Source organism: Natrix helvetica (genome assembly GCF_964273705.1).
Source record: "Natrix helvetica genome assembly, chromosome: 1".
NCBI lineage: Eukaryota > Metazoa > Chordata > Lepidosauria > Squamata > Natricidae > Natrix > Natrix helvetica.
In genome coordinates, this window is record NC_138548.1 from 13,947,945 (window position 1) to 14,091,216 (window position 143,272).

The following is a 143,272-nucleotide window of genomic DNA, read 5'->3' on the forward strand; positions in this document are numbered from 1 at the left end:
CCCTTTGGAACCTCCCCCCTCCCCCCCGTGCGCCAGGTTGAGATCAAACAGAATGCCAGGCTGGCATTTGCACAAAAGGAAACACACACACACACCATCTCTTTCCTCCCCTCTCCAAAGCCCACGGTGGTAATCAGAGAGCCGTCTGGATGGCATCATCGACCGTCATAGGTGGCATTCATATCCCCCGCCGCCCTCCTTGTGCTGGGCTGTGTGTCTCCCCCCCCCCCGTTCAAAACTGCCAGGATGGTCTTCCAAGGGAAGAGGGCGAGGGTGGGGAGGGCAATGTGAGCAGGCGAGGCTCTCGGGCTGCTTATTGATGGAGGACGTGGCCTGAGAATCACAAGAGACGGGCGTTTTGTTCTTACAAAGAGTCCGTGGGAGGTGGGCAAGGCTGCCAGGGAGGGAGGGGGGGAGGGGAAGGCAAGGTTGTCTGCAGAGATGCAGAAGGCATGGGAATGTGTGGCCCTCATGTGAGACCTGCCTGGCCTTGGGAGGATGGGGCTGGCATAAGGAACGCCACGCTTTCCTTCAAAACAGGCATATAATGGGCAGAATACCTTCCTTCCTCTTTCTTTATTTTCATTCTTTCTTCCTTCCCTCCTTCTCTTCCTCCGTCCCCCTTCCTTCCTTCCATCCCTTTCTCTCCCTCCTTCTTTCCTTCCCTTTTCTTTTCTTTCTCTCTCTTTCATTCTTCCTTCCTTCCTATCTACCATCCTTCCAGTGGTGGGTTGCCAATTTTTTTACTACCGGTTCAGACGTGCTCTCACGCGCTTGCCTGTGGGCGTACTGCTTCTGCACATGTGCAGAAGCGTCCAGGAAGGTGGGCGGAGCCTCCTGCCAGCCCTACTACTGGTTCGCCCGATCCAGGCAGAACCGGCAGCAAACCACCTCTGCTTCCTTCCTTCTTTTCCCCCCTTTCTTCCTCCGATCCCCTCCCTCTCTTTTCTTTTTCTTTCTTTCTTCTTTCTTTCTTTCTTTTTCCCTTTCTTTCTTTTATCCTTCCTTCCTTTCATCTCTTTCCCTCCCTCCCTCCTTCCTGCAATGGTTGGTTGTGTGAAAAACGGTCATGAGTCGCTTTTTTCAGTGCTGTTGTAACTTTGAACGGTCACTAAATGAATGGTTGTAAGTCAAGGACTTCCTATACCTACAGTTCTAACAAACCTCATCCCAAGTGTTTGGGGTTGTAGTCTTGTGTGCCCCTAAAGCAAAGGTAACTTGTAGGATTAAGTGAACAAGATCAGGCTGGATTCTAAGTCGGCTTCTTCTTTTATGTGGATGACAAAGATGAGCATTGAGAGATTAGGGGGTTGCCATATGTATATCTGGAAAGAGTGGTGCGGTGACCAAGTGGTGAAAATGCTCGCCTCCCACTTGGAAAGTTGAGAGTTCAATTCTCTCCTAGGGCACAAGGAAAAAAATATTTGCTGTGAACTCCACGTAGGTGTCAGGAAGGGAATCTGGCCAGTAAATGCTCAATTCCACCCAGTCGCCCTGACTCTACCCCAATTAAGGGATTAGGTAATGGTAAAGGTTCCCCTCACACATATATGCTAGTTGTTCCTGACTCTAAGGGGCAGTGCTCATCTTTGTTTCAAAGCCGAAGAGCCAGCGCTGTCCGAAGAAGTCTCTGTGGTCATGTGGGAGCTCACTCCGTTACATGGCGCTAGGGATTCAAACTGCTGAATTGCCAAACTTTCTGATCGGCAAGCTCAGCATCTTAGCCACCGCGTCCCTTAATGCAGGGGTCTCCAACCTTGGCAACTTTAAGACTTGTGGACTTCAACTCCCAGAGTTCCTCAGCCAGCAAGGAATTGGCTGACAAACTCTGGGAGTTGAAGTCCACAAGTCTTAAAGTTGCCAAGGTTGGAGACCCCTGCCTTAATGGATTAAGGAATTACAGGGCTCTAAAAAGGGATATCCAGAAAGGACAATCCCAGATTGCATGAAGGACAATCAGCAGAGGTTCAAAATGGAAGGACTATTAATTACAATTTAAATGACCCAAATCTCACAAGACAGATAAATTTCCATGAGATTTAGGGCATGGATTTAATCTTGAGAATCTACGCAGATCCCTGAAAGATCCTTTTTATTTATTTATCAAAGGTTTTCCCTTTTATTAAATAGAGGAAAAGAAACTATTTAGAAAGTAAGAAACAAGGGACTGGGGAGGGGGAGAGACTATTATTCCTTCTAATTCTTTTTTGATCTAGCCCTCTTATTGATTCTTGCTGGGACGAAGCAACACAATTTGGAAAGAAATGCCAAATGGCATCCTTGGCAAACAACCGTGCCCCCCCCCCATGGTTTCCCGTGGCGGTTGCAGATTAACAGAACATCCCGTTGTTTCATGGCATTTCAAAGGTTAACATGTGGGCTGCGTTCACACCAACTTAATCTGGTTACTGAACTATGCTGTTTTCTGGATCCGCAGAATCCACTGAACCATGAACGCACCAGAGGCTGAGTTTGCACAACATACTGGATGAGAAAATGTGCAAATGTATTACCTGACGTGGTTGACATGGCTATTCAGCTGTGGCAACGTTATTTTCTGGGTCACGCCTAATTCTACCGATGCACACGGGCATCCTTCCAAAATGCTGCTCTTTCAATTGATCTGTGGATGTCAGAGCGGGCTTCCGAAATGGTGTAATTGGGATGCTTAGACATTGCCCAGCTCCAAAATGTTTTAGCTGCCAAATATTGTTCGCAGCCCTGCCCAGGGAGAAAACATGACTCATTTCAATACAATACAATACAATAGTAGAGTTGGAAGGGACCTTGGAGGTCTTCTAGTCCAACCCCCTGCCTAGGCAGGAAACCCTATACCGTTTCACACAAATAGCTATCCAACCTCTTCTTAAAGACTTCCAGTGTTGGGGTATTCACAAATTCTGGAGGCAACCTATTCCACTGATTAATTGTTCTAACTGTCAGGAAATTTCTCCTCAGTTCTAAGTTGCTTCTCTCCTTGATTAGTTTCCACCCATTGCTTCTTGTTCTACCCCCAGGTGCCTTGGAGAATAGCTTGAATCCCTCTTCTTTGTGGCAAACTCTGAGATATTGGAAGACTGCTATCATGTCTCCTCTAGTCCTTCTTTCTCTTAAGCTAGACATACCCAGTTCCTGCAACCCTTCTTCATATGTTTTAGTCTCCAGTCCCCTAATCTTCTTTGTTGCTCTTCTCTGCACTCTTTCTAGAGTCTCCACATCTTTTTTACATCGTGGCGACCAGAACTGAATGCCGTATTCGAAGTGTGGCCTTACCAAGGCCTTATAAAGTGGTATTAACCCTTCACGTGATCTTGATTCTATCCCTCTGTTGATTTCTTTCCAGTCCTTTAATTTTATGTAATTTCGTTGTACAAGGCGCGATGACAATAAAGTAAACTAAACTTTCTCGTTTCTCTGTGTCTCAGTAACTAATGACCAGTCCTCAAACTTACAACTGTGGCTGCATCGTCCCGGTCGTGGGATCAAAATCAAGGCACTTAGCAACCGACCTGCATTTACAACGGGTTGCGGCAGGGGTGGGCTACTGGGGGCTCGCAGGGGTTCGGGAGAATCTCTAGTTAAGATTCTGTGCAGTTCGGAGAACCCCCAAATCCCACTCCTGGCTGGCTCCGCCCACCCCACCCCTCCGCTCCCCAGAGTCCCCCTGTGGCCTGTTTTGGATTCGGGTAAGTGCAGGGCATGAGTGGAGGCTCAGGGAGGGCAAAAAACAGGCCTACCGGAAGTTTGGGAAAGTCAGAAGCAGGCTCCACGGGGCCTCCGGAGCCTGTGGAGGCCGTTTTCACTCTCCTGAACGTTCGAGGAAAGCCTCCGGAGCCAGGGGAGGGCAAAAACGCCCCTCCTGCCATGGTGCAGGAGGTTAAGAGACGCCCATCATGGCTCTGCCCACTCAGCAACTGGGCAGAGAACCCCTTCCTAAAATTTTTGGAGCCCACCCCTGGGTTGCAGTCTCCTGGATCAGGTGATCCCCATTAGCCTCCTTCGCCACCCACTTCCATCAAGCAAAGTCAATGGGGAAAGCCAGATTCGCTTAACAATCAGAAGACTTGCTTAACAACCATGAGAAAAAAAAGGATCATTAAAAATAGGGCACAATTCACTTCACCTTGGAAGTTCTGGTCTCAATTGTAGTCCTAAATCGAGGACTACCCGTAGGCTAGCCTGCAGGTAAAAACTTCACAAGACGGCAAAATAATTTTGACGCGACGATGTATTGAAAGCCTTCGCGCCTGATCTTTTATCAATGTGCAGGATTTCATGGTGTGTATGAAGAATGTTAACACAATGATGTAAATGATGGCAACAGCACTTAAAACTTCTATATTGCTTCATAGTGCTTTACAGCTCACTCTAAGCAGTTTATAGAATCAGCCTATCCTTATTTTACCAACCTCAGAAGCATGGAAGGTGGAGTCAACCTTGAGCCGGTCAGAATTGAACTGTTGGCAGCTGGCAGTCAGCAGAATTAGCCTTGCAATACTGCATTCTAACCACTGCGCCACCACGGCTTTTGTCCCCTTAATCCTTTTCTTAGCAATAACAACAGCATTTAGACTTATATACCGCTTCACAGATCCTCTCTAAATGGTTTTGCAGAGTCAGCATATTGTCCTCAACAATTTGGGTCCTCATTTTACCCATCTCAGAAGGATGGAAGGCAGTGGTGGGTTCCGGATCCCGTTCCAACCGGTAGGGCGGCGTCCACGCGCAGTGCGCGCATGCATCTTAGCACCTTCACGAACTTCCGTGATGCTCCAGCTGCTCAGCAGAGCGTCGCATAGGCGCTGTACACGCCAAACACATGCGCGGAAGCGCCAAAGACTTAAAAGACCGGTAAGGAGCTTGGGCAGGTGGGTGGGCCCTCCAGTGCACCCTACCAGAATGGTATCTGGTGCTCCGGGCAGGCTCCGGTACGCCTGTACTGGGGTGTACCACCTGCAACCCACCACTGATGGAAGGCTGAGTCAACCTAGAGCTGGTCAGAATCAAACTGTCGAACTGCTGGCAGCCGGCAGTCAGCAGAAGTAGCCTGCAATACTGCATTCTAACCACCACGCCACCACAGCACAGTTGTTAAGTGAAACTGGTTTTCTCCATTGATTTTCTTTGTCAGGTGGTTGCAAAAGGGGATCAAAAAGACCCCCAGACACTGCCATTGTCATAAATATAGGGCAGTTGCCAAGAGCCTGAATTTTGATCACATGACTCTGACGGACACTGCAAATTTGAAGTGTGAAGACTAATGATAAGTCACTACTTTTCAGTGCTGTTGTAGCATTGAACGACCGATACACCAATGATTTTAAGTTAAAAACTACCTGTATTTTAAGTCCTTGCCAGCCACAGAAGCTCCGTGGGGGGACTTCTTGGGGGCCAGTTTCTGCTCCTTAGCCCAAGGGCCACAATGGGGTGAAAGCTATAGGTGCTGGACTGGGTGCAGGGATACCTAGATTCTAGTCCTTCTTCAGCTACAGAAGCTCCTTGCCTGCCTGAGCGAATTGCACTGATTGTATCTCAAAATATAATTTACAAGAGTCCCCTTAAAGTTACAATAGCACTGAAAAAAGTGACGTAGGACCATTTTTTCACACTTACGACCATTGCAACATCCCCATGGTCATATGTTTGGCAACTGACTCATATTTACGACTGTTGCAATGTCCCAGGGTCACGGATAACCTTTTGTGATCTTCTGACAAGCCAAGTCAATGGGGAAGTTGGATCCACTTAACAATCGTGTGACTAACTTAATCATTGTTATGTGATTCACTTAACAATTGTGGCAAGAAAAGTCATAAAATGGGGCAAAACTCATTTAACCATTTTCCCCCCACTTAGCAACAATATCCCAATTTTCCTCCTGGAGTTAAAAAGCTCATCCTCCGTCAATGTTTCTCCAAAACACAGGTAGTCCTTGACTTACGACCAAGGGTCCATTGTGGTTGTAAGTCAAGGACTAGCTGTATTCTGGAGAAACACTGATGGAGGGTGAGCTTTTTAACCCCAGGAGGAAAATTGGGATATAAATGTAAGGAATGAATGTAACATCCTTGTAGCTTTGAAAATCTGCAACACAAGGGGCTTAATGGACCGTGGTTCCATCACAGGCTTATAATATATTCAACTATTAAAATAAATCCAATTAATCTGCAGAAGCAGGAACTATTCAGGAGATAATTAAAAATAAATAGCAAACATCGCCATCTAGTGGTAAGGGCTGAACTAGCCACCACTATCATATAAAATTGAGATAACGGTTTTGGGATTCAATCTGGTTAACAGTTACCAGATTAACCCATTTAAGGAATACATGGAATCAGACACTAAATGCAGCCCCCAAACCCATGAAGACTTAAAACCAGCAAAGCTTAGCATTGTTCTGACCTAGGCTCCCTCAGCCGCATGAAGCCGGGTCCTCGTCTCGATACACCCTTTATTTAATTTACAGTGAATTCTTCTCCAGCGAAGTCTTTCCTCCCACAGTCTTTCAAGATAGTTCACAATTAACAACCTTTATCAGGCTTGGAGGATGACCAGGCCGATATCTTTCAGACGCTGCAATACTTGGCAAGAATGCAGGAATGAACTAAGTGTCTCCTGCAAACTCCACTCCCCTTTCGCTCCTCTTTTATTTCCTCTGGGAGGGGCCATTCATTGTCTACCTGTGGCCTTACTCCCAAGTCGACCCTTGTTCTTTAGCTGTTCCCTTCATCTGGCAACTCTGCGCATGCGCACACTGGGAACAGGCTCCAGCTGTTCCTCTGCCTCACTGATGTCTGACTCCGAAAGGAACTGATAATTGTCTGTGGCTCTGGTCCTCTCTCTGCCTCCGACACAGAGCCCTCCTCAGAGCCTTCCCCAGACTCCAGGACTGGCCCATGTTCCTCCCCAACCTCCTCACTGTCTGAGTCTGCCAATGGTGGGCCACAGCAAGCACGTGTATGAATGCTAACTTTATTATTAACATGGTGAAGTATGTTGTAGGAATGCAACACATAGGAATGTAGCCAAGAAGTCTAAGATAGAAAGCAATTTCTCCAACACAAACAGAAGAAGAAAAAGGAAACCACAACACAAGAACTGAGATACCCAAATTATTTGAAAGGCGTTTATTTTTTATTATTTCCAACTTGAACGCAACCCATTAAAAACGGTCTACTTCTCCGTATGCAGGTGCCAAGTTCTCAATTGCTTGGGCAGCAAAAATGTCCATTTTGCATTGGCTCCGACACGGCAAATCCCTCCCTCCAGCTATTTATCAGAGAGGCCTAAAAGTGACATGTTTGGGATCGGCAGGCATTTCTCGCCATCCACCCAAGGTCCCTAACGCACAAACGTTCAGTGAAAAAGCAGGAAAACGAGCCTGGAAGATCTCTCAAAGTCAAGAGCTCTGCATGAATCTTTAGAAATGCTTTTTTAAAAAAATGGCAAGATTGCTTCTGAACGTGAACAAAGTGCCTTGTCTAACTACAGGGGTTGGCAACCTCCTGGGGTCTGGCAAAGCTGTACATTGTAACTAGGGTCACAATGGGCGTAGTAAGGTTTGAAAAACAGGTACCGCGTTTCCCCAAAAATAAGCCCTACCCAAAAAATAAACCTATAGGATGCTCCTAATGTCAGGCCTGCAGTGGTTCCTTTAAGGGTCTTTGGGCTGCCAAACTCTCTCTGTCTAGCTTAGCCTAATATAAGCCCTAACCCCACCCCCAAAAGTAAGCACTAGTTAAGGTCATCAGCGGAGGGGAGTGGCCAGCATGAGCACGGGAGCTGATGGTGTCCGGCAGCAGCCGCAGCCTGCACAATACAGGTGAGTTGATTACCTGTCCACGTAGCAGGCGAAGGCAGATGCAGGGGAGAGGCATGATGTGGGAAAGCCAAAGGAGAGGCCTGGAGAGGCCAGGCGGCTGCGGGAAGCTCCTCTTCGCACGACAGCACCGGCAGCAGACAAAGGCAGAGGTACGGAGGAAAGGCAGTGCCACATGGGTTGCATGAAAGCCAAGCGATACGAAGACCAGCCTCCCCAACCACCTGTCCACTCCGCCCACCATCTCTTGGCTTGCCTGCTCTGTCGCGACTGTGAACAAGTAGACGTGGACCAGTGGCCATGTGGTATCCTGCTGTGTTGGAGTGCTGGAGCTGCCGCCACGAGGCAGGTGTTGGGACGTGGATGGCCTGGCTGCGGGGCCCTGAGCTAAGCCGGTGTGGGGCGTGTGGGGCACACCACCTCCCCCTGCCTCGCAGCAGGGACACTAGCACTCCAGAAGTTGTGAATGCCCCAACACTGGAAGTCTTTAAGAAGATGTTGGATAGCCATTTGCCTGAAATGGTATAGGGTTTCCTGCCTAGGCAGGGGGTTGGACTAGAAGACCTCCAAGGTCCCTTCCAACTCTACTATTGTATTGTATTGCATTGTATAGCACACCGCATAGCCTCTTGCCCCATTGCAGCCGCGAGCAAGCAGAAGAATTGGGCCTCCCAAACATAGGGGGGGGGAAGGGGGGAAAAAAGAAGAAGACATCCCCTGAAAATAAGACCTACTGCTTATTTGGCGGCCCAAAAAACATAAGACCGGGTCTTATTTTGGGGGAAACACGGTAGGAGTTACCTGTGGACAGAGGAAGATTTGTTTGTACATATTTGGGGGCTTTGGGAAGTTGAACAGCTCTTTTTAAATGGATAAGGTACTTCAGGGGTGTCCAAACTTGGGAACTTTAAGACTTGTGGACTGGCTGGCTGGGGAATTCTGGGAGTTGAAGTCCACAAGTCTTAAAGTTCCCAAGTTTGGACACCCCTGCGGTACTTCAACAACTGAATTCTACTTCATATACAGATAGTCCTCAACTCAGGACTACATTTGGGACTAGGCTTTCCATGGCTAAGCAAGGCAGTTGGTATAAGTGAGTCAGATCCAACTTTATGACTTTTTGTGCCACGGTTGTTAAGCAAATCACATTTAAGAGAATCATGCAGTCACGAAGTGAATCCGACTTCCCTCAATGACTTTGCTTGTTGGAAGCTGGGCCAGGAAGGTCACAAAGGGTGATGGTGAGACCTCAGGATTCTGCAACCATCATAAATGCATGCTAGTACAGCCCGTAGAGTTTAAGCCAGAGGTATTCTTATTGGGTATTCTACTGGAGAAATACAGCAAAGAAGATTCATATTTGATTGTACAAATAATAACAGCAGCTAGAATTATAGTTGCACAAAATTGGAAAGCAGACAAAATCCCATCGGAAGGGGAGCTAATAAAGAAGATATTAGATTGTGCAGAAATGAACAGGTTGACATTGAGAATAAAGGACAAAGAGGAATCAGTGTACTACAGGACCTGGGGGGCGATTTTATGATTGACTTGAAAAAGGATACAAATAAGAGAAAGGAACAAAGCATAAAACAAATAACTCAGACGACACGTTATTAAATCAGGGGGAGGGGAAAGAAGAAAGTATGAAAATGTAAATATACAGGCGGGAAAATTGATATGAATTGACAAATGTTAAATAGCAATTATAAGAATGCATATTTAAGAATGAATTTGAAAGGAAAAATTAAAAAAAACGTTTTTGCAAAACAAAAAAAATAAATGCATGCTAGTTGCTGGGCACCCAAATTTTGATCACATGATTGTGGGGAATGCTGTGACGGTCGTAAGGGATGGGATTCAGCCAGCTCAGGTGAACTGGATGCTAATTTTAACATCTGGTTCGCTGAACCGGTAGTTGCAAGGACTGGCTGGCCCTGCCCTTCCCCTGCCCTCCCCTCCCAGGAGTCTCCACAGGGCCTGTTTTGGATGCCAGGTAAGTACAGGGCCTGCGTGGAAGTTCTGGGAGGGCGAAAAACAGGCCTCACAGAAGTCCAGAAACGGGCCCGTTCCCAGCCTCCGGAGACCAGGGGGAGGGCATTTTTGCCTTTCCGGAGGCTCAAGGAAAGCCTCCGGAGCCTGGGGAGGGTGAAAATGCCCCCTCCCCCGGGTGGTGCAGGAAGCCAAATAGGCTAGGCCCACCATTGCCACGCTCACCCAGCAATCGGGCAGAGAACTGGTTGCTAAAAGTTTTGAATGCCACCCCTGGGCGAGGATCCGTCATAAGTCACTTCTTTCAGTGCGTCGCTAAACGCATGGCTGCAAGTCGAGGACTACCTGTAAATGAATGGTTGTAAGTTGAGGACTTTCCAATCGGCTGCCAATAACCTGTTCTCTGTTCTACCAACTGGATTTTCCTTCCCTGGGGAGGCTTTCCCTGCACCCAGGATTCTGCAATCAGTCCTTTCCCTACTTTGGCCCTATTATGATTGATAGGTGAACGCAGGTGATTGGCATTCACTCCTTCCCTCTTACGCGCACGCCTACAATATAGCCACCTCCACTGAGCACACGCGTGAACAAGCTGGTTACTTCTGCCACTCCTCTGCGGCAGACACCGGCAGGCGATGGGAGGGGATGTTGGCTTGCTTCGCTTCTTCTGACGGAGGCCGGGAAAGCAGAAACGAGTAATGATAACCCTTGATATAATCTTCCTGAGAGCCAGGGAGGTCCGTGGGGACATTGCAGAGGTTGGAACGCATGTATGTGGAGAGCTGGGGGATAGCCGAGGAACAGCTGGCTGTGGGGGAGGCTCGCTCCGACTTCACACTGATTTGGGTGTGCAAGGAAGGGGAGGCGGGAACGAAAGACGCCTGGTCACAAATCCGACTGGCTGTTCTGTAAGGAAAAGTGTGCAGAGAAGAGCAGCAAAGAGGATTAGAGGACTGGAGGCTAAAACATAGGAAGAACGGTTGCAGGAACTGGGTATGTCTAGTTTAATGAAAAGAAGGACTAGGGGAGACATGATAGCAGTGTTCCAATATCTCAGGGGTTGCCACAAAGAAGAGGGAGTCAAACTATTCTCCAAGGCACCTGAAGGCAGGACAAGAAGCAATGGGTGGAAACTAATCAAGGAGAGAAGCAACTTAGAACTGAGGAGAAACTTCCTGACAGTTAGAACAATTAATCCGTGGAACAGAAATTGCCTCCAGAAGTTGTGAATGCCCCAACACTGGAAGTCTTTAAGAAGATGTTGGATAGCCATCTGTCTGAAATGGTATAGGGTTTCCTGCCTAGGCAGGGGGTTGGACTAGAAGACCTCCAAGGTCCCTTCCAACTCTACTATTGTATTGTATTGTATTGTATTGAAATGAGTCATGTTTTCTCCCTGGGCAGGGCTGCGAACAATATTTGGCAGCTAAAACATTTCGGAGCTGGGCAATGTCTAAACATCCCACCCTACCTGAGAGCAGGACAAGAAGCAATGGGTGGAAACTAATCAAGGAGAAAAGCAACTTAGAACTAAGAAGACACTTCTTAACAGTGAGGATGGAACAGACATCTCCTGCAGCAGCCTGCCGGCCAAAATGGGGCACCAGGGGGCCATGTGTGCCCCCGCGCCTCGTTTTTTGGCCTCCCGGTCTCCATCAGCACTCTGCTGGCTAAAAATGGCCCATGCAGAGCAGTGGTAGGATTAAAAATTACTACCGGTTCTATGGGTGTGGCATGGCTCGGTGGGCGTGGCAGGGGAAGGATACTGTTAAATCCCCATTCCCTCCCGATCAGCTTGGGACTCAGGAGGCAGAGAATAGATGGGGGCGAGGCCAGCCAGAGGTGGTATTTACTGGTTCTCCGAACTACTCAAAATTTCCGCTACCGGCTTTCCAGAACTGGTCAGAATCTGCTGAATGCCACCTCTGGTGTGGAGGCCTTGAGTTTGACACCCCTGCTCCAAAAAGCACCTTTATCATTTATCATCTAAAAAGTCCACTTGCCTCCTGAAAAAGCACCTTTGGGACAACCGTGCCCTGGATGGCTGAGAATCTCTACAAATCTTTTCAGTTTTGCATCACAATCAGATTCCAGCTTTTTGGGACGCAGGAATTGCTCATTGTGGATACTAAATGTGGCCACAAGATGGCAGCAAGATCTTGCTAATGACTGTTCATCTGGCTTTGAGTCCAATTTATTGGAGAAATAAATCATGGATGTTTTTTTCAGAACTTCTCGTGGCACACACACACACACACACACTTCCACGTGCCTTTAGCCTCAGGAAGTGTCCAAGATTCTCCTCCTCTAAACAGGAAAAAAAACCTGGATTTCAGATTATTTACTAATCACAGTGTTGGAATGAGCCAAAGAGGAGGGTTGGATTAGAACCCGGAGCAAGTATCAAACGCTTCGGAGCCATTGCTTCTATTCCTGGGCAACATTCAGCCTTTTTTGTCAATAACTTGGAGGGAGGAATTGAGCAGATGCTTAACGAATTTTTTTACCAGGGACACAGAGCTGAAAGAGTCTTAGATCAGTGTTTCTCAACTTTAGCGACTTTAAGATATCTGGACTTCAACTCCCAGAATTCTCCTGCCAGCGTATGTTAAAAATTGCTAAGGTAGAGAAACACTGGCATAAATGAAAGTCGAAAGATTTAAAAAGATCTGAGAAGCAGACTGAATTTAATGGGGGGGGGGCATTTATTAGAATGAAACGGAACCGATTTATTTATTTATTTTTGCTGTAAGAAAAATGTAAACTACAGCATAGGATGGGGGAAAACCTACCTTCACAGTAATACCTGTGAAAGAAAGTTGCATGCCCTTGTTTTTCTGTTTTCTTAAAGCAGGGGAGGAATTACCAGGCTCTGATTCCTTGGAATGTGTTACCTATATACACTTTAGAGTTGATTCTTGTGTATATGTGAGAATGGAATTAAGGGTTCAAGTTATTGCATTTTGGGGTGCAGTCATTCAGCCAACGTTGAGTCTATCTAACAGTAATACCATCTGATCTAGCCCATCTTCCTTCCTTCCATCCAACCTTCCTTCCGTCCCTCCTTCTTTCCTTTTGTCCCTCCTCCTTCCTTCTGTCCCTCCTCCTTCCTTCCTTCCATCCCTCTGTCGTTCCTTCCTTCTGTCCCTCCTCCTTCCTTCCTTCCTTCCTTCCTTCTGTCCCTCCTCCCTCCCTCCTTCCATCCCTCCCTCCTTCCTTCCTTCTGTCCTTCCTTCCTTCCATCCCTCCGTCCTTCCTTCCTTCTGTCCCTCCTCCTTCCTTCCTTCCATCCCTCCGTCCTTCCTTCCTTCTGTCCCTCCTCCTTCCTTCCTTCCATTCCTCTGTCCTTCCTTCCTTCTGTCCCTCCTTCCTCCCTCCTTCCTTCCTCCCATCCCTCCATGCTTCCTTCCTTCCTTCTGTCCCTCCTCCCTCCTTCCTTCCTTCTGTCCCTCCTCCCTCCTTCCTTCCTTCTCCTCTTCTGTCCCTCCTCCTTCCTTCCTTCCTTCCTTCCTTCCTTCCTTCCTTCCTTCCTTCCTTCCTTCCTTTCTTCCATCCATCCATCCATCCATCCATCCCAGCAGCCTCAGGGAAACTGGGGCAGGGGCTGCCCTTTCCTCAGCACCCACTCCTTTTAACTGCTTGATGGCTGGGGTAAAGGAGCATAATCCTTATTAATAGCAGCCTAGCAGTTCGAAATCATGTAAAAATGCAAGTAGAAAAATAGGAACCACCTTTGGTGGGAAGGTAACAGCGTTCCGTGCGCCATCGGCATTTAGTCATGCCGGCCACATGACCATGGAGACGTCTTTGGACAGTGCTGGCTCTTCGGCTTCGAAACGGAGATGAGCACCGCCGTCTAGATCGGGAACGACTAGCATGCATGTGCAAGGGGAACCTTTGTCTTTATTAGGAAACTTTTGCCGGGGCTCAGATTGGAAAATCCCGGGGGGAGGTGGGGGATGTCCACTGGCTAAGGCACTCCCCACTACCACATCAGAAGAAACCCACAATCAGCCGCTGTTGTGTGGTTGGAAAAACTGCCTTGAATCTGCCGCTGAAGGCAACCAAAATACACAGCGTACCCCAAATCTACGGTTGAACTGTACCAAAGCTGACGAGCTGTTTATCTGCTAAGGATAAGATTGAGAATGTAGGTGGTTGAATTTAGCCAAGCAATTGCCTATCTACTAACCATACAGGCCCAAACATGGAGCAGTTTTGCAACTTAATTCAGGAGGAAGCGCCTGAAGCCACCAGGGGGCCTCTGGGGGGGGGGGTGGAGGGTGGAGGGGACTGTTTCCAAGAAAGCCACTGGAGCCTGGGGAGAGCGAAAAAAGGATGCCAAAAGCGGGGGGAAAGAGGGGGGGTTGCGCGCATAGCATTATGGGTGTGGGCACGCACACGCACGACCCCCCTCTGCTCCCCCCCCACTTTTGGCATGTGATCCAAAAAAGTTTAGCCATCACTGAAATTGACATGTCAGTTGAGCATGTGGTATGGACTTAGGCACAAAAGGGGTTTCCATGCAGTTGTTAGTCACTTTTTAAAGGTAAAGTTTCCCCTCGCACATATGTGCTACCTGTTCCCAACTCTAGGACGACGTCTCCGTGGTCACGTGGCCGGCATAACTAAACGCCAAAGGCGCAGGGAACGCTGTTACTTTCCCACCAAAGGTGGTCCCTATTTTTCTACTTGCATTTTTACGTGCTTTCGAACTGCTAGGTTGGCAGAAGCTGGGACAAGGAACGGGAGCTCACTCCGTTAAGCGGCGCTAGGGATTCGAACCTCCGACCTTTCTGATTGACAAGCTCAGCGTTTTAGCCACTGAGCCACCGTGCCCTTTTTGTTACCCTTTGCAACGTGGCAATTCTTACCCCGGCATTGAATATTCTCGGTGTGGCCAAGCCACCGTGGTGTTTCCTTGGAAGCCGAAGGAGTTTGTGGTGTTTTCCCCCAAAGTATATTCTGAAAGTCAAACAAGGGAAAAAACAAGAAGCAGTTTAAAGGGATAAAGTTTAAAGAATGTAACAATAAACAAGATTTCACAGCTCCACTGAAGTGGTCCATTGTCTTTATGACATGCTTGGAAGTTCTCAGAGACGACTAGAGGTAGTCCTCGAATTACGACCATTAATTTAACGTTCGTAATTCGTAGTTTCCATGGTGTTTTAAAAATGTATGACCAGTCGTCACACGTATGACTGTTGCGGCATTCCCATGGTCACATGATCAAAATTTGGGCTCTCGGCAACCGGCATATATTTATGACAGCATCCTGGAATCACGTGATTGCCATTTGTGACCTTTCCGACAAGCAAAATCTATGGAGAAGCCAGATTCATGTAATGACCGCACAATTAACTTAATGATCACAGCGGTTCGCTTAACGACCACATCAACAAAAGGTTAAAAAAAATGGGCACAAGTCACGTAACAGCTGCATCGCTTCGCGAAGGAAGACGTTTCGGCCCCCATTGTGGTTGTTAAGTCGAGGACTACCTGAAAACAAATATCTCTTACTGTAGATCCAAATCCCCTGCTACATAGAGTTAAAACATTGCATTAGAGGACTGAAGGGGCCTTGGAGATCTTCTAAGGCCAGTGTTTTTCAACCTTGGCCACTCTTAAGATATGTGGACTTCAACTCCCAGAATTCATCAACGCTGGCTGGGGAATTCTGGGAGTTGAAGTCCACATATCTTAAGAGTGGCCAAGGTTGAGAAACACTGGTCTAGATCAGATCAATCTCCTGTCCTGGACAGATGGAGAGAGCCAAGGAGATGATTTTGGAAAAGCAAAGTAGCAATTGAATAAAGTATGATTTAATTCAATTCAAATCTTTATTGTCAGAGTACATCATATGTACAATGGGATTGGCTGAACCTCCCTTTCTGCAAACCCCCCAACACAATACAACTCACAGTGAAAGATTAAAAAAAAAAATACAATACAATACAATAGTAGAGTTGGAAGGGACCTTGGAGTCTGAAAGGTTCGCCATCCCTGTTATATACAGAACAGTAAAGCCATGCCCAGGCTTCCAACTGTCTCTTATGGCCCTGTGCAACAAATACTATGTTTCAGTTACCAAACGGTCCCCCATTGGCTAAGCTGTTACTAAGCCCTATTCCAGTTCATGAATATACTCTGACAGGTTGCAACATCCCCCAGGGCCACTGATTAACATTTGGCCGCTTGGCAATCATTCCATTTCCTTTCTTACAGGATATATCCATGATAATACAATACAATAGTAGAGTTGGAAGGGACCTTGGAGGTCTTCTAGTCCAACCCCCTGCCTAGGCAGGAAACCCTATACCATTTCAGACAAATGGCTCTCCAACATCTTCTTAAAGACCTCCAGTGTTGGAGCATTCACAACTTCTGGAGGCATCTTCTGTTCCACTGATTAATTGTTCTAACTGTCAGGAAATTTCTCCTCAGTTCTAAGTTGCTTCTCTCCTTGATTAGTTTCCACCCATTGCTTCTTGTTCTACACTCAGGTGCCTTGGAGAATAGTTTGACTCCCTCTTCATAATAATAATCGCCAGCCCGGTGAATCCTGCTAACAAACATCCAGTCCTATTGCACCAAGTCAACTTTTTCCCCTCATTCAAGGTTTTTTATTTTTTAATACAATTAATACATTTTATAGGAACAAAGAGTTGTGCGGGTCTTTTCTTTTACATCTTCTCAATTACATAGTCCTTTTTACATCATAGTTTTGTTTTCACTTTCAGCCAAATTATTCTCTTCCATTGTTTTTCGTCTTTATAGTTATTTTTTCTGAATACATCAGCGATATCTTCAATTGACCCTTCAAAGTTACACCAACATTTCCTTTCTTATTTTCTCTGTTGGCATATTTTGCTATAAACGGCATACGTCCTCTAATTCGATTTAAGCATAGAGAGCATTTCTTTCAAGTTTTTTTCTACCATTAACAATATACGGTCATTTCTTTGTTTCTTAATTAGTTACGTAACAATAACAATCTTACTACTGTTCTCTTTAGTCTGCTAATATAACTCTTTTTTCCCGTTCTTCCTCTTTTAAGCATTTTCTCTGGTGCTCCCAAAAATCCCAGTTTTAATTCTTTTCCTTCTTCTCCCCCTTTCCTCTAACTCCGGGATGGCAAACCTATGGCACGCGTGCCACAGGTGACACGTGGAGCCATTTGTCAGGGCATGCGAGGCGTTGCCCTGTCAGCTGAGTTCAGCCTTTTTTAAAGCCATTTTTCGCCCTCCCCAGGCTCCAGAGGCTTTATAGGAGCCTGGGGAGGGCGAAAAGAGCCCCACCCCACCCCCGGAGGCTTCAGGAACTTCCCTGAAGCCTCCGGAGCGCAAAAAAACAGCCCCATGGGCAAACCGGAAGTTCAGGAATTGACTTCCGGTTTGCTCGTAGGGCCGGTTTAAGCCCTCCGGAGCCTTCAGGGACATTGAGGAGGCTTCCCTGAAGGCTCTGGAGGACGAAAAACCTCTGGTTTTTACTTCCGGTTTGCTCGTAGGGTCATTTTTTGCCCTCCGGAGGCTTCAGGGAAGCCTCCTGAAGGTCCCTGAAGCCTCGGGGGGGGGGGGGGGGGCAGGGGAGGCTGTTTTTGTCCTCCCCAGGCTCCTATAAAGCCTCTAGAGCCTGGGGAGGGCGAAAAAAGATGCAAAAAATGGGGCGTCGTGCCTCTCATGAGTGCATGCACACGTGTGTGTGTGTGTGACGTTTTGCATTATGGGTGTGGCACGCCCGCGCATGACCCCCTGCGCTCCCCTCCCTTATGGCACGCGAGCCAAAAAAGGTTCGCCATCGCTGCCCTAACTTCTTCTCTTTCTTTTCCCTATTTTTGTGTGCCATGCAGGGGTGGGTTCCTGCCAGTTCTAAGCTCTTCTATAGAAGAGGTTCCACAAATCTACAGTGCCGTTTAGAACCGGTTCCAGCTCCCTCCCTCCCTCCCCCCCCCCCCCCGCCCATCCGCACATCATCAAGATGAAGAGCGAGAGGAGGAATTCTGGGAGTTGAAGTCCACAAGTCTTAAAAAGCTGTCAAGTTTGAACACCCCTGGGTTTTTATTTCCTAAAGGGTTAGGGGTGCCAGGGTCTTGTAACTTGACAGCTTTAAGACTTGCACACTTCAATGGCAGAGTTCCTGAGCCAACATTTTGGTCGCTAAGCAAGAGCGTTGTTAAGTGAGTTTCACCACATTTTACAAGTTGGCCATGCCCACCCAGTCACATGACTGCCAAGCCACTCCCACCCGGTCACATGGCCGCCAAGCCACTCCTACCCGGCCACATGGCCAGCAAGCCACTCCCACAAAGCAGGCCACACCTACAGAAGAGGTTCTAAAAATTTTTGAAACCCACCACTGGCACCATGTGAGCTTATTGCACATCATGCAAGTCAATCGTACTATGTTGTTGTAGAGTTATTTTTCATTCAGGAGTCTGGTCTGGCTAGGCTCCTATATCTCCTTCCAGATGGTAGGAGAATAAAGACCAAGGTGTGAGTCCTGGGTGTGAGTCGTCCCTGAGGATTTTCCCCACTCTCCTAAGGCAGCGAACCCTTGCTATGTCGTCTAGTGGTATCTAGTGTTTTGTGCTTTAAGTCCAGGACCGAGAGCAAATGGGAGGAGTTTGTTTCCTGAACCTGGCCTACCTCAAAGGGCTGTCAACAACCATCCTCAGACCATCTTAGACAAATGGCTCTTCAGCCTTGGTTTGAAAACCTCCAGTGATGAGGTCCCCAAGAAACAGACACTGTGTCAGGCCTGCCGCCATCTTTTCATTTGGATCTTTGGCCTGCCACATTTTCTATTATTCTACTATGCATTTTCTATTGTGGGAAAATGGGAGGCGGGATTGTAAGGACTGAGGTGATATGTAGCCATAATATCATTCTTTCTAGAAAGCCAAGGTCATCCTTTGGTCTCTGCACCTCTGCACCTGACCGGAAATGGATAGGTGGAAGCTGCCAGCATGGCAGTGGGAGATTGGACCATGTGATGGGCTGGTGGGTGTGGGGGCAAGATCTTGAACTTTCAAATGGATGGGGAAAACTGAGAAGCTTTCAGATTTGGGTTTTCCCAGATGTGCCAACATGGCTCTCTTAATAAATTGGAACTTTGAGCAATACTTTGCCTGGGACTCTTGATTTATTTTTGGATGCTATTTGGAATGCTGATACACTGTTTTACCACTGAGCCATGGTGACGCAGTAGTTAGATTGCAATATTGCAGACTAATTCTGCTGTCTGCCGACTGCCAGCAGTTCGAGTCTTACCAGGCTCAAGGTTGACTCAGCCTTCCATCCTTCCGAGGTCAGTAAAGCGAGGAGCCTGATTGATGGGGGCAATAGGCCGACTCTATAAACAGCTTAGAGAGGGCTGTGAAGCACTGTGAAGGGGTTTATAAGCCTAAGTTAGGAGTGTCAAACTCAAGGCCCGTGGGCAGGATACTGCACGGATACGGCACGAGGGGTGCTTAGATCTGGCCCAGAGAGCCACCCTGGAGTGGCCCGCAGTGCCTCTACCAGCGAAAATGGGCTCCCGAGCTCACGCGGCCCTTCCAAGCTCCATTTTCAGTGGCAGAGGGTTGCGGGAGGCCATCCCAGCCGAAAACAGAGCACTGGAGACCATTTTCGTTGGCAGAGCATTTGGGCCACCACAGGTGCCAACACAAATGGTCATGCCCACTCTGGGCCCCCGAGATAAACCACAACCCTATTGCGGTCCTCAATGAAATCGAGTTTGACACCCCTGCTCTAACTGCTATTGCTACTAGGGTTAGGAAAATTTTCAAAGGACTTAGAAAGTTAAGCAAACATAGGTGCCAGAAGATCCTTAGGATTGGCCTCGGACATGATGAGATGAGGTACTTTATTCACACCTGGAAACCCTGCGTGGACCATACCTGATGGGGGGGAGGAGAGGAAGGGATATCCTGGTAGTCCACGTCCAGGGAGACCTCCAGCAGGCAATACGGGACTCAGGTTCTGAAGCCCAGGATGCAGTGGGCGCTGTGGGGAAAGAGAATCAGGTTCAAATCACCTCCTGTAATGTTTTTCCATCTACTGTACTAACCATCAAATGGTTCTTTTCAAGAGAGGACAGTATCCACAGCACAGCGGTTGAACTGTGGAGTTGTTGGCGTCCCCTGAGTGTTGTGGCCTGCCAGCGGCCAGCACGAGCTGGCAGCAGATTCAGACAGTGAGTAGATGGGGGAGGAACATGGACCAGTCCTGGAGTCTGTGGAAGGCTCTGATGAGGGCTCTACATCAGAGTCAGAGAGGGGGCCAGAGCCGTCTGACAGTTATCAGCTGCCTTCAGAGTCAGACAGCAGTGAGGCAGATGAACAGCTGGAGCCTGTTCCCAGTGTGCGCAGGCACAGAGTTGCCAGACGAAGGGAACAGCTAAAGGACAGGGGTCGACTTGGGAGTAAGGCCACAGGTGGAAGATGAATGGCCCCTCCCAGAGGGAAAAAAAGGGGAGCGAAAGGGGAGTGGAGTTTGCAGGAGACAATTAATTTGCTTAATTGGTTAGTGACTTTCCGAGACTCCTTGCCGAGTTTTGCAGATATCGGCCTGGCAGCTCTCCAAGCCAGAGAAGGTCTGTGACTGTAAATCCTCCCTTGAAAGACTTTGCTGGATTTAAATGAGCAGAATTCAGTCAATTAATAAAAGGGTTTTTTGTCGGGACAAGGAGTTTGCTTCATGCTCTTGGGAAGCCTCGGTCGGAACACTGAGTTTGGTTGTTTCTTTGCAGACGTTTCATTACCTAACTAGGTAACATCATCAGTGTCAGGGAGTGCAGGGTTTGCTCCCTGTTTGTAGATCATCAGTTTGCTTTGTCAGTTTTGGTGGGGAGGTGGATTCCTTTGCGCCCAATAAAATGGCCATTTTGTTCAAAGTTTTATCAATACACGTTTGTGTATCAGTACAAGCTGCCTTTTGTAGCCTGTCGACCACGGCCCCTTCAGCAGCCGAATCAGAGGAGAAGGAGGCATGGGAGTCAGGGCCACCATCAAGGCAACCTGAGAGCTACGAGGGGGAAGAGGGAATGGAGCTTGCAGGGAGAGAGGCAGAGGCAGAGCCTGGGCCACCCGTCAGCCTGCAGATGGAGACTCAACAGCGCCCAGATCTAGAAATGGCTGATGAGGAACAGCTGGGTCCAGCGCCTGATGCGTGGATGCACAGAAGACAGAGGAGAGGAGAGCAGTGGAAATCTATGGGCCGGTCCTTGGGACGGAAGAGCCACAGCTGTTAGCGAAGCCCCACCCACTCTGGGGATAAAAGGCAGGCGGGGGGGCGGGGCGGGGAGATGAGTAAATATGGCAGACAACTATTCATCTCCCTGCCAGATGGACTTGTTAGCCTGTGGCGAGAGAGAAACTTTTATCCTGTGGCGAGAGAGAAACCCGCGGCTGCTGGCACTCCTGATAAAGGAATCTTGGCGTTAACTTCAGAGGATTTGTCTGTTTGGAGAGCTGGGTAAGAACGCCGTCCTTGACGTACGATGGTAATTGAGTCCAGAATTACAATTCTAGTTGTCTTCATTAGGCGGGTCAGCACATAACCCTGTCCGATTTTGTGACTTTTTTAGCAGTAGTTATTAAGCGAAGATTGTGTTTGTCAAGCAAAGGTTGCTGTCTTTAAACAAATCCTTTATGCCAGTGGGTCTCAACCTTCCTAATGCCGCGACCCTTTAATACAGTTCCTCATGTTGAGGTGACCCCCAACCATAAGATTATTTTATGTTTTCCGAATGTTTTCGAAAATAGGTGTTTCCCGATGGTCTTAGGCGATCCCTGTGAAAGGGTCGTTCGACCCCCCAAAGGAGTCCTGACCCACAGGTTGAGAACCACTGCTTTATACCCAAGGGGTATTTATTTATTTTTGCCAGAAACTGGAAACTAGCCAAAAAATGCAGAAAATTGCATTTAAATGACCACGGGACACTACAAACGGTCATAAATGCAAACCACTTGCCAAGCAGCCAAAAAATGCAACCACATGACCGCAGGGGGGTGTGTGTGTGTGCGTGCGGCTATTAGAACGTCAAAAACAGGTCATAAGTAGCTTGGGGGAGGCAGTATAATTTTGAATGCTTGCTAAGCAACCAGTTGTTAAATAAGGACTACCTCTAATGCAGAAGAGAGGGTATACCCCAGTGATGGCTAACCTTTTCCAGATCGCATGCCAAAAGCAGGGGGAGCCGGGGAGGGGCGTGCCCACACCCATAATACTCCGTGTGCAACCCCCCCTCCGCGCATGCGCACGGGACCCCCGCGCCCACTTTTGGCCTGCGATCCATTTTTCGCCCCTCCCCCCAGGCTCCAAATGCTTCCTAGGAGCCTGGGGAGGGCGAAAACAGCGTCCCCTGCCCCCCCCCCCCCGGAGGCTCTCCTGAAGCCTCCGGAGGGCGAAAAACGGCCGAAAAAGGAGGCCAAAGTCAGCTGGCCAGCATGCGCCTGCGCGCTGGAGCTGACAGGGCAAAGCCTTGCATGCCCTAATAAATGGTTCCGTGTGCCACCAGAGGTTCGCTATCACGCTTGGAATACGGCATTCAGTTTTGGTCGCCACGATGTAGAAAAGAGTGCAGAGAAGAGCAACAAAGATGATTAGGGGACTGGAGGCTAAAACATATGAAGAACGGTTGCAGGAACTGGGTATGTTTAGCTTAAGAGAAAGAAGGACTAGGGGAGACATGATAGCAGTGTTCCAATATCTCAGGGGTTTCCACAAAGAAGAGGGAGTCAAACTATTCTCCAAGGCACCTGAGGGTAGAACAAGAAGCAATGGGTGGAAACTAATCAAGGAGAGAAGCAACTTAGAACTGAGGAGACATTTTCTGACAGTTAGAACAATCAATCAGTGGAACAGCTTGCCTCCAGAAGTTGTGAATGCCCCAACACTGGAAGTCTTTAAGAAGATGTTGAGCTAGCCATTTGTCTGAAACGGTATAGGGTTTCCTGCCTAGGCAGGGGGTTGGACTAGAAGACCTCCAAGGTCCCTTCCAACTCTGCTATTGTATTCTATTATCATGGGTATATCCTGTAAGAAAGGAAATGGAATGATTGCCAAGCGGCCAAATGTTAACCACGTGGCCCTGGGGGATGTTGTAACCTGTCAGAGTATATTCATGAACTGGAATAGGGCTTAGTAACAGCTTAGCCAATGGGGGACCGTTTGGTAACTGAAACATAGTATTTGTTGCACAGGGCCATAAGAGACAGTTGGAAGCCTGGGCATGGCTTTACTGTTCTGTATATAACAGGGATGGCGAACCTTTCAGACACCGAGGGCCCAAATGGAAAAATGTGTGCGTGCGAACGCATGCATTCAAGCGTGCATGCGCAAACACGTGCATGCTCATGCGCTGACATGTGCACTTGCGCAGCAGAGACCCAAAGACCAGCTGGCCAGCAGGGCATCCCAACACTGGCAGTGCGAGGAAAAGGTAAGGTATTTTCCTTTCATGAGCTTTTGTTTTGTCGCTTGCAGGGAAACAGAAGCTGACGAAAGGAACGCCCCGGAGATCTGACCTGGGGAGACAGCGCATGTGCCAGCAGAGAGGGCTCTGTGTGCCACCTCTGGCACGCGTGCCATAGGTTTGCCATCACAGGTATATGAGCTCGAGGGCACTAGCTTCTCTCTCTTTTCCGTTTTGCCTTCTCCATTTTGTGCTGTGTTTCTACTTGCTGCTTCTCTTCTCTACAACGTGGAAAAACCTTCAAGGGTGTCGTATGCCTTATGTGTTGTTATGTCTATAAAGGCGTTTTGAATCCTGCTGAGTTGTCTGATTGTGCGTGCTGCAACAAACTCTGATGCAACGGCCGTGTGAAAAGCGGTAACAAGTCACTTCTTTCAGTGCCGTTGCAACTTTGAACGGTCACTAAATGAATGGCTGCAAATCGAGGATTTCCTGCATTCTATTCCACCCACCACTGGCTTTCACCCTTCTTCATCTACATATGATCTTTATCCCCTTGGCATTTTGCCTGTGTCTCTTGCCCAAAAGTTGAATGTTTGGATCATCTGATTCTCATTGGCTCAAGGTTGACTCAGCCTTCCATCCTTCCCAGGTGGGTCAAATGACGACCCAGATTGTTGGGGGCAAGAGGCTGGCTCTGTAAAAAGCTTAGAGAGGGATGTAAAGCTCTGTGAAGCGGTATATAAGTCTAAGTGTTAGGGAGGGAGGGAGGGAAAGAAGGAAGGAGACAGAGGTGGCATTCAGCAGGTTCTGACCAGTTCTGGAGAACCGGTAGCGGAAATTTTGAGTAGTTTGGAGAACTGGCAAATGCCACCTCTGGCTGGCCCCGCCCCCATCTATTCTCTGCCTCCCGAGTCCCAGCTGATCTGGAGGGAATGGGGATTTTGCAGTAACCTTCCCCTGCAGTGGGGAGGGAATGGAGATTTTACAGTGTCCTTCACCTGCCATGCCTACCAAGCCATGCCCACAGAACCAGTATTAAAACATTTTGAATCCCACCACAGGAAGGAAGGAAGGGAGGGAGGGAGGAAAAGGAAGGAAGGATGGGAAAGGAAAGTAGGAAGGAAGGGAACGAATGAAGGAAAGGGGGAGGGAGGGAAAGGAAGGAAGGATGGGAAAGGAAAGGAGGAAGGAAGGGAAGGGAAGGGAAGGGAAGGGAAGGGAAAGGAAAGGAAAGGAAAGAAGGAAGGAAGGAAGGAAGGAAGGAAGGAAGGAAGGAAGGAAGGAAGGAAGGAAGGAAGGAAGGAAGGAAGGAAGGAAGGACCGACTGACCGTGGTGTTACAGTGGTGAGAATGCAGTATTGCAGAATGACTCTGCTCACTGCCAGGAGTTTGATTCTGACCGGCTCAAGGTTGGCTCAGCCTTTCATCCTTCTGAGGTTGGTAAAACGGGGGTCCAGATTGTTGGGGGCAATAGGCTGACTCTGTCAAACGCTTAGAGAGTACTATGAAACAGTACATAAGTCTAAGTGCGATTGCCATCCATCCCCCAAAGCAGAAGGATGTTGTTGAGTGACTCACAGTGGATGCTAGATTGTTCCTGCTTGCAGAAAGCTGTCCTTCCATCCGACGGGAGTCAGCCCCCAGGTAGAGCGGAGGAGGCGTTTTGCTTGACAACACACGGCTGAGGTTGCTATGGGAGAAGATCGAGTACCCGATACCTGCAGAGTCAGAAAAGACATAAAAACCAGGCTGAAGACCCAGCTCCTGATTACAGATTAACAGAGTTGGAAGGGACCTGTAGGTCATCTAGTCCAACCCCCCGCCCAAGCAGGAGACCCTACACCATTTCTGACAAATGGAAGTCCAGTCTCTTCTTGAAAGCTTCCAGTGATGAAGCTCCCACAACTTCCAAGGGCAACTTCTGTTCCATGGGTTGATTGCTCTCACTGTCATAAAATTTCTCTTTATTTCCAGGTTGAATCTCTCCTTGATTAGTTTCCATCCATTATTCCTTGCCTGGCCTTCGGGTGCCTTGGAAAACAGGTTGTCCCCTTCCTCTCTGTGGCAGCCCCTCAAATATTGGAAGACTGCTATCTTGTCTCCCCTGGTCCTTCTCTTCAATAGACTAGCCATGCCCCGTTCTTGCAACCGTTCATTATGTTTAAGCCTCCAGTCCCCTTAATCATCTTGGTTGCTCTTCTCTGCCTTCTGGGCATTCTGGGAGTTGAAGTCCACAAGTCTTAAAGTTATCAAGATTGGATACCCCTGGGCTAAACAGACCCAGTTCCTTTAGGTCACCTTTTTCTAAAGGTGTGCCAAAACTATGTGCACCCATGTTATTGTGTGCGCGCGCATGGCCTGTGCATGCGCAAGCAACCCAACTAGTGCATGTGTGAGCATCCCACCACCACCACACATATGCGAGCGACCCCCGCGCAGAGGAAAATTTTCGCCTTCCCCAGGTTCCGGAGGCTTTCCTGAAGCCTGGGGAGGGCAAAAATGGGGAGTTATTTATCCAGTTATTTATTAGGAGCAACATGTCAGCACAGAGCAATATTTGCTGGCACAGCAGCCCTCAGCAACCTTCAGGTCCGGTGCGCATGCGCGTGCCAGCCAACTGATTTTCAGACTTCTGGGCGGGGAGGGGCGTGGGAGACCATTTTTGTCCTCCCTAACTTCTGGAGCCTGGGGAAGGTTAAAAACAGCCCAAACAGCCCAACCGGAAGTTCGGGAACAAACTTCCGGTTTGCCCATTGGGCTGTTTTTCGCCCTCCCCAGGCTTCAGAAAAGACTCCGGAGCCTGGGGAGGGCGAAAAACAAGCCCAACTGGCCAACCGGAAATTAGTTCCCAAACTTCCGGTCCCCCCGTTGGGCCTGTTTTTCGCCCTCTCTAGGCTCCGGAGGCTTTCCTAAAAGCCTGGAGAGGGCGAAAACGCTCTCCCCCGGCCCTCCGGTAGGCTGAAGCTGAGGGCTGCCGTGTCGGCAAATATGGCTCTGTGTTGGCATGTTGCTCCTAATAAATAACTGGATTTCTTTTGAAGCTTGGGTCGATGCTCATGATTTAATTAGGGCATCCGTCGGAACCCTGCCACCCTCCCCCCAGGCTTTATGAGTTGACACTAGCTGTACTTGGTCGTAGGTTGTGGATTACCTGTATTGGAGAGATGAAACCCAAGAATTTCATCCAGGCTCTTATGGGAATGACATACCTGGTCCAAGGGTTGCTGGAGACCGCACCGAAGGGAAGGCTGGCTTGGGAACAGTTGGCTTGAACTGCTGGAGACGGCTCTGTTGAACAGGAGATTCACCTGAATTGCTTGCCCCACTCTCACCTCCGGAGGGGGGAGTTCCCATGGATGCCCCCTCTAGGCTAGACAGGGAAGCAGCCGACTGCAAGGAAGAGAGAACATCAAAAAGGATCAGGTGTCAGGCCTGCAGTTATATTCCTTTTTAGGATCTTTGGCCTGCCATACTCTCTATTATTTTCCTATACTGTTTCATTAGTGTAGTAATTGGGAGGGGGAATAGAAAGGAGTGGAATTGTGGAATGTATTGTTGTCATTCCTTTCTAGAAGCCCAAGGTCATTTTTTGTTTCCGCACCTCTGCACCTGACCGGAACCAGCTGGGTGGAGATGCCAGCGTGGCTGAAGAAGATTGGACCATGTGATGGATTTATGGGTGTGGGGATAAGATCATGAACTTTCAACTGGGTGGAATCCCAGGAAGCTTTTAGATTTGGGATTCCAGAGATGTGCCAACATGCCTGTCTTATTACATTGGAACTTGAAGGATAGCTCTGCCTTGGCCTCTGATTTAATTCTGCATGATATTTGGAACGCTGACACAGGAGGGGAAAAGTTGACTATATGGGCTCTTTTGAGCTAGAATGGAATGAGCCGGTTTGTTGAGGACATCCTGGGAAGATCTGATGAAAATCTCCTTCTATATCAGGGGTGTCAGTGTTCTGAGTAACACACCCATTGAAAGCATAACTTTGAGGCAGGTAGATTCATCAAAGGATATGCTTATTGAATACATCCAGGGGTGGGCTGCTGAGGGTTCACACGGGTTCGGGCGATCCTCTAGCTAGGATTCTGCCCAGTTCGGCAAACCCCCAAATGCCACCTCTGGCTGGCCATGCCCACCACGCCCCTCCCCTCCCAGGAGGCCTGTTCATCACGCCAGGTAAGTGCAAGGCCCGCACAGAAGGCTCAGGGAGGCAGGAAAATGGAACTGGAGGTTCCAGAATTCCGGATACGGGCCTGGTGGAAGCAGTTTTCGCCCTCTCAGAGGCTCGAGGAAAGCCTTCAGAGCCTGGGGAGGGCAACAAACGCCCCCTCCCGCCGTGGTGCAGGAGGCCAACCAGGCCACGCCCATCATGGCCACGCCCACCCACCAACGGGGCAGCGAACGCGTTGCTGCAATTTTTGAAGCCCAACCCTGGATAAATCATATAGGCACAGCCGGTAAAAACCAACTCTGACAGTTCCTGCTGTTTTCACCTAATTAAACAAATCAAACTCCCCCCTCCCTCCCAGATGTCACTGGTCACATTGTCCAATGAAGATGGAAGGCAGGCTCTTCTCCCCTTTCAATGGCCACCTGTTTCAATGACCTTGGTTCTCACAGGAAAGCATTTTGTTTTGTTTTGTTTAGATAGCTGGGCTATCTATTCCCCCCCCCCTAATCTAGTTCCACTGATTAATTGTTCTAACTGTCAGGAAATTTCTCCTTATTTCTAGAATTGTTCTCCCCTTGATTAGTTTCCATCCGTTGCTTCTTCTCTTGCCCTTTGGTGCTTTGGAGAATAGCTTGACTCCCTCTTCTTTGGGGCAACCCCTGAGATATTGGAACACTGCTATCATGTCTCCCCTAGTCCTTCTTTCTATTAAACTAGACATACCCAGTTCCTGCAACCGTTCTTCATATGTTTTAGTCTCCAGTCCCCTAATCATCTTTGTTGCTCTTCTCTGCACTCTTTCTAGAGTCTCCACATCTTTTTTACATCGTGGTGACCAAAACTGAATGCAGTATTCCAAGTGTGGCCTTACCAAGGCATTATAAAGTGGTATTAACACTTCACGTGATCTTGATTCTATCCCTCTATTTATGCAGCCTAGAACTGTGTTGGCTTTTTTGGCAGCTGCTGCACACGGCTGGCTCCTATTTAAATGGTTGTCCACTAGGACTCCAAGATCCCCCTCACAGTTACTACTATTGAGCAAGGTACCACCTATACTGTACTTGTGCATTTCGTTCTTCTTGCCTAAATGTAGAACCTTACTCTTACTGAGTAAGAGTACCGATGAATCCAAAGAGCTCACATGGAAAAAGGTAGAAGTATCACATATGAAATTCTCCTCATCTGTGCACGATACATATTTTTCATGTGACTTGCAACTTCTGGCAAGCAATTTCTCCCACTACCATCTGTTCTCTCCTTTACGGCTACCCATGCATGCATTTTAAAACATCCAGTTCTATTTCTACTTTGGAACTGGTGACTCAGTTGCAACATTTATAAAAAAAATAAAAAGTGAGCACATTTCTGGGCCAGCCTGTTGAAAGTCTGTTCCTATCTGGCTGGAAGCATTTTTCTGGAAGTTTTCCAAGCTGAGTTTGGCACCGTTCCAATCCAAAAGGCTCAAAATAGTATCTGAAGCCTTCCACTACTCAGTCAAAACAATCCTTTCCAAATGTTTAACAGTAGTTTGCATTCAACCTATTTGGCCCAATTCTACTATATATAATATATATATAATGCTTGTGTTGTATTTGTGCTGATAAATAAATAAAGGGAGACTAGTATAGATCTATTTCAACCTATTTAGGTCTCATCAGCTAGCCATACCCTTTGGGCATACCAGGGGTTGTAACACAAATACATACATACATACATACATACATACATACATACATACATACATACATACATACAGTGACGTGCGGTGAGGTTTATGACTGGTGAGGCACTGACACAGTGCTGAGTTTCAAATATTTTTAGACTTGTGGACTTCAACTCCCAGAATTCCACAGCCAGGCATGCTCAGTTCCAATTTAAAGTGACAGCATTTGTTTTTCTCCTTTGCTCCTTCTTTCTTTTTCTTTTTCTTCTCCTTCCCCTCCTTCCTCCCTCTCTCCCTTCCTCCCCCTCTCTCAAACACACACACACACACACACACACACACATACAGACAGAAGTTGGATTGGACTATCTCTCCTACCCCTTCCCTCTCTCACTCACTCTCAAACAAACCCCCCCACACACAAAAGTTGGATTGGATATCTTTTCCAGTGGCTTGAAGAGTCTTTGCCTGGCTTCCTGCCTCCTCCTGTGGTCTCCTCAGTGCTCGCTTGTGCTCTCCCTCCCCAAGTGTAGTTTGATTGCAGGTGGAGCCACGTTGCCTTTTCAAACTTGTAATCAGTGAAGCTGGGCTAGATTTTTATATAGTTTTATCCAGTGAGGTTAAGCAGAGTCATCCACGGTGAGGCAGCAACTAGCTCAGCTTTTTCCTTTTCCTTTTTTTTTTCATGATGAGAGTGGTGAGGCTGTGCCTCACTTGCCTCACCTGACTGCACGTCACTGCATACATACATACATACATACATACATACATACATACATACATACATACATTAAAAAGCATTTCAAACCCACCTTTAGGGACAAATGAATGGAAAATTCATAGCAGGACCTGTACAGATATTTAAGTTACTGTAGATTTTAGGGCAAATTTCTGCAGTCTGCACTGAACAGTCCTTGCACTTAACTTCACATTGCATTGCGCCATTTCATCTTGTGATGATTTTCTTCTGTCACGTAGGCACAGTCTCTTAATTCTTCTATCATCACTATGCTGTTGTGCAACTTTTCCTGACTTTACCAGTGTGGTTTTGTAGTGACTGAGTCTCCTTATACCTCTTCAAAAGCCACCTTTGGTTAAGTTTCCACCAATGTTTCTCCTAATTTCTTCATAACCGTAGCCTTGTTCACTTAATAATACTATTTTACATTGCTTTCTGGGCACAATTACTTTTATTTTATTACGTTTTACAAGCCCACTAAATGAAAGAACACAACAAAACCCAACCTTGATAGCAATCGCATAGCACACCGACAAATGTCCTCCTCTCAGCTTCAATACATGACATCAATAACTGAATTCTACTGTGATCTTATTGCCACATTGCCAAAACGAGATGACACCTGATTGACTCTCTAAACACTCACTGGCTACAATCAGATGAAGGAAAACTACCAGATATCCCACCTAAGCAAGTTGTGTTTCCTTTTTCTGGTTATTTGGCTATAACTTTTCGTCGAATATAGATAATTGAACAACTTTGTTGCATTACATTCTTGGTTAAATTATCTTTCTATTGATATATAATTTTATGGTACTACCCCCCCCCAAAAAAGTAGCGCTGTTAACCATCAAACCTCAAAAATACACTTTCCCCAAAAGGTTCCCACAATTTTGGCCACTCCTATACAACCATATTTGAGCCCAAAATGTCTGTTGCTAGTATAGTGAACTTTGCCCCATTTTACAACCTTTCCTGCCACGGTTGTTACGTGAGTCACTGGAGTTGTTAAGCTAGTTGCACAGTTGTTAAATGAATCTGGCTTCCCCATTGACTTTGTTCGTCAGAAGGTCGCAAAAGGTGACGAGATGACCCTGAGACATTGCAACCATCATAAATATGGGCCAGTTGAAAACATCTGAATTTTGCTCATGTGACCATGGAGATGGTGCAACAGTCGTAAGTGGGAAACACGGTCATAAGTCACTTTTTTTCAATGATGTTGTCACTTCAAACAGTCATTAAAATGAACTGTTGTAACTGGAGGTCGTGTTTTTTTTTTCAATCCAAAGCAATACTTACACAAAGTTTTGGCCGGGCTAATCTAAGGTCCATTCCTTCATCAAGCTGCCTCAGTTTCTCAGCTGGGTCCAAAGCTTCTACAAGATCCATTTCTGTACCTTCAAAGCCCAAACCTTTTCGTTTCAGGGTCTGCACAGATTTAAATATATTAATAATATATATGTAAAAGTCAAACAAATATAATATCATTAAATGAAGCCAATCTGAACTGCAATGGAGTTACATGCCCAATTTGTGTTTGGTTTATACAGCTGTTCTTCGACTGACGATTGCAATTGAACCAGGAATTACAGTTGTAATTCAATGTAGTCGTTAAGTGGGTCACCATATTACCATACCTGATTTTATGATCTTTTATGCAGCGGTCATTAAGTAAATGTGGTGGTTGTTAAATAAATGCCCAGTCATTAAGTTATGACCACCTCTATAGCACTTTTTAAGATTTACAACATTCATTTCAACAGAATCACAGAGTTGGAAGGGACCTTGGAGGTCTTCTAGTCCAACCCCCTGCCTAGGCAGGAAACCCTATACCATTTCAGACAAACGGCTATCCAACATCTTCTTAAAGACTTCCAGTGTTGGGGCATTCACAACTTCTGGAGGCAAACTGTTCCACTGATTAATTGTTCTAACTGTCAGGAAGTTTCTCCTCAGTTCTAAATTGCTTCTCTCCTTGATTAGTTTCCACCCATTGCTTCTTGTTCTACCCTCAGTGCCTTGGAAAATAGTTTGACTCCCTCTTCTTTGGGGCAACCCCTGAGATATTGGAAGACTGCTATCATGTCTCCCCTAGTCCTTCTTTCTCTTAAGCTAAACATACCCAGTTCCTGCAACCGTTCTTCATATGTTTTAGTCTCCAGTCCCCTAATCCTCTTTGTTGCTCTTCTCTGCACTCTTTCTAGAGTCTCCACATCTTTTCTACATCCTGGTGACCAAAACTGAATGCCGTATTCCAAGTGTGGCCTTACCAAGGCCTTATAAAGTGGTATTAACACTTCATGTGATCTTGATTCTATCCCTCTGTTGATGCAGCTTAGAACTGTGTTGGCTTTTTTGGCAGCTGCTGCACACTGCTGGCTCATATTTAAATGGTTGTCCACTAGGACTCCAAGATCTCTTTCACAGTTACTACTACTGAGCAAGGTACCACCTATACTGTACCTGTACCTCTTACTGATGTTACCTGGTTGGGTTAATGAAACACTCCCTACTAGCACTGATACCTAGTTTGGGTAATGAAACATCTACAAGAAAACAACTAAGTTTAGAGAGCACCAAGTACCCCACAGATAGTTTCTAATGTCCCAAAATCCAATGAGCATTTTGAGGAAGCTGAATTTCAGGAGTCTGTAGAGATTCTCAGCCATGGTTGTCCGATAGGTGATTTTTTTTCAACAGGCAACTGGACTTTCTTGTTTTTTCTTTTGAAGACGTTTCGCTTCTCATCCAAGAAGCTTCTTCATCTCTGACAGGATGGTGGGGAATGGAAGGATTTATATTCCTTGCAGACAGCTAGTCATTTGCATTCTTTTAGAGGGTCCTTGAAGCACTTGGAGGTTTATTTATGTCCTCTATTGGATTTATCTATGCTATCTATTGGCTCAGTGGCTAAGATGCTGAGCTTGTCGTTAAGAAAGGTTGGCAGGTCAACGGTTCAAATTCCTAGCGCCGTGTAAGGGAGTGAGCTCCCATTCCTTGTCCCAGCTTCTGCCAACCTAGCCGTTCGAAAGCATGTAAAAATGCAAGTAGAAAAATAGGGACCACCTTTGGTGGGAAGGGAACAGCGTTCCGTGCGCCTTCGGAGTTTAATCATGCCGGCCACATGACCACGGAGACGTCTTCGGACGGCGCCGGCTCTTCGGCTTCAAAACAGAGATGAGCACCGCCCTCTAGAGTCGGGGACGACTAGCACACATGTGCGAGGGGAACCTTTACCTTTACCTACGTCCTCAGGATTACCTGAGTGGTGTTTCTGGTTCCTGTGAGTGACCCTGAGGACACAGGTAATCCTCCAAGTGCTTCAACCACCCTCTCAAAGGATGCAAATGACCAGCTGTCTGCAAGGAGTATAAATCCTTCCATTCCCCACTATCCAGTCAGAGCTGAGGAAGCTTCTTGGATGAGAAGCGAAACGTCTTCAAAAGTAAAAAAAAAAAAAAGTCCAGTTGCCTCCTGAAAAAAAGCACCACTTGGGGCTGAATTTCAGGAGCCTTCCCATGTTTTACCTCCAGAATATCCGAGTTGGTTCGGCTCTCGTGAGGCTCGCTGTACTCCGTATACTTCAAGAGAACCTTGTCCATGTCCGTGCTGGCGTACTGGAAGAGACGGTTGGTGCTGTTGAAAATGATCAGGGCGATCTCACAGTCGCAAAGGACGCTCAGCTCGTAGGCCTTTTTCATCAGCCCGAACTTCCTCTTGGTGAAAGTGACCTGAAAAACGACGGGGGAAACAAAACACAGGAAGTCCTCGACTTTAAAAACCACAACCTAGCCCTACATTTCTGTTGCTGAGCGACACACTCGTTAAGTAAGCTTGGCCGCCTTTTACGACCCTTCTTGGCACAGCCGTTAAGTGAACCACTGCAGCTCTGAAGTCAGCCACACGATTGTTGAGTTGGATGTGGCTTCCACCATTGACTTTGCTGGTTGGAAGGTTGCAAGAGGGGATCACAGGACCCCGGGAATGCTGCAACCGTCATAAATACGAGTCAGTTGCCAAATGCCTGCATTTTGATCCCGTGACCATGGGGGTGCTACAACAGTCGTAACTGTGAAAAACAGACGTAACCTTCACTTTTTTCAGTGCCCTTGTAACTTTGAACGGTCACTAAATGACGTAAGTCGAGGACTACCTGTAGGAAGAGGGGCAGATTTGGCCAACTTGCAACTGGGGGGGGGGGCAGGAACCTAAAACCTACAGAATCATCTGGCACTCAGTTTTCGTTAACACAAAGGGGTGTCAAACTCAAGGCCTGGGGGCTGGATCCAGCCGGTAAAGTGCTTAGATTCCAGGGTGGGGCCATCCTGGAAACAGCAAAGGACCGGCCAACGCTGCCTCTACCAGCGAAAACAGAGCTCAGGAGGGCTACAGGTGGCCTTCCCCAGCTCCATTTTCACTGGCAGAGGGTTGCAGGATGCCATCACAAGCAAAAACGGAGCCATGCCCACCAGTAGTGGGATTCAAAATTTTTTACTACTGTTTCTGTGGGTGTGGCTTAGTGGGTGTGGCATGGCTTGGTGGGCGTAACAGGGGAGGGATACCAGGGGTGGGTTCTGGGACAAGTTTGCCCGCGCTTGAGGTGCACTGTCAGGGGTAAACTGAGCCCTGTAATTAACGAGGTATGAATCGTGGCATTTCCTTGAAGCATACTTCTTAAATAAGCAAAATAAACCCGAGATATATTCTAAGGAAAACATTTTATTGTAAAGAAAGTAAAAACAAAATTTACTAGCTAAATAATTACATTTTGGCAAAGTTCCTGCCTGCCTTGGCAGACGAGCAAAAGAAAGTGAAAGAAAAAAAGTGGAATGTGTGACATGCGCAGCGAAGCTTAGAGATAAGAGTCACTTCATTCTACCGTATAACTCAGAACGTAAGCACAGCTGGCAAACCAAATAAACGCAGTGACATGCACTACTAAAAAAAATGCTTCTGCGCATGTGCAGAAGCAAAAAACAAGATGACGGCGTCTATGGTGCTGCAGCGAGAGAACCGGTTTGGGGCGTGGCAGGCCGAGTTACTATCTACTCATCCGAACCGGTCCGAACTGGTAGAAACCCACATCTGAAGTATACTGCAAAATCCCCATTCCCTCCCGATTAGCTGGGACTTGGGAGGCAGAGAATAGATGGGGGCGTGGCCAGCCAGAGGTGGTATTTACTGGTTCTCCGAACTACTCAAAATTTCCGCTACCAGTTCTCCAGAACTGGTCAGAACCTGCTGAATACCACCTCTGATGCCTCCCCTGGCTACACACCCTCCCCCCCCCCAGAGGTCAAACACAATCCTGATGCGGCCTTCAATGAAATTGAGTTTGACACCCCAACTCTACTTCCTCCATAAGCCCTCCATAATGTTATTCAGGCCCTTCTTTCTCCCGCTCTTCCTTTGCTTCAGAAAGCTTTGGGCCTGCATTTCTCCGCCGTGCAGCTAATCCAGGCCGCTGATGGTTGTTGACATAACTGTCATCTCTGCCCAGAGAAACTCTGATATCTCGAGTTAACTCCCAAAGACAAAATGACTCTGAGAAATGTAGGTTGAGATATGTCTCATTTTATCCCCAAACCATCCTGGGAGAAAACTGGACTAAGAAAAAAAAGAATTACCCAAAGTCACTTAATGTTTGTGATTAATTGGGCGGAGTTCCTTTAATAAGGGTTATGAGTCAGCAATTTTTAAAATCTTTTCCTTTCTGATAAAGCTCATTTTTCTTCTTCTTTATCTTTCCTCTCTTCCCTTTTGGCTTTGCCCCTTTCCCCTTTTTTCCTTCCTTTCTTCTTTCCTCCCTCTCCCCTTTCCTCCCCCTCTTTTCCTCCTCCCTTCCTTCCCCTTTTCCTGCTTCCTTCCTTTCTCCTTCCTTCCTTCCCTTTTCCCTCCTTCCTCCCTCTCCCCCTTCCTTCCACTCTTTTCTTCCTCCCCCCCTCTTCCTTCCCCCTTTTCCTTTCTTCCTTCCCATTTTCTTCCTTCCTTCCCTTTTCTCCCTTCCCTTTTTCCTCCTTCCTTCCTTCCCATTTTCTTCCTTCCCTTCCCTTCCCCTCTCCCATTCCTTTCCCTCTTTTCCTTCCTTCCTTCTTTCCTCCCTCCCCCTTCCCCTCTTTTCTTCCTTCCTTCCTTCCTCCCTCCCGCCCCCTTCTTTAAGATAGTCCTCATCTAACAGCCACTTGATTTTTTAAATGGCTATTTCAATTTTAAAAAAATTTCCCCAGCTCCCGGCCATCTGTAGGTTGGCTACAGATGATGGGAGCTGTAGTCCAAAGCAGAAAAAATCTGGCCAGAGGGCCGTCTGATTGCTAGTCCCCTTCTGCTTTTGAGGCACTTACCTGCCGGTTCCGTTGGTCCAAGATTCGGCTAATCTGTATCTTTTTTCGGCCCATTGCAGTCCGGGGCAGATGAAAGAGCTTCCCTAAGATGGAAGGGAAAAAAGGGAGTTATTTGTGTATTCAGGAATTTTTACACGGGCAAAACCAGATTTGAAGCCAGGGTTGAATCTACGTCCAAACCAGCTTCATCATCACAGCTCCTATTCTGTGAATATGGAGATTTTTCACATTTTATGGAAATCCAAGGGATATTTTTAGCTGTTGCATGAACTACTGATCCTAAAAAGGGGGGGGGGGGGAGAAAGGAGTCACGTAGCAACGAAGCCCATTTCAAATGACTTGAAAACCACGATTACAAAGTTAGTCTGTGACCTGGGATTACTCCAACTCTGGAGGCACCAGACAAATGCTCCAACTCATTGTGACCTGCTGCTCACAACAAGCCTCAAAATCAACTACAGTCAGTTTTTCCATTCCTCTGCCATCCATAAAACATGATTTCTGGAAAATATGATAAGGCAACGAATAGATCTGAAACCTGAGACATTTTTATTGGGCATGCTTCCAGGAAATTATAACAAGAGTAACACATACCCTGTTTCTCGAAAATACCCCCCCCCCCTCGGATAATAAGCCCAATCGGGCTTTTGAGTGCATGCGCTAAAATAAGCCCTCCCCGAAAATATTGCAACACAGCAGCAGCCATGAGGTGACCACGCTCGCTGCCCCCTGCACCTCAAAAATGATAAGACCTCCCCGGAAATAAGGTTGTGCTTATTTTTTGGGGAGGGTGTGTGTCAAATGAAAATAAGACCCTGTCTTATTTTGGGGGAAACACGGTATTTGGTTCTACACATCCTAACAGCAGCTAGGATCGCATATACACAATGTTGAAAAACCACAGAAACTCCTGCAGATGATATTATAATCAAAAAATCCTGGAATGTGCAGAGACGGAGAGGTTAACCCTAAAAATTAAAGGAAAAGAAGATTTGGACTATTTCATGACATGGGAACTATTCTATAGATGGTTAAATGACAGATATTGAGGTTAGAGGAGAGGAATTAGGTGAAACATGGTTTATAGGAGAAAGAAAAACAGAAGAGTGAATATCTTTGGTGGTTATATAATCGATACTATAATGGAAAACAATATATGTTATAATACGATGGATGTTATCGCTTATTTGTCTATAAATTGGGTTGCCACAAAGAAGAGGGAGTCAAACTATTCTCCAAGGCACCTGAGGGTAGAACAAGAAGCAATGGGTGGAAACTAATCAAGGAGAGAAGCAACTTAGAACTGAGGAGATACTTCCTGACAGTGAGAACAATTAATCAGTGGAACAGCTTGCCTCCAGAAGTTGTGAATGTCCCAACACTGGAAGTCTTTAAGAAGATGTTGGATAGCCATTTGTCTGAAACGGTATAGGGTTTCCTGCCTAGGCAGGGGGTTGGACTAGAAGACCTCCAAGGTCCCTTCCAACTCTACTATTGTATTGTATTGTATTGTATTGTATTGTATTGTATTGCAAATTACCGCATATTTGTTTATATATATACAATTATAATGACAATGATGTTTGTATGCTTGTATGTTAATACCTTGGATACCTAGAGGGAACACTGCTCAACATAGGAAATGTATGATATAAAACAATAAAAATATTTCAAAAAATAATAATAATAAAGTTGCTGAGGTTGACAAAAAGAAAACCCCATTATTTCAATGGGCTGCATTAAAATAGGCGAATACATAAAGAAACTTTTAAAAAGTTTAGAAAGCTGGCAGCTGGCAGTGACAATCTCAGGCTCATGTTATCACCATAGGTAACCTTCCCAGCCGTCTACCGACAAGTAAAGTCAATGGCAGGAGCCAGATTCGCTTAACAACTGCAATGATTCACTTAACAACTGCAATGATTCATTTAACAACTGGGGCGAAATTCACCTAACTGTCTTGTTTAGCAACGGAAATTTTGGGCTCAACTGTGGTCATAAGTAGAGGGCTACCTGCATATTATAAATATTACTATGCAGGTAGTCCTTGACTTACAACAGTTCGTTTAGCGACCATCCGAAGTTACAACAGCACTGAAAAAAGTTACATATGTCCGTTTTTCACAGTTATGCCCTTTGCAGTGTCCTCATAATTACACGATCGAAATTTGGATGCTTGGCAACTGGTACCTATTTATGACTGTGTCCCAAGATCCTGTGATCCCCTCTTATGACTTTCCGATAAGCAAAGCCCATGGGCAAGCCAGATTCACTTAACAACCGGCTTAGTAAATTATCAACCGCAGTGATTTGCTTAACAATGGATGCAAGAAAGGTCGTAAAACGGAACAAAACCCATTTAACAAACGTCTCCGTTGACAACAGGGGCTCAATTGTGGTCGTAAATTGAGGACTACCTGTGTGACACTTTCAGCATCTTGAGAATCCAGCCCTAAGGGCACCACGGAGAATCCGAAATCGGCTCTTGTCAGTTTCAGGGACTTTTCCATTCACATTGGTGGATTCCAAGCGCTGGTACATTTTCATTTCCCTGCCCTGCTGTTTTGCTCTCTTATCTTTGGCGTTTTAAGCATCTCGGATTATATTTAGCTGATCAGAACTAATTTTAAAGAGATGGAAGGAAACGGTGACCAACTTCCCATGACCCCAACGCGGACGGCTCAATGTGTCATCACCCACGCAGGGGCACCAAAAGGTGCACTCAAGAGAGATGTTGATCCGAGGGCCGTGATGGGAAGGGGAAATTGGGGGGGAAAAAAATTCCCACGGGGAAGCCCCTTCCCCCCCAAGCCTATTCCCAGACAGAAAACATTTAATTTGCAAAAGGCAACCCTCTCAGTTGTTTAGAAGCGGTCACAGTAATTTACAGACAGGGCACCAGTTGGAAACTGAGGCAGACTAGAGACGGGCAACAAGGACCAACAATTTCATGCTGGAACAGTTTTCTGCTGCCTCAGAGATGGAAAACACTGCAAATGTGTTTGTGTGTTTGTGTCTTCTTTTCTTTTTTATGCACTCCCCACCCCACCCCCGCAATGTCTTGCTTATTTTATTTTTTTATTTTAGTGAAAAAAATTCTTTTTTCTTTTGTAGTTTTATAATTTTAACTTTTTGAATAACTATAAAACGTTTGACGGCAAAAACGAACTGCAGGTAGTCCTCGGCTTATAACGTTTTGTTTAAGTGACCCTTCAAAGCTACAAGGGCACCGAAAAAAGTGATTTATTTACACTTACAACCGTTGCCGTGTCCCCGTGGTCATGTGATCCAAATCCAGATGCAACAGGTTCAAATGGTTCTGCAGTGCCCCATGGGTCATGGGATCCCTTTTTATAACCTTCTGACAAGCGGAGGCAATGGGGAAGCAAGATTTACTGAACAACCGTGTTACTAACTTAACAAGCAATGATTCACTTAACAACGGTGGTAAGAAAGGTCGTTAAACATGTGGCATGGCTTGGTGGGGTGGCTTGGTGGGCATGGTAGGGGAAGGATACTGCAAAATCCCCATTTCCTCCCGATCGGCTGGGACTCGGGTGGCAGAGAATAGATGGGGCGGGGCCAGCCAGAGGTGGTATTTGCTGGTTCTCCAAACTACTCAAAATTTCCACTACCGGTTCTCCAGAACCTGGTCAGAACCTGCTGAATCCCACCTCTGGGGCTTTGCTTGTTTGCGCGGCCTGGTTTCTGGCATGCTGTGGCACCATGCCGGTCCACAAACCACAGGTTGGGAGCCCCTGTTTTAATCAACAGAGTTAAAACTTTGCAGGCCAGTGTTCTAAGTTTGGAAACATGGACCAGCTTGGGTTTCATTAGGTTTGTTTTAAGGGGGTGAGTTTTAATGTTATTTATTTACATATTAGATAATTATCTCACCTTTATTACTTTGCATACATAATACAAAGTAATACAAAATACTCAAGGCAGTGAAGGTACATGATACAAGTAATCCTCGACTTACAACAATTCATTTAGCAACCATTTGAAGTTACAATGGCACTGAAAAAAGTGACATATATGATAGTTTTTCACTTACGACCATTGCAGCATCCTCTTTGTAACACGATCAAAATTCCATATTATATTTCAAGTTTATAAGAGTTATGCTACAATTTTCTTTTTCTTTTTAAATGTGACTTCCTTTCTTCCTTCCTTCCTTCCTTCCTTCCTTCCTGCCTGCCTGCCTTCCCTCCCTCCCTCCCTCCATATCTATCTATCTATCGATCGATCGATCGATCGATCGACCGACCGACCGACCGACCTACCTACCTACCTACCTACCTACCTACCTTCCTTCCTTCCTTCCTTCCTTTCTTTCTTTAAAAGCATCCTGGCAGCTACGGCCTTCGAAAACATAATTTGTTATGAGTAATTGAATATCTCACTTTAAAGGGATTATGAATCACTGCCAAACATAAGCTAAAAATAAGTAACAATGACAACACTATGCAAACCACTGAATGGCACTGAGCACTGTAGTAAGTTCAGTCTCAATTACTAAGGATAAGTGACTGAGTCACTTATCTTATAAAATTGAACTATACATTGCCATTTTCAAGTCTTTCTCTAAAGCGGTGTTTCCCATCCTTGGCAGCCTTCAGTTTTATGGGTTTCAACTCCACACATTGAAAAGTCACCAAGGTTCAGAAGCACCACCCAACATTACTGGAACTGTGCTGCAAAAGCTGACCAACAGATGGCAGCAAAGAGATAAGAAAAATCCTATCTTTCTGCTTCTATCTAGTGGCCATCTACCTTTCTGCAGAATTTATCTCATAGTCCTAATTCTGGCAATCTTAAACACGCAAAGAGCCACAAAGGTCTTAACTGGAAGCCCCCCCCCCCTGTTCAATTCTGGAGCCAAGTGGAAGTCCGGTTCCCCCACAATAGAGTCTCCTGCAAGCACGGCAGCCTTTTTACTCTACCTGTCCTAACCGAAAGCCCTATCAATTGTACAGCTGACTAGTGACAGGGAGCCGCAGCAGAGGGATGGAAGAGCCACTTGTGGCTCCAGAGCCTCGGGTTGCTGACCCCTGTCCTAGTTTTTTCCTCCCTAAAAGGGAGAGCCTGGCATGTTGTTTTTCAGCAATCCTGATCAACAAAACAGAACCTGAGAACTACTTGCATCCCTGGGGCCACAAGTCGACCCATTCCTGCCCCGAATGAAAACCGCTCACCTACACACTGCAGCTTCCGTTAAAGGAGGAAGAGAACGAGTCTCAGCTGTTTTGATGCTTTTAAAGCAGGGCTGCCTGAAAACAGAGAAAGACGACAAGTAGGGGCTCTATCAAAACTTTTACAAAGGCTGAGGAATAAGCCAATCAATCGAAGGTATAAAAAAAAAGGTGAACTTGATGTTTGTCATGGCTTAGAAGGCAATTGTGAGAATAAAGCTTTAGCTCCATTCTGTACCCAGGAAGACAATAGCGGGTAGAGACCTGATTGGCTGGCAAATCTTATGTAAAGAAATCCAGAGGTTTCATCAGCCACGTCTTCCCTAGAAAGCTCATTAAGGGAAACCGGAAAGCAGCGCTGATTTCTCATCTGCCAAGGGCTAATTATGGAATAAAAGTTAATATTATAGATTTTAATGGATCCAAGCATCCCTGCTCCAAACAAGGGAGCAGGCCGTATTTCTCAGCTATAGAATTTGGGTTTGAGATAATTTTTATAATGGGTATTGTAGGAAGTTAGCACCCACCACCCCTCTCCTAGAAAAATGAGATATTTTAGGAAATATTAAAAGGACAGAATATTTCCCCTAAAAGGGAGGCAGAAACTCACCCCACAACCCCACCTTTCTCAATTAAGGCCTGGGCCAGTTTATTCTGCATAACAAAGATCTACCTCCTTCAGGCAGAGCCATAGGAGGAATTGCCCAAAGCACCTTCATTACGTCATCACCCATGTTAGGGATGTAACCCTAGTCTTGGCTTGGCAATGTGTATGTATGTATGTATGTATGTATGTATGTGTGTATGTATGTATATATATATGTATGTATATATATATATGCATAAGCCATGATTGTAACAATCTATCTGTTACTTTAAATGCAAGTGAGATGTAATTGGATGCTGTTGCTTTAAGCAGCCATAAAAGGAAGTAAGAACTATTACTGTTTGCTCCTGATTGTTCCTGGTTGTTCCCCGTGCTTGGTATTGGGATTGAATACTGTGTATTGGATGGTGGCTACTCTGTATATTAGTTACCTGTCTACATGGTGAATCGTGAGTTGAGCATCTATAATATAATACAATAATACAATAGTAGAGTTGGAAGGGACCTTGGAGGTCTTCTAGTCCAACCCCCTGCCTAGGCAGGAAACCCTATACCGTTTCAGACAAATGGCTATCCAACATCTTCTTAAAGACTTCCAGTGTTGGGGCATTCACAACTTCTGGAGGCAAGTTGCTCCACTGATTAATTGTTCTAACTGTCAGGAAATTTCTCCCCAGTTCTAAGTTGCTTCTCTCCTTGGTTAGTTTCCACCCATTGCTTCTTGTTCTACCCTCAGGTGCTTTGGAGAATAGTTTGACTCCCTCTTCTTTGTGGCAACCTCTGAGATATTGGAATAATGCTATCATGTCTCCTCTAGTCCTTCTTTCTCTTAAGCTAAGCATACCCAGTTCCTGCAACCGTTCTGTAAATCAACGTGTTGTATCATAGACTGTGTATATAATTCAAGCCTACTTATAGCTTGTTTTGGAGACTGTTTATCCTATTTTGTTAACAAAAGTAAAGCTATCCTTGTTTTACCTTCGGTGGCTGCAAGTAACTATTCAGCGGCACATTCGTTACTACCTTCTGCTACTCAACTCTAATCTCCGAAAGGAGATATACTTAACAATCCAGCAAAGCTCAACCAAGCCTGGGACACAAACACAACCTACAAAGTTACTCTTGCATGGCCCAATGGGAGTCTGACAACCAGAATACAAGCTCAAATTCAAAAGCCCAGAGAGGGCATAAAACCCAGGCACTCTCAGCATCTCTTTCCTCTTTTTGCCCAGGATCTCAAGCCATGTGGTCCTGTCCACCATTAAACCATCTTTCCAAGCAGTCTCCATGTTTCCAGTGTCTTTCTTCCCATTCGGAACTGAACCCAGATGGACATTTCTTCCAACAAGATGAAACAATTAAGTTTCTAATCTTTCTGATGCTAAGTCAGAGTTGTGCGATCTGAATCAAGAATGGCCTTTGGAAAGTTGACCTTTCTCCAAATTTTTGACTCCATTTTGGAACTCCCACATAACACCTTTGCTGCGCGGGCTGCACTGGCTACCTGTGGCTTTTCGGGTGCGTTTCAAGGTGTTGGTTATCATCTTCAAAGCGCTCCATGGCACAGGACCTAGTTATTTGCGGGATTGCATCCTGCCCCATACATCCCTTCAGCTGATTTGCTCTCACAGAGAGGGACTCTTCCGGGTGCCGTCCACTAGGCAATGCCAGCGGGCGACGCCCAGGAGTAGGGCCTTCTCTGTGATGGGCCCGACCCTTTGGAATGACCTCCCCCCAGATATCAGGACTATCACCGACCTCCGCTCCTTCCGTAAGAAACTAAAGACCCACCTGTTCAATCTAGCCGGCCTGGCCTAATTCCTAATTCCCAATTTTAGTTCCTCAAGCCTGCATTTTTAAAATTTTCTAGGGGTATACTTTTAGTTGTTTTTAATTTAATTTTTAATTTTTACTTTTTGTACAGTTGTATGAGGTTTAATTCGTTTTTAAGGGTATGGGATATTCGTCTTTTGTATTCGTTTTAATGACACACCTGTACACCGCCCCGAGTCCCTTCGGGGAGAGGGGGCGGTCTAGAAATACTGAAAAATAAATAAATAAATAAATAAATAAATAAATAAATAAATAAACTGGAGGTTCCTATGCTTGGCGAGACTGATTTTGTATGGTGAGATCCTCAATATTCCTATTAAAATCATTCATACCTGCATCCCAACATCCTGTGTGTATCCACACATTGCATATCCCTCCTTGTGGATACAATATGAGCAGCATCAGTACAGGTAATCCTCGAGTTACGACCACAATGGAACCCAAAATTTCTGTTGTTAAGTGAGACGTTTGTTATGTGGGCTTTGCCCCACTTTATGACTTTTCTTGCCAAGCCGGGTCATTCCTTCCAAGAGGCAACTTTCCCATCGAATGACTCGCTGCCCTAGACTCGAGGAGACCTTCTGCAGTCTCTCTCGTCTGGCCGGGATGCCAGCGAGAGTGTTGGGCTGAAGGAAGGAGGGATACACACGCTCACGCTCTCCCTCCCCCCCCCTCTCGCAAATGGCAAATCCGAGCAGCCGCTGCTGGGAGCCCGTCCCATGCCTTCTCCCAACCCCCACACCCCTTCTCTCAGCTACTTTCTGCCTTGTGGACCTAGAACTGATTGCTGACTCCAGGCTGGCTCTCCTCTCTTATCATCGTGGAAGACGTCTCACAAAAACCACTGCGCGGCAGTTGGAAACTGCTGCAGGGTGTTTTGTTGCCATGTGCGCGGCCGCGCACCTGTGCAGCTTAGAGGGAACATAGCTCCCAAGCTTTGTTTTCGGCTGCCATGGCCTCCTGCAACCCTCTGCCAGTGAAAATAGAGCTCGGGGGGGGGGGGAGGGGGCTGACAGAGGGTTGCAGGAGGCTGTGGCAGCCGAAAATGGAGCTCAGGAGCCTGTTTTTTGCTGGCAGAGCGCAAAAGCGCTCCTGACACGAATGATGTCGAGTCACGCTCCTCCCCCCGGCCACACCACGCCCCCCCCAAGGTCAAACACAACCCTGATGCGGCCCTCAATGAAATCGAGTTTGACACCCCTGGAATAGTGTGCATTTTGGGATAAAACTGAACTTCAGCTGCGTTTCTGGCACACTCATCAAAATGTGCCCAGACTAATAATGCGCTTTCTATTAAGCATGGTTATCCTCATGATTTAAGACAAGCAAATCTAGTCTCATCTGAGGAAAACAAGCGATACACAAACGTGAAAAATAGATAAATATAAATTAATAGTCCAACTGTTTGCAGGCTGTTTTCTGCAGCATCCTAGCGTTCCACACCCTTGGATAGCGAGCATATACAGGTAGTCCTCCACTTGCAACAATTCACTTAGTGACTGTTTGAAGTCACAACGGCACTGAAAATAAGTGACTTATGACGGTTTTTCACATTTGTGACCATTGAAGCATCCCCGGGGTCACACGATTGATATTTGGATGCTTGATGACTGATTCACATATATGACGACTGCCGTGTCCCAGGGCCATGGCATCAACTTTTGCGACCTTATGACAAGCAAAGTCAAGGGGGAAGCCAGATTTGCTTAATAGCCGTGTTAACTGCAGCAATTCATTTAACAAATGTGGCAAGAAAAGTCTTGAAATTGGGCAAAACCCATTTAAGAAATTTCTTGCTTAACTTAAATTTTGGGCTCCATTGGGGTCATAAATTGAGGATTTGCCTGTACTGGAGGGCATAACATCTGACATGACACTAGAAGATAAAATCATGGAACTGTGTCTACTTTTACTTTGGCCATATCATATGGCGGAAGGAAGCAATTAGGTTTGGAAGAGTTAGTGGTAAACAAAGATGATGAGGGGGCTAAAACATATGAAGAACAGTTGCAGGAACTGGGTATGTCTAGTTTAATGGAAAGAAGGACTAGGGGAGACATGATAGCAGTCTTCCAATATCTCAGGGGTTGCCACAAAGAAGAGGGAGTCAAACTATTCTCCAAGGCACCTGAGGGCAGAACAAGAAGCAATGGGTGGAAACTAATCAAGGAGAGAAGCAGCTTAGAACTAAGGAGAACTTTCCTAACAGTGAGAACAATTAATCAGTGGAACAGAAGTTGCCTCCAGAAGTTGTGAATGCTCCAACACTGGAAGTCACTTAAGAAGATGCTGGATAGCCATCTGTCTGAAACGGTATAGGGTTTCCTGCCTAGGCAGGGGGTTGGACTAGAAGACCTCCAAGGTCCTTTCCAACTCTGTTATTCTATTCTATTCTAAAAGGAAACCAGGCCATCAAAGAAACATGGGGACCGGACAGCCCCCAAAATGTATCATCACCCCTAGCCCTCCTCTCCGTTAGAGACATTCCCAGGTCCTGCAACCATTCATTCTCTAGAAACTTCTAAAAAGCAGTTGCAAGAGAGGATAATTTGTTCTCCATTAAAACAAAACACAGGACCGTGACTTGGGTTGAAATTGAAAGAAAGCAAAGCCAGGCTGAACAATAGGGGGAACTTCCTGTTGAATTCATTTCAACACTGAGCTACAAATATTCTCCTTTATTGGTATGCAGAGAATTACTTACTACCATGTTTCCCCCCAAAATAAGACCAGGTCTTATATTAATTTTCATTCCAAAAGACGCATCAGGGCTTATTTTCCGGTTAGGTCTTATTTTGGGGGAAATACGGTACTAAATGCATCCGTCTGGCTTAACGATCTTAACTGGGGCTTATTTTGGGGGTAGACCTTATATTACGAGCATCCTGAAAAATATCATGCTAGGACTTATTTTCTGGTTGGGTCTTATTTTTGGGGAAACACAGTAATACTGATGATGTTACCTCGTTTGGGTAATGAAACGTCTGCAAGAAAACAAGCCAGCTCAGAGAGTACCAAGGACCCTTCATTTCAACACTGAGCTACAAATATTCCTTATTGAAACTTCAGGTTGGTTAGAGATGTGGAATACAGGTGGTCTTCAATTTATGATCGTTTGTTTAATGACCATTCAAAGTTACGATAGCACTGGAAAAAAGTGGCTTGTGACTGGTCCTTGCATTTATGACTCTAGGACAAGGGTGTCCAAACTTGGGAACTTTAAGACTTGTGGACTGGGGAATTCTGGGAGTTGAAGTCCACAAGTCTTAAAGTTCCCAAGTTTGGACACCCCTGCTCTAGGAGATGACCAGGCTGAGCCCAAGGGAGGGGTCAGGCATGTCATCAGTCTTGAGTCCCTTCAGGTCCACAAGAGATCTAAGTCTACCTTAAATTCTGTTGACTCTTTCTACCGCCCATTTGCTTGACTCTTGGTAGTTCAGATTCTTCTAGAGAAACTTATACTCATTTGAACAGCCACACTTCCTGATTTCTTGCACCTGATAGTGACGGTCGCAGAGCCCCCTATGGTCATGTGATCAAAATTCAGGTGTTTGGGAACCAACACTTACATAAGAAGGTTGCAGCCTCCAGGGGTCAAGTGATCACCACATACAATCTTCCCAAGGGATTCCAACGGCAAGGTCAATAACGAAACAACAGGGATGGAAGGGGCCTTGGAGGTCTTCGAGTCCAAACCCCTGCTCAAGCAAGAAAGCCTACACCATTTTCAGACTGGTTGTCCATTCTCTCCTTAAAAACAACCAGTTTTGGACCATTCAATACAATACAATACAATAGCAGAGTTGGAAGGGACCTTGGAGGTCTTCTAGTCCAACCCCCTGCCTAGACAGGAAACCCTATACCGTTTCAGACAAATGACTATCCAACATCTTCTTAAAGACTTCCAGTGTTGGGGCATTCACAACTTCTGGAGGCAAGCTCTTCCACTGATTAATTGTTCTCACTTAATTTTTCCTTAGTTCTAAGTTGCTTCTCTCCTTGATTAGTTTCCACCCATTGCTTCTTGTTCTACCCTCAGGTGCCTTGGAAAATAGTTTGACTCCCTCTTCTTTGTGGCAGCCCCTGAGATATTGGAAGACCACCTGGCCACCTGTTTCAATGACCTTGGTTCTCACAGGAAAGCATTTTGTTTTGTTTTGTTTAGATAGCTGGGCTATCTATTCCCGCCCCCCCCCTAATCTAGTTCCACTGATTAATTGTTCTAACTGTCAGGAAATTTCTCCTTATTTCTAGAATTGTTCTCCCCTTGATTAGTTTCCATCCGTTGCTTCTTCTCTTGCCCTTTGGTGCTTTGGAGAATAGCTTGACTCCCTCTTCTTTGGGGCAACCCCTGAGATATTGGAACACTGCTATCATGTCTCCCCTAGTCCTTCTTTCTATTAAACTAGACATACCCAGTTCCTGCAACCGTTCTTCATATGTTTTAGTCTTCAGTCCCCTAATCATCTTTGTTGCTCTTCTCTGCACTCTTTCTAGAGTCTCCACATCTTTTCTACATCGTGGTGACCAAAACTGAATGCAGTATTCCAAGTGTGGCCTTACCAAGGCATTATAAAGGGGTGTTTAACACTTCACGTGATCTTGATTCTATCCCTCTGTTGATGCAGCCTAGGACGGTGTTGGCTTTTTTGGCAGCTGCTGCACACTGTTGGCTCATATTTAAATGGTTGTCCACTAGGACTCCAAGATCCCTTTCACAGTTACTACTATTGAGCAAGGTACCACCTATACTGTACCTGTGCATTTCGTTTTTGTTGCCAAAATGTATTCACAACATCTGGAAACAACAGAGGAAGTTAGATTTGCTCAACTGATTAACCTTCACTTAATGACTGTGGCAATCAGGTCGGAAAATTGGTTTTGACTCATTTAACAACCACAGTGCTTAGGGATGGAAGTTCCAGTCCCAACTGTTGTCATAAGTGTAAGATGACTTGTTGTGGAATAATATGACATTGGTAGACTCCTGCTTTGGAGACAGTCAATCAGGGGATGGATTCCCACCCCTCATCATGGACCTGATCAGTTCTGGAAAAGACTAAAGCCACCGATGGCAGCAATGTTTACTCAAACATTAACCAACGTTCTATCAGCAAAGCATTGCCTCTCCGTCCGTTCTGGGAAATTTCTTTTTTCTAAACAACAGAATCGGTGGCCTTTTGAAAAAGTTTGAAAACCCCTGATTTAGTTCACACCTTTTCTGACTTCCTAAAAAAGGATGTGAAAGCCGCAGTTGACAAAAGCGATGATAGGTAGCAGAGTCTCTCTATGGGACCCTTGGGTGGCAACCGTGACGCTAAGAAAAAGGGAAAGGGGTCTCCAAACTTGGCAACTTTAAAAAGCATTGGACTTCAACTCCCAGAATTCCTCAGCCAGCCTTGTTGCTGTGGTCATTAAAGTGGAAGTCCATAAGTACAAAAGAATAATGGAGTTGGAAGGGCCCTTGGAGGTCTTCTAGTCCCAGCCCCCTGATCAATCAGAAAACCCTATCCCATTTCAGATAAATGGCTGTCCAACATCTTCTTAAAGACTTCCAGTGTTGGGGCATTCACAACTTCTGGAGGCAAGCTGTTCCACTGGTTAATTGTTCTGTTAGGGAGTTTCTCCTCAGTTCTAGATTGCTTCTCTCCTTGATTAGTTTGATGCCATGGCCTCTTAAAAGCCTCCAGAGTTGAAACGGCCACAATTTCTGGAGGAAGGACACTCCACTGATTAATTGGAAAAAGAAAATCCTTCTTTCTAGGCTGGTTCTCTCCTTGATTAATTTCCATCCAGTGTTTCTTGTTCTGCCTTCAGGTGCTTTGGAGAATAGCTTGACTGCCTCTTCTTTGTGTCTGCCCCTCAGATATTGGAACACTCCTATCATGTCAACTCCTAGTTCTCCTTTTCATCAAACTAGGAAAGGTAAAGGTTCCCCTCGCACATATGTGCTAGTCGTTCCCGACTCTAGAGAGTGGTGCTCATCTCCGTTTCAAAGTTGAAGAGCTAGCGCTGTCCGAAGACGTCTCCATGGTCACGTGGCCGGCATGACTAAACGCTGAAGGGGCACGGACCACTGTTACCTTCCCACCAAAGGGGGTCCCTATTTTTCTATGTGCATTTTTACATGCTTTACAACTGCTAGGTTGGAAGAAGCTGGGACAAGTAATGGGAACTCACTCCGTTATGCGGCAGTAGGGATTCGAACCGCTGAACTGCTGACCTTTCTGATCAACAAGCTCAGCGTCTTAGCCACTGAGCCACCGTGTCCCCTTTATTAAACCCAACATTCCTGCAACATATGTTCTTCATATGTTTTTGTCTAATCATCTTTGGTGCTCTTCTCTGCCCTCTTTCTAGAGTCTCAACATCTGGATGCAGCATTCAAAGTGTGGTCTTACTAAGGCGCCATAGAGTGGTATAAACACGTCACGTGATCTTGATTCTATCCCCCTGTCTTAAATTTCCACGTTTGAAGACCCCTGATTTAAAGTTTGAATGAAGATGCTCTAATCTGCTGGCCTGGAGGGCATGAGGATGTGCAAGGAAGTCAGAGGGTGGGCTTAATGGTATATGAAGGGGCTAAAATGCAAGTCAAAAGAGAAGAATTGATGCCATTTGAGTTATTAGGTAATGGTAAAGGTAGTAGGTTCCCCTCGCACATATGTGCTAGTCCCTCCTGACTCCAGGGGGCGGTGCTCATCTCTGTTTCAAAGCTGAAGAACCAGCGCTGCCTGAAGAAGTGCCCGTGGTCATGTGGCTGGCATGACTAAATGCTGAAGGCGCATGGAACGCTGTTACCTTCCCTCCAAAGGTGGTTCCTATTTTTCTACTTGCATTTTTACGTGCTTTTGAACTGCAGAAGCTGGGACGAGGAACGGGAGCTCACTCCGTTAGGCAGCGCTAGGGATTTGAACCGCCAAACTTTCTGATTGACAAGCTCAGCATCTTAGGCATTGAATCACCACGCCCCTATTTGAGTTATTAGGGGTAATATTAACATAGGAATCCATAGCTTGGTGATTAAGGGCATGTTATGCTCCAATGAATGGTGACAACAGGAGGACCGGATATACATTTTGGGGGATTTTGCGGTACATTCTGTTGAAAAAAAAACAAACCCAGTCAAATTAATCTACCAGATAGACACAAGCTGAGGGGCTACAGAAAAAGAGATGCTGCCATTGAGAGACCCAGGTCTACTAATATGTACATACAGGGAGTCCTTGGGTTGCAATCATTCACTTAGTGACCGTACTTATGACCATTTTTCACACTGTTCTAGGCTGCATCAACAGAGACATAGAACCAAGATCACATGAAGTGTTAATTCCACTTTATAAGGCCTTGGTAAGGCCACATGTGGAATACGGCATTCAGTTTTGGTGGCCACGATGTAAAAAAAATGTGGAGACTCTAGAAAGAGTGCAGAGAAGAGCAACAAAGATGATTAGGGGACTGGAGGCTAAAACATATGAAGAATGGTTGCAGGAACTGGGTATGTCTAGTTTAATGAAAAGAAGGACTAGGGGTGACATGATAGCAGTCTTCCGATATCTCAGGGGCTCCCCCAAAGAAGAGGGAGTCAAACTATTCTCCAAGGCACCTGAGGATAGAACAAGAAGCAATGGGTGGAAACTAATCAAGGAGAGAAGCAACTTAGAACTGAGGAGAAACTTCCTGACAGTTGGAACAATTAATCAGTGGAACAACTTGCCTCCAGAAGTTGTGAATGCTCCAACACTGGAAGTTTTAAAGAAGATGTTGGATAACCGTTTGTCTGAAGTGGTGTAGGGTTTCCTGCCTAAGCAGGGGATTGGACTCCAAGGTCCCTTCTAACTCTGTTATTCTATATTCTAATACAACCATGATGTGGATGGTTATCTCCATAGACACCTGGTGCATATATATATATATATATATATATATATATATATATATATATATATATATATATATATATATATATATATATATATATATATATATATATATATATATATATATATATATATATATATATATATATATATATATATATATATATATATATATATATATATATATATATATATATATATATATATATATATATATAATTTAAATTTATTTAAACATTATTATTAAACTTATTTTTACATCCTTGTTACATCCTCAAACCCTCACAGCTTCATCCTTAAACTGTCTTCTGTGGACCTCACCCCATTCCTAAGAGGTCCTAAGAGGTCCACATAAAGGGCTTGTGCATAAGCACACCAGAGTGCCTAACGTTCCTGTCCTACGGTCCCCATTTATTTGCATTCATTTCTTTCATTCGTGTCCATGTCTATTATTTATACCTGCTATCTTGTACATGTTTGACAGAGTAATAAATATAAAACACAAATACAAAAAAGGATCACGAAAGAAAAGGGGTAAAAATGAGAGACACGGAAGAGAAAAATTTCTGCCAAAAAAAAAAAGGTGCGAGAAAAATATCGTGCAATGGGTACAAAGAAAAAACACGGTTGCAGAAGAATGTAAAGTAGTTTTAAAAAGGGCAAGGACTGTTACCTTATAAGAGGTTAAGAAAACGAAGAGAGATTTTGAAATAAACGAAAACTTGTTTCGAAAGTCATTCGTAGCAGATCAACAAGAAGGGTTCAGTGGAATAAATGAAAAATTTAAATATCATGAAATGATTTGGATGAAGCCACTGGCAGAAACATCTACAGCATTTCTGTAGATATTTGCATGGGGACAACAGCAATGAGTTTGCAGTCTGTAAAATCGGGGTCGACTCACTTAATGACCACTTTGCTTAGGAACGGAAAGTTGGTTCCAATTTTGGTATAAGCAGAATCAACCTTCTAATTGCTTATATATGACAGCTGTTAAAAATTGGTAATTTTCATTTAGGACCATGAAATTAATTTCTTTCAGAAGCAGCATTTGAAACTGCCTGATGCCAAAAAAAAAAAAAATTGCACTAGAAAATCTCCAAGATCCCTTTCAACACTTTTATTCTGTTATTCAACAAAACCAGTAGGTTTTTTTATAAGATTTGAATTCGCATTACATACATTCCTCCAAAAATGTTAGGCCGGAATGCCATTTCCTTTCCTTTACCGTCTATGATTTGTGCTGAAACAAACATAGCTGAGATCAGTGTAAACTAGCTAATAACGAGTTCTGAGTTTTGAGCAGTTAATCAAGTACTTGATCTTTTTAAACAAGGACATTTTTCTCTGTATTTAAAATGCAGAGTCAACCCCAAACAAACTGCCTTGCACTTGCAAGCGAATAAAGAACCTAGCAGGCATCGCAAATACACCGACATACACAAACTGCTGGGCCCCCTCTATTTGGAAACCCCAAATGTGTCCCTTGGAGTACTGCCCAGAGGTTTGTATTCCGCCATTCTCCCTGGTTTTGTTTGCGTTTCTAAACATTTAATCCTGGGAAGAATAATGTGGAAACAAAAGCCAAAAATAAGAGCGTCAGACCATGCCAAGTTCAAAATAGAACAGACAGCAGGAAACTGCCAGCCTCAGCTCTGTTGTGACCACAAGAATAGGTAGCCAGGAAGAGAGATTCTCCCTGAGCAAAGGGGAAAAAAACTCCTTTCACACAAAGCTTCTGTATTTCTCTCTTATTATCTCCTTAGAACCCAGGAGGCAGCCAGTGGAGCTAAGCTTGGATACCTTTTCCCAAGGATGTGTGGACAGTTTGAGATTCTGTGGCTGTGTTTGCTTTGAGATTGATGCTTGGTCCAAGTTCTTAACTTTATGTCAACCCCCAAAGGATCCCTGGCCTGCTCTCGAGTTGCCATAAGAAAGGGGGGATGGGAAACCGATGAAATGGCACGGCAGCCAAAGACAGATGTTCATTCCAGACTTATCTCTGTCAAGGCTGCATCCCAGGGTTACTTACACTCCCGGGAGGGAGTGATCTCTACAACCTGGGAAATTGCCCCGTTGACTAATGTGATGGATGACACACCCTGGGGGGAGGGGGGAAACAGGGTCATGATTGGGCCGTAAATTACGTGGGGTCAGAGCTGGCTTCACTTGGGAATGTACCGACATGAAGCTCCTAATAAATAATTGGGTTTCTTTTGAAGCTTGGCTCGACGCTCATGATTTAATTAGGGCATCCATAGTAACCCTGACATTTCAGAAGTTGCTCAGTCCAAGTTCTGACTCTAGACCAGGGGTGTCAAACTCAAAGCCTGCAGGATCCGGCCTGCGGTATGCTTAGATCTGGCGTGCGGGGCCGCCCTGAAAACAGCAAAGGACCGTCCCACAGCGCCTCTGCCAGCAAAACTGGAACTTAGGAGGGCTGCATGCAGTCGTCCTGAGCTCTCTCTTTGCTGGCAGAGGATTGCGGAAGGCTATTGCATCTGAAAACGGAGCTTGCGAGGGTTACGGGTGGCATGCCCAAGCTCCGTTTTTGCTGGCAGAAAGTTGCAGGAGGCCATCGCAGCTGAAAACGGAGCTCGGGAGCCCGTTTTCGCTGGCAGAGCGCTCGGGTCACCACAGGTTCCCTGACACAAGTAACATCAAGCTGTCCACGCCCACTTTGGCCCTCCAAGATCAAACACAACCCTAATGTGGCCCTCAATTAAATTGAGTTTGACACCCCTGCTGTCAGGCCTGTAGTTATGTTCTTTTCAGGATCTTTGGCCTGCCACACTTTCTTATAATTTCCTATGCTGTTTCATTAGTGTAGTAGTTGGGAGGGGGGAACAGAAAGGAGTAGGATTGTGGAATGTATTGTTGTCATTCTTTCTAGAAGCTCAAGGTCATCTTTTGTCTCTGCACCTCGACACCTGACCGGAAGCAGAGGGGCGTAGATGCCAGCATGGAAGATGATGATTGGAGCATGTGATGGATTATGGGTGCGGGGATAAGATCATGAACTTTCAACTGGGTGGAATTCCAGGAAGAGAATCAGAGTTGGAATTCCACAGCAGTGCCAACATGCCTGTATGATTAAATTGGAACTTTAAGGATGTTTCTGCCTTGGTCTCTGATTGATTTCATGCATGGTATTTGGAACGCTGACACCTGCTTTAGAATTTCTGACTTTAGAAGTTCTTTTCACACACAGGAAGAAGATTTGGGAGCCACCAAAGAGAAAGTCCTTTCTCCATGCTTAGCCCAGGAAGATTTCCTCAGTGAGGTCCTTGGTGTTTTCTGAGTTTGGTGGTTTTCTTGCAGATGTTTTATTACCAAACTAGGTAACCCCATCAGTGCTAGGAGGGAATAGGGTTTGCTCTCATTTTTATATACGAGTGGCTTGCTCTATCACTGTTAGTGGGAACGGTCTTGGTGGGTCTTTGAGAGTATTGTTTACTCTTAGCTTGCTTGCCTGCGTAGGTTAGTCTGCTCTATTGTATTCCCTGTAGCTACTTATGGTTATGACAGCAGGACCTTAAAAAAGGTAATACAGAAGGACAATTGACTATTTTGAGCTGTGATGCTGGAGAAGGCTCCTGCATATTCCTTGAACAGGAAAAGAGACTAATAATTAAATACTGGAACACACAACAGTGGACATGTCACTAGAAGGCAAAATCATGAAACCGCGTCTCCCTTATTTTAGCCATGTCATGTGGGAGAATTTGCTGGAGAAAGCAATTATGTTTGGAAGAGTTAGCGGCAAAAAGAAACCAGGCTGCCAAATAACACGGTGGCCGGTCACATCAAAGCTGACATAAGCCAGAGCACAGGAAAACTCAAAAGAAATAGTGCAAGATCAAAATATATGGGGGCACATGACCCATAGAATCACTAGGAGTCAGACATGACTGAATAGATAGCAGCAGCATCATGTTTGTCTGCTTTAGTAGTTCCTTGATAGGGGTATTGTTTACTTGATTGTTAGTCAAGTGTTAATCATGGCATTAATTGCAACATAGATACATAAATGTTCTACATTTAGGCAAGAAAAACTAAATGCACAGGTATAGTATAGGTGGTACCTTGCTCAACAGTAGTAACTGTGAGAGGGATCTTGGAGTCCTAGTGGACAACCATTTAAATATGAGCCAGCCGTGTGCAGCAGCTGCCAAAAAAGCCAACACAGTTCTAGGCTGCATAAACAGAGGGACAGAACCAAGATCACGCAAAGTGTTAATACCACTTTATAATGCCTTGGTAAGGCCACACTTGGAATACGGCATTCAGTTTTGGTCACCACGATGTAGAAAAGATGTGGAGACTCTAGAAAGAGAGCAGAGAAGAGCAACAAAGAGGACTAGGGGATTGGAGGCTGAAACATATGAAGAACGGTTGCAGGAACTGGGTATGTCTAGTTTAATGAAAAGAAGGACTAGGGGAGACGTGATAGCAGTCTTCCAATATCTCAGGGGCTGCCACAAAGAAGAGGGAGTCAAACTATTTTCCAAGGCACCTGAGGACAGGACAAGAAGCAATGGGTGGAAACTCATCAAGGAGAGAAGCAACTTAGAACTGAGGAGAAATTTCCTGACAGAACAATTAATCAGTGGAACAGCTTGCCTCCAGAAGTTGTGAATGCCCCAACACTGGAAGTCTTTAAGAAGATGTTGGATAGCCATTTCTCTGGAACGGTATAGGGTTTCCTGCCTAGGCAGGGGGTTGGACTAGAAGACCTCCAAGGTCCCTTCTAACTCTGCTATTGTATTGTATTGTACTCTACAGCAGGGGTGTCAAACTCGATTTCATTGAGGGCAGCATCAAGGGAGGCCAGGGTGGGCGTGGCCAGCTTGATCTCGAAGAGACCAGGGTGGGCGTGGCCAGCTTGATCTCTGGGAGACCAGGGTAGGTGTTGCCAGCTTGATCTAGGGAGGCCAGGGTGGGCGTGGCCAGCTTGATCTCAGGGACGCCAGGGTAGGCGTGGCCAAATTGATCTCGGGAAGGCCAGGGTGGGCATGGCCAGCTTGACATCACTCGTGTCAGGGCTCCTGTGGCCCAAGTGCTGCCAAGTTCTGTTTTCCGCTGCAACGGCCTCCTGCAATCATCTGCCAGCGAAAATGGAGCTTGGGAGGACCACAGTTCATCTAGTGACAATTGAAAGTTACAACAGCACTGAAAAAAGTGACCATTATGAGCATTTTCACACTTACGACAGTTGCACGGTCCCGGAGTCATGTCATCCTCTTTTGCGACCTTCTGAAAAGGAAAGTCAATGGGGAAGCCAGCCTAACAACCGTGTTACCCATTTAAACACTGCAGTGATTCACTTAACAAATGTGGCGAGAAAAATCGTAAAATGGAGCAAACTCACTTAACAAATTTCTCACTTAGCAACATCAACTTTGGGCTCAATGGTGGTTATAAGTTGAGGATGACCTGTAACCACAATTGCCATATTCAGTGTACATAATACATAAGCAAACTCTAAAAATAAAATGAAAACGCACATCCTACTCATTCTATTCAATTAAATTGAAAACCCCTGATACTGCATTAATATTGCACTGGACAATAGAATTCAATATAGTTACTGCTCTGGGAGATAAGTTGTTCTTCAGTCTATTTGTCCTTGTTTTTATTGTACCATCTGCCAGATGGTAATAGTTCAAAAAAAGGGGTTATTATTTTAATATTTTAAAAATTAAGTTTTAAAAGTTAAAACATTATTTCAATATTATTTTAATATTTAATATTATAACATCTTCTGTACCTTTGAAGTGGAGGAAATGCCCCAATATTTGTATGTTTATTTGCCCCAATATTTATATGTTTATTCACTCCTTCACATACACAAGTATTTCTCAACCTTGGTAACTTGAAGATGTGTGGACTTCAACTCCCAGAATTCCCCAGCCAGCTGGCTGGGGAATTCTGGGAGGTGAAGTCCACACATCTTCAAGCTGTAAAGGTTGTGAAAGGGTAACACCCATCCCCGTCAATGAGCAACATGCACTAAGCAAAACACAATTGTGTGCCTCAATTCTGGCTAATTTCTGGAGTGACAAAGAGTGAAAGTCACAGTTTATTTTAAGCGGGTGCCACAGTTCCCCATTTGCAGTTCCTGTCACAGGCCTTTTGTGCAAAGCAGACGGGTGTGTGTGGGGGGGAACAAATTTAGACAGGCGGGAAAGATTGCATTCTGCCTTCACAAAAGAACAAAAGACCTCTCAAAATCTCGTCTCAGATCTTCCCTGGAAGGGAGCAGTCTGTCTTTCAAAAAAAAATTTTTTTTTTAAATGCAAAAGAGAAATACTTTGCTTCCAGGAAATATTAGAGCCAGAAAAAGTTTTATTGATTGATTGATTACATTTATATGCTGCCCATCTCAATATCCAAAGATGCCCGGTCTGCGACAATGATCTGATCCAGCAAGCCTCATTTGCTTAAAATATTTGGGGGGAAAAAAATCTCACCTCTTCAGTGAAATGAAATGAAGTAAAATAAAATAAAATAAATCATAAAATAAAATCTTAGACCATCTCACTAGCAATTTTAGAAACACAACCCTCCAATTATTAAAGAGCAAAACAATGCATCAGGCCACAGGTGTGTTTTTTTTTTAAATAGTAACAATACAATATAATACAATAATAATACAATGTTTTGGCTTTTAAAAAAACAACAACGTAAGGCCTGAAATTGTATAGCCCTATGATGGCAAACCTATGGCACAGGTCAGTGGTGGGTTTTGGCTCCTGTTGTAACCGGTACGCTGCAACGGGAGCCCGGTGTACACCACGGGCACGCGCACTGCGCATGCATGCGCACCCATCGCCTGCAATGCTCCAGCTGCTTGGCGGAGCATCGGGCATGCGCAGATGGCCCGTTTCCTTCAAATACAGGTAAGGAACGAGGACGGGCGGGCCCTCCAAAGCACCATTCCAGTACGGTGGCTGCTGCTTCTGGCAGGCACTATTACATGTGTACCAGGGCGTACCACCTGCAACTCACCACTGGCACATGTGCAAGAGGTGACACGCAGAGCTCTCTCTGTGGGCACCCGCGCTGTCTCCAGCTGTTCTTCTGCTTTCCGGCACGCACATGTGTGCTGGCCAGCTAATCTTTGCACATGCCGGAAAGCTGAAGACAGCTGGTCGGTGTGCATGCACGCTCCAGCGACCTGGTCTTCGGGTTCCCGGCATTCCAGCTGGCCAGCATGCATGAGCACACCGGAAGTTCAAAGAGCAGCAGGGCGGTGCACACATGCACACCGGTCAGCTGGTCTTTGAGTTTCTGGGCTCCGACACACGCATATTCCAGTTTGGGCACTCGGTGCGGAAAAGTGATATACCATATATCACTGGTATAGCCCAAATTAGAATCAACCAAGGGGCCAAGTGCTATTTTGTAAGAGACCAGTGTCTAGTTCAAGATGTGCTGTGAAAGGTTAATAAGGAATGAAGAACAGATAGTCCTGGACTTACAACAGCTCATTTAGTGACTGTTCAAAGTTACAATGGCACTGAAAAAAAGTGACTCATGACCCTTTTTCACATTTATGACCATTGCAGCATCCCCATGGCCACATGATATCTGACCCTAGGATGCTACAACCACCACAAATACACACCAGTTGACAAAAGGACCAAATGTTGACTGTGTGTATGCGTCAACGGTTGTTAAGTGCAAGGACCAGTTATCTTTTCTCAATGCTCTTGTAACTTCAAACAGTGGCTAAATGAATGGTTGTAAGTCGAGGACTATCTGTAATTTAACACTTAATAAATGGACACTTTGGCTGTTTAGACAAACGGTACCGAGAATTTTTCTTCAAAGATAACTACCGTATTTTTCAGAGTATAAGACACGCCTTTTTCCCTCAAAAAAGAGGGTGAAAATCTGGGTGCGTCTTGTACACTGAATACAGCATTTTTTGCCTCCTGAAACCCTGCTCCCTTCACCAAAATGGCCATGCATAGCCTTTAAGAGGCTTCCAGAGGGCTGGGGAGGGCAAAAAAGAGCAAAAAACAGCCAGTTTTTGCCCCCCCCCCCCCCCAGCCTCCAGGAGCACTCTACAAGCTTCCCAAAGCCTCTGCATGCCTTTTTTTTTTTTGCAAAATGCAGGGCAGGGCATTTTTTGTGAAAAACAGGGCGGTTTTTTCTCATTTTTGACCACCCCCCACCCCCAGGAGCACTCTACAAGCCTCCCAAAGCTCTGCATCCCCCCCCCTTTTTTTTTCTTTGCAAAAAATGAGGCGTGCAGAGGATTTGGGAGGTCTGCAGAGAGCAAAAACCTTTTAAAAAAAAATTATCCCTTCAAATCATGGTGCATCTTATACTCCGGTGAGTCTTATAGTCCAAAAAATACGGTATCTTGAAATCACTTTTACAAGGCTACTGAATTCCATGCCCAACTATAAGACCCAACGTCTGAAGTACAGTATGTGATTTACTTAATTAATGACAGTTTACTGTATTTTCAAATTATATTTGATTGTTTTAACTTTTATGATCTGGTTTTAATAGTCTGTAATAAACTGTTTGTTTAATTGATAACCTAACAATTAGATAAGTTTGCAAACCATTCAGTTTATTCCCAGTTGTTTGCTTATCTAACTCTGAAAAAGGGCTAGCTATATATTAAATCTAAAGAATAATCATAAGGAGACTAAAATGCCCAATCCATTCTGAACATCAGGCTGAATGTATGACCTACCAGCCAGTTGTTATACCAATTACAATTGGAGTCCTCAGGGCAATGCCTAAAGGACTCCCTTGATATCTGGAAATACTCAATTTATTAGGTCTGAACAGCTTAATTTAAAAAAAAAACACCACCATTCTGCTTGGAAGTAGTTGGACTAAAAAAAACCCAGAACTTTGCTTTTATATATAATTGCAACAAGACTTTTGTATGCACCGAGATGAGACTTACAGATTCTCACAATGGAAGAATGGATGGTGAAGTTTAGTAGAGTTGGCTGAGATGGCCAAATTAACTACTCTGATTCAAGGAAAGACTTTGTCAAATTGTGTTTCTAAGTGGAAATCATTTTTGGACTTTTTGTTACCGAAACAAATGCTATATTAATGGTGAGATCTGACGATTAACTCTTCTATGATTATAGAAATACTGTATAATATGAATTTAGATCAAAAGTTAATGTATTTTGTATTTGTAACTATATCAAAGAAAATTGCCAATTACCTTTTTTCTCCTTCTTTTGTTCTTTCCTTAATCCTTTATGTCTTCCCCTTCCCTGATTTTTCCTTTTCCTTCCTAAAATCCTTGTGTATTTTATTTTTTGCAGAGTATACGTAGTTGCGAAGTTGTTTTTTTTAAGAAATTCTACCCAGCTGGGTCCTGCCTATATTATTAGAGACGCTACCTTAATAATTGTTATGTCCATGGTTAGAGATTGAATGACTAAGTTTCCACCAGTCTTAAGATTGCAAATCTAATTTTCCACACATCATAATAATAACAACTCTCAGTGAGGCACTACCTTGACGTGGTTATGGGGCTTGTGCGCTCTGAGGAAAATGGGAGCTAGGCCAGAGGTTCAACTCAGAGGTTGTATTCAGCCAGTTCTGACAGGTTCTGGAGAACCGGTAGTGGAAATTTTGAGTAGTTCGGAGAACCGGTAAATACCACCTCGGACTGGCTCTGCCCCCACCTATTCTCTGCCTCCCGAGTCCCAGCTGATTGGGAGGAAATGGGGATTTTGCAGCAACCTTCCTCTGGAGTGGGGTGGGAATAAAGATTTTACAGTATCCTTCCCCTGCCATGCCCACCAGGCCATGCCCACCAAGCGAAGTCCACAGAACCGGTAGTAAAAAAAATTGAATCCCACCACTGGTTCAACCATACTGGACAGGTCTCATCAGGCGAGTCAGACAAAGAGTGTCTCTCCCATAAAAAATATATGGTGAGATGTAAATTACAGAAATCCATACCAGCTTGGTCGTCGCCCAGATTAACAAGGACTGCGCTAGATGTTGGAGTTCCTGGACATCTGGTGAGAAATGGGCTGCAGGACTCCGGATTGTTGGCTGAACAACTCAGGCCAGCAGCTGCAGAACTACAGGAAGGAAAGGTGTAGTTGTAAATTGTAAATCTACAGTAAAGAAAGCGAAGTACAGTTGAGTGCAATTCCAAAAGAATTGGAGCACCATCGATAATGACAATCGATACACCATCTGTCAATTGCAAAAGGCAGCTTTACTCGCTTTACTAGCTTACATCCTGCCACAAATATCTGCTTATCTCAGGTCTTTGGGAAGGACTCGACAGGCGGACAAAAATGCCAAATGCACTCTGAACATCTGGCTGACTGCAACGAACGATAATAGCAATAATGTTGAAAGCCACTGGTTCTCTTTGCTTCCTGCTTCCTTTTCATAACTGGAGGCTCAGCAACATGGATTTTTTTTGGAGATGATGATGGTGTTACATCCCAGGATGTCACTCTTAAATGTATGGTATTTGCTAAAGCATTTCAGAAATTACTTGTACAGTATTTCTTTTTCATAGCGCAATACAAAAACAAAATGAACTATAGCGTCAACAGGAAAAAAAAAGAGACCAATTATACAATGAAGGAAAAAAAGCTATATATATTATGGTGACTAAAATAAACTAAAAGAACTAATTTCACTAGTGGTTAAGACACTGGATGGAGTTTTAATCCTAATTTAAGCATGAAGCCATCTGGGTAACTCTGGGCCACTGCATGGAATTGCCCAAATCAAGATTACACGAAATGCAAACTAAAAAAATTAAGATTAAAAAAAGAACCACAAAAAAACCCTGTTAATGGAAAGAGAAAAGAACTATATAACATTCATTGGTAGTAATATAAAATGTATTCAAACCTTTATTAAATCTAGATGATGAATAAATATATTGCTTTACCGCCTCATTTTCAAAACAGACTTTAAAAAAAGTTTCACAGACCCTAACCCTAAATCCGTTATTTCGAATCAGGTTAGCTTCTTTCCATTTATGTAAAATTATCCTCACTGCCCTGCCCCTTGGCTTGGTAATGCCAAAGCTCATCATAAAACGTACAAGGCAAAGAGGTTTCAAATTTCATACAAAGACAGCACACAAAAATCTAATGTTTATCTAAAACATTATTTAACGGGTTCTACAAAGTTGAAAAAATATTTTCTGATGAATTAATTTCATTTTTAAACCATGCATCTACTTTGTTTGTAAAACATCTAAATCCATTGATTATCCAAACTTGGATATTCCAATTTTTTGTTCCACAATTCAAATATATAACTACAATTAATTTTCATCTTACTTTTACTACGCATTGTTACTTTCTGTTCACATGCTGCATCTCTTAAGGATCCTAAAATTGCACAAGTATTTTAATATCTGTGTCTCGGGCTGCCTATTTTAAATTAATACATGTTACAATAATAAAACATTGCCAAACAAATGTTGCAAGTCAATCATATTCAAGGTTCAATCTCTTTAAGTCATTGAAAATCAACTGATATAAATGTTTTTATCTCTTTTGTAGTCCCAGGCATTCCAGGAAAATATCTGGTTTGCTGTTTTTAAATCTGGATTATTCCACAATGAAATTTCTCATGTAATTCAAATTTAAAACCTCACCGTTTACCTATTTATGAACAAAAAGTACCTAGCAATTTAAAGACTGGAAATGAAACTCCATGTTTAATATATCTAGACTTTAAAACTTGCCAAAAATTCAGAGGTATTTACACACTTCGGACGCTATCTAACAAAATGAAATTCAATGGTGAAAATGCCTACATTTAGGTAAGAAAAACAAAATACACAGGTACAGTATATGTGGCACCTTGCCAGGGGTGGGTTTCTGTACCGATTGGTACTGGTTCGTTTCGCACGCGGCCTTATTTTCGGGGAGGTCTTATTATTTTTGAGGTGTAGGAGGCGGTGAGCGTGGTCACCTCATGGCTGCTGCTATGTTGCAATATTTTCGGGGAGGGCTTATTTTCGCGGAAGGGCTTATTTTAGCGCATGCACTCAAAAGCCCGATTGGCCTTATTATCTGGGGAGGTCTTAGTTTCAGGGGAGAGAGTATTAGTTCAAAAATGCAAAACTGACCCAGGTTTGAGTCCCCACTTGAGCCACATAAAGTCCTTGGCTGAATTTGGCCAATCCTTTCTTCCCTCTCAGCCCAACAGCCAATCAGGGGTAGTGGGAAGATTATGGACGAGGAGCAGGATGTCCCAGGTTCCAAAGCCTTCCTTAGTCACAGAAGCTCATTGGCTGAATTTGGACCAGTCCCTCCCTCACGGCCCCAAAGCCAATGTGGCTGACTTCCAGTCCAGCCTACCTTACAGGGTTGTTGCTGTGGGGATAAAACAGTGTTGGATTGGATTGCATGAAACTCTGGAGAAGTTTAGTTAATAGATAAGATCACCAAAGGGAAATACAATGTCACTTCAAGCAAAGCTCATTTTTGGAGGACAATTGGCACATATGTGTAACACAATAATGGCAAACTCGGTGCCGAAAAGGTCGTGCAGAAACATTGCACACGCACGCTCATCAGGGTTGCACTCCGGAAAAGCTGAACTTCTGGATTGTAGTGCCCATGCACACCCAACAAGCTGGCCTGCACACATGCGCACACTGGTTTTCACCACTGCCGTGCGCGCAAAGGACAATTGTTGCCTGCGCATGCACGCCAGAACACAAACAGGCAAGCCTGTGCATGCCAGGTCACATGGCTTTATGTGCCACTTTGCGCATGCATGCCACAGGTTCACCATTATGGGTATAGCATTTCAAGGGTGCTTCAGCCCTAAAACCTTGCTTACTCCTGGTCTTATGAATGGGTCATCCCTAATTATAGAATATTTCTTCCTTGGAGAACTAAATGCCTTAAAGTAGCAGAAGATATTTGATTAAGACATTTGAAGAACACATGGGGGATGCAAAAATCTGGAAGCCATGGCTTCGCTTTCTAATTCAATCACGCCCACTTCAGGTTCAAAAAAAGCCCAAAATAAAATCGTTAATTTTTAAATTAATTCTTACAAGGGCTGAAACACCCAGGACTAAAGTTAGCAGCCCTGGGAAACTTTCCATCAATGAAAAAGTCACTCTCCTGAGATTGAGGTTTTTCCGGAAATTAATTTCAGACAGCGAGGCCAGGGGAGAATTCGGAGTCATAACTCTGTCCGTGGGGGGAAAAGCAGGAATTGAGCCCGGTTCAAGCAACAGATCTAAATGGGAAAAAAATCCCAGGCACATCATGTGTGAGCTAGCTAGAGTCTAAAATCTAGGATAGAAGGCGCCCTCGACTTATGACCATAATGGAGCCTGCCCATTGTGGTCAGACGTTGTGATGGTTGTAAAAGGCTATTGGGTGACCAACTTAATTTTATGACTTTTTATGAAAGTCATTAAGCAAACACCATAATCATAAAGTGACTGCCATGTCATTAAGGAAACCCATTGTTTGCTATGTGGCATTATTTTTACAACAATGGGAGGTAAAGGATGATTTTTGGTAAAAATATCATAAATGGTGGTCACAAGACCATGGGACATTGCAAATGGCCTGGGGACCAGATGAGGAAATTCCATGGCCGGGGTGGCTGCTGGATTGATGGCAGACTCTGCCTCATCGCTTCCAGGTCTCTGCTCTCCACGCACTCATCTTTTTGATTATCATATTAATGTACAGTATTATTCTCATTGTGTTCGTTTGTCATTGTTCCTGTCTCTAGAGGGCGGTGCTCATCTCCGTTTCTAAGCTGAAGAGCCAGCGCTGTCCAAAGACGTCTCCGTGGTCATGTGGCCGGCATGACTGAACACCGAAGGTGCACGGAACGCTATTTTAACCTTCCCACCAAAGGTGGCTCCTATTTTTCTACTTGCATTTTTACAGGCTTTCAAACGGCTAGGTTGGCAAAAGCTGGGGCAAGTAACGGCAGCTCACTCCATTACATGGCACTAGGGGTTCGAACCGCCGGCCTTTCTGATCGACAAGCTCAGTGTCTTAGCCCCTGAGCCACCATATCCCCCCTTGTTTGCTTATTGTCCTATTATTTTACTTCTCTTCTATACTGTTTATTTTTCTTTTGATTATTTTAAACCACCTAGAGTAGCTCCATGGCAAGATAGGTGGTAAATAACGTTAACATATAATAATAATAAATAGCCATAATTGCGGGCCGATTACCATGTCCCCCAAGTTCAGTCATGTGATTGTGGGAGGGAGTAGCCGGCCATCAGAACTCCATAACTGGGTTATAAGTACCTTTTCGGGGTCCCATTGTAACTGTATGATCACTAAGCAACTGGTGATAAGTTGAATGCTACTTATATCTAATTCTCTTCAAACTTTGAGATATAGTATGATTTTGAGGGAGAGACAATTGAAGGCAATGACCCACATTGTAAAAAATTATCCTAGAAGTTTCTTGTCCACAGTTTTAATATTACTCCAGGGCCTGGCGTGAATCTTTTAATTTTTATTTATTTATTGTTGAATTTATGTCCTTTCTTTCCGTCTATTCAACACTTGCAACTCTTTATTTTTGGAACTTCTATTTATACATGTGTGCATTTAATATATTAAACTTGCTTATCCATCTTGCCTGGATTTAAAAAAATAATAATTTAGAAATGATGCAGATGTAAAATGCATCACTTTAAATATATATATTCATATCTCTTTACTTAAGGCTACAATTTTTCTGGTACTTTGGACATTTCACAATAATTTTAGGAGAAGGTGTTAGTTTGTATCGTGCTGCTGACGAAAATGAATTTGTCACTTTTGGAAAACAGAAATGCTCTCTCATCAAAACATAAATGTTGCTTGTTGATTTCAGTGGGTTCAAGGAACACCCTACTGACAGTTTTAGTGGCTCATCCAAAAACATTACAAGAGTTCAAAGACGTCAAAATAAAGGTACAGAAAATTCTATTGAATAATTGTACTAATAGCCTAGGCCCTAGACCAGTGGTTCTCAACCTTTCTTCACCACGAATCCCCTTTAAATATGTTTTGTAGCCATGAATTCTGGCCACAGACCTCCCCTCCCAAACATAACTCAACATTTTTTCAAGATTTTGCGGTCCCCCTGTGACATCGAGGCCCCCCCAGGGGTGCATGGACCACAGTTTTGAGAACCACTGGCTTAGATGAATCCAAGATGATCCATTATTTCCAGCGGTGGGTTTCACATTTTGTTACCACTGGTTTGCCGTCCATGCGCCCACTTGTTTAATGTGCACATGCCTGCTTTGCAGGCACTTGCACCCCTTCCACACAGGCACCCGGGGGGAAAAAACCTGTTGTACTCAATAAAAACTTTTAAAACAGGGCACCAAAAGAGAACCTATCAAGATACAACTGAATTTATTTGCTTGGTTCGGAGAGCACATTCCCCCTCCATGAAAATGTACTTTAGAGCTGGCTTGCTACCAGTCCCAAGTTGTTGAATCTGCATATTAGCTTTTATTTTCGGTGTCAGGTTTAACTCTGAAAGATACGAAAATCAGAACAGAGAACGCTGCCTCAGAGAATGAGCGAAGGTTATTTCCTCATCGCTGGATTGTTACTTCTCTCACATTATATACCCTGAACACTGAGTTCAAAATAAAGAGATCCGTGTTTGAAAACTCTGTTTTCTGGAAGACACAAACGCCAAAGGTCTGCCGTGAAGCCTCAGACATATATTTATATACATACCCATCACACAATTCCCTTCTGGAGTAAACAATTGTATGCCTGGCGCCCCAAAGGAGTAAGAAAGAATAAGTCAAAGAAATTAAAGACAAAATAATTAAAAAGTCACAGGGCTAAATCCTGTTCACCCCGATGCCATTCACATGTACTTCTTCCTTCTGTTGCAATTCTTTGCTGCTTCTACTTACAGGCTTTATACTTTTTGTTTAAAATACTCACTTCTCTCTTTTTAAGGATCTTAACCATGCTATTCAGAGGTTGTCCCTTCCTCTGGTCCTTTTGCTTTTCCTTCATTCTTTCAATCCTCCTTCATTCTTTCTATAACAACTCAAGCATAATTTATACTCGTACTCACTATATCCAATCCACATTCATTTAATTGTACACCCTACACTCTCACAGTGAGATGGGCAATTTCTAAATCTGATACATAAATAAAATAAATTCAGCGCCCATTAATTCTTGGTCTCTCTGCTGGTTGTTTTATTATGCGTACTTCTTAAGTATTCCAGTGCCACTGCATTTAATTTAATTTTGATTTCTCCCATTGGGCCCAATTCTTATGTCCATTAAAAAAAAAAAAAGAAGCCGCTTCCTTTTCTATAGAGATTCTGCCTTCATTCAATATACGTTCCTTGCCATGGACCATATAGTTCCCATTACCATTCTAGCAGTATTTGCACACTGAATTTCTTTTCATCTATTTTCCCCATCTTTCAAGGTTTTGATAATAATCTTTAAAGCGCTCCATGGCTCAGGACCTAGTTACTTGCGGGATCGTATTCTGCCCCATACATCCCTGCGACCAATCCGCTCGCACAGAGAGGGCCTCCTCCAGGTGCCGTCCACAAGACAGTGTCGGGGGGCGGCGCCTAGGAGTAGAGCCTTCTCTGTGGCGGGCCCAGCCCTGTGGAATGACCTCCCTCCGGATATTAGGAATACCTCTGACCTCCGCTCCTTTCGTATTAAGCTTAAGACCCACCTATTCCAAGTAGCTGGCCTGGCTCAACTTTGATCTAACCATATCGCTCCTGACGGGGTTTTACTGGGTATTTTAATTATATTTAATTATCTAGGGGTTTTTAAATACTGTATTTTAATTGTTTTATTTATCAGCCGACCTCCTCCTTGTGTATGTCTCGGTATATGTCTCTGTTATATGTTTGTTTTGTCCATATTTATTTCATATGTTTCATTGTACGCCGCCCCGAGTCCTTCGGGAGAGGGTGTGGCTAAGAAATAAATATTGATTATTATTATTATTATTTAAAAAAAAATTAAGATACCTACTGTCCTCGATGTCAAATTAGAAGCACTCTTGTGCTGTTGCAACCATTACTGCGTCTCAGCTTGCCAACAAACTAGGGAGGAGGGAAGAAGGGGGAAATGGAATGTAGACACTAGACATCAAGACAACGAGCCATGGGAACCAAGGACACTCAAGCAGGGGTTTGTCAAACCCCAAAGACATTTTCTCATAACAACGCCATGACATTTAATTGGACAATGTGACCTGCACTAATAGGGGGAGGGGGAACTCTATACTTCGGTTATGTGAATTGCGTGGGAATTAGCTAGAGCTGGTTTCACTTTCATCAGTGCCGAAATGATGTACTCAATAAAGTTTTGCATTCAGAGACTGGATCACCTTGATCGTGCTTGCTTGTTTGGGTTTGTCAGTCAGAACCTTGACACTCAACTTACAACCATTCATCTCGCGAATGTGCAAAGTTATAACGGCACTGAAAAAAGTGACTTATATCCAGGCCTTGTACTTACAACTATCACAGCATCCCCACAGCCATTTGATCAAAATTTGCTTGGCAACTGGCATGTACGTATGACAGTAGTGCTGTCCCAGGATCATATGGTTGCTATTTACAACCTTCCCAGCCGGCTTCTGACATAGAAAGTCAATTGGGGAAGGTGGAGTGACTTTGTGACCATGTATTTGCTCAACAACTGCACTGATTCGCTTAACATCTATGGCAAAAAAGGTCATAAAATCAGGCAACACTCACTAAACCGCCTTGCTTAGCGATGGAATATATGATCCTGGTTGTGGTCGTAAGTTGAGGACTACCTGTACATTAATTCATTTATTTGATCTTGTTTTTCATCATTCCTAAATAACCTGAAAATATTCATTGCATTTTCCCTATCAAAGCACAACTATTTTGATTGTTGATATCATTATTTTCAGGGTGATATAATTTGTGACTTCATACAATCTAACATTTGTTGTAAATATAAATCCTTTATATTCTAGATACAAGCTTGGACCAATCACTCTCTCTCTCTCTCTCAACCCAATCCAAGAGTTGCTTTTATGGGAAAACTAGGAGGAAAGAATATTAGGTGTGTTTCCTTATTTATAAAAATAATAAAGGTGGGATAAAAAAAAAACCTTAAAATGTGTATAATAAACATGTACCCTAGTTTTAAAATTCAGAATTAAAATCTCATGTTGTCTAGGACGTTGCAAAAAGTTTCTCCAATCTTAACATGGCTGCAATCATGAAATAAAATGCACTACTCTGTACCACAGTATTCCAGAAACACAAGGCCTAGAAATATTTGAGGAGTTCTCAATTTTAAAATCTTATGGTGCCAAATTAAACCCAATTATTATTTACATTAATTATCCATTTTAATTTGAAGCTTCGTTACTAGTGTATAACACACAGAGACACAGACTCCAAATCAATTTTAAAATATTTCCCAACTCTTTGCAAAGGACATGAACTACAGAATCTTTATCCTTTCCCAGAAAGGAAAATCAAACAAAATTCACAACATAGTAGCATAAACTGGGCAGGACCGTATCATTTCAGTTACTGAAAAAGGATTTGTAGAGATAGAATATTTTAGAGAGCTAAATGGTGGGAGACTCAGGACTTCTCCATGCAGTGCATACCTAAAACTATGGAACTCACCAACACAAGAGGTACGAACTCGGAACACCTCTAAAAGAAAATTAGAGAAAAATCATGGCTACAAGTTGTTGTGGTCAGAAATTACATCAACTTGGAAGCCAAGAATATTTCTCCTCCCAATTCCTAGTTAAGGAATTATGGCTTCACAAAATTACCATGCTAGGCCAGAATGCAAGACCTACCTACCTTCCTTCCTTCCTTCCTTCCTTCCTTCCTTCCTTCCTTCCTTCCTTCCTTCCTTTTATATTTCAAATATCTGAATCACCTACCTGCCTTAAAGAGGGATTCTGGCTGATGCGTATGAAAATTAAAATGTTAATAATTCAAATTTTAGAATTGTTTTTTTAAAAAAACTATAAAAGTTTTTAAAGAGGCAAGAATAATTAAACCCTGTTTAAATTATGTGACAAAGTAAAGGGAGGACTCTTATGGCACCAACCAACACCGTGTGATCCTTTGGGTGCCCCATGCGAAGCCGCAGAGCCATGTTTTAACTCTCTTTCGGAAGGCTACGAGAGTGGGGGCCTGCCTCACCTCTGGGGGGAAATTATTCAGCCGAAAACGATTTCTTCCTAGACCCCTGCTATATAGATCAGTGCTTCCCAAAGCTGGATAAATTACCCAAAATTGGGGGAAAGTATTTTTTTTTCTTTGAGTAACGACCTATGAACAAATCAGGCATCACAGCACAGATATTTACACTGACTTTAAAATTGCCACGTGTACTAAACATAAATTCAAACTTCTGCAAAAGTATTCCTGTGAAGATGAAAATTGATGAACGCATCGAAGATAATTTGTTAAAGTGACATAAAGATCATCCCATGATATTATTTTCATCATGCTGGTAGTCCTTGAATTATAACCATTCCTTCGGTGACCATCCGAAAATTACAACCGTGTTGAAAAAAAGGGGACTTACGAAGTTCGCTACGAGTTCCTAATAAGCGGTTTTGTGTAATAAAGAAAAACATTGGGTAAGTAACTGGTATAGGTTTTGGGTTGGATCCAGTAAAAGATCTTCTTGATCTAAATATGTCATTGCCTGATGGGTTCCATGTGTCTTGCCCAGAACGAAGAATTTAAGCCATGCTTGTTTAACTAGGAACAATTTGACCCAAACATGAGAAACTAGGGTAAGAATTATACTTATAAAATTTAATAATTAAGCCCTCACTTCCCCTTCTAAGATATGGAGGCTGGTTATATAGTTATTGAAAATTAGATCCCGAATAAAGAACTCCCTTCAAGAAGATACCAATAATGGTGGTAATAATATTATAATTGCAACGGAAACAATATGTTATATTTCAAGGGTACGAAGGTCACAGTGCTTATAATTGAGGGAATATGGTTAGATTTTTGTAAAAATTATGAATTATATTGTTGATCATCAATAGATATGTTACTAAGACTCTTAAATATACAGTGTAATTTGCACCCAGGAAATCTAATTGAATTTGGCATGAGACTTTAAAAACAAGACGGTGCTGTCTATTGCTCAAAATAACGTCATATATCATAAACTTTCTTTAATGAACAAGTACAGTTAATTTGTATTAAACTATTATTCCACACTACAACTAATGGGGCTGCTATCACTGTTCATTTGCTTATTTATTAAATGTGTAACTATCACAACTGTTACATTATTAGGGGACTCTGCTCTAAAACCAAATTGTAGACACAACTTTTTGATTGTGTTTAGCAAAATGCTGGCCTTTATTTTTGCATATATATATTTCTGCTTTTTATTGCATTATAAGCCACCCAGAGTCATTTCGAATAGTGAGATGGGCGGCATATAAATGTTATAAATAAATATCAAACTTCTAGCATTCCCAATTTTTTGTTCCCCTGCCCCTCATATTCCTTTTTTGGACCAATAAATTTCCCAGACACTGATTACCATAGCTATCTATCTATCTATCTATCTATCATCTATCATCTATCTATCTATCTATCTATCTATCTATCTATCTATCATCTATCTATCTATCTATCTATCTATCTATCTATCTATCATCTATCCATCCATCCATCCATCCATCCATCCATCCATCCATCCATCCATCCATCCATCCATCCATCCATCCATCCATCTATCTATCTATCTATCTATCTATCCCCTGTAGACTTGCTTTGCGGTCAGAAGTTGGCCTTTTGCTAGTGAATAAAAATAAATTTTCCTGCATCATTTTAATAAGATTCCCTCCTGAAGATTTATTTGAAGGGTCCCGTCCAAAAATAAATTCCCTGTTTGCATCAGATCCTAAACAAGACGTTTATTTGTAAAGATGCTGCTGAAACAATCTGTAATATTTGACAGGCGTTTGAGTTTGGAAGGGTTTTTTTTTTGACAGCATTCTCTAAGTTTAAGTGTTTATCCTCTCTCTCTCTCTCTCTGTTGCTATTTTTACCTTTCGGTAAGTCATAAACCGTTATCCAGTTTTTGGATCCCTTCGGTTTTTTCCCACGGTGATGAACTGGTCGCTGACCAAAAGCAGAGTAAGTAATCCACTTCTTTTACCACTTCACACTATTTAGAAAATTGAGGAGGGGGGGGGAAGCAATGATAGGGAGGGGAACTTCTAGCTTTCAAACCCCCTTTCTCCCCTAAAGCAAATCCCCCTAATTTGCCCCCCTCTTAATTCTTTACGGATTAGGCTCACGGATGGTTTACCTTTTGCACACCTGCGCTCAGGTGAGTTGCTGCTCGCGCTTCCCGCACCAAACTCCCTCCTTCAGCAGCCAACGCTCTGCCCAAACCTCGTCGCCAGTGCCGGAGAAGCTTCTCTTTTGACAAACAGCATTGCGTTTAATTGCAAAGCGCGAAGAGAAACGAAACAAAAATATTATATATATATATATATATATTTGCAAAGCGCATGAAAGCTCCCCGCCTGGGCAATTTCGCGCCGGACTTTGCGTGAAACAGTTCGACCCGGACTGGAAAGGATGCTCTTTTGCATTAGAGGCCCCGCCTACTCCTTCCTCATTGGCTCTGCCGCGACGGGTAATTTGCATTAATGGATTACATTGAGGAAATTAAGTGAGCTATACAGACTTTACGGACCGCCCCAAACCGGATGGCTTCTAGCCCCGCCCACAACGTGGGCTTTTTTTTTTTAAAGGAAAAGACGTTTGTGATCGGTTTGAAGCCTGGAGTTTCATTCTCACGTGCACACACGTGTCGGGAATGAGGTGTTTCTAAAAGCTCTTTGATTAAAAGCAGCTTAAGCACGGCACAGTCTAAAGGTTAACATTTTATCTTGCATTGGAAGCAGCTGTAAGGAAAAAATTGTGATAAAAATTTCTAATGTAATGGAAGAGTACAATAATAATCCCTCGTGTGTTATGGTGTTTATTTCATTAGATGAGTGCAGTGTCATTAAATCCGTAGCAATTGAATTCTGGTATTGGCCAGTGATTGAATTAGGTGTGACTGGTGGGTGTATACTTTTTATCTGTGCAACAGCCCTGTGAGATAGGTTAGGCCAGTGGTGGGCAACCTTTTTTTTCAACTGAGCCAAATCTCGCCAAAACCACAATTGAAATTTATTTGTAGAGCCGCATTTTTAAAACCGAAAATACATAGGATGGTACACTGTTTTTAGTTTCAATAAGTTTTTATTGAGAATATTCTGCATGCAAGTACCACATAGGTCGGGAGGATACAAATAACACAACTAATAAAACAAAAACTTTAGAACGATATTATTTATCGATAATGTTAAATTCCGTAAAATTTGCCTTACAATGTAGAGAAAATTACATCCTGACAATGACTGACAAAGTCACAACCACTAATGTGAACACTGGCCTTGCATTTCCTTGGATAGTTTGAGTAAGTCAGGTTTGTATGTTGTTGTTTTTAATTTCATCTCTCTCTCCCACTTTCTTTTTTTCTTTTTCTTTCTCTCTCTCTCTCTCTGGCTCTTTGTCTCTCTCTCCCTCCCTCCCTCCCTCTCTGTCTCCCTCTGTCATTTTCTCTGGGTGTCTATCTGTCTGTCTCTCTCTCTGTATCTCTGTCTCTCTCTCCTCCTTCCCCCATCTCTGTCACTCTGTGTGTGTGTGTCTGTCTCTGTCTCTCCCTCTATCTCTCTCCCCTCCCTTCCTCACTCTCTGTCACTCTGTTTATGTGGGTGTGTCTGTCTCTCACTCATTCACTTAATCACTCACTCTGTGTGTGTGTCTCTCTCTCTGTCTATCTTCCTCTCCCTCCCTCTCACTCTCTGTCTCTGTGTGTGTGTGTGTGTCTGTCAGTCTCTCTCTGATCCCCTCCCTCACTCCCTCTCTCTGTTCCTCTCTCTGTCTGTCTGTCTCACTCACACACACACACACACTGTGGTCAACAAGGCGTTTTGCCTTGGGGGGCTCCTCAGAACTTCCCAAGACTTCGGAGGGAAGTTTACAGCCCTCCCTCGGAACGCTTCGGAGGGAAGCTTCTGCAAAGGCGAGTGACAACAAGTCTCCCAGGCTTTAATTTGCCGAGCTGTGCGCACGCGCCTGTTTTCCACGGCGTGGAGCAGCGGCGAGCGATGATTCCAGGGGCCATCCGGGAAGATGAGGAACGCGAGGGGGGACCCTGCCCCCCCCACTGATGGCCCCCGGAATCATCGCTCGCCGCCCAGAATCTCGCTGCTGCTCCACGCCGTGGAAAACAGGTGCGCGCGTACAGCTCGGCAAATTACAGCCTGGGAGACTTGTCATGCCCGGTCTTTTGCAGAAGCTTCCCTCCAAAGCCCGAGAGGAGGGAGGGAAGCAGGCGCCCGGCACACAGAAGAGCCGCATTAAAATGTGCAAAGAGCCGCATTTGGCTCGCGAGCCGCGGCTTGCCGACCACTGGGTTAGGCTAATAATAACTGATAATCATGGTTCTGTAAATTAATAGTAGTAACTATGAGAGGGATCTTGGAGTCCTAGTGGACAACTATTTAAATAGGAGACAGCAGCTGCCAAAAAAGCCAACACAGTTCTAGGCTGCATCAACAGAGGGATAGAATCAAGATCACATGAAGTGTTAATACCACTTTATAAGGCCTTGGTAAGGCCACACTTGAAATACCTTGCATCCAGTTTTGGTCCCCATGGTGTAAAAAAGATGTGGAGACTCTAGAAAGAGTGCAGAGAGGAGCAGCAATGATGATTAGGGGACTGGAGGCTAAAACATATGAAGAACGGTTGCAAGAACTGGGTATGTCTAGTTTAATAGAAAGAAGGACTAGGGGAGACCTGATAGCAATCTTCCAATATCTCAGGGGCTGCCACAAAGAAGAGGGAGTCAAGCTATTCTCCAAAGCACCCCTAAGACAAGACAAGAAGCAATGGGTGGAAACTAATCAAGGAGAGAAGCAACTTAGAACTAAGGAGAAATTTCCTGACAGTTAGAACAATTAATCAATGGAACAACTGGCCTCCAGAAGTTGTGAATGCTCCAACACTGGAAGTTTTTAAGAAGATGTTGGATAACCATTTGTCTGAAGTGGTGTTGGGTTTCCTGCTTAAGCAGGGGGTTTGACTAGATGACCTTCCAACTCTGTTATACTATATTCTATAATCCAGTTTTGGGTTTGTGTGTGGAAGCAGCTATAAACTGTCAAATCCCACTTTTAGCAGGTTGTGTGAACCAAGCCATCATGAACTATCCCAAGTGGAGGAGCAGCTGAACCCAGTTTTCTCCAAAGGTCTTATGAATCTCTGTCCCAGAGATGATCTATGACTTTTCAGAGCATCAACTTATTCCAACAATTTCTGGTGAGTCATTTTTTTTCAGAAACACTTTACTAAAATCTCTGTTAGAATAAAGGTATTTATTTGCTAGATTTATATCACATTCAGGACAGTGGTGGGTTGCAATTCATTTTACTATCGATTTGCTCTTGCGTGTTTGCGCAACGCTTCTGCATAGAAGCGTCCGGGCAGGTGGGTGGAGCCTCCCGCTGCTATCACTACCGGTTCGCCCAATCCGGGGCAAACCGGTAGCAACCCACCTCTGATTCAGGAGCTCAAAGTGGCAAACAGCGAATTCTTCTCTTATTTGCTTGTTTGTTTGTAATTTTTATAAATAACTCAAGGCCTCAAAAATACCTAATACACCTTCATCCTCCTATTTTCCCCACAACCCTATGAGGCTAAGAGAGAGTAATTCGCCCAAAGTCACCCAGCTGGCTTTCACGCCTAAGACAGAACTAGAACTCACAGTCTCCCAGTTCTAGCCTGGTATCTTAACCATTACACTAAACTGGTTGTATTTTTCCTCATAATAGCCCTGTAAGGTACAGTAGGTTGGACAAAGGGTCCCAAAGCCACTCTTGAGGCTTTCATGAGACAAGAGTGACAGGGTAGAATTATATTTGCACAATGTGGTAAGCTTGTGTGGTCTGAAGTTACTTTTTGTGGTTGATTATGTTGTCTCACTGGAGAAGAGCCTAATGCTGGGAACGATGGAGGGCAAAAGAAGAAGGGGACGACAATTTAAAGATGCTTGCTCCTGGGGAGGAAAACTATGGCAAATCTAGACAACATATTAAAAAGCTGAGACATCCCCCTGCCAACAAAAGTGTGTATAGTTAAGGCTATGTTTTTCCCAGTTGCAATGAAAGTTTGGACCATAAGAAAGGCTGAGCGCCAAAGAATGGAGGCCTTTGAACTCTGGTGCTGGAGAAGACTCCTGCGAGTCCCTTGGACTGCAAGGCGATCCAACCGGTCAGTCCTAGAGGACACCAACCCTGATTGCTCTTTAGAAGGCCAGATCCTGAAGAGGAAACTCAAATACTTTGGCCACCTAATGAGAAGGGAGGACTCGCTGGAGAAGAGCCTCATGCTGGGAACGATTGAGGGCAAAAGAAGAAGGGGACGGGAGAGAATGAGGTGGCTGGATGGAGTCACCGAAGCAGTAGGCGTGAGCTTAAATGGACTCCAGAGGATGGCAGAGGACAGGAAGGCCTGGAGGAACGTTGTCCATGGGGTCGTGACCGCAGGATTAACGCCTGCTTTAGCACCCAGTACAAACGCAGGAAATGGATTAATTCACTAATCTGTACAGGTGATCCTCAAGTTACGACCACAATTGAGCCCAAAATTTATGTTGTTAAGTGAGCTTGCCCCATTTTGCAGCTTTTCTTGCCACAGTTGTTAAGTGAATCATTGCATTTGTTAAGTTAGTAACACGGTTGTTAAGTGAATCGTGTTTCCCCATTGACTTTGCTTGTCAGAAGGTTGCAAAAGGGATCACATGACCCTGCATCCGTCATAAATATGAACCAGTTGCCAAGCATCTGAATTTTGATCATGCGACCATGGGGATGAGTCATAAGTGTGAAAAATGGTCATCAGTCACTTTTTCAGTGCTGCTGTAACTTTGAATGGTCACTAAATGAATGGTTGTAAGTCGAGGACTACCTGTCTTTTGCTGGATGGCATCCATTATGCATTGGAAGACAGAGAAATGTTAAAGATACTTAGATCTTGGGGAAAATGTTTAAAAGGAAAATAAACTTTTAAAAATCCAGCTTTGAAAGTACAGGTAGTTGTCAATTTTACAACCATTGGTTTACTGACTCTTCAAAGTTACGATAAACTGATTTTACGACCAGTCCTTGGACTCACTGTCATCATGGGGAAAAAAAAATGTAAAAGGAAAAAGGCGAGAGCTGAGGTCAGGCTGAGCTAGTTGCTGCCTCACCGTGGATGACTCTGCTTAACTGTTTAAAAAAGCCTCTAAAAAAGCGCCCTCTACTATGAGGCAGAAGAACTGCATGCCTCATCTAGTCTGACTTTAGGCGTTTTATGATCACTCGAGCAGAGTTAAGCAAGGGTTAAAAGCCTAAAAATTCCTGACCTAGGTGAGGCACACAGTTCTCCTGCCTCATAGTAGGAGGTGCTTGTTTGGGCGGGGTTTCTTCAGAGGACCCGAGGCAAGAGCAGAGTTGAAATCCTCTCTGAAACAGCTGGAAAAGATGCGTGTGGGTCGGAGGGAGGGGAAAGAATTCAAACTTCAAACTTCAAAGTGTAGTTTGATTGCAGGCAGAGCTATGTTGCCTTTTCAAACCTGTAACCAGTGAAACTGGGCTGGATCCTTCCGGGGCTGGGGGAAAGTGTGTGTAGTCCAATCCAACTTGTGTGTGTGTGTGTGTGTGTTTGAGAGAGGGGGGAGAGAGGGAGGAAGGAGGGAAAGGGAGAAGAAAAAGAAACAAGGAATCTTCTTTCGCAAAGGAGAAAAACAAATGCTGTCGCTTTAAATCGGAACTGAGCATGCCTGGCTGTGGAATTCTGGGCGTTGAAGTCCACAAGTCTAAAAAAATTTGAAACCCACCACTGGGTCAGTGCCTCACCAGCCATAAACCTCACCGCACATCACTGCTTTCAACCAGTATAGGTATACGATGGTTGCAGAGTCTCAGGGTCACGTGATGCCATTTGCGATCTCTGTAACAAACTTCCAACAAGCAATGTCAATGGGGGAAGCCAGTTTCGCTTAATGACTGCGTGCTGCACTTAACCATCACAGTGATTTGCTTAATGACCATGGCAAAGAAGGTTGTAAAATTGGGCACAGTTTACTTAATAACTGCCTTGCTTAGCAATAGAAGTTCCAGTCCAGATTGCGGTCATCAATCGAGGATTACCTGTAATAATTTTAAAGAACTTGAACACGTACAGATATCATACAATGTTGGGTATTTATATGGGGCAGGAACAGAATATCCTGGAAAAGGACATTTTTTGATGCTAGGCATGCTGAAAAAAACCCAAAATCCAATTCTAATTAATGTTACCAATTTTTTTAAAAAAGTATGTTCAGAGGTTTGTGAGTGCAGCAGTCTCATTGGGGTGTTTTCTGTCCAATTGTGCTTTATTTTATCTCATTTTTAATGTAAACTTGCTAAAGCCTTTTACATTACATTAAACAATCTTGGGCGGTTTAGTTTGCCATCGGTTATTTGAGTTATTTTTCTTTTAATTCTTCATTTGCTGTAAACTACATTGAAAATAACTGATTACAGCCGGGTATACATTCAAGGGTCACACTATCTGTATACAGCCCTTTAAACAGCCATAATTTACAGTACAGGACCGTGATGGCGAACCTTTGGCATGCATGCCACAGGGGCGCACGCAGAGCCCTCTCTGTGGGCACGTGAGCTGTCGCCCAGCTCAACTCCACCGCGCATGCGTGTGCACCTCCCACGGGCCAACTGATTTTTGGGTCTCTGCCATGCATGCGGGAGATGCATATGCGTGCACGGGGGCGGGGCTGCACATGCTTGAGGACAGGGGAAGCACTGTGGGTGTGGCATTCCCCCCTCCCATGCTCCGATTTTGGTCCAAGGAGGATTCAGTATGCCAGGTTAAGTGCAGGGCCCACACGGAGGCTCTGGGAGGGCATAAAACGGGCCTCCCAAAAGTCCAGAAAAAGGCCTTTTTCCAGCCTCCGGAGAGCCTCCAGAGCCTCGGGAGGCTGTTTTCGCCCTCCCAGAGACTCAAGGAAAGCCTCCAAAACCTGGGGAGGGTGATAACGCAACCCCCCCCCCCCCGGTGTTGCAGGACACTGAGTACGCCGCACAGGGGGGGTCACGCACATATGCAGGGAGGGGAGGTCGTGCACATGCGCAGAGGGGAGGGGCGCATTGTATTATGGGTGTGGGCACACACACGTGCTATCACGCATGTGTGCACGATTTCGGCACGTGAAGACAGAAAGGTTAGCCACCACTGGTATAGGACATACAACTACAAATATGTATTTAAATATCTCGGTAAAATCAGTGGGGGTAAAATTGCTGGATTATCGATGGTGTTTCAGAAATGCTGAGTTTTCTCTTGGTTTACTGTTCTATTACTAATGACCCTGGCTGATTCCAAGAAAACACCGCCCTAATCCGCTATTTCTAAAACCTGGCAACTTTTAAGACATGTGGACTTCTGGGAGTTAAATACTGGATGTTGAAATCTGTATGTCTTAAAAGTTGTCATGTTTCAGAAACGCTGCCCTAATCCAACAATACCAGCTGCTCCGTTTTCAATACAGGTCATCCTTGATTTACAACTATAATGGACCCCAGAATTTCAGCCGTAAGTCATGACAGCTGTAAATTGGGGCACCCATTGTTGTGGCCTATCAGCAGCCTGCGAGGAGGTTGGGGAGGAACCTGGGCCAGTCCTGGAGTCTGGGGAAGGCTCTGATGAGGGCTCTGTGTCGGAGGAAGAGATGGGGCCAGGGCCGTCTGACAGTTAGCTGCCTTCGGAGTCAGACATTAGTGAGGCAGACGAACAGCTGGAGACTGTTCCCAGTGTGCGCATGCACAGAGTTGCCAGACGAAGGGAACAGTTAAGGAACAGGGGTCGACTTGGGAGTAAGGCCACAAGTGGACAATGAATGGCCCCTTCTAGAGGAAATAAAAGAGGAGCGAAAGGGGAGTGGAGTTTGCAGGAGACAAGTAGTTTGCTTAATTGGTCCGTGACACACGGAGACTCCTTGCCAAGTTTTGCAGATATCGGCCTGGCAGCTCTCCAAGCCAGATAAGGTCTGTGACTGTAAATCCTCCCTTGAAAGACTTTGCTGGATGTGAATGAGAATTCACTGTAAATTAATAAAAGGGATTTTGTCGGGACAAGGAGTTTGCTTCATGCTCTTGAGAAGCCTCGGTCAGAACAACCATGTGACCAGATGTGATTTTATGACTTTTTTGTTTGTTAAGCAAACATGGTAGTCCTTAAGTAAATCCATGTATCCCTATGGGTGTTTTTTCATTACAATCAGCCAAAAGGCCAGAAATTGGCGAAAAATGTTGTAAATTTCAGTCATGTGGCCATAGCATGCTGCAACCAGCTCTAAAAGTTAGCTGGTTGCCAAGCACCCAAAATGCAGTCATGTGACCATAAGATATGTACAATTGTCTGAAGTCTGGAACCAGGTCGTAAGTGGTTTTTGGAAGGTCTGTCATAACCTTGAACAGTCGCTAAATGACCAGTTGTTAAAGAAGAACTACTGATCATACTTGATTGACATTGGACCACAACTGAGGTCAACATTTCCATTGATAAGGTGGTTAAGTGAATTTTGCCCCATGTTATGACCTTTCTCGCCACAGTTGCTAAGTGAATCACTACAGTTGTAAAGTTAATAACACGGTTGTTAAGTGAATCTGGCTTCCCCATTGACTTTGTCAGAAAGTCTCAAAAGATGATCACGTGACCCCAGGACACTGCGACCGTCATAAATACATGCCCGTGGCCAAACATCCAAATTTTGATCATGTGACCATGGGGATACTGCAAAGGTCGTAATTGTGAAAAATGGTCATAAGCAGTGGTGGGTTTCAAATTTTTTAGAACCTCTTCTGTAGGTGTGGCCTGCTTTGTGGGCGTGGCTTGCTGGCCATGTGACTGGGTGGGCGTGGCCAACTTGTAAAATGGGGTGAAACTCACGACGCTCTTGCTTAGCGACCAAAATGTTGGCTCAGGAACTCTGGCATTTGAAGCACGCAAGTCTTAAAGCTGTCAAGTTACAAAACCCTTGCACGCATAACCCTTTAGAAAAAGAAAAACCCAGGGGTGTTCAAACTTGACAGCTTTAAGACTTGTGGACTTCAACTCCCAGAATTCCTCCTCCAGTCATGTTGGCTCAGGAACTCTGCCATTGAAGTGTGCAAGTCCTAAAGCTGTCAAGTTACAAGACCCTTGCACCCCTAACCCTTTAGAAAAAAAAACCCCAGGGGTGTTCAAACTTGACAGCTTTAAGACTTGTGGACTTCAACTCCCAGAATTCCTCCTCTCGCTCTTCATCTTGATGATGTACGGATGGGCAGGGGCAGGGAGCTAGAACCGGTTCTAAACGGCACTGTAGATTTGTGGAACCTCTTCTATAGAAGAGGTTAGAACTGGCAGCAACCCACCCCTGGTCATAAGTCATTTTTAGTAGCATTGTAACTGCGAATGGTCACTAGAATAGAATAGAATAGAATAGAATAGAATAGAATAGAATAGAATAGAATAGTTGGAAGGGACCTTGGAGGTCTTTTAGTCCAATCCCCTGCTTAGGCAGGAAACCCTACACCACTTCAGACAAATGGTTATCTAACATAAATGGTTACAAATGGTTATCCAACATCAACATAAGTTAAAAACTTCCAGTGTTGGAGCATTAACAACTTCTGGAGGCAAGTTGTTCCACTGATTAATTGTTCTGTCAGGAAATTTCTGACTCCGTTGTTACATCGTCTATCCCCCACAGCTCCAAACTTAAACTGTGTTCTGTGGACCACACCCCATTCCTAAGAGGTCCTTAAAGGGCGCATGCATAAGCGCACCAACACGCCTACCGTCCCTATCCTACTGCCCCCATTTATTTGCATTCATTTCTTTCATTCATGTCCATGTCTATAGTTATACCTGCTATCTTGTACATGTTTGACAAACTAATAAATGCAAATATATATGTGGTACATAACGGGCTGAATTTATATTAGCCGGACTAAAAAGTGGCTGTGTTATTTGCTGTTCAAGGTATGCTGAGGAACCCCAGGCAATGGCTTAGAAGGTTGTGCGAATCGGGCCATTGTATCAAGCGACAAGAGTGCGTCTCCGTTTGTACATTTCCAATTGATTAACCAGACTTCTTCAGAGTTTCCTCTTACGAGTTGTAAGTTTTTGCAGCTTGTCCGAATGAATAACAGCAAGGAGGTGTTTTCTCTCCTTTCCACTTTTGATCACAGCCACGCACGGACGCCTGCTCTCCCTGATAGATTCCTGAGTGGCTGACGGATCCACTATCCTTGGAGAGCAAGAGAGCTAGATTCCCTGGAGAAAAATGTGTGTTTACAAGAGCTGGAAAGGAAACTGATGCAACCACCAGCCTCCGGTTACATGTGAGCTGATGGCAGAGCACCAGAAGGGCTATGAGAGTCTAGCAGAGGTCAGGCCACCCTCCGCTCTCTTGACCCCACCAGGTAAGATAAGAAGCCCTAAGCCGCTTCTCCTGTTCCTATGTTCAGCAAAATCCAGGATTTCCTGATATAGGGATAAAATCAAGGAATTTGTTCTGGTTATGGAACCAAGTTTTTTTTTTATTTTTATGAGTGACCTCAAATATGAAAATACAACCCTTATTTTTCCCAACCGCTTGCTGGAGGACACCAGGATTTAAAATTTGGACTGAATCCAGAGAAACCCAAGTTTAAACCCTCAAAAAAGCGCATTGAGCTTTTAATCTAAATAGCCATTGGTTCTATGTATAAAATAGCTTTACACCATGTTGTTGTTGTTAGTTGCAAAGTCATGTCTGACCCATCGCGACCCCATGGACAACGTTCTTCCAGGCCTTCCTGTCCTCTACCATCCTCTGGAGTCCATTTAAGTTCACATCTACTGCTTCATTGACTCCATCCAGCCACCTCATTCTCTGTCGTCCCCTTGTTCTTCTTTTGCCTTCCATCTTTCCCAGCATTAGGCTCTTCTCCAGTGAGTCCTTCCTTCTCATTAAGTGGACAAAGTGTTTGAGTTTCATCTTCAGGATCTGGGCTTCTAAAGAGCAGTCAGGGTTGATCTCCTCTAGGACTGACCAGTTGGATCACCTTGCAGTCCAAGGGACTCGCAGGAGTCTTCTCCAGCACCATAGTTCAAAGGCCTCCATTCTTTGGCGCTCAGCCTTTCTTATGGTCCAACCTTCACAGACTTATCTTTGCAACTGGGAAAACCATAGCCTTAACTATACGCACTTTTGTTGGCAGGGTGAAGTCTCTGCTTTTTAGTATGCTGTCTAGATTTGCGATTGCTTTCCTCCCCAGAAGCAAGTGTCTTTTAATTTCTTGGCTACAGTCCCCATCTGCGGTGATGTTGGAGACCAGGAAAATAAAATCTATCCCTACCCACATTTCTTCCCAAACTATTTGCCAGGAATTGAGAGGGCCGGATGCCATTATCTTAGTTTTCTTAATGTTGAGTTTCAAGCCAACTTTTGCACTCTCCTCCTTCACCCGCATCAAAGAGGCTCTTTAGTTCTCTTGTATGTATGGAACCATAAACCATAAACCTTCACCAAGACTGCCTCAGAACCGCTTTTTAAAGTTGTCAAATTTCTATTTGTGTCATCAGTGATAACATTTACCCACCCTGCCTTTTTATTCATCCATCCATCCATCCATCCATCCATCCATCCATCCATCCATCCATCCATCCATCCATCCATCCATCCATCTAGTTATCCAGCAGCCGAGAGAAAAAACAACCACAAAAAATTACCAATAGAAATATAACACAAATATTTCAATAAAACTAATTCATAGGGCGATAATGATCAACAGGGTGGGATGAGTGACACAAACTGGGTCGCGCAAACTGACACTCCTTAATGGACAGATCCTATGACAGTGATGGCGAACCTATGGCACACGTTTGTCAGGGCCATTTGTCAGGGCACGCAAGGCATTGCCCTGTCAGCTGGCCAGTGTGCTTGCACGCACTGGCCAGCTGAGTTCACCCTTTTTTAAAGCCATTTTTCGCCCTCCCCAGGCTCCAGAGGCTTTATAGGAGCCTATGGAGGGCTAAAAGAGCCCCCCCTCGAGGCCCTCCAGAGGCTTCATGAGCTTCTCTGAAGCCTCCAGAGCGCAAAAAACTGCCCCTACGGGCAAACCGGAAGTTCGGAAACGGACTTCCGGTTTGCTCGAAGGGTCATTTTGACTGCTCCGGAGGCTTCAGGGAAGCCTCTTGAAGGTCCCTGAAGCCTCCAGAGGGCTTCTGGGGGGGGGGGAGGCTGTTTTCGCCCTCCTCATGCTCCTATAAAGCCTCTGGAGCCTGGGGAGGGCAAAAAAAGCATGCAAAACTGGGGGGGGCGCCTATAGTGCACGCATGCGCACTGGGGGGATCGCGCATTGCATTATGGGTGCGGCACGCCTCCACACGACCCCCCTGCGCTCCCCCCACTTATGGCATGCGAGCCAAAAAAGGTTTGCCATCGCTGTCCTATGACATCCCTCCTCTGTTGGATCTGATGGGGCAGTTAGACGGGATCAAGGAGTGATGGCCCTGGTCCCCATGCTTTTTTCAAGTGTCTTCTCCTTTTCTTAGGGATGTGCCTCCAGAGGTTGCGGGTGCTTCAACAGTGCAGGTTTTTAAGAAGAGATTAGACAACTATTTGTTTGAAATGGTATAGAACAGGGGTGTCAAACTCAAGACCCGGAGGCTGGATCCGGCCCAATGGGTACCGTATTTTTCAGAGTATAAGATCTTTTTCCTTCAAAAAAGAGGCTGAAAATCTGGGTGCATCTTATACACTGAATACAGCATTTTTTTGACTCCTGAAACCCCGCCCCTTCACCAAAATGGCCATGCATAGCTTGTAGGAGGCTTTCAGAGAGCTCCTGGAAGCTGGGGAGGGCAGAAATGGGGAAAAAACTAGCTGTTTTTTGCTCAATTTTGCCTCTCCAGCTCCCAGGAGCACTCTATAAGCTTCCTAATGCCCCCCCCCCCTTTTTTTCTGACAAAAAATGGGCCCGTTTTTGCAAAAACGGGCCGTTTTTTGCTCATTCCCCCCCCCGCAGGAACACTCTACAAGCCTCCTAAGGGCTATTCATGCCCCCCTTTTTTTTTACATAAACGGGCCCGTTTTCGTGAAAAAAAGAGGTGGTTTTGGGGAGGTTTGCAGAGTGCAAAAACTTTTTTTTTAAATTTGCCTCTTCAAATCCTTGCTCCATCTTATACTCCGGTGTGTCTTATACGCCAAAAAATATGGTACTTAGACCTCGCCCACGGGGCCGCCCTGGAAACAGCAAAAGACAGCCCGCAGTGGGCTGCATGTGGCCCTCCTGAGCTCCATTTTTGCTGGCAGAGGGTTGCAAGAGGTCATCGCAGCCCAAAACAGAGCTCGGAAGCCTGTTTTTGTGGGCGGAACACTTGGGCCTCCATAGGTGCCCCTGACACGAGTGACGTCGAGCTAGTCACGCTCACCCTGCCCCCCCCCTCCCCTGTGGCAAACACAACCCTGATGTGGCCATCAATGAAATTGAGTTTGACACCCCGCTCCCCCGCCTTAAGGCAATGACCCTTTTGGGCACCAAAGACCACTTCTGTGGAGAAGGGTTTTTTTCATGGTCCGGAGATGGCATGGATTTGCGTGATGCCTCCATCCTGTGGATGGGGCTTTACTTGTTTGCGTGGCCCACTTCTTGGTATGTTGTGGATCTGTGCCAGTCCACAGACCAGGGATGGGGACCCCTGGTTATAAAGCGAGAGCGACCTGTTTTAGGGTAAACTGTTATGTCCAAATTCTCTAAGCCAGTGTTTCTCAATCTTGGCAACTTTAAGATGTGTGTACGTCAACTTCAATTGGGACGTGGTGGCTCAGTGACTAAGACGCTGAGTTTGTCAATCAGAAGGTCAGCAGTTCGGTGGTTTGAATCCCTAGTGCCGCGTAACAGAGTGAGCTCCCGTTACATGTCTCAGCTTCTGCCAACCTAGCAGTTCGAAAGCACATGAAAATGCAAGTCAAAAAATAGAGACCACCTTTGGTGGGAAGGTAACAGCGTTCTGTGTGCGTTCAGCATTTAGTCATGCTGACCACATGACCACGGAGACATCTTCAGACAGCGCTGGCTCTTCGGCTTTGAAACGGAGATGAGCACTGTCCCCTAGAGTCGGGAACAACTAGCACATATGTGCGAGGGGAACCTTTACTTTTACCTTTACTTCAACTCCCAAAATTCGCCAGCGAGTACGGCTGGTTGGGGAATCCTGGGAGTTGAAATACACGCGTCTTAAAAGTTGATAAGTGTTTCTCAACACTTATCTGAACTATAGCTTCATGATTATCCAGTCCCAGCTAATATCCTGAAATGGCTTCCTCTAGTGGTGAATGGCATGTGGCATAACATATTGTAAAAAACACCCTGCCAATTACTCCCCTGACTGGTACTGTAGGATGTAGAATCCCCAGGAGACCGATTGGTATGAAGAGCCCAGACAGAATCATGTGCCAAAGACAACTATGTTTTTTTTCAGAATTAGCTTCTCAATTTCCCCGGGGTGGAAGAAACCCAGCTTCTACCACCAACGCAAGAGACAGAATGGGCATCCATGGGCGCTGTCGTGTTGATGGAAGGGTCTGGTTTTCTTCCTGTGCTGGGGGGGAAGACGGTTATTGGAAAGGGCAAAGCTGGGGACCAACCGGATAGTGGACTATTCAGGCCTGAGGATATCCACATTCGAAAAGAGGATGCAGACTGATGTATTTTGGCCCGGCTGAATTGTTGCAAATTTAGGAATACGGTGATATAATTAAAGTGGAAATGCAGGGCGGTAATCTCACCCCAGTGGGAAAAAGTGTTTCTGAATCGGCTTTATGCCTGCTTTTGAATGCCTTCCCAGGGACCGAGCATCGGAATTCCCAGTGCTTGCTTTGTTAAGCCGAATATTTCCCATTTCATCATCCCCTGAGTAATCAGAAACCCCAACTATAAATACAGGATTAACTGTCTGTTTCTAAATTGAATGGATGTTTTCTTGCCAGTTAACCTTACCAAGCATTGAAGAAAAACATAAATGCTGATTACAAAATTTCCCTGTGCAAAATTGAAGACTTCCTCTCCTATTGGAGACCTGTCCAATTGTTAAGATTTGGAGGGGGGGAGGGTTGAGAGAGAAGGGTGTCCTTTAAAAGATTGCCCAAAATGTTTCCAAATCACTCACCTGAATGCTGGAGATGCAGCTAGAAACAAGGAACCTTCTACCATATGTGGTCGACCTGTACCAAAGCCAGAAAGTATTGGCTTAGAATAAAGGAATGGCTGGAACAAATTACAGAACAAAAGATCGAACTGAAACCGGAACTATTCTTATTGGGCATATTGGGTGAAAAAATGTGTTAAAAATTCAATATATAATGTTACATATACTAACTGCAACTGGAATGTAATTTGCTCAAAATTGGAAACAGAATAATATCCCTTCAGATGCAATGATAATGAGAAAGGTACTTGTGTGTGCAGAGATGGATAGGTTGACCATGGAACTGAAAGACAGAGAAGAATCAGAGTATTATAAAGTGTGGAGTAAATGGTATTACAACCCCTGGTATGCCTAAATATGGGAGGGAGCTCACTACTTCCCCTTTCTGTCCTTCGGCTCATTTCAGAGGACCATCCAGGCAGAAAACCATATTTTTATTTTTAATGTTGCCTTTTTATATTTGTGTTTTATTTGTGCTGATCAATAAATAAAGAGAGACTAGTATAGATATATTACAGAGCTAAATAGCTTGAAATAGATCTATACTAGTCTCCCTTTATTTATTTATCAGCACAAATATAACACACACACACACACACACACACACACACACACATATAAAGATGCAACAGGTGTCTATGGAGATAACCATCCACATCATGGTTGTATTAGAATATAGAATAACAGAATTGGAAGGGACCTTGGAGGTCTTCTAGTCCAACCCCCTGCCTAGGCAGGAAACCCTATACCATTTCAGACAAATGGCTATCCAACATCTTCTTAAAAACTTCCAGTGTTGGGGCATTCACAACTTCTGGAGGCAACTTCTGTTCCACTGATCAATTGTTCTAACTGTCAGGAAATTTCTCCTTAGTTCTAAGTTGCTTCCCTCCTTGATTAGTTTCCACTCATTGCTTCTTGTTCTACCCTCAGGTGCTTTGGAGAACAGCTTGACTCCCTCTTCTTTGTGGCAACCCCTGAGATAGTGGAACACTGCTATTATGTCTCCCCTAGTCCTTCTATTCATTAAAGTAGACATACCCAGTTCCTGCTTGGTTGTCCCAAGGGTGTTTTTCCAAAAGGCAACTGAACTTTCTTCAGTTTTTCGCTTTCCATCCAAGAAGTCTCTCCAGTTCAATTCAAGGGGACAAAAAAACAAGTAAGCCCCCGCTGCCTTTTGGAAAAAGCACTTTTGAGATACAACAATAATAATAATAATAATAATAATAATAATAATAATAATAATAATAATAATAATAATAATAATAATAAAAAAAAAAATTTGAATTTATTAGCCGCTCCCTTTCCAGGCAGGACTCGGGGCGGCGTACACTAAGACATATATAAACATACATATATACAAAGACATACATGCACGGAGGAGGTAATAGATTAAAACATTTAGACAAATTAAAACCATTAACATACCCCGTTTAATAAAAACCCAATATACAATAAAAATTTTAAAATTTAAAAAAGACAGTCAGGAGGAATATGAAAAAATTACGGTTGAGCCAGGCCAGATAATTGAAAGAGGTGGGTCTTCAACTGTACACGGAAGGAGCGGAGATCGGAAATAATCCTGATGTCACGGGGGAGGTCATTCCACAGGGATGGGCCCATCACAGAGAAGGCTCTGCTCCTGGGTGTCGCCCCCCGACACTGTTTGGCGGACGGCACCCGGAGAAGTCCCTCTCTGTGTGAGCGAATTGGTCGTAGGGATGTGTGGGGCAGGATGCGATCCTGCATGTAACTAGGTCCTATGCCATGAAGCGCTTTAAAGATCATCATCAAAACCTTGAAACGCACTCGGTAGACCACAGGAAGCCAGTGCAGCTCGCGCAGGAGAGGTGTTACAGGGGAGTATCTAGTCCTCCCCATAATCACCCGCGCGGCCGCGTTCTGGACCAACTGTAGTCTCCGAGTGCATCTCAAGGGAAGCCCCATGTAGAGAGCATTGCAGTAGTCCAGGCGAGACGTCACTAGCGCATGGGTGACTGTGCGTAGGGCATCCCGGTCCAATAAGGGGCGCAATTGGCGCATCAGGCGGACCTGATGGAACGCCCCCCTTGCCACGGCTGTTACATGGTCATCCATGGACAGCCGGGCGTCTAGGAGGACGCCCAAATTGCGCACCTGTTCCATGGGGGCTAGTTGCACGCCCCCAATGGCCAGGGATGGAAGCACCTGGTTGAACCGGGGGGCCGGAAGCCACAGCCACTCCGTCTTGGAAGGGTTGAGTTTTAGTCGGTTGCCATCCATCCAGACCCGTACGGCCTCCAAACACCGGGACATCATTTCGACGGCCTCATTGGGGTGGTTCGGGGTGGAAATGTATAGCTGAGTATCATCAGCATACAGATGATATCCCACCCCAAAACCACGGATGATCTCGCCCAGCGGTTTCATGTATGTGTTGAACAGGAGAGGCGAGAGCACCGATCCCTGTGGCACTCCACATGTGAGTGACCTCCGGGTCGAACTCTGCTCCCCTGCCAACACACGTTGCGTCCGGTCAGAGAGGTAGGAGCCAAACCACCGTAAGACGGTGCCCCTGACTCCCAGCCCCTCTAGCCGGTGCAACAGGATACCATGGTCGATGGTATCGAACGCCGCCGAGAGATCTAATAGGACCAGGATAGAGGAACAACCCCTATCTCTGGCCCTCCAGAGATCATCAACCAATGCGACCAAGGCCGTCTCCGTGCTGTGCCCGGGTCGGAAGCCGGACTGGCGCGGGTCTAGATAATCATTTTCCTCCAGGTGACGTGGGAACTGCTGTACCACCACACTCTCTACAACCTTCGCTAAAAAAGGAAGGTTGGAGACAGGACGATAATTGGCTAGGTCCGTTGGGTCCAGGGAAGGCTTCTTGAGCAGGGGCCTCACCACCGCCTCTTTCAAGGCGGCCGGTAGAGACCCCTCACCCAACGAGGCGTTCACTAGGCCCAGGAGCCAGTCGCACGTAACCTCCCAGGATGCCAGTACAAGCCAGGAGGGACACGGGTCCAATAAACATGTGGTGGGTCGCAGACGTCCACGCAACCTGTCCAAATCCTCGATGGCAACCGAGTCAAACTCCTCCCAAAGCGGTCCCTCAAGACTCGCCACGGGCGTCTCTACTGGACCACTGAAAGGGGCCCATCCCATCCGGATTTGAGCGACTTTGTCCTGTAGATATTTCCCAAACTCCTCTGCTCTGCCCTGTAAAGGGGCTTCCCGCGGTCTCTCAAACAAGAGGGAGCGAGTCACCCGAAACAGGGCGGCAGGGCGGTTATCTGCGGACGCAATAAGAGCGGCACAATATACACCCAAAAAATGTGGAATTTTTTGGGGGGGACTTTGATGTTATATATGTTGATGGCAGCAAGATTACTTTGTGCTTTAAAGTAGAAGGACACTTTGATTCCCACAGTGGATGAATAGCTGCAAATGTTGAAGGAGTCAGCAGAGATTGCTAAATTGACTGATCTAGTTAAAGAAAAGAACACAATTAATGTTGTTTCTACCTGTAAACTGCTTTTGGATTTTGGGTTTGAGGTGGGGGGAAAATTAAACTTTGATTTTGGGTTTTGAAGATTAGGTAGGTTTGTTGTTACAGAAAGGGATCTTGGAGTCTTAGTGCACAACCAACTAAATATGAGCCAGCAGTGTGCAGCGGCAGCCAAAAAAGCCAATGCAATCCTAAACTGCATTAACAGAGGGATACAATCAAGATCAAGGGAGGTCCTAATACCACTCTATAAAGCCTGAATAAGAGCACACCTAGAGTACTGCATCTAGTTTTGGTCACCACACTATTAAAAAGATGTTGAGACTCTAGAAAAAGTGCAGAGAAGAGCAACCAGGATGATTAGGGGACTGGAGACTAAAACATATGAAGAACGGTTGCGGGAACTGGGCATGGCTAGTCTAGTGAAGAGAAGGACCAGGGGAGACATGATAGCAGTCTTCCAATATTTGAGGGGCTGCCACAGAGAGGAGGGGGTCAAGCTATTTTCCAAGGCACCTGAAGGCCAGACAAGGAATAATGCATGGAAACTGAACAAGGAGGGATTAAACCTGGAAATAAGGAGATATTTTCTGATAGTGAGAACAATCAACCAATGGAACAGTTTGCCTTCAGAGGTTATGGGAGCTTCATCACTGGCAGCTTCCAAGAAGAGACTGGACTGCCATCTGTCAGGAATGGTGTAGGGTCTCCTGCTCATGTGGGGTGGGGTGGGGGGTTCGGACTAGATGACCTACAACGTTCCTTCCAACTCTGTTGATCTGTAATTTGAAATGGCTGGTTTACATTATTATACAAAAGTAAAAAGTTGAGGGTTTTATGCTATTATGTTATTCTTCTGCACCAAAAAGGAGTTGGAAGCCAACTCTTTTTCTTTCTTTTTCCCTTCTGCCCTATACTTTTCCCTCCCTTGTTTCTGTATTTTATATTATATTTTGAAAAACTAATAAAAATTTGAAAATTAAAGAGAGAGAGAGATGTAACATATCGTCGTTTCAGCATGCACGAAAAATGTATATCCTGCATCACTCCTAGATGAGAAAATCCAGGAATTGCATTTGATCCCAGTAATCTTAGCATCTTGGAATTTGATAAGGATCCATTATTTTCCCTTGATGTTTTGCCTCTCTCTTTTTAAAATTGTTTTAATTTTATTTTAATACAAACAATCCATCTTCCATTAAACAGTGTGTCATCTGGGTACAAATGTTTTGTGCAATAACAATTAAAATTTACATAGTCATTATTTAATCTACACTTAGCTTAATACCAATACCTCAAATGTCTAATACTATAACAATCCTCTTCTTGATTTAACTCTATTATTAACTCTATTAATACATTTTATATATTTTACTCATCTAGTTTTATTTCTAATTCTTATATTTATTCCCTAACCTTCAATAAAATGATTCCCATATAGTATAATAATCAGTTTGTTCTTTTTCTTTAATTGCCAATGTCAATCTGTTCATTTCTGCACATTCTAATATTTTCCTAATATATATTCCTAATCACATTCTCCTCTGTAGGAGTCGCTTCAGTTTTCCAGTTTTGTGCAAATGCAATTGTAGCTGGGATTATTACATGGATAATCAAATATACATTTTCTTTGCTCTAAGTTTCTGGTTGAATGCTCCTGTAGTTGTGGCATAGAAATAAATTCCAACAATGGATTCCAACACAGAAAGTCCTCAATTTATTATGCCAACTGAGACTAGTTTTCCACCGGAAATCAAGGCAGCTGACAAGTGAATTGCACCTGATTTTACATTTCCCCCCCACAGCTGTTAAGTGAATCATTGCAGTTGTTAAGTTAATCGTTAACCAAATCCAACCCCCCCCCCCCTTTGATATTGTTTTTCAGAAGCTTCTGGGAAGGTTGCAAATGATGATCACATGACCCCAGGGCACTGTAACCATCATTAGTATATGCTGGTTGCCAAGCGCCCAAATTTTATTCTTGTGATCACAATAACCTGCGGATGCCACAACAGTCGTAAATGTGAAGATTAGTCATAAATCACTTTCTTCAGTACTGTTGTAACTTTGAATAGTCACTAAGTAAATGGTTGTAAGTCAAGGACGACCTGTAAACTTGTCTAAAGAACGGCACAAGAAGATTGTCATATAGAATGTCAAGTTACAGAGAATACACCTTGTACTCAATTCGTAGCATCACCAACTGACCAAGGAGAGATTCAACCTAGAAATAAGGAGGAACTTTCCGACGGTGAGAATAATCAACCAATGGAACAGAAGTTGCCCTTGGAAGTTGTGGGGGCTTCATCACTTGAGACTTTCAAGAAGAGACTGGACTGCCATTTGTCAGAAATGGTGTAGGGTCTCCTGCTTGAGCAGGGGGTTGGACTAGATCACCTATAAGGTCCCTTCCAACTCTGTTAATCTGTTATCTGTTAGACATGAATAGGATTGAGGTCTTCAGCTGCCCCTTTGCTTCTGAAAGTGCTGGGTTTCCTGTTCTCTAGGTCAGTAGTATTTATATTTATCCACTTTTCTTTCTGCTTTTCTGCTCGAAGTTTGATAAAGAAAGCAAAAAAGGACAATGTATTTTTGCCTGTTTTGTTGCATAGAAATGAGGGATGGGCACGAAAATAACTCGATTTAAGTGCGTGTGATAAAATTGGAAAATAAAGGCACAAAAACGAAGGGTGTGGCTTTGTGTACAAAGAAGCCACTAGTAAAGTGAAGTTCATTTGGGGGGGGGTGTTGTTGGGTCATAAGGAGAGAATGAATAAGATTCAAACTGCAGCCTCGAAAGGGGAGAATGAGTTGGTCGAGACCGAGAAAATTGCGGTTAGGTGAACTTGCTGAATTCTTCAGAAGAAGAGAGGTGAGAAGAACAACAGGAAACGTATGGAAGTATGGAGAGAAAAATCGGCAGAGAGTAAATTGGGGCGGTGTAAACTTGATTTACCTAGGTTTATCATTTCCCTGATTTGCTATTGCTGTGCTTTCCCATAACTATGAACGCTTCCAAGAGTGAAGTGAATAAAATACTAGCCAAAAAAGAGAAGTGTGTATGTGTGAGTGTGTGTGTGTGCGTGTGCAAGCAGTATTATCAACAGGCCCTTTGAAATAGTTTGTGACAATATTTCTTATCCTCAACAACTTTAAGATGTAACAAAGATGATTAGGGGACTGGAGACTAAAACATATGAAGAACGGTTGCAGGAACTGGGTATGTCTAATTTAATAGAAAGAAGGACTAGGGGAGACATGATAGCAGTGTTCCAATATCTCAGGGGCTGCCACAAAGAAGAGGGAGTCAAACTATTCTCCAAAGCACCTGAGGGTACAACAAGAAGCAATGGGTGGAAACTAATCAAGGAGAGAAGCAACTTAGAACTGAGGAGAAATTTCCTGACAGTTAGAACAATTAATCAGTGGAACAGAAGTTGCCTCCAGAAGTTGTGAATGCCCCAACACTGGAAGTCTTTAAGAAGATGTTGGATAACCATTTGTCTGAAACAGTATAGGGTTTTCTGCCTAGGCAGGGGGTTGGACTAGAAGACCTCCAAGGTCCCTTCTAACTCTACTATTGTATTATTGTATTATTGTATGGACATCCCTGGGGAATTCTGGGAGTTGAAGTCCATGCATCAAGAAGATTATAATTCAATATAAATTTGTGTATTAGTATTAGAATTATATAAGTTAGTTAAGCATAACAAATATGATTATTAGTATCCTATCTGTAGTAAAAGGAGGGGAGTGATATCAAGAATATGGAGATTGGCATGAAAAATAATATACTGAAATATTGAATAATTAAGGAAAGATTATAATTCAACAAAATATGTGCGTTACTCCTAAAAGTCTATAAGATTGTTAATTGTGTTAAATATGAAGAGTATTGTTTCATTTGTACTAAAATGTAACTCTGGTTCCATACTGTTCACACAAGAATATGTTTGTAGAAAAAGAAAACAAGTTTATTAAAAAAAGAAGTTGTGGAACCACAATATATGATAATTTTTTGCATGCCACTGGGGTTTACTTTTGATTTCCAGCAAAAAATGCCCATTGGGGAAAATGTGTTTTGCTTAACGACTGCCATATTTCCTTAATGACCACTGCAAGAGATTGTAAAACCAGACAAGGTCCCTTGGTGATCTGCTTAACAACCACTACGTTTTAGTGCTGTTATTCCAGATTAAATTACCGTCGCAAGTAAAGTAAGTAAAAAATCACCATCCCAAGCAAAAGACGACCTGTACAAGCAGTCCTCGACTTACAACAGTTCATTTAGTGACTGTTCAAAGTTACATCAGCTCTGGGAAAAGGGACATGGCCATTTTTAACCGTTTCAGCATCCCCATGGTCACATGATCAAAATTCAGATGCTTGGCAACGGACTCATATTTATGACAGTTGCAGTGTTCGGGGCTCATGTGATCCCCTTTTGCGACCTTCTGATAAGCAAAGTCAAGGGAGAGGCCAGATTCACTTAGCAACCATATGACCAACTCAACAACTGCAGTGATTCACTTAAAAACGGTGGCAAGAAAGGTCGTGAGATGGGGCAAAACTCTCTTAAGAAATGTCTCACTTAGCCACTGATATTGTGTGTTCAACTGAGGTCGTACGTTGAGGAACTACCCGTATATGAGCCGTGGTGGCACACTGGTTAGAATGAAGTATTGCAGGCTAACTCTGCCCACAGCCAGAAGTTCGATCCTCACCAGGCTCAAGATTGACTCAGACTTCCATCCTTCCGAGCTTGGTAAAATGAGAACCCAGATTGTTGAGGGAAATATTCTGACTCTGTAAACTGCTTAGAGAGGGCTGTAAACTATTATGAAGCGGTATATAACTCTTAAGTGCTATTGCTATAAGTCCCAATTAGAAGCTTCCTTATACTCAGTGGTGGATTAAGGCTCACTGGTACCCTAAGCACTGACAAATCTTGGTGCCCCTTCTTTGTATATACTGTACAAATCTTCATTTTCTTTTTCTTTCTCTTTCTGAACTTTGTGGTGCTCCCTCTGGGCCTGGGGCCCTAAGCACGTGCTTAGTCTGCTTAATGGTTAATACACCACTGCTTACGCTGCTTGCATTAAAGGGCCAGGAGAATAAATCCATCTTTCCCTGGCATCAAAAACTTAGTAACATGCTTAACATGCAAAGGGACAGACGCTGTGGCTCAGTAGCTAAGACGCTGAGCTTGTCGATCAGAAAGGTTGGCAGTTCAGCGGTTCGAATCCCTAGCGCCACGTAACGGAGTGAGCTCCCGTTACTTGTCCCAGCTTCTGGGATGTAAAAAATGCAAGCAGAAAAATAGGAGCCACCTTTGGTGGGAAGGTAAAATAGCGTTCCGTGCACCTTTGGTGTTCAGTCATGCTGGCCACAGGACCACGGAGACGTCTTCCACCGGACAGTGCTGGCTCTTCGGCTTTGAAACAGAGATGAGCACCGCCCCCTAGAGTCGGGAACGACTAGCACATATGTGCAAGGGGAACCTTACCTTTATCTCATAAAATGCCTAAGCGTGCCTACCTGTCCTACTGTCCCCATTTATTTACAATACAATACAATAGTAGAGTTGGAAGGGACCTTGGAGGTCTTCTAGTCCAACCCCCTGCCTAGGCAGGAAACCCTATACCGTTTCAGACAAATGGCTATCCAACATCTTCTTAAAGACTTCCAGTGTTGGGGCATTCACAACTTCTGGAGGCAACTTCTGTTCCACTGATTAATTGTTCTGTCAGGAAGTTTCTCCTCAGTTCTAAGTTGCTTCTCTCCTTGATTAGTTTCCACCCATTGCTTCTTGTTCTACCCTCAGGTGCCTTGGAGAATAGCTTGACTCCCTCTTCTTTGGGGCAACCCCTGAGATATTGGAAGACTGCTATCATGTCTCCCCTAGTCCTTCTTTCTCTTAAGCTAAACATACCCAGTTCCTGCAACCATTCTTCATATGTTTTAGTCTCCAGTCCCCTAATCATCTTTCTGTATTGTACTCATTTTCTTTGTCCATGTCCCTGTTTATACTTATACCTTTTGTACATGTTTGACAAACTAAATAATAATTAAAAAAAGAGCCGAGTGGAGCTTCCCTGGGAACCACAGCTCCAAAAGGCTGAACGCATCGTCGTGGCATCTCGGGGCTCGGAGCGCTTACCGATTCAAGCCACGGTTGGTTTTCAGCGCTGCCTTTGAGCGCGCGGGCGACGGAGTTTGGCTAAACCGGGCTTTTATAGCGGCGGAGGATGAAGCCCACGATAGGATCCAAGGCTCCATTGGATCGGCGGTCCGAGGACCGGGCGCTCAGCGGCGACAAAGACCCCCCGCAGCAGCCCCCTTCCCCTCGCGCAGCCGCTCACTTCGGCCGCGCCCTCTCCAAAAGCGCCGCCTCGACGCAACTTTGTGGGGGTGAAAAAAAGTTTTAGGCGAACTTTTTCGCCGCGGTCCCTTCGTTCCCTCTCGGTCCGGACCCGTCCCGGCCTCATGCTCTCCCAATACGGGCACCGCGCTTTGGGCGCTCTGATGCTCTTGGGCACCGCCTCGGGCTTGGTGGCCGTGCTGGCCTCGATGCTGCTCTTCCAGATCCAAGGAGGCGCCGGCGGCAACCGGGACCTGAGCTCGTGGCTCCGCGCGCTCCTGCGCCCGATCGCCGCCGGCCTGGCCTCGCTCGGCTTGGTGCTCAGCCTGAGCTGCCTGCTCCTCAGCCTCCTGCACGGCTACTGCGGCGCCGAGCGATGCGCGGCCTCGGGGGGCGCGCTGGGCAGCGAGAGGTGCGTATGCGATGGTGGGTTGGGTTGGGTGGGGGTAAGCCTCGGAGCGGTATCCCCGCTCTCTTCTCCCAGGGAGCCCCGAAGCGACGGAAGGCCCCCTATCAAAACGATCGGGGGTCGCGAAGGCTTTTCTCGAGAGTGGCCCCTTCGGAACTGGGTTTGAATGGGGGTGGGGAGCGGGGAGGCAGTTAGTTGGCACAGAGGATGTAACATGGGTTCATTTCTTCTGCTAAGCCAAGGTGTATATTGACCTCTGCTTTGCTGAGGGGTAGCATGCCTTTGGATACCCTTATAGAATAACAGAATTGGAAGGGACCTTGGAGGTCCTCTAGTCCAACCCCCTGCCTAGGCAGGAAACCCTACACCACTTCAGACAAAAGGTTATCCAACGTCTTCTTTAAAACTTCCAGTGTTGGAGCATTCACAACTTCTGGAGGCAACTTGTTCCACGGATTAATTGTTCTAACAGTCAGGAAGTTTCTCCTCAGTTCCAAGTTGCTTCTCTCCTTGGTTAGTTTCCACCCATTGCTTCTTGTCCTGCCCTCGGGTGCTTTGGAGAATAGCTTGACTCCCTCTTCTTTGTGGCAGCCCCTGAGATATTGGAATACTGCTATCGTGTCTCTCCTAGTTCTCCTTCTTTTCATTAAACTAGACCAGCAATGGCGAACCTTTTTTGGCTCGCGTGCCATAAATGAGGGGAGCGCAGGGGGGTTGTGTGCAAGCGTGCCGCACCCATAATGCAATGCGCAAGCCCCCCCAGTGCGCATGCGTGCACTACAGGCGCAACCCCCCCCCCCCATTTTTGCATGCTTTTTTCGCCCTCCCCAGGCTCCAGAGGCTTTATAGGAGCACAGGGAGGGTGAAAACAGCCCTCCCCGCCTCCCCCCCCCGAAGCCCTCTGGAGGCTTCACCGACCTTCAGGAGGCTCAAAACGACCATCCTTCCGGTTTGTTTGGAGGGTCGTTTTAAGTGCTTCGAAGGCTTCAGGGACCATCAAGAGGCTTCCCTGAAGCCATCAGAGCGCTAAAAATGACCCTCCGAGCAAACCAGAAGTCTCTAGTTACTAGACATACCCAGTTCCTGCAATTGTTCGTTATATGTCTCCAGTCCCCTAATCATCTTTGTTGTTCTTCTCTGCACTCTTTCTAGAGTCTCTTCTAGACACCCTATAGGCCAGTGATGGCGAACCTTTTTTTGCTCCCGTGCCATAAGTGGGGGGAGCGCAGGGGGGTCGAGTGCGGGCGTGCCGCACCCATAATGCAACGCGCGACCCCCCCAGTGTGCGTGCGCGCACAACACGCAACCCCCCCATTTTTACATTTTTTTTGCCCTCCCCAGGCTCCAGGGGCTTTATAGGAGCCTGGGGAGGGCGAAAAGAGCCTCCCCTGACCCCCCCGGGGGCCCTCCAGAGGCTTCAGGGACTGTCCGGAGGCTTCCCTGAAGCCTTCTGAGCGCTTAAAACCACCCTCCGAGCAAACCGGAAGTGACTCGCGTGCCCTGACAAATGTCTCCGCATGCCACTTGTGGCACGCGTGCCATAGGTTCGCCATCACGGCTATAGGCTGTCAATCAAGAGATATTAACGACTTTTGAATTCTACTTGATCTGATCTAAACAAATGATTGGGAGTCACTCCGAGTTGGTTATGAGATGGGTCACTCCGAGTTGGTTATAAATGTTTTAAAGAAATACATAAATACAGGACAAAGATAAAAGTGTGCAAGGGTGAAATCAAGATTTTGGAACATTAGTCTGACAGTAGATAATATATCCCTAGTGCCGAGTAACGGAGTGAGCTTCTGTTACTTGACCCAGCTTCTGCCAACCTAGGAGTTCGAAAGCATGTAAAAATGCAAGTAGAAAAATAGGTAACCTTTGGTAACAGCGTTCTGTGCGTCTTCGGCATTTAGTCATGCTGACCACATGACCACGGATATGTCTTTGGGCAGCGCTGGCTCTTCGGCTTTGAAACAGAGATGAAAACTGCCCCCTAGAGTCAGAAACGACTAGCACATATGTGGAAGGGAAACCTTTACCTTTACGAGAATATATCTAATTTATGATTGGCCTGTGGGTTGACTTGGTCATTTTCTTGCAGATGTTTCTTTACCTGCCTAGAAATACTGATTTCTCAATCTTGATAGCTTTAGGATGACTCCAATTCCCAGAGTATTCTGCAATGAACAAGCTGGTTGGGGAATTCTGGGAAGTGAAGTCCAGGTAATCTTAAAATGGCTGAAGTTGAGAAACACCACAATAGAAAATTGATCTAAAGGTGAATCAAATTAAGCAGATATCTTAATTACAATACAATAGCAGAGTTGGAAGGGACCTTGGAGGTCTTCTAGTCCAACCCCCCTGCCTAGGCAGGAAACCCTATACCGTTTCAGACAAATGGCTATCCAACATTTGTCTGAAACGGTATAGGTAACAAATTCTTTTGCCTTTTGGGCTTGACATAATTTTAAGTCTTTCTTTTGGCTTTGATTTCGATTGAGTTAAGCCACATAATGGGTGGGTTCACATCATACATTGAAGGAAGGTTAAAAAAAAACCAGAGCGTTTGTGTTTACATTAAAACCTGTACCTAAACAAAGGAACCTGAGTAGGGCTTACTATAATAGTCTGATTCACAAAACATCTTGAGCTACAATCCATGTTTGGCTAATCTAACCTGTGCAAACCCATGAAGGCTCTAGGATGCTTGCAGCTAATATTTAGATACTTCCAAGTTCAACAGAATTTATTAAAACTGCAACAGGTTCATAGGAAAATAAGGTATAAGTTTCCCATTCTAGAGTTTTGCTCCAGGCTCACATCAGCTTTGAGGCATTGACCACATTCTTGTGCAAAATGCAAAATGTAATACACACCAACCACATGCATGTGCCAGCCTTTATAAAGTGAAATTCCATTTTAATGAGCAATTTTGGAATCCAGCCTACTGGCATTCACTGTATTCATTATGCTTTCATCTCAGCTCCTCCATTTTTCCTAAGTTGCTGTGGTGATTCTGAATTAACACTTCAAATGCTCTTTCTGGATTCCACCTCACCTCTCATCTCCCTTCCCTTCCCTTCTCTTCTCTCTCTGTCCCATAATCCACATTCAATTCCTTTCCTTTCCCTCTCCTTCCTTCCCGTTTTCCCTTTTCTTCTCTTCCTCCTTTTCCTTTCCTTCTCCCTCCTTCTCATTTTCCCTCTTCCTCTCCTCCCTTTCCTCTCCCTCTCCTTCCGTCTCATTTTCCCTTCCCCCTTTCCCTTCCTCCTTTTCCTTTTACTCTCCCTCCTTCTTTTCCCTTTCAATACAATACAATACAATACAATACAATAATACAATACAATGCAATGCAATGCAATACAATACAATACAATACAATAGTAGAGTTGGAAGGGACCTTGGAGGTCTTCTAGTCCAACCCCCCTGCCTAGGCAGGAAACCCTATACCGTTTCAGACAAATAGCTATCCAACATCTTCTAAAAGACTTCCAGTGTTGGAGCATTCACAACTTCTGGAGGCAAGCTGTTCCACTGATTAATTGTTCTAACTGTCAGGAAATTTCTCCTAGTTCTAAGTTGCTTCTCTCCTTGATTAGTTTCCACCCATTGCTTCTTGTTCTACCCTCAGGTGCCTTGGAGAATAGTTTGACTCCCTCTTCTTTGTGGCAGCCCCTGAAATATTGGAAGACTGCTATCATGTCTCCCCTAGTCCTTCTTTCTCTTAAGCTAAACATACACAGTTCCTGCAACCGTTCTTCATATGTTTTAGTCTCCAGTCTCCTAATCCTCTTTGTTGCTCTTCTCTGCACTCTTTCTAGAGTCTCCACATCTTTTCTACATCGTGGCAACCAGAACTGAATGCCGTACTCCAAGTGTGGCCTTACCTTACTTTCCTTCTTCCCTTCCTCCTTTTCCTTTCCTTTCCCTCCTTCTTTTCCCTTTTTCCCTGTTCCCTTCCTCCACTTCCTTTCCTTTCACTCTCCCTCCTTCTTTTCCCTTTCCTTTCCCTCTCCCTGTCCTTCCTTCTTTCCCCCCTTTCCCTTCCTCCTTTTTCTTTCCCTCCTTTTCATTTTCCCATTCCTGTTTCCTTTCCCTCTTCCCTTCCCTTCCTCCTTTCCCTTTCCCTCCTTCCTATTTTCCTTTTCCCTCCTTCTTTTTCCTTCCACCTCCCTCCCCTCCCCTCCCAAAAGACAGGCAGTGATTCCATCCCCCCCCCCCCCCGTGCTCCATCCCCATCCCTTGGACTTAGGCTCCCTGTGAAGCTGAAGTTTCAACTCTAGTAACCAACTGCCCCTTTCCCACCAATGCTTCACATTCTTGTTCCCCAGTAACTGCTTGAATTCCTGCGTGTTGAAGAGAACTGCAACAAAACTCCAGCAAAACAACAGCTCTGGCCGAAGGAAGAGTTTAGAAGAGCTGTTTCATTCAAAGAAATGGGTCGGACATTAATAAAAAGCCATCTGTTTTTGAGTTTGAGCTGACAAAGGAGTTATTTCAAAGAGTTGATGTCTTGCTTCCTCAAACCTTTGGCAGCTCCAACATATTGCTTTTTGCGCTGTTCACATTTTGCTGACGGCAATCAGTACAAGGAGTCCTTGACTTATGACTACAATTGGGATCGGAACGTCTGTTGCTAAGCGGGGGGGGGGGGCTGAGTGAGTTGCACCCAATTTTACAACTTTTTTTTTGTTATGGCCATTAACCAAATCATGGTTGCTAAGTAAGTCACAAGATGAAGCAAATCTGCCTGTCAAAAAGCCAGCTGAGGAAGTCATAAATAGTGATAACATGACCCTTGAAAGCTGCAACCATTGTAAATACAGGCCAGTTGCCAAGGGCTGAAATTTTGAGCATAGGTTTTGTTCTGTCCCAAGCCTCTGACATATACTGACACAGACTTGGCTGTCTGCCACAACTAAGGAGGGAGATAAGCAACCCCTTGGCTGGGAGCCCAGAAAATTATCTCTATGAAAACAAGGCTTGAACTCACGAAATTCTCCCAATCTTTCACTACACCTGGATTAGTAAACTGTTGTTTCCTGCAAAATTCCCCTCCCGTCGCCCCTCCTATAAGCTCTCCGGGAGGGGCCAATCAGTAGCCACCTGTTCCTATTTCCTTCTATGAGCCTTTTTCCAAAGCTGCTCCCTCCTCCTCGCAGCCCTATGCATACGTACGTCAGGGACAGCCTCCTTCTGTTCTTCCTCACTGCTTCCTGACTCAGATGCCATCTGATGGCCAACAGGCCTCTCTAGTCCCTGCTCTGACTCCGAACACCCCCCAGTCTTCCTCAGCCTCCATGCAGTCCCATCGTGTTCATCGCTGTCAGATTCCACCAACAGCTCAGCCGGCCGCTGTTGGGCCACAACAGGTTTCCTGCTGTTAAGGGTGAAAAATGGTTGTTTGGGTGTTGTTAAGGGTGAAAAACGGTTGCAAGTCACTTTTTTCAGTACCGTTTTTAACTTAGAATGGCCCCTAATGAAAATTGGTTTGGAATTACCGGTAGGAAAATATTAGAATGTGCAGAAATGAACAGATTAACACTGGCAATTAAGGAGAAAGAACAAACTGAATATAATATGATATGGGAATTATTTTATCAATGGTTAGAGAATAAAAATGGAAGTTGGAAATAAAAGGAGGGGATTAAAGAAGAGCAGAAAATATGTTAAGGTGGAGATATAAACAATATGATAACTGTTAGTATTATGGTGACAAGGATTCTGATGCTAAATATTATTATCACATTTTTATTAGAAGATATGTTAAGAGGGAAAAACGAACAGATTTTACTGCCGTGTTTTCCCGAAAATAAGACAGGGTCTTATTTTCTTTTGACTCCCAAAATAAGTGCTTGGCCTTATTTTCGGGGAAGTCTTATTATTTTTGAGGTGCAGGAGGCGGCGAGCGTGGTCACCTCATGGCTGCTGCTGTGTTGCAATATTTTTGGGGAGGGCTTATTTTCAGGGGAGGGCTTATTTTTTAGTACATGCGCTCAGAAGCCCGATTGTGCTTATTATCTGGGGAGGTCTTATTTTCGGTGAAACAGGGTATGTTCAACTGTTTAATATGCTATAATTTTAAGATTAGAGAATTAATATCAATGTGAATGATGTAAATTTTGATGGTTATTGCATAGATATATTTGTATCCAGACGACACGCTGTTTAAGGAAAGATGGAATGTTCATCATTTAAATAAAAACTTTAAAAAAAAGAAAGTTGGTACGTTGAGGACTCTCTGTATTTTAGGGCAAAACGTAAGTTTATCAACATTACAGTAGGTTTGCACGTGAGAGGTTTGGAGCAGGGATCTGTCTACTTTGCAGACAAAAATGATTTAAAAAATATACTGTTCTTATGTCAGAGGCGACTGGTTCCTGTTGGAGAGTCGAAAAGTGAGACATGTAGCGGTTGGTGTGTTCTGCTGCGCCGTTTTAGTCTACCTATCAGGTGAGTCATTTCTCCTTTCCCTTTCTGCCTCCCCTTGCTTGTCCTTTCCTAGAAGAAATGTTCAAATAGCAGTTTGAAACTTATGTTTGAGAAGGAAATAAAACTTCCCGTCCATATAACTTCTCAGAACCATTCTTTAAAAACAAATTAGACACAATGGCATGGAGAGAAGTTACAAAAGCACCCAATCTAGTTTAATTTATATTTATCTATGGTCTATCGCCGTGATGGTGAACCTATGGCACGCATGCCAGAGGTGGCATGCAGAGCCATTTGTTAGGGCATGCGAGGCGTTGTCCTGTCAGCTGCAGTGCGCATGCGTGTGGGCCAGCTGACTTCAGCCTTCTTTTGAGACCGTTTTTTGCCCTCCGGAGGCTTCCTTGAGGCTTCCTTTCTAGGGAGGGCGAAAACAGCCTCCCCCTCCGGAGGCTTCAGGAGCTTCCCTTGAAGCGTCCGGAGTGCGAAAAACTGGCCCTACGGGCAAACTGGAAATTTGGGAGAATTTCCAGTTTGGCTGTCAAATTTAGAGTGTATTTTTTTAGAATGTTTTATTATAAACTCCACAGAGAGTTCCGGCTGTTGGGTGGTTTAATTTAAAATAAAAGAAATTACAATAAAGCGTACAGGTAATCCTAGACATACAACGACAATTCAGGCCAAAATTGATGTTGCTAAGTGAAACATTTGTTAAATGAGTCTCGTCCCATTCTACGCCCTTTCTTGCCACCGCTTTTAAGCGAATCACAGCAGTTGTTAAACTAGTAACATGGTTGTTAAGTGGATCTGGTTTCGCCATTGACTTTGCTGACCAGAAGGTCACAAAAGCGGATCGCATCACCCCAGGGCCCTGCAACCGTCATAAATATAAACCAGTTGCCAAGCACCCACATTTTGATCGTGTGACCATGACGATGTTGCAATGGTCATCAGTGTGAAAAACTGTCATATCCCTTTTTTCAGTGCAGTTGCAACTTTGTGAACAGTCACTAAATCAACTGTTGTAAGTTGAGGACCTCTGCATAGTATTTAGATTGCTAAGCTTTTTGTCGCCATGGGACTAAAGCATGTGCTTAATGCAGGGGTGTCCAAACTTGGGAACTTTAAGACTTGTGGACTTCAACTCCCAGAATTCCCCAGCCAGCCTGGGGAATTCTGGGAGTTGAAGTCCACAAGTCTTAAAAGTTCCCAAGTTTGGACACCCTGGCTTAATGCAAAGGCACGGCCTTAATGCAACATGTGTGCGCCCCCTGCAGGCCCTGCCCCATGCATGCACATGCAATCCCGTGTGCTCCCTGGCCCGTGCATGTGCGTGACCCCCCGTGCTCCCCCAGCCCATGCGCACGCTCCCCCACCCCCATGCATGAACCCACACGTGTGGCAGACCCAAAAACCAGCTGACCGGCAGGAGGCATGCTCACATGCATATTGGAGCTGAGTGGGGCAGTCAGCTCAGGTACCTGCAGAGAGGGCTCTGTGTGCCACCTGTGGCACACAGAGCCATAGGTTCGCCATCACGGGTATAGGCCAAGCCTTTTTCAGCATGCTAATGGATGGGACAATTGCGAGTCAGTGCGTTGAGGGAATCCAATTCTTAGCATCTTGTATGGAACACACAAACTTGGTTAATACCCAATTCCTTTGTAGGCTGTTTTAAGCTTTGGTGGTGGTTAACAATTTAACAACGAAAAGAAGGACTAGGGGAGACATGATAGCAGTGTTTCAATATCTCAGGGGTTGCCACAAAGAAGAGGGAGTCAAGCTATTCTCCAAGGCACCTGAGGGTAGAACAAGAAGCAATGGGTGGAAACTAATCAAGGAGAGAAGCAACTTAGAACTGAGGAGAAATTTCCTGACAGAGGGAACAATTAATCAGTGGAACAGCTTGCCTCCAGAAGTTGTGAAAGCCCCAACACTGGAAGTCTTTAAGAAGATGTTGGATAGCCATCTGTCTGAAACGGTATAGGGTTTCCTGCCTAGGCAGGGGTTGGACTAGAAGACCTCCAAGGTCCCTTCCAACTCTGCTATTGTATTCTAATTTATTCTATTCTAATCAAACTGGCTCTTAATATATTGGCCACATTCACATTTTCCCAGATGTGCCAACATGGCTTTCTTAATAAATTGGAACTTTGAGGAACCCTTTACCTCAGACTCTGATTTAAATTTGGAAGCTATTTGGAACCCTGACACAGATAATACCACTCTAATGGCAGAAAGTGAAGTGTTAATACCACTTTATAATGCCTTGGTAAGGCCACGCTTGGAATACTGCATCCAGTTTTGGTCGCCACGATGTAGAAAAGATGTGGAGACTCTAGAAAGAGTGCAGAGAAGAGCAACAAAGATGATTAGGGGACTGGAGGCTAAAACATATGAAGAACGGTTGCAGGAACTGGGTATGTTTAGCTTAAGAGAAAGAAGGACTAGAGGAGACATGATAACAGTGTTCCAATATCTCAGGGGTTGCCACAAAGAAGAGGGAGTCAAGCTATTCTCCAAAGCACCTGAGGGTAGAAGAAGAAGCAATGGGTGGAAACTAATCAAGGAGAGAAGCAACTTAGAACTGAGGAGAAACTTCCTGACAGTTAGAAGAATTAATCAGTGGAATAGGTTGCCTCCAGAAGTTGTGAATGGCCCAACACTGGAAGTCTTTAAGAAGATGTTGGATAGCCGTTTATCTGAAGTGGTGTAGGGTTTCCTGCATAACAGGAGGTTTGTCTAGAAGACCTCCAAGGTCCCTTCCAACTCTGTTATTCTATTTCTATTCTAATTTCATCTTCCCTCTCTGCTTGCCCTCCAGCCCTCTCGATCTACGTGACGATGGCATTCGAGACAGAAACAGGGATCACCTGTGCTTGTATCTTCTCCTCTGGGACCGTCGTCTTGATTATTACGGTGATCCACGCGCTCGTCCGGGCTTCCAGGCGGGGCCCAGGGGAACTGCCGCACAATCTTTACGAGAACGACTCGGCCCAGAGCGTCGAAACCCCAGCCGTCGTTCCTCCTAGCGATGGCGCAAAGGTGGCCTCTTCACAGTCGCGTCTGGAAACCCACCCGGAGGTTTCATACCTGTCCTACGCGGAACACCAAACCACCCCAGGGAGCAGCACCAACGTCACCTCCGTGGACAGCGTCGCAGCGACCCTGGAGCAAGAGGGCGGTAGCAGCATCCCCAGGATGCACCGGACACTTTCAGCGGAGTCCGGCCTTCTGCTGAGCCATGGGGTGAGGCAGGAAATGAAGAAAATCCTGTCCCGTAAACAGGCCAGGTCAGGCAAAGATTCGACCTTGGTGTGAAATCTCGGAAAGTGAGGAGATCCTGACACACACACACACACCCCGCTGACCTTTGCTTGGAAGGAACAATTACTACCGTATTTTTCGGAGCATAGGACGCACCAAGATTTTGAAGAGGCAAATAAATAAAAGAAGTTTTTGCACTCTGCAGACCTCCCAAAATCAGCCCGTTTTTCACGAAAATGGGCCTGTTTTTTTTTCTCCAAAAAAAGAGGGCATGAATAGCTTTTAGGCTTGTAGCATGCTCTTGGGGGGGTGGACCCCCCAAGAATGAGCAAAAAACAGCCCCGTTTTGTCCAAAAAAGGGCATGAATAGCATTTAGGAGGCTTATAAAGTGCTCCTGGGGGCTGGGGGGGGGGCAAATTTAAGCAGAAAAATGGCCCGTTTTCCCCTCATTTCTGCCCTCCCCAGCCCCCAGGAGCACTCTGCAAGGCTCCTAAAGGCTCTGCATGGCCATTTTTGCAAAGGGGGGGGGGGTTTCAGGAGGCGAAAAATGCTGTATTCAGTGTATGACGCACCCAGATTTTCAGCCTCTTTTTTGAGGGAAAAAGGTGCGTTGTATATGCCGAAAAATATGGTATATGTATTTTTCGGACTATAAGATGCACCAAGATTTCAAAGATGAAAACAATGCCTCCGCGCATCCAGATTTCGCGCTCTCCAGCCCAGTGGTGAAATCTAAATGTTTTTGCTACCGGTTTTGTGGGCCTAGCTTGGTAGGGGATGTGTGTCATGTGACAGGGTGGGCGTGGCTACGTAGTCATGTAACTGGGCGATCAAAAGACAGAAACTCACTTTAACAATGTCCTGCTGGAGTAGGGTTGGACTAGATGACCTCTAGGTCCATACCAGCCCTGGATTATCCTCTGAAGCTGCGTCTAGTGCCAGGTTTGTAGTCCTTCCTTCCTCTCCTTTTTCCTTCCCTCTCTTTCTTCTTTTCTTCTTCTTTCTTTCTCAGCAACCACCACCCCACCCCTGTTTTTGGCATAGCAGGCTTCAGGGAAGTCTGCTGGGAGCAAAAACGGACCCCACCCACCCATCCCCGCGTTTCCAGAGAACCTATAGTAAAAAAATATATTTAAAAAGTAAAAAAAAAAAGTTCCAAAGATCAGCTTTGCAACGTGCGATCGTCGGAACTTTTTTTTAAAAAACAAACAAACTTTTTTTTAGTATTTTTTACTACCGGCTCAGGCAAAGCGGTCCAAACCGGTAGCCTTTCACCCCTGCTCCAGCCCCCAGGAGCACTCTGCAGGCCTCCCAAGCCGTCTGCGCTCATTGTTTTTGTGAAATACGGGCCCGTTTTTTGGCAAAAACGGATGCAGGGGGCAGGGTTTCAGGAGGCCAAAAATGGCCGTATTTGGTGTATAAGACGCACCAACATTTCCAACCCTCTTATAGGGGGGGGGGAGTGAGTCTTGTACTCTGAAAAGTATGGTAGCTTGATAGCTTCATGTATTTTCTCATTCACTGGTAAGAAATGGGGGAACGAGGGTGTTTTGATTCCCTTGTAAAAGGAGATTAGGGTCAGCTCCACTGGGTAGAGCAGACCAAAAAATCAGCTCCACAAGACGACCAGAGCTACATTTTATTGACACAGGTTACAATAACATGGGACTCACACTAGTAAAGGAAAGTTGGTTGTATAGGTCAGGGGTCCCCAGCTGTGTTGGCCCAGAATTACGGTCATAAGTTGAGGCATTACATGTCCAGACCCGATTTTTCAACGTTTTTTTGCAGTGGTGTTATTAAGTGAATCCATTTTACCCAATGGGCTTTTTTTTTGGCCAGAAACTGGAAAGCAGCAAAATTTGTAAAAAAAACAAACAATAACATAATCTTGCAAGCCTGATTTTGCTGTGCAGGTAGTCCTCGACTTACAACAGCTCATTCAGTCACCATGCGAAGTGACAACGCCACCAGAAAAAGTGACTCGTGGCCCCTTTCACACTTACGACCATTGCCGCATTCCCATGGTGATCAGAATTCATATGCTTGGCAATGGACTCGTATTTATGACAGTCATGTGAGGACCTCTTTGACTGTTTGACAAGCAAAGTCAATGGGGAAGCCAGAATCACTGAACAACTGCAGTGGTTCACTGAACCACCGTGGTAAGAAAGGTTGTAAAATGGCTCATAAAACTCACGTAACAAACGTCTCACTTAGCAACAGAAATGTTGAGCTCAATTTGTGGTGGTATGTCATAAGACTACCTGCATTTCCCCTCCTTGGATCAGGGAGATGTTTTGCCTGAACCGTTTCCAAATATTACAATACAATACAATAGTAGAGTTGGAAGGGACCTTGGAGGTCTTCTAGTCCAACCCCCCTGCCTAGGCAGGAAACCCTATACCGTTTCAGACAAATGGTTATCCAACATCTTCTTAAAGACTTCCTGTGTTGGAGCATTCACAACTTCTGGAGATAAGCTGTTCCACTGATTAATTGTTCTAACTGTCAGGAAATTTCTCCTCAGTTCTAAGTTGCTTCTCTCCTTGATTAGTTTCCACCCATTGCTTCTAGTTCTACCCTCAGGTGCCTTGGAGAATAGCTTGACTCCCTCTTCTTTGTGGCAACCCCTGAGATATTGGAACAATGCTATCATGTCTCCCCTAGTCCTTCTTTCTCTTAAGCTAAACATACCCAGTTCCTGCAACCGTTCTTCATATGTTTTAGTCTCCAGTCCCCTAATATTATCTTGATTCCCAGGACTTAAAAGAACATTTTTTTTTACTTCTTCACCATCTTTCTGTCAGGGTCACCTCCCTTACTCTCAGCAATTAGAAAAATTCACATATTACAGATATTTTGAATCTCTTAAGGGTGTCTGCGTAGATCATCCACATTCAAAGGCCCAAAGGAAAAGGTTTTTTTTTTTTTTACTAGGGAAGAATCATGGGAAAAGGGGCTATTGCTTTTAAATCCTGATGCAGCCGGGATGAATCTAAAGGGCTGGTTAAGTGTAAGAAAGGATATTCTATTAACCAGCCTCATACTCTTAATGCAGTGGTTCTCAACCTTCTCAATGCCACGACCCTTTAATACAGTTCCTCTTGTGGTGACCCCCAACCATAGAGGAGCGGTGTCTCGGTTCCTAAGACCATCGAAAATACGTGTTTTCCTATGGTCTTAGGTGACCCCTGTGAAAGGGTCATTTGACCTCCCAAAGGGGTCCCGACCCACAGGTTGAGAACCACTGCTCTAATGCATGCTGCAAGCCAGCCTCAAGAAAGACTGCTCATGAATATGGAGGCTTCCTTTAATGAAGCTCTTACCTCCGCCAAACTCTGTTCTACTAATATTAGAGGCCACCCATTATTAGATACTGTTCTAAAGCCTCAGTGGCGCAGTGGTTAGTGCAGTACTTCTGTTGACTGTCGGTTGCCTGAAAATTGGCAGTTTGAATCTCACCAGGCTCAAGGTTGACTCAGCCTTCCATCCTTGCGAGGTGGGTAAAATGAAGATCCAGATTGTTGGGGAAAATAGGCTGACTGTAAACCACTTAGAGAGAGCTGTAAAGCACTGTGAAGCGGTATATATACCGTATTTTTCAGCGTATAAGACGCACCTACCCCCCTAAAAGAGTGTGGAAATGTTGGTGCATCTTATACATCAAATACAGCCATTTTTGGCCTCCCGAAGCCCCGCCCTTGCATCCCACTTTTGTGAAAAATGGGTGAAAAACGGGCAGTTTTTCACAAAAACGGGGGCGTTTTTGCCTTCCCCAGAAGCACTCTGCAGGCTTCAGCATGGTTGGGGAAGGGAAAAATGTCCCCGTTTCGTGAGGTGGGGGAAGGCAAAACCTTTTCTTTCTTACTTACCTCTTCAAAATCTTGCTGCGTCTTATACGCCGGTGCGTCTTATAGTCCGAAAAGTACGGTAAGTCGAAGTGCTCTTGTTACTGTTAAATTGTTCGTAGATGCTACCACGAAAAGGCAATTTGTCTGGACTCACTTCATTGTATAGGTCAGGGGTCCCCAACCGTACCGGGCTGTAGGCCATTCGGGACCGGGCCGCAGAACTGGTGGACAAGTGCACACACATGAAGCCGCACGCGCGTAATCATGCCCTCTTCCCCACCCCGCTGCTTCCAGTGTGTTGAGCTGGAAAGGTTGCTTGACCCGATTTTTCAACTTTTTTGTGGTGGTGTTATTAAGCAAATACATATTACACAATGAGGTTTTTTTTTTTTGTTGGCCAGGAACTGGAAAGTAGCAAAATTTGTAAAAAAAAAAAAAGTCATGGTCACACGGCCATTGGATGCTGCAAAGGTGAGCTGGTTGCCAAGTGTACAAAACATGATTACGTCACCACAGGAGTCTGTGTGTGTGTGTGTGCAGCTATCCTAATTTCAAAACTGGGCTGCAAGTAGTTTCGGGGAGTCCGTTGTAGCTTTGAATGTGAGGACTGTCTGTACTGAATTGAAGGCTAGATAAATTTTCTGATTACAGTGAAGACCAAGGGGTATCAAACTCAAGGCCCGGGGTCTGGATCTGGCCCATGGGGTGTTTAGATTTCCGGGGCCGCCCTGGAAAAATCAAAGGACTGGCTCACGGTGCTTCTACCACCAAAAACGAAGCTTGCAAGGGCAACACGTCCCCTCCCCCCCCCAGCTCCATTTTCGCTGGTAGAGAGTTGCAGGAGGCCATTGCAGCCAAAAACAGAGCTCAGAAGTCTGTTTTTGTTGGCAGAACGCTTGGGCTGCCACAGGGGACACTGACACGAGTGACATTGAGTGGGCCACACCCGCACCATCCCCTCCCCCCCCAGGTCAAACACAACCCTGATGCGGCCATCAATGAAAGAGAGTTGCAGGAGGCCATTGCAGCCGAAAACGGAGCTCGGAAGCCTGTTTTGCTGGCAGAGCGCTGGGGTTGCCTGTGGCATGAGTGATGTCGCGTGGGCCACGCCCCCCATCTCCTCCCTGGAGGTCAAACATAACCCTGATGCGGCCCTCAATGAAATTGGGTTTGACACCCCTGGTGAAGACGGAACGCCAATATCAGATCATTTTGTGAATCCGTTCATGTGCCGTACCGAAAGCTGTACCGATTAGGATTCAGGAGAGCCAATGTCTGCAACTCAAACCTCACCTCAAGTCATGAATGACACGCCTTTAGCGATTTTAGTCAGAACCATTAACCATACATTCACGTAAGCAAAACCATGGAATGAAGGCCTGTCCAAGGAGAAACACGGGCCGGCATATGCAAAGGACACTCAGAATTTCAAACAGAATTTTCCACTTCAGTGGAAAGAGAGAAAATTCACAGCCTCATAATAATGGCTGAAAAGCGCTATCTGGACTTACCCTGCAAAACTCCTGAAGGTAAAGCATCAACAGAATATTTTGAAAAACTTCCCCTAACCCTGACATGAAAAAAACCCCGGCAAGTACAAACTATAAATAACAAGGACTATATATGAAGCTTAGCTCAACGTCCTTGTGCTATTGCTGAAAAAGGAGCATGAATTCCATAATTCCAAATCCTGGGAGGTCACCTGATCTAAATCGACACTTGTTCCTTGGCTAAGGTTGGCTTTTATTTTATTTTTTTTTTGGGGGGGGGGGAGGCAGTAGTGGAATTCAGCCATTTCGCACCACTTTGGGAGAACCGGTTAACTTTCCGAGCCGTTTGGTGAACTGGTTGTTGGAAGAAATCATTAGGGTAGAGAAACGGTTTTTAAATTATTTGCATCCCACCACTGGGGAAAGGGGAAGAGCTGGGACGGTAGGGAGCTTTCATGGGTACTTTGGACATTTCCCCCTGAGAAAACGGGGGGAGGATTTTTCCTTTGAATGACATCCATCCAACTTTGAATGACACCACCCAAGGGATGAAAATCAGAGAGTCCTCTCTTACCCTTTTGAAGCGGGGATCACAACACACTGAAAGTGTAGGAATCCCTGAAGTTATAATAATACAATAGCAGAGTTGGAAGGGACCTTGGAGGTCTTCTAGTCCAACCCCCTGCCTAGGCAGGAAACCCTATACCGTTCCAGACAAATGGCTATCCAACATCTTCTTAAAGACTTCCAGTGTTGGGGCATTCTTGCCTCCAGAAGTTGTGAATGCCCCAACACTGAAAGTCTTTAAGAAGATGTTGGATAGCCATTTGTCTGAAATGGTATAGGGTTTCCTGCCTAGGCAGGGGGTTGGACTAGAAGACCTCCAAGGTCCCTTCCAACTCTACTATTGTATTATTATAACTTCAGGGATCCCTACACTTTCAGTGTGTTGTGATCCCCGCTTCAAAAGGGTAAGAGAGGAGTCTCTGATTTGCATCCCTTGGAGTTGGAGGGGGCTCTGGAGACCATGAAAAGTGGATGGAAGGCATTGATGCAGTCCTTGGAAAAGTGGGCTTTGATCAGATACACAAATGAGGTCTGGCCAACTCTTCATACAGAACCAGAAACCCATTAGATTCATCGTGAGAAGAGCTGTGTGTAAAATAGAAATGTCTCTGAGCATGCTAAGGACCAAAGTCAAACTTGGATTGATGTTGGTCCCTGCAGTACAAGTGACTGGCTGCATTCCCAGTTAACATCTTTACCCTTCTGAAATCTTATTATATGTATTTATCTGACGTAGAAAACTAAAGCCTTCTTCTACATAATTGAGCTTGAACTGGGAGGGGCTGAATTCGGTAGCCTGGTTATAAAACAGTTGGAAGCATTCAAGGGTTTGTCTCTCTTAACCTTCCCTTGTGTAGGGCGGAGTAGGGGGTCATCTTAAATCTAAGATTGCCTGCAGGAGATGGCAAAATCCACCTTTGTCTGTGAGAACAGAAGGAAAAGCACTTGGAATATCTTGAAAAAGGGGAGGGGAGGAGAAGATATGGAGCGGGTAGAACTGGGAGAAAAACAGGCAGCCAGTAAGAAGGCACAACACTTGTTCTGCAAGTAGAAGAGGTCCTGGGTTCAAAATCGGAGATTTTCAAGTAGAGCTGGCACATCGGAGGCTCAGGAGAGATGTGACCAACTTCCCATCCATCATGAGCTACATGGGCCAATAGTTTGGCTCGATATAATGGGATTCCGTGTATTCTCTCCCCGCCCACTTACTCCACCAAGCCAATCCTGTCTCACCCCAGCTCTTGTACAATCCCAGGACACAATGAGAACTCACCTACAGTGTTTCTTCCTTGGAAATTAAGTATTGCTAACATATGTTTTTTGCTTGTAGTTAAATTAACACTAATTATTGATGTTAAAAAGCGATTAAACCTGGAGACTGGTTAATATAAACATGTCTTGGTTGCGTTGGTGTGTAGAGCGGCTTCCCCTTGGCATCTGAAGCTTCTCTCCCTAAACAGAGGGGATGGCCATAGAGTTTTCCCAGATTTGGATCTCCAGAGCTACTTCCGTGCAGAATTCAACCGATCTTTTACGGCAATGGCGTGTCTCAGGAGACCTTCAATGCTCTTGAAATACATGCTGCTGTCCTTCATGTTCTTGATGGCACTGGAGAGGAGGGAAAGCACCTGGTTAGAGTCCCAGGAGTTGGGGAAAGGGGATCCAGAGTGTCCCAGTTTCAGAAATCCAGGAATAGGGGGGACAGAGAGAAGAGTATTTCTCGTGGGGGCGCAGTGGTTAGAATGGTTAAAAATGAGGGGGAGGGGTTTGAAAAAAGTTTTTTTTATTTCTCATACGTACATTCACAAATATACAATCTCATAACTCTCATTAATAATATGTGTTATTTTTTAATATTTATAACAGTTTTTCCTCAAGTTAAAAATATATAATTGAGGTTGCTTTTATAACAACCTTCTTTCTTTCTTCCTTCCCTCCCTTTTTCTCTCCTCTTTCTTCTTTCCTCCTCTCCTTTCCCTTCTCTACTTCCCCTTCCTTTCCACCACTCCTCCCCTCTTCTTCCCTTCTCTTCCCTACCCTCTCTCCTACTCTTACTCCCCTCCATGTCTTCCTCTCCTTTTCCCTTTCTTCTTTCCCTCTCCTTTCTCCTCTCTTCTTCCTCCCCTCCCCTCTACTCCTCTCTCCATTCCTCCTTTTCGTTGTTATATTTACATCTTTAATCCAGAGTCTTTTCGGGATGGCGTTCCAGCAAACCCAGTTCTGTATTTACATAACAATCTTAAATTCCCTCTTCCACCCCCCCACATTTTTAATAGTTGCACATGTGTCAACCTTTAAACATATATTAGTATATATTAAATGAATTTTTAAGGGCAGTCACCTGCAGGCATATTCTACGGTGTAAATGGCGCCTTGACTCTGTTCTTCCCAGCTCTGCATGTCAGCCTGCAAAGAGAAAGGACAACTGATCTTTTGCCAGGTCGAGAGAAGCACAAGAGCCCTGATGGCACAGTGGTTAGAATGCAGTATTGCAGGCTAATTCTGCTCACTGCCAGGAGTTCGATCCTGATCGGCTGAAGGCTGACTCAACCATTCATCCTTCCAATGTCAGTCAAATGAAGCCCCAGATTGTTGGGGGTAATATACTGACTCTAAAACAGCTTAGAGAGGGCTGGAAAGCACTGTGAAATGGTATAATAAGCCTGAGTGCTATTGCTATAAAACATTCTGGTACCTTCTGTCACCATTTGTGTCCTGTGCAGAAATGCAAAACGAAAAAAAGGGGATTTACCTTTAATACACTTTCCCCTTAAGCTTTTGACTTTTATAGAACATGTACATTTTTGTCACACTACAAGTAAACCTCAACTTACAACTATTTGTTTAGAGACCATTCAAAGTTACAGTGGCACCTAAAAAGTGATTTATGACCAGTTCCTCCACTTACAACCTTCAGAGCGTTCCCAAGATCACGTGACCAAAATTGAGGCGCTTGGCAAGCGGCATATATTTACAACGGTTGCATCATCTCAGGGTCATGTGACCACCGTTGGCGACCTTTCCATCTGGCTTCCAACAAGCAAAGTCAATGGGGGAAAGCCGGATTGATTTGCTTGGCAATGGTAGAAAAAAGCTCATAAAATCATGTGTGACTCACTTAAAAACCACCTTGCTTAACACCAGAAATTCTGGTCCAATTATTGTTGTTAAGCGGAGATCTACCTGTATTATCTTTAAAGGTGAACCATATTATGCAAAGCATGGAAGAAGAGCAGATGCGATGACTCTAGTCAAGCAAGGAATTCCCTCTTTTTTTTAAAAAAAAAAGAGTCACTTTTTTCGGAGTCACTTCCGGTTTGCTGGGAGGGTCGTTTTAAGCGTTCCGAAGGCTGCGGGGACTGTCCGGAGGCTTCCCTGACGCCTCCGGAGCGCATCCGGGGGGTGGGGGAGGCTGTTTTCGCCCTCTCTGGGCGACTATAAAGCCTCTGGACCCTGGGGAGGGCGAAAAATGGCTTTAAAAAAGGGTGAACTTAGCTGGGCAGCACGCGCATGCCGCTGGCCAGCTGACAGGGCAGCGCCTCCGTGCCCTGACCAATGGCTCCACGTGCCACCTGTGGCACGCGTGCCATAGGTTCGCCATCACTGGTATAGATGGTACCTTGCTCAGTAGTAGTAACTGTGAGAGGGATCTTGGAGTCCTAGTGGACAACCATTTAAATAGGAGTCAACCATGTGCAGCAGCTGCCAAAAAAGCCAACACAGTTCTAGGCTGCATCAACAGAGGGATGGAATCAAGATCATGTGAAGTGTTATTACCACTTTATAAGGCCTTGGTAAGGCCACACTTGGAATACTGCATTCAGTTTTGGTCACCACGATGTAGAAAAGATGTGGAGACTCTAGAAAGAGTGCAGAGAAGAGCAACAAAGAGGATTAGGGGACTGGAGGCTAAAACATATGAAGAACGGTTGAAGGAACTGGGTATGCCTAGTTTAATGAAAAGAAGGACCAAGGGAGACAAGATAACAGTGTTCCAATATCTCAGGGGTTGCCACAAAGAAGAGGGAGTCAAGGCACCTGAGGGTAAAACAAGAAGCAATGGGTGGAAACTAATCAAGGAGAGAAGCAACTTAGAACTGAGGAGAAATTTCCTGACAATTAGAACAATTAATCAGTGGAACACCTTGCCTCCAGAAGTTCTGAATGCCCCAACACTGTTGGATAGCCATTTGTCTCTAATGGTGTAGGGTTTCCTGCCTAGGCAGGGAGTTGGACTAGAGGACCTCCAAAGTCCCTTCCAACTCTGCTATTGTAAGTGAAGATAGAGCTTTCTCTAATATAATTATCCAGAAGGGAATTATTCCCTTCTCAATAAGCAGCTTCTTAAGGTGAGTATTTTTTGAGTTTCTCCCGAAGAAATTGGATGGAGTCGATATAGAAAACTGGTTGCATCCCAAACAATTTGGACATGATCCATAAGTATTTAACCAATAGGATGTGAAAGGGCGACCTGCTGCTTCTTAATTTGCCTTAAGTTATTTTTCAGGAGTAGACTAATCAATGACTCTTTCAAAGAAGCTGGTAGTGCTCCCTCTCTTATAGGGGCATTTTACCATGTTCTTCTTAGCAATGTAAGAAGTCCAGATTGATGAAAGGCCAGATATATATTCTCAGGCCTTAAAGCCCAGTACTTCTCCATTACAGAAAATGCTCTGGAGATGTCAGGTCCTCATAGATCCCTATTGGGATGCTGCCATTCAGCCGAGAGGGCAGGAGTCTTGGTATTTTTATGCTCTGTCACTTGCTTTGGTTCCTTATTCACTTTGTTGTAACTTCCTGGGAGTGGGAGGGATGAGCCAGGGGCCATCTGTTTTGTCTCAGCTCCGAAGAGAGGAGAGTCCAGCTTCTTATCATCTTCTCAGCTTGAAGTTCTCACAATAACTTGGAGTTCTCACAACAACTTCACACCTGAGGATTGGCTCACGTTGGACTGAGCGGTGGAGTGGGGTTTTGACGAATAACTTTTAACCTAACCTTTTGTTTTCGCTCGGGAACTTTAGATCCTGCCTATTCTCCTTGCTATCGCTATCTTCCAATAAAAGTTCCTTTTGAAACACTACCTGTTTCAAGAGTTTTGCTTTCTTGAAGGGATAGCAAGACCTTCCAGAAGACTTCAATTAGCAGATATGCACAAACATACTCACTTCTCATAGCTACCTCTACATTGGTCTGATACTTTGCACGCTGAAAACTAACGTGTAATGGCAGAAATGTCCAGTTTCCCTTTCCCCAATGTACTACTTTTCTGCCTGCGAGTAATTACAAAGTATGGAGGAATAGTTAAGCATCTGAGCCTCTAAATCTGTAACAGAATAGGTTTTATAGACTACTAGTTGTTAACCTGGCATTGCCCGGGTATTTGTTTATCCCAATCCTGTATTAGACATTCACAAATGTCCGGACCAAACGTAATTTCTAATGTTGGATTTTCCCCCTTACCAGAGGGAGCCCCCTTGTAGAGTACTGTGAAGCTGTTACCATGGCAACTCCACTGCACTGTACAGTAGAAGCCATTTTAAAGAGACACTTTATCTAATTATACATGTACTAACTGTGGCGCACATAACTTATGCACAATATTGGAAAAAAGAAAATACACCATCAGAGCTAGATATAATCAGAAAAGTGTTGGCCTGTGCGGAAGCAGATAGGCTCACTCTTGAACTTAAAAATAAAGGGGAATCAGAATATTTTGAAGTCTGGAACAGATTTTATGATTGGTATAAGACAAGGTGACAAGACTGGAACAAACTGTATATATTGTGATTGGACAGAAGGATAGATAATGCACTAAGTAGGCTAATAGTTAATGGTTGAGACTAGCTGTATATAATGTGAATGTATGGTCACTTTGACTTCGCGGTACTGCATTGTTTTAATAATAATAATAATAAATTTGGATTTATTAGCCGCTCCCTTTCCAAGTAGGACTCGGGGCGGCGTACAATGGAGCATAAAACATAAAAAATATATAACAACACCAAACGTACATACATACACAACACACATACATACACGGAGGAGGAAACAAATTACATCAATAGACAGTTAAAAATCAGCTTTAAAATACCCCAATTGTAAAAACCCAAAAAATTAATATTTAAGGACAATTTAAAAAACAGTTTGGAGGAATGGGAAAATTACGATTGCGATTGAGCCAGGCCGGATAATTGAAAGAGGTGGGTCTTCAGCTGTACACGGAATGTAAAAATGTAAATGTAAAAATTTAAATGTAAAAATAATAAAAATATATTCCAAATAGAAGCCATTTTAAGGCAGTACAGTAGAAGATATTTTAAGGCACAACAGCCTGTATCTTAACAGAACACAAATCCCGAGGGGTGTTAGGGGTGTCTTACCCCCACATTATTTGTTTCCAGAGAGTAAGTCATCTGTGTACCGAGTTTGGTTGAAATTGCTTGAAGCGTTCCAGAGTTTTGCTAGAATGAACATACACACACACACACTTTTATATATAGGAAATGACACTACATCCATTCTCATTTACAGTTCAGATCACAGCTTACTTTGTGTTCAGCCAGTTCTGGGAGAGACCGCCTGACATGTTCTTGAAGCCGATACAATGCAACAGAAGGTTCATTTGCCAGGACATACATGCTCTCTGTAAACTTGTCTGTCACTATAAGGAGAAAAGAAAGCATATTTTTTCTCCGTTTTGCTTCCACACCGGGAGAAAAAAAATCAGGGTTCAAATAATACATGTCATGACTTCAGGCCACCGATACAGGAAACGGATGTTTAGGCTTAGAGAAAATTCCAAAGTATAAAAACTATGCAGAACCAGAAAAAAAGTTAAGGTAGATGGCAGTCTAAAAAAGACCATTGCTTCAGAATGATAGATGAACATTGGTGCAATAGGAGAGAAGTGAAATTGGAAAACAGAATAGGAATCTAGGAGGGTGATAATGAATGTGAATCTTTCATACTTCAGTTGTTTTGGTTTGTCGCACAGTCAGCCAGATGTTCAGACTGGATTTGGCATTTTTGTCACCCTATCAAGTCCATCCCAAGGACCTGGGGTAGTCAGATGTTGATGTACGATGGTCTTTGAAGTATTATTGCAGCATGTAAGCTGTATTATTATTACACTTTTATCCTGGTTTTTATATATATCTCAAAGTGGCAAACATACTTAAATATGATATTTGTATCTGCTTTTTTAAAACAAGTAACTCAAGGCAGCAAACATATCTAATGCTCCTGCCTCCTCTCTTTCCCATAACAACAACCCTGTGAGGAAGGCTGGGCTGAGAGAAAGCAATTGTGCCAAACTCACACCGCCAACTTCCCAAATTTAGCTGGAATTCTCAATACTATTATGATTAAAATGTATCTTCAAGCGTAGGTCAGATCAATTTGGCCCAATCCCTTTATGCTCACAGTGAACCTGTGAGGACGATAGGTGCAGAGACTGCAACTGAGCAGTTGAGAACTGAGTCCCCAGCATGCTCTTTTCTAAGGTTAAAACACTCATCGGGGAGTAAATCCTGCTCATTCTAGCTGATTTTACTTCTGGAGAAATATGCAGACTTTCAAGCCTTAAAACAAAAAGGATTGGGTTCCAATCCTGCTGGGAACTTAAAGCGCAAAATAATAGAGTGGGAAGGGACCTCGGAGGTCTTCTAGTCCAACCCCCTGCTCAAGCAGGACACCCTATAGCAGTTCAGACAAATGGTTGTCCAGTCTCATTTTGAAAGCCTCCAGTGATGGGAGCACAACTTCTGAAGTTATTTCATTGGTTGTCTGCTCTCACCGTTGGAAATTTCTCCTTAAGCTCTAGCTCCATGATGGCGAACTTATGGCACGTGTGCCAGAAGTGGCACCCAGAGCCTTCTCTGTGGGCAAATGTGTCGTCGTCAGTTGCTCTTCTAGTTTCTGGTGCACCAGCCAGCTGGTCTTCACGAGCGGTGCAGTGCCAGAAAACGGCCTGAAAATAGTCCAAAAACAGCCCATTTGGGGGGCATTTTGGGCTGTTTTTAGGGCTGTTTTCACGCCATTTTTTGGCCCAAAAAACTGCTAGAAAATGACCAAAAACGGCCTGAAAAAATAACCTGAAAATGGCCTGAAAAACAGCCAAAAATGCCCCCAAAATAAGCATCTGCGCATCAGCCAGCTGGTCTTCGGGTGCTCAGGCATGTATAAAGACCAGTTGGATGGCAGCTGGCCAGCGCATGCATGTGCGGCGGCCAGCTGGTCTTTGGGTTTCTGGCGCTCTGGCGTGCGCCTATGCAGGCACATTCTGGTTTGGGCACTCGGTGCCAAAATGCTTCACCATCATTGCTCTAGCTTGTTTCTTTCCTTCTTGGCCATGACAACTTCTTGGCACAACAGTTAGTTTGCCATTGCTTTCTCCACTCTCAGGTCATCCTACTTTTCTGGAATTACTGAGTGGTCTCCTATCCATGCATTAGCCAGCTGCAAACTGCTCGTTTGAGACCAGCCCAGGTTGGATGAAAACGCTTGCAGAGCCAGAGCAGAACAATAAAAATGAAATGTGTCTCATTCCATGCAACAGAACTCCCTTGTCCCATTTCTACCTTGGGAGAAGATACAATAATAATACAATAATAATAATACAATAGCAGAGTTGGAAGGGACCTTGGAGGTCTTCTAGTCCAACCCCCTGCCTAGGCAGGAAACCCTATACCGTTTCAGACAAACGGCTATCCAACATCTTCTTAAAGACTTCCAGATGCCTGATCTGTACTGTTAACAGAGCCATCCCCCCCCCCCAATATTAAAATTAAAAACGGTGGGAATTATTTCACCCGATAGGCAGAAATTATCCAGGCATGGATCCCGCAAGCCAACCCTAGAGCCGTAACCAGTTTTACTTTTGCTCCATTAACACCCAAATCTCAATCCAGAGGGACGGGGAGAGAATAAGCATCCCTTTTCCCCATTCTTCCCCGGACTCATTTCAGTGTAACATAACCCGGAAGTAGCCGTCATTGTTACCCTTTTTCACTTTCAGCTGCATTTCAGCCTCCTCCATGATACCGAACCGAGCCCGACCCGGCGTGAGAAAAAGCGGAACGCAAAGCCGGGGCGGAATTCCAGCCGAGCAGCAACTTCCGGAAAGCTGGGTGCATCGTCAGAAACGTACCTGTGTGGAAACACCGCCTGAGGAGAAAGGTTCTTACTGGTTTTTTTTTTTTTTTAAATCAAAACGGTGCGGAAAATGTAGTTTCTTTCATCCGTCAGGATTTATTGATTTATTTGACGCCCGGATTTCCCGTGTCGGGGTTCACGCCTAAAAAGATGACAAGGCTTCTGAGAGAGCGTTTCCCTTTCCAAACGAATGGATGTCACTTAAGTACTTAACGAATAATCTCCCCCCCCCCTATTGGGTTCAATGAGGCTTTCTCTCTAACACGGTCAATGGATCCTGGAAATAAATCCCGCTGCGCTCAGTGGAATCGTATGTTGCATTTGTGTAATTCAGAAAACCAAGCACAAAAGCTCAGGTGCAATTTTTTTTAATCTCAATTCGGCAAACGACAGAAAAATAGACAATCCCCTGAATGTGGAGGGATCTTCTTCCAGGAACTATGGAATGTTCTTCTAAAGATTTTAATTTTTTAAAGTGTTTGGTTTCTTCCTGTGTTTTCAGTTTTTGTATTTATTCTTTTCATGCCGTATTGGTTTTAGGATTGTGGTTTTTATTTATTATATATCTTATATCATACTGGGGAGTTCTTGCAGTTGAAAGCCACACATTTTTAAAGTTGCTATGGTCGAAAAACACTTCTTTTGCTGTAAAGAATTGGTTGTTTTGTCTGCCCCCCCCCCCCCCAAAAAAAAGAGGAGATGGTATTTAATCTGTGTTTACAGTGTTGAGCATGGAAAATTGAAGGCTTGTTTAGGCTTCATTCTGTCATAGGGTGGCCTAGAAAACCCGCTTGTTGAGTTAGTTTGACATTGGATTATCCACCACCAGAAAATGGATTAAAAGCAGTAGCCAAATTGAACATGTTTTGTGAGTGTAATCATATAGAGAGTAATGGAACTGTTTTGCAAGGCAAGGAATAGGCATTAAAAGAAAAACAGGGGCCATTACGATCATTTTTATTTCAAATTGGTTAATTGTTTAAACATTTTTTTAAAAAAATGATTGAAACGTGTCCCATGGTTTTAGGGGGTTAATTTTAGATGTATTTTCTAAGCCAAGAGAAGAGAAGAGGAGAGAGGGAGGGAGAGAAGAAGGGAGGAGGAAAAGGGGCATAGAAAAGAAAGGAAGGGAAGGAGGAGAGGAGCTATATAGTTACACACAGAGAAAAAATGCAATATCTTACTTTGTCCATCATTGCTTTGGGATCATTTTTACTTTCCTTAGCTATTCATACCCAGGGAAATCAAGCCAGCTCCGGATATCTTACATTTATTTTTAATAACTGCATCGCAATTTGAAATCTTACAAGCGAACATCGAGAATTCCCAAAATTGCCAGGGAAGAATTAATTTTTGCCTGGTTGAGAGTCGACAGCCCGTTAACTTTGGTTTGGGTTTAGAAACCAACAGAAGAGCGGTCCCTTTAAGGCTAAGCTTTCGGGCGAAAGCAGCTCCGCCCCCTCCTGACACATTAATAGGCGGAGTGTTCGCGTGGGTGGAGCAAATTCCGTCGCTTCATTCATAAAATTCCGTATAGACTCCCTGGAATCTCTTAAAGGGGCCCATCAGCCCGGTGTTTTTTGTTTTTTTTAATAACCAGAGCTTCAGAATCGGATGCATTGTGGGAAGAGAAAGTTGTTTTCACTTTGCATCAGAGGGCAGCAGAGGAACGAATGGCAATAAGAGCTGTTTGTTAACATTACTTCCTGTCAAAGCTGGGATTGCTGACGATCATGCTTTGATCATTCGGTAATTGATCGTTTACCCATCCTTCTAAACCGGGTTGAAGAAGTCTCTAGTAAAGAAAGGTGAGTTAAGAATGGCGTCTTCAAACCAAGTTGCTCCTGCTTGTTGCTCCTCTTGGAAATTGCTTCTCTGCTTCCTCTTTGGTTATAGCTGGTCTCTATGCTATGGATTCATCCATTAGCTCAGTGTTTCTCAGCCATGGCCACTTTAAGAGGGGTGGACTTCAACTCCCAGAATTCCCCAGCTGGCTGGGGAATTCTGGGAGTTGAAATCCACCCCTCTTAAAGTGGCCATGGTTGAGAAACACTGCATTAGCTAATTGTGGTTCTGTGGCTAAAACACTGAGCTTGTCAATCAGAAAGGTCGGTGGTTTGAATCCCTAGTGCCGCTTAACGGAGTGAGCTCCCCTTACTTGTCCCAGCTTCTGCCAACCTAGCAGTTCGAAAGCAAGTAAAAATGCAAGTAGGAAAAATAGGAACCACCTTTGGTGGGAAGGTAACAGCGTTCCGTGCACCTTTGGCGTTCAGTCATGCATGACCACGGAGACGTCTTCGGACAGTGCTGGCTTTTCAGCTTTGGAACGCAGATGAGCACTGCCCCCTAGAGTCAGGAACGACTAGCACTTATGAGCGAGGGGAACCTTTATCTTTACCTAGGTTTTTGGGTGCAGCTCAGAATCTGATAAATCAAATGAAACTCTAAAAACGAGGCAACTGATAATGAGTTTTATTTATGGCCAAAGCAAAACTGGACGAACTTTCATCTCCCACCTTAAACAGAGCAGGCAGAGAGAGAAAAAGCCAAAAGCCACACGCCAAAACCTTTTCTCGAATGTCTTACAGTTTACACAGCTTGCACAGATCGTCATAGTGTTAGAAACATAATTTCATAGCCATTAGTCCATGCAAACCTCATGATTTTCTCAGCGCTCTGAAAACAATGGTCCTCAGAAAGGGGAAAGGAATATGTTTTCTGGCATATAGCCCATAGTCACCGTAGTTACAACAGGCAGAATTCACATTTTGCATTTCACAACAAGTTACTTGGCTAGGTTACTTGGCAGCCTAGAGGCTTTATCTAGGCAGATAGAGCATTAGGTTACAATGGAGCTTCTCTCAGCAGCAAGGAATATCAAAAGTTGAGTTAGGTACAAACTGTGTATGAGTTCTGACCGAGGCTTCCCAAGAGCATGAAGCAAACTCCTTGTCCCCACAAAAAACCCTTTTATTAATTAATTGACTGTGAATTCTGCTCATTCACATCCAGCAAAATCTTTCGAGGAAGGATTTACAGTCACAGACCTTCTCTGGCTTGGAGAGCTGCCAGGCCGATATATGCAAAACTTCTCAAGGAGTCTCAGAGAGCCACAAACCAATTAAGCGAACTAATTGTCTCCTGCAAACTCCACTCCCCTTTCGCTCCTCTTTTATTTCCTCTGGGAGGGGCTGTTCATCGTCCACCTGTGGTCTTACTCCTTACTCGGCCCTTGTTCCTTAGCTGTCCCCTTCGTCTGGCAACTCTGCACCTGCTCACCACATTGGGAACAGGCTCCAGCTGTTCGTCTGTCTGACTCAGAAGGCAGCTGATAACTGGCATACGGCCCTGGCCCCCTCTCTGCTTCCGACACAGAGCCCTCATCAGAGCCTTCCCCAGACTCCAGGACTGGCCCATGTTCCTCCCCAACTTCCTCACTGTCCAAATATGTTCCCAGTTCCGCTGACTGCTGGCGGACCCCAACACTATGCTCTAATCCTTTCAGTTCTACCTTGCCAGGCATGCTGCCCCCAGCCCCAGCCCACCCAACCCAATCTCATTCAGTGTTATCACTTCACTTTCAGCGTGTGTCAACACACCAGCAGGCACAATAACAACACCGCAATTCTAACATGATCCAAGCCACCGGCCAGAGGGATCCTGACATTTCGGCTAGTGACAGAACAGATGATGACGACGACACGATAATAAATCTGCAATTGTTTCCGTATTCAGAAGCTGGGACCGATTTAAATGGTACGCTTACAAAGCTGAAGCCCGAATGGAGGGAGCTCTGAGGGGAAGATGAGATATGAGAGGACAGAATTCAGCTTGTTAAAATCTCTGGGTTTTTTTTTTCAGAATAAAAATGGTAGTTTCTCAGTCTTATGATCCGGGCAGTCCTCGACTTATGACCACAACTGAGCTCCAAATTTCTGTTGCTAAGTAAGATAGTTGTTAAGTGAATTTTGCCCCATTTGCCCCAGTTCTTAAGTGAATCGCTACAGTTGTTAAGTTAGTAACACGGTTGTTAAGTGAATAACATGGTTGTTAAGCGAATCTGGCTTCCCCACTGACTTTACTTGTCAGAAGGTCGCTAAAGGGGACCGGATGACCCTGAGACACTGCAACCGTCATAAATAGGAGCCAGTTGCCAATCATTTTGATCATGTGACCACGGAGGATCCTGCAACGGTTGTAAGTGTGGGGAAATGGTCATAAGTCACTTTTTTCAGTGCCGTTGTAACTTCGAATGGTCATTTAAGTGAGTGGCTGTAACTCAAGGACTATCTGTATTCCAGTTAAGTTAGGAATTATGAAGATGCTAAGTAGTGAAATACTGTGTCTAATTTAAACTTAATGACAATCCTGTTACACACTGAAAAAATAAACCTCATTTAATTGGACAGGATACATTTTATAATTCTTGAGAGCACCTTGCATAAATGTAATGAGAAAATATGCTGATGGGAAGTTTCTGTGCTCTGTATTCTGCCAAAAGATGAACTATTCGTTCATTTGTTGAATCTTTTCTGACCCGTGGAGTAAATGTACCCAGTTTAAATTGTCCAAGAAAACGGAAGACAGATCTGCAAAAAAAAAAAAGGTAATTCTTAACAAAAATGGCATTCATTTAAGGCAGGGGTGTCCAAACTTAGGAACTTTAAGACTTGTGGACTTCAACTCCCAGAATTCCCCAGCCAGCAAGTCTTAAAAGTTCCCAAGTTTGGACACCCCTGATTTAAGGCCTTCTCTTTCTCCTATTTGTTTGTTGCCTTAGAGCAGGCCTACAGTCAAAAAAGTCAAGATGGCCACCACAGTAGCATGGCCGCCATATAAACAGGCAAAGATTCAATGGCTCTGTGGTAGCCATTTTGATATTCCTGTCAACCCTGAAGTTGGCTTTGCCGAAGCCGTCTTGGAGCTTCCGTGCTGCCACACACGAGCTGAGGGATAGGGAGGAGGGAGGGGATAGAGATAGCTGGGGTTGTGTAGTCAAAACAAAGCACTTTTGCTTGGGAACCAAGGACATTCTCACACTTGGCCAAAGGAAGGAGGAGTGATGTTCACCAGGCCACCAGACAGTGCCTTGATTGGACCATGTGACTGATAGTTTTGGGACTGAGGGAAAAACTTTTTTTTAAATTGTTTTAATTAAACAAAACACACCCACAAAAACATTCTTCATTACATCTTCCAGAAAGCATGTCGATTGGTTACAAATAAATTTCGTGCGTTACTACAATCATTCTTTATATTTCATTCATATTGAATTTTACATTTTAAATCAAAAATCTTTATACCATCAATATACCATCATTCTCATTTAACTATATTTGTTTAAACGTGCTTTTGTCTAGAATCATTTATATTTATATTATAATAAATCTAGTCAAAAATTTATTACTAGAATTTATAAGTACCCAGGAGAGATTACATCTTTATAACAAAATCTAAACAAAAAAATATATTAATAAAATTAGGAAATCTTTTCCCCAGGTCCCATATTATAGTTTATATCCAAATTGTTTTTACCAGTTAGAGTTATTATTTCATTATTATTGTCATGATGGGTTATCGGTTAATGAATAAACATTTAAAAAACAAAAACATTCTATAAGCATCTACGTTCTACTTATTAATCACCAAAAATTAACTAAGTTTTTATTTTTATTATTTTTCCCCCATTTAATTGTGACACCAGACAGTGCCTTGATTGGACCATGTGAGTGATTATTTTGGGATTGAGGGGAAAACTTTTAATGAGGTGAAAACCGCAGGAACCTCAGAGTCGGTTTTCACCAGATTCGTGCCAGTATTATATCCAATAAAGCGATTCTTTTGAGGAATTCATCTGCCTCGGAGTTTTGCTTGGTATGGGTCTATTACTTGGAACTCCTGCCTTAGGTGTTATCTTGGTGGAATTCAACTCGGCTTCTAAAGCAAGGCTACAACTTAGCAAGCCAAGTGAATCTTACTAATTGTGGTGAATTCGATGAGCTAAAGATTCAATTTTCTCTTTCTTTCATTTCTCAAAATGCAGATGGGGGCATCCTGAAGCGTTCCAACACCTTGACAAATCGCCAACGTGGCAATGAAGTGTCTGCCTTGCCAGCTACTTTGGATAGTGAGTTTTTTCTGTGTCACAAAAGAAAACCCTTTTAGCTTTTCAGCTTTCAAGACTAAGCACAGAGAGGGGAAAACCTGTTGAAGTGGTAGACCAATAGGCAAAAGGCATTCAGATGTTATTTTAAATCTTTCATCTGAGAAACAGTGGGAGAAGTTGTATTTATTTATTGCAAATGTTATAGATTAATAGTTGTTCATAAACCTCAGGGCAGTTCAAGTACTTCTATATAAAGCAACACAGCTCATCAACATGAAGCTCCAAAATCATAGAATGTAAGGGTGGGCAGGGATCTTGGAGGTCATCTAGCCCAACCCCTTCTCAGTGCAGGACTCCACTGCAGTCATTCTAATTGAATAAATTCAAAAATGAAAGATTGGCATTTTAAAAAAAAATTCGCTTTAAGTTGCAGCTTTCATCCTGCTGTACACTCCTGTGTTTTTTTCTATTAAAAACATAAGTCTCTTGGGAAAAAAGATAAACATATTTTCCCTTGTTGTGAAAATCTGCTAGGCTTTTGCCAATATTTGATTCATTGAATTGATCAATTAATTCAAATATGGGTGACTCAAGCTGGGACAATTCATTTGTTTTTGTTTTTTTGTACATTTAATGGTTCAAATCAGGTCTAATTTAGAGATTAGGTCCAAATCAATGTATATGAATTAATTTGAATGTCGCAGGAGAAATGGAACCAATTTTAGTCTCTTAATAATAATAAAAAACATGCTATACAAGGCACTGAAAGGACACGGTGGCTCAGTGGCTAAGACCCTGAGCTTCTCGATCAGAAAGGTCGGCAGTTTGGCGGTTCGAATTCCTAGCACCGCATAATGGAGTGAACACCCGTTTCTTGTCCCAGCTTCTGCCAACCTAGCAGTTCGAAAGCATATAAAAATACAAGTAGAAAAATAGGAGCCACCTTTTGTGGAAGGTAAAAGCATTACGTATGCCTTCGGCGTTTAGTCTTGCTGGCCATATGACCACGGAGATGTCTTCAGATAGCACTGGCTCTTTGGCTTTGAAACGGAGATGAGCACCACCCCCTAGAGTCGGGAACAATAGCACTTACGTGCGAGGGGAACCTTTACCTTTACCTGTATACAAGGCACTGGATGAAAAATTCAGTTTCCTTATAATCAAGCTTTTATGTTTTTTGAGTCAAATTTTTGTCCCAATGGTTTGTCAAGATAATGCATGTTTTGCTAAAGGAATGAATAAGATTTCTCCCAAGTTTAAAAATATTGCACTTAGCTCCTTTCTCACCCACTGAAATCAGTATAAAATTATGTAATGTAAAACATACTTGAATTAGCAACTCTGTGCCTCAGTAAACCTGAAATGTGCTTGATTGTTAAAAAGATACTCAAAATTGCATTATTTTGCACGATTCATTCATATTTATTAATTTATTAACCCTTAAGCTGTCTTGATCATTGTCTTCTCTTTTCATTTTCTAGCTCTGTCCATTCACCAGCTGGCAGCTCAGGGTGAACTGATCTTGTTAAAGGAAAACCTCCGAAAAGGTGAGCCATGAAATTTCTCAGTTTCTCACTCTTTTGCTAGAGAGAGCCTTAGTTTGAACAGCTTTAAGAATCGTGTACTTCAATTCCCAGAATCCCTCAGAATGCTGGCTGAGGTATTCTGGGAGTTGGAGTCCACACCTCTTAAAGTTGCTGTGTTTGCGAAACGCTATGCTAGAACAGTGTTTCTTAAACTTTCTACCAGGACCCCTTCTCACTTTTAAAAATTATGCAGTACCCCAGAAGTGTTTTTATTTGTACGAGCTATATTGGCCATATTAAAAATTAAAACCAATCAATTTGTTATTGCTAGTTGTGTTTGATTAATGGAATTTTAATATTTTATTATTTTTTAACATAGGCTGGCAAATAATTTTGACTGAGGACAACTGAGAGAGTCTTTGGGGTACCCCTGACAGTTTTAGGGCTATGGATGTCAGCCCTGGAAGCCATCTTTTACATTGGGCCTTCAGGCCTGCCACATTCAAAGCTGTGGGAAAATGGGAGGGGAATTATATGGAGTATGGGAGATATGTAGTCATAATAACATTCCTTTCTCAGAGTCAAGGTCATCTTTCCCTGCACCTGGAGTGGTGTGACTGGGAGGCATCTCCAGTTGGGACGGTGTCTGATTGGACCATGTGATGGACATGTGGGTGCTGGGCAGGGGCTTGGACTTTCATTTGGATGGGGAAAACCTGGAAGCTTTCAGATGTGGGTTTCCCCAGATTTGCGAATATGACATCTCTAATAAAATGGAACTTTGAGGAACCTCAAGTCTCAGAGCCTTCTCTCATTGGGGGTGTTACCTGACAATGGATTTCAATCAGGCTCCACTGCCCACTTGATCCTTTTTACAGGTGAGAACCTGCTGAATAAGCCAGATGAGCGAGGATTCACCCCTCTGATGTGGGCCTCGGCTTTTGGAGAGTTTGAAACCGTCCGCAGCATGCTAGAATGGGTATGAAAGCTTGCCTGGAGATAATGGCCTTAGAAAGCCAATATTTCTGGCAGTTTTAAATGTTCTCTAAATCTGGGGTCTCCAGGCAACTTTAAGACTTGTAGACTTCAACTCCCAGAATTCCTCAGCCAGCATGCTTTAAGTTGGGTGGACTTCCACTCCCAGAATTCCACAGTCAGCATGTTTAAGATGGGTGGACTTCCACTCCCAGAATCCCCCAGCCATCACGCTTTAAGATGGGTGGACTTCAATTCCCAGAATTCCCCAGCTATCATGCTTTAAGATGGGTGGAATTCCACTCCCAGAATCCCCCAGCCATCACGCTTTAAGATGGGTGGACCTCCACTCCCAGAATCCCCCAGCCATCACGCTTTAAGATGGGTGGACTTCCACTCCCAGAATTCCCCAGTCAGCATGCTTTAAGATGGGTGGACTTCAATTCCCAGAATCCCCCAGCTATCATGCTTTAAGATGGGTAGACTTCCACTCCCAGAATTCCCCAGTCAGCATGCTTTAAAATGAGTGGACTTCAATTCCCAGAATTTCCCAGCCAGCATCTTTAAGATGGGTACATTTCCACTCCCAGAATTCCCCAGCCAGGGTGTTGAAGACCATAAATCTTAAAGTTGCCAAGGTTGGAGATCCCTGCTATAAATCTTTCTCTCCCTCTCTGTAGGGCGCAGATCCCCACGTCCTCGCTAAGGAGCGAGAGAGTGCCTTGTCCCTCGCCAGCACAGGAGGATACACGGGCATTGTCACCTTGCTGTTGGAGAAGGCCGTGGACATCAACACCTATGATTGGGTAACTGTCTGTGGCACTGAGGGAGGAGAGCTGAAGTGGTCCAGTAAGATAGAATGATTGAAGGGGTCAAAAGCCACAGGGGCATCCCGTAGGGCCAGCTCTGCTCATTCCTACCACAAATCATCCACAAAAGCCCTTCGTGGTTTGGATACCCTTCTCCAGGTTTCAACCTGGATGGAAGACTGTTGAGGTAGTCTGCTCCCTCTTCAGTTCTTTGGAGTTGCAAGTCCGCCATTTTTTCAGCAACCTTCTCTAAAATGGGGAGATGACAGAGAGGATGGGGGTTGTCTAAATTTCTGCCTCTTTTGTCTCTTTCCCTTAGAGCAGGGGTGTCCAAACTTGGGAACTTTAAGACTTGTGGACTTCAACTCCCAGAATTCCCCAGCCAGCCATGCTGGCTGGGGAATTCTGGGAGTTGAAGTCCACAAGTCTTAAAGTTCCCAAGTTTGGACACCCCTGCCTTAGAGGATTAAGTTTTGGACAACGTCCTGGAGTTTGTATGCTTTGGGGGCCAGCCTCATTGATGGGGGCTTGTAATTTAACTCAGAATTGCCGTGGTGTTATTTTGGATTAAAATTTAAAACTGCCCTTTTTCTCAGCCCAATCTGCACAGGTTCTTTAAATTGACCTGATCAGGAGCGTTGTATGAGCCCAACCTGTTTTTTTCTAGCTCCTAAAATCCAAAAAGCGCCAGAACATTCAGTCTCTCCTACATTCCTATTTTATTACCATATTTTTAGGATTATAAAACGCACTGGAGTATAAGACGCACCAAGATTTTGAAGAGGTAAATTTAAAAAAAAAAAGTTTTTGAACTCTGCAGGCCTCCCAAACCCTCTGCGCGCCTCGGGATTTTTTGTGAAAAATGGGGCATGCAGAGAGTTTGAGAGGCCTGTAAAGTGCTCCTGGGGAGTGGGGGTAAAAACGAGCAAAAAAAGGCCCGTTTTTCACAAAAACAGGCCCATTTTTTGAAAAAAAAGAGGGCATGCATAGGATTTGGGAAGTTTGTAGAGTGCTCTTGGGGGCTGGGGGGGGAATGAGCAAAAGACGGTCCGTTTTTTGCTCGTTTATGCCCTTCTCAGCCCCCAGGAGCACTTTGCAGGCCTTCCAAACCCTCTGTACGTCCATTTTTGCGAAGGGGGTGGGGTTTCGGGAGGCCAAAAATGCTGTATTCAGTCTATAAGATGCACCCAGATTTTCACCCTCTTTTTTGGGGGGGGAAGGTGCGTCTTATACTCTGAAAAATATGGTAATCATTTTTATTTTAGTTGACTTTTCTCTTCAAAAGCATTATATACCTGCCCGTATTCATATCACAACAATCCTGCAAGATAATAAGACGAAGAGGCTATAATTGAGATCAAATGTGTGGCTGAAATACGTTACAACCTAACTTTAAAATTTGAATCTTGCCTTGTTGAGCCCTGTTATCATCTGTAGATAATGAAGACAGGCAGATATATAATGCTTTTGGAGAGAAGTCAACTAGAATTAAAATAATTAACAAAATAGGAATGTAGGAGAGACTGAATGTCCAGGTCTCATTGTTGCATTAAGTCATGCTGGCTGGGGATTATAGGACCTGTTCAACACCTGTGGAGCAAGCCAGGTGAAAGTATCTAAGTGCAGGGACCCTGGGCCCTCTTGATCAAAAGGCATTTAGAAAGGAGAGCTATGATTCTTAAGAATTGTGTTTCTCAATCTTGGGGACTTTAAAATCCCCGGACTTCAGTTCCTAGAATGGCAGGCTGGAGAATTCTGGAAATGAAGTCCACTCATCTTAAAATCCCCAAGGTTGAGAAACATTGTCTTTGTTGTGGCCTGCCAGTGGCCAGCAGAGCTGGCAGCAGATTCGGACAGGGAGACGTGATAGCAGTCTTCCAATATCTCAGGGGTTGCCACAAAGAAAGGGGAGTCAAGCTATTCTCCAAAGCACCTGAGGGCAGGACAAGAAGCAATGGGTGGAAACTAATCAAGGAGAGAAGCAACTTGGAACTGAAGATAAATTTCCTGACAGTTAGAACAATTAATCAGTGGAACAGCTTGCCTCCAGAAGCTGTGAATGCCCCAACACTGGAAGTCTTTAAGAAGATGTTGGATAGCCATTTGTCTGAAATGGTATAGGGTTTCCTGTCTAGGCAGGGGGTTGGACTAGAAGACCTCCAAGGTCCCTTCCAACTCTGTTATTCTATTCTATTCTATTCTTTACAGAATGGTGGGACTCCACTGCTTTATGCCGTACGGGGCAATCACGTGAAGTGCGTTGAGGCCTTGCTAGGTAAGTCAAACGCATGTGCTATGCTTGATCTTTTAATCCAGGGGTGTCCAAACTTGGGAACTTTAAGACTTGTGGACTTCAACTCCCAGAATTCCTTCTATCGCCTTCTATCCCCCCTCCCCCCCATTGAAAAAAAGTTATTCTGGCATGGAGGATTTAGATCAGGGGTGTCCAAACTTGGGAACTTTTAAGACTTGTGGACTTCAACTCCCAGCTGGCTGGGGAATTCTGGGAGTTGAAGTCCACAAGTCTTAAAAGTTCCCAAGTTTGGACACCCCTGATCTAAATCCTCCATGCCAGAATAACTTTTTTTCAATGGGGGGGAGGGGGGATAGAAGGCGATCTTTTGGAAGCTTTTATATTATTTCCAGGTTTAAGCATTGTTTTTTTCTTGTACGCTACAGATGATAAAACATTGACTGTGAATTCCATCCAAAATGGCAGAACATCTCAGCATCCGTTTGGGGCAATTGGCTCCATCAAAATTTTATGACCCAGTCAGGAGATAATAATAGTAAATAGGTCCCCTGGGTGCAATCCCCCCCAAAAAAACATCTGGAGCACCCCTTGAACACAGCTGGTATTGACAAAATCACCATGGGTCAATTGCAAAAGGCAGCTTGACGTGGAACAGATTCCATCCTGTGACGATGCTTTTAACGCCATCAAAGAACATCTGCCTGTCCCAGATTCTGAGGAAGGACTCGGGCGAACTAAAATGCCAAATCCAGCCTAAACATTTGGCTGATTGTGCAGCCAACCATAATAATAATAATACAGGTAGTCTTCAAATTACAACAGTTTATTTAGTTCGAAGTTACAACGGCACTGAAAAAAGTGACTTACCATATTTTTCAGAGTATAAGACGCTCTGAAGTATAAGACCCACCTAGCTTTTGTGGAGGAAAACAAGGGGGGGGGGGAATCTGCTTCTGCCTCCCAGCAATTTCCCCCCTTGCAACAAACAGCAAACAGTACCGACAATATACACTGTTTATGGTGTTACATTTTAGATAATAATTGTACAGATGCTGTTAAAATTGATGCGGCTTTCTGGAAGTATACATTATTCTCTGCTACTTAAAAGAAGATACAATAGCACTGGGCCTCTTCAGATCAAGCATTTCTTTTAAAAAGTTTCTTCATTTTTTTAAGTTGTCAACAATAATAATAAAGCAGTCTTTAAAAAATAAGTCTAATAATTTGAACATTCTATAGGCATTTAGAGTTATTGACTTACCTCCTTGCAGCAAACAGCAACAGCCTGATTAGCACAAGAAAAAAAAATCTGCCTCTGCCTCCCAGCAATCTGCCTCCTGCAGCAAACAGCAAGTTTCACTTTCAATTTCAGCAGGGGCCTCCTGATCATCAGCTGTTTTTCGGTAGACTCGAGGGAGGGGCAACTCCTGGGATATTCTCACAGTCTGATTGGTCGAGAAGACTGAGGGTCTTTTAACCTCCTCCTTTCCCCATGGTTCCCAGTTCCTCTTAGTCTTTGGTCCAAGCACTGTTTGAGTTCCCAGAGTGAGTAAAAATTTTAATTGATTAGATATATATATTGGCTATTCTAAATTCCAAATTGTCTGAGCTGCTACTTGCAGAGACAGGGTCCTCCGTCTCGCAGCAAGCCGGGGGGACAGCAAATTGGCTCCACTTTTCTCCTGTGTTCTTCGGGAGCTCTGACCGATCCCTGGAACTACGGGGGTGTCAGGCTCTCCTTTTCGCAACTCTATGGGAAGGGCTGCTGGCCAGAGGCTACGATCAGGCTGCGGGCTATTAATTCAGCTCTGCAAGCCTGCCTGGTTGCAACGAGCTGCCGCAAGCCATTTCAAGCCGCGGCTGAAGAAAAAAAGCCGTGTGCAGCGTGAGGAGCCTTCCGACGGCCATTTTGGCTGCGCACACGTGGAGGCACGCACGTGGAAGAGGCCATTTGTAAGCCCCGAAAATTACTACTTGCATCGCGGCCAGTGTCGGGCCAGCAAGTTTAGCCTCAGCAGCCCAATCCTCCCTCCCTCAAGGCCCTTACAGTGGCTGGTGACTTTGGATAGCAGCACCCTCAGGACATGTGAGTGGTTCCAATGGTGGAGAGCAGGCAGACCACTTCGATGGCCCAGGGGGGTGCCCAGAACGTGCCCGAGGAGAGGGAAGGACCCAGAACCAGGGCAGCAGCGGTCAAACCTACAGCGGCCCAGCAGCCCTCCAGAGCAACCCAGAGGGATGAGACCAGGTGCCAAAAGGCTCTGGAAAAAGTGATTGCTAGGGCAGAACACCAGGCCCAAGCCATCAAGCCCTCTTCTCCTTCCAGATCTAGGTCTCCGTTAAGGCCGGTATCTGCCCATTCAGCTTCTCCCCCTAGGGTGTTCAGTCCTTCTTCCCCTTCTATCTCTCCTGTTGAGGCACACAGGCAATCAGGCCTGGAAATTTCTCCCTCCCCTCCTGTCTCACCCCATGGGTCGAGGGAGATGGTTGAGGATCCATTGGAGGGTTCATCTAGGGGATTCCTCCCTCCCTGCACCCTAGCTCCACAGGGCCCTGATCCGGGACACTCTGTGGATGAATTTGAGGATCTGGAATTGCTCCCTGAGAGCATTAAGAGGCTTATTTCCTCTGCCATTTCAAAAGGAGTTGCCTCTGCAGTTTCCTTGAGGGATCAGCAATCCTATAGGGAGCCTAGGCCCCAGGAACTCTTCTGATCTTAGACTTCAGCCTGCGAGGCCTCCTTCTCCCTCAGTAGTTAGTGAGGGTTCAGTGCTAGGGGAGGATCTGCGCCAGGACACGGGGTTCTCGGAGGATGAGGAGACTGTTCTCCCAGATCCTCCGGCCTTCCCCAATCTCTTTGCTCCCCCATGTTTAAACCTTTATTGCACAAAGCAAAGAAGACCACTAAGGTCGGTACAGGGGATCCTGCCATTCCCCCTCCCAGAGACCCTAACTTGGTCATGTTCTCTAATACAGCGGCCAATAAGGAGGAGGTTCCTGCTCCTCCCCTTTTTCTAGAGGTGGTAAAGAATCAGTGGGCTCGCCCTTCTACCTTTCCCAATCCTGGGAGTAACGACCACCGCTTCTACAATATGGAGAAGGCCTTTTCCCAGGCTCTCCAGTTGCCTAATGTTGACCCTCCTATAGCCTCCCTTGCTAATGCTTCCTCAGTAGTGACAGGGGATGTAGCTGATAAGTTGAAACCGGAGGACATGCGGGCAGAACTTAATTTCAACTTAATTTCAACGGCAATAAAGTCCGCTGCAGCTGCCTCCTATTTCAACCGATCAGCCGCCATGTGGCTTCGTCAGTTGCAGGGTCGCATTCCGATCCAGGATGAGAGACTTCATCAGGACATTACAAAAATCATTGCTGCCACGCAGTTCTCTGCGGATGCCACCCTAGTTGCTGTAAAGTACTCATCCCGAGCACTGGCCACCTCGGTGACTTCTAGGCGGCTGTTATGGTTGCGCAATTGGCAGATGGACAATACGTCCAAGTGGGGTCCGGCGGCTGCGCCCTACTCTGAACCCAATCTTTTTGGTGAATGTTTGGATCCCCTTCTCATAGAGAATAGGGATAAAAAGAAGGTCTTGCCAACCAACACCAAGAAGACGGACAATCGCCCTTCCTCGTACCGCAGGCTCCTTCAGGGCCCCTGAACCAGAGAATCAACAACAGAGGTATGCCCCTTATAGATCAGATAGGTATTTTCAGAGGCCCTACTACCAGGATAGAGGCAGGTTCTAGGGCCAGTCCAGGCAGCCCTTTTGAGGGGGGGGGGCGCCCCTTGCACAAAGGGAAATGACTCCAACCGGAGCATTCCCATAGGAGGCCGCCTGGAACTGTTTGTGGATCTGAGAGATCGCGTGACTTCAGATGCCTGGGTTCGATCCACTATCCGTAACGGACTCTGCCTGGAGTTCCTTTCCATGCCCCCGACCTTCTTCAGAACCTTTCCGCTATTGCAGCTTCCACAAGCCCCATTTCCTGCTGCAAAGAGGTAAATTGCTGGGAGGCAGAGGCCAAAGGTTGGGGGCCGGTGGGTGGGGCTACATTCGGTATATAAGACACACCCAAATTTTCACCCTCTTTTAGGGGGGTGGGAAAGGTGCGTCTTATATTCCCAAAAATACGGTATAACTGTTTTCCCCACTTACGACCGTTGCCGCATCTCCAGTGGTCATGTGATCAAAATTAAAACACTTGGTGACTGACTCATTTATGACAGTTGCCGTGTCCCGGGTCACGTGACCACCATTGGTAACCTTCTGACAAGCAAAGTCAATGGGGAAGCCAGATTCACTTAATAACTGCAGCGATTCACTTAACAACTGTGGCAAGAAAAGTGGTGAAATGGGACCAAAGTCACTTAACACATGTCTCGCTTAGCAACAGAAATTTTGAGCCCAGTTGTGGTCGTTAAGTCGAGGACTACCTGGGTTTGGTTACCCTGCAAGTTACCCTTCCCTGCTCTCAATGAAGCAGATTTAAGCCTCAGCTGTAATGTTTTTCCTAGTCTTTTAGGTTGCCACAAAATGATTCCCAATTCGGCTGCAGTGAAGTTCCCAATCTATGATGTGGTCCTTCATTGTAATTACCGTATTTTTCAGAATATAAGATGCACCCTTTTCCCTCAAAAAAAGAGTGAAAATCTGGGTTCGTCTTATACACTGAATACAGCATTTTTGGCCTCCTAAAATCCCACCCCCTTCACCAAAATGGCCATGCATAGCCTTTAGGAGGCTTCCAGAGTGCTTCTGGGGGCTGGGGAGGGCAGAAATGAGTGAAAAATGGGGCATTTTTTGCTCATTTATGCCCCTCCCAGCCCCCAGGAGCACTCTATAAGCCTCCTAAAGGCTATGCATGCCCCCCCCTTTTTTTTTTTACAAAAAACGGCCCCCTTTTTGGGAGGTCTGTAGAGTGCAGAAACTTTTTTAAAATTTCCCTCTTCAAAAATCTTGGTGCGTCTTATACTCCGAAAAATACAGAATTTGTGAATTTTAGCTTGTTAGGATGACATGAGGAGTCATAACCCATCCATTTTTTTTGCTCTGTGTTTTAAGCCCGTGGCGCAGACCTTACCACTGAAGCTGATTCTGGGTATACTCCAATGGACCTCGCGGTGGCTTTGGGTCACAAAAATGGTAAGTTTTTTTGGGGGGGATTCTTTCATAGCAGCCCCACCTTCACAGACAGGCAAAGCAAACCAGAATGCTTCTCAGCAGATTTATTATCGTATGGCACACTCACATCACATTCCGATAAAAACACAAATGATAAAAAATACAAAATACGAAACATAAAACTCTAAAATATGATAAATGTTATGTCTAGATAACAATTTTGTTATTTAGTCACAGCCGGAAAATCAACAAAGTGCCCATTACAGTCAGGTCTCATATTGTTACAGCTGGTGTGTGAAATGTGCATGCTCATAGCCTGCTGTAGCATCTTGTTGGTGAATGTGATTTATGACACAGACAGAAGGGAGGGGATACAGGGGATGCGTTCAAACGCAATTAAGCGGAAATCAGTTTCGGCTCCCCAGAAGAACATGCCAAAATGTTGATCCTAATAAATGAATGGATTTCTCTTGACCTTTGTCTTGAGGCTTGTAAATTAATTAGGCCATCCTTTGGAATCTTCACACTGACTTTGCTTGTCAGAAAGTGGCCAAAGGGGATCACATGATCCCAGAAGACTACAACTGTCATTTTGATCACGTGACCATGCAATGGTTGGGTGAAAAACTTTCATAGGTCACTTTTTTTCCGGTGGCGTTGCAGCTTCAAATCTTCATTAAATGAGCAGCTGTGAGTCAAGGACTGCCTTTACTTATCCTTCCTGTGCAGTAGAATAAACATACTTTAATAATACAATAGCAGAGTTGGAAGGGACCTTGGAGGTCTTCTAGTCCAACCCCCTGCCTAGGCAGGAAACCCTATACCGTTTCAGACAAATGGCTATCCAACATCTTAAAGACTTCCAGTGTTGGGGCTTTCACAACTTCTGGAGGCAAGTTGTTCCACGGATTAATTGTTCTAACTGTCAGGAAATTTCTCTTTAGTTCTAGGTTGCTTCTCTCCTTGATTACTTTCCACCCATTGCTTCTTGTTCTACACTCAGGTGCCTTGGAGAATAGTTTGACTCCCTCTTCTTTGTGGCAACCCCTGAGATATTGGATCACTGCTATCATGTCTCCCCTAGTCCTTCTTTTCATTAAACTAGACATACCCACTTGATACACAGATGACTTACTCTCTGGAGAAAAATACTGTGGGGGTAAGACATCCCTAGCACCCCTCGGGGTGTGTGTTCTGTTAAGATGCAGTCTGTTGTGCCTTTAAATGGCTTCTACTGTACAGTGCAGTGGAGTTGTCATGGTTAACAGCTTCACAGTACTCCACAAGGGGGCTCTGTCTGGTAAGAGGGAAAATCCAACATTAGAAATTACATTTGATCCAAACATTTTCCCCCTATAAATAAATACCCAGGCAACACCGGATTATCGGCTAGTAGAAAATATTTGTAGCTCGGTTTTTAGATTTTGGTAGTGGTTTGCTCTCCAAGCTTGTTTCAATTTAGTTTGTCAAAACGATTAAATATACTTTTCCTAACAGTAAAAATTTTTCTTTGCCTTTCCAGTCCAGCAAGTGATTGAAAAACACATCCTCAAGTTATTGCAAAACAAGGGAAGAGATGACAAAAGAGAAGAGTCTGAGTGACAAATATCTCCGTTGTCTCCTCTGGAATCAAAGAAATGGATGGAAGGGGGGGAATGGGGTGTCTTTGAGACGGGCATCTTCCATGCCAGCCTGCAGAGATGGAACTGAACCGGGCATTTTCAGACAACAGGGTACAGAAAGAAGCACCTGAGTTTTTCCCAAAAGAAAACTCCGCTTTCTTGAACAGTGAGGTTACAGGATCCCAATATCAAGTCGGCTTTCTTCTCAAGGAATTGCTAATTTACCTCTCCTGCAGATTTATGGAAATTTCTCCTGAACGCCAAACCATAAATTGGGGGTGGGGTAGAAACTGTATTGAGCAGAAGCTTCCGTTAGATCAGGAGCCTCCAAACCAGTGGTAGGTTGCAGGCGGTACGCCCTGGTATGGGCGTACCGGTGCCTGCCGGGAGCACCGGGTACCAATATGGTACGGTGCTCTGGAGGGCCCACCCGCCTGAGCTCCTTACCTGTATTTGAGCTCTTCGATGCTTCGAGCACAGAGCGAATGGTGCCTGCGCGATGCTCTGCTGAGCAGCTGGAGCGTCGCGAGGCGTCACGAAGGATGCATGCGTGCGTGTGCGCATGTGGGGGACGCCAGGCCCCGTTGCACCGTAGTGGTTGCAACAGGATCCAGAACCCACCATTGCTCCAAACTTTGCAACTTCTAAGAGTTGTGGTCTTCAACTCCCAGAATTCCTCAGCCGGCAGTCAAGCTAGGAATTCTGGGAATTGAAGTCCACAAGTCTTAAAAGTTGCTTTTAAACTGTACAAAAATCATCTTTGGCTCTACGTGTGTGCAGAAGAGAGAGAGGAGGGGGGAAAACGCCGTTTCCTCAGTTGCTGGGGGTGAATCAGGGTTGGGTCAGAAGAAGCTGACCGACAAACTTTCACAAGATTTGAAGAGAATATTTTTGTTTAACAGAAATAAATATTTATATATGTATGTATATGTATGTATGTATATGTATATGTATGTGTATGTGTATGTGTATGTGTATATATATATATATATATATATATATATATATATATATATATATATATATATATATATATATATATATATATATATATATATATATATATATATATATATATATATATATATACATATATACATATATACATATATACACACACACACACGTAACAGGCTTACTGAGTGATTTTCATTTCAAATCGACTGCTTTGGGTCTAGTTTTTACATTTTACTCCTGGGATTTTCTCATTTCCGTGAATGCATCTGGTTTAGGCTTGCATGTATAATGAGGTCCTCAAATTGCGACAATCGGGACGAGACTTTCAGTTGATCAGCCTTGGTTAATTGTTCTCCTCTTAAAAGATCTCCAGCGCTAAAGCTCCCACAACTTCCAAAGGCAACTTCTGTTCCATTGGTTGATTGTTCTCACTGTCAGGTAATTTCTCCTTAGTTCTAGGCTGCTTCCCTCCGTGGTTAGTTTCCATCCATTGCTTCTTTCCTTGCCTTCTGGTGATTTGGAGAATAGCTTGACCCCCTCTTCTTTGTGGCAGCCCCTCAAATATTGGAACACTGGTAACATGTCACCCCCCTAGTTCCCGGGATGGTGAACCTGTGGCACGCGGAGCCATTTGTCAGGGCACGCGAGGCGCTGCCCTGTCAGCTGGCCAGCGCACATGCATGCACTGGCCAGCTGAGTTCACTCTTTTTTAAAGCCATTTTTCGCCCTCCCCAGGCTCCAGAGGCTTTTAGGAGCCTGGGGAGGGCGAAAACAACCTCCCCCCCCCTCCGGAGGCTTCAGGAGCTTCCCTGAAGCCTCCAGAGC

At 44.7% G+C, this 143,272-nt stretch overlaps 4 protein-coding genes across 13 annotated transcripts; 2 read left to right on the top strand and 2 right to left on the bottom strand.

Annotated features, from left to right (window-relative positions):
* Positions 1-8,814: 8,814 nt before the first annotated feature.
* MEF2B (myocyte enhancer factor 2B) lies at positions 8,815-73,233 on the bottom strand. Of its 2 annotated transcripts, XM_081937409.1 has the most exons (10): positions 73,008-73,233; positions 61,633-61,757; positions 36,161-36,243; positions 33,347-33,550; positions 31,119-31,247; positions 26,440-26,620; positions 24,809-24,948; positions 19,710-19,815; positions 14,686-14,776; positions 8,815-10,717 (listed from the first exon to the last, which is right to left on the bottom strand). In XM_081937409.1, exons 3-10 carry the CDS (start codon positions 36,212-36,214, stop codon positions 10,408-10,410), a joined length of 1,215 nt encoding a protein of 404 aa, XP_081793535.1. In that variant the 5' UTR covers positions 36,215-36,243; positions 61,633-61,757; positions 73,008-73,233; the 3' UTR covers positions 8,815-10,407. The 2 variants fall into 2 exon arrangements, with proteins under 2 accessions (XP_081793535.1, XP_081793536.1); XM_081937410.1 differs by lacking the exon at positions 61,633-61,757.
* Positions 73,234-98,027: 24,794 nt separating this feature from the next.
* Positions 98,028-108,061, top strand: TMEM221 (transmembrane protein 221; the record flags this gene model as incomplete). The annotated part of the gene is made up of 3 exons (XM_081938618.1): positions 98,028-98,314; positions 104,679-104,764; positions 107,565-108,061. The coding sequence occupies 3 exons, from the start codon at positions 98,028-98,030 to the stop codon at positions 108,059-108,061; spliced, it is 870 nt and encodes a 289-aa protein (XP_081794744.1).
* A 6,176-nt stretch (positions 108,062-114,237) lies between these two features.
* Positions 114,238-123,215, bottom strand: BORCS8 (BLOC-1 related complex subunit 8). 4 transcript variants are annotated; one of them, XM_081960639.1, is made up of 4 exons: positions 123,068-123,215; positions 120,468-120,580; positions 116,261-116,325; positions 114,238-115,527 (listed from the first exon to the last, which is right to left on the bottom strand). In XM_081960639.1, the coding sequence occupies exons 2-4, from the start codon at positions 120,555-120,557 to the stop codon at positions 115,422-115,424; spliced, it is 261 nt and encodes an 86-aa protein (XP_081816765.1). In that variant the 5' UTR covers positions 120,558-120,580; positions 123,068-123,215; the 3' UTR covers positions 114,238-115,421. The 4 variants fall into 4 exon arrangements, with proteins under 4 accessions (XP_081816765.1, XP_081816763.1, XP_081816764.1 ...); XM_081960637.1 differs by lacking the exon at positions 123,068-123,215 and adding an exon at positions 122,796-122,846; XM_081960638.1 differs by lacking the exon at positions 123,068-123,215 and adding an exon at positions 122,730-122,845.
* RFXANK (regulatory factor X associated ankyrin containing protein) lies at positions 122,926-142,425 on the top strand. Of its 6 annotated transcripts, none has more exons than XM_081960201.1 (9): positions 122,960-123,096; positions 126,657-126,828; positions 129,116-129,199; positions 130,660-130,725; positions 131,583-131,683; positions 132,360-132,485; positions 134,697-134,763; positions 139,809-139,889; positions 141,391-142,425. In XM_081960201.1, exons 2-9 carry the CDS (start codon positions 126,705-126,707, stop codon positions 141,468-141,470), a joined length of 729 nt encoding a protein of 242 aa, XP_081816327.1. In that variant the 5' UTR covers positions 122,960-123,096; positions 126,657-126,704; the 3' UTR covers positions 141,471-142,425. The 6 variants fall into 6 exon arrangements, with proteins under 6 accessions (XP_081816325.1, XP_081816330.1, XP_081816327.1 ...); XM_081960202.1 differs by lacking the exon at positions 122,960-123,096 and adding an exon at positions 123,137-123,277; XM_081960203.1 differs by lacking the exon at positions 122,960-123,096 and adding an exon at positions 124,216-124,432.
* The last annotated feature ends 847 nt before the right edge of the window (positions 142,426-143,272 follow it).

Excerpts from the sequence above, each read along its gene's own strand:
- RFXANK (XM_081960199.1), top strand. The coding sequence starts at position 122,955 with ATGATACCGAACCGAGCCCGACCCGGCGTGAGAAAAAGCGGAACGCAA. Across the intron at positions 123,097-129,115 it reads AACACCGCCTGAGGAGAAAG|ATGGGGGCATCCTGAAGCGT; the intron begins GTTCTTACTGGT and ends CTCAAAATGCAG. Across the intron at positions 130,726-131,582 it reads AAAGGAAAACCTCCGAAAAG|GTGAGAACCTGCTGAATAAG; the intron begins GTGAGCCATGAA and ends TCCTTTTTACAG.
- MEF2B (XM_081937410.1), bottom strand. The coding sequence starts at position 36,214 with ATGGGCCGAAAAAAGATACAGATTAGCCGAATCTTGGACCAACGGAAC. Across the intron at positions 33,551-36,160 it reads TGGACCAACGGAACCGGCAG|GTCACTTTCACCAAGAGGAA; the intron begins GTAAGTGCCTCA and ends GTCGTTTTTCAG. Across the intron at positions 14,777-19,709 it reads CCTCTCCTCCCCCCCATCAG|AATATACTTTGGGGGAAAAC; the intron begins GTATGGTCCACG and ends TTTGACTTTCAG.
- BORCS8 (XM_081960636.1), bottom strand. The coding sequence starts at position 122,956 with ATGGAGGAGGCTGAAATGCAGCTGAAAGTGAAAAAGG. Across the intron at positions 116,326-120,467 it reads CAGAACTGGCTGAACACAAA|GCTGACATGCAGAGCTGGGA; the intron begins GTAAGCTGTGAT and ends TTCTCTTTGCAG. Across the intron at positions 115,528-116,260 it reads ACCGTAGAATATGCCTGCAG|TGCCATCAAGAACATGAAGG; the intron begins GTGACTGCCCTT and ends CCTCCTCTCCAG.